The 134,221-nt window shown below is 37.6% G+C and overlaps 1 protein-coding gene across 1 annotated transcript; it reads left to right on the top strand.

Annotated features, from left to right (window-relative positions):
* Positions 1-39,955: 39,955 nt before the first annotated feature.
* LOC149789524 (Golgi reassembly-stacking protein 2-like) lies at positions 39,956-84,777 on the top strand. The gene is made up of 11 exons (XM_089971574.1): positions 39,956-40,113; positions 44,084-44,164; positions 50,221-50,378; positions 51,217-51,262; positions 52,767-52,853; positions 55,330-55,460; positions 60,883-61,030; positions 61,530-61,587; positions 66,263-66,421; positions 73,944-74,093; positions 80,522-84,777. The coding sequence occupies exons 1-11, from the start codon at positions 40,051-40,053 to the stop codon at positions 80,764-80,766; spliced, it is 1,326 nt and encodes a 441-aa protein (XP_089827700.1). The 5' UTR covers positions 39,956-40,050; the 3' UTR covers positions 80,767-84,777.
* Positions 84,778-134,221: the final 49,444 nt, after the last annotated feature.

Genomic DNA, 134,221 nt, shown 5'->3' on the forward strand with positions numbered 1-134,221 from the left:
TCTAACAGTACCGTGACCATTTGATTTTCACACCCTTGTTTCTTTGCTGCTGCTTCTTCTTGTTGTTGTTTTTTTCTTACCTCTCCTTTTTGCTGTTGTTGCTGTAGGAGAAAAGCTTGTTCCGCTTCCTTTTGCTGTTATATAAATTTCTCCAATTCTTCTTTCTGTCTCTGTCTAAAATTCTCCACGTGCGGTAATGAAGGAGAAGGTGACGAAGGTTCCGGAACAAATTCTTGCGAGGTAAGAAAATCCACAAAATCCCAATTCACCTCTTCTGAAAGTAAGTCCGGGTTCCCTTGGGTGGTCTCCACGGCTGGTGCACCCCAATTTATCGTTTTCTGAGTTTCCGTCATGTTGAAAAACTGTCGCATGAATTGACTGCTCACAGACGCTAGCGAATCTATATAGACCACGTGACGTCACAGACTGTTCTCTTCGGATTGGATGTGGGCTGACTGAATTTTGTAACGCGTGTTTGGATTGGTCAACGAACTCAATCGTTTCAATCCTTCCTCTCCCTATAAATAAGTGCTGTTCACTGCATTCCTTCACCTGTTCTCGGCGCCTCAACATGTGGACCGACGTACAATCTTCCACGCTTGTGTCTTCGATGATGTTCCGGACGGACATACCAATGTATGTCCGATCCAAGTGGACAGTTGTCCATAGGACCGACACCAGCCTATGGATACGAAGAGTCTATGTGGAGAGGCAAGGATGCCTCAAGAGAGTTTTAGTCTATGGTCCTACAGTTAGGCGAAGCTTAAGAAGAAGAAGAAGTCACAGATGCCCTTTATGTTAATATACCTTATTATTAACATAAAACCAAAGGCCCTTTTCAGGGCCACTCCTATCTCTCGAAAAGACCTCGACTTTCATTGCCTACCCCTTTTTATTATTTTTTTTATTTAAAAAAAAAAATAGAGACCCTCCCTGTTTCAATTTTACATAGCCCCTATACAGGCCCAGGGGTTTTTGTCCATGTTATATTTACATAGACCCTATACAGACCCATGGTGGTTAATGTTAAATTTACATAGACCCTATACAGGCCCAGGGGTTTTTGTCCATGTTAAATTTACATAGACCCTATACAGGCCCAGGGTGGTTAATGTTAAATTTACATAGACCCTATACAGGCCCAGGGGTGTTTTTAATGCTAATTCCCATAGACCCTGTATCGCCCCTATTCACTACTTCTTGACCAAGGCTACGATATACATCCTAGCACATGACCTGATGTTGACCGAGGGCACGACATATCTTAACACGTGTTTTGATATTGACCAAGGGTACGATATGTCCTAACACGTGACCAGGTCTTCAACAAGGACTCGATCAGTCTCCTCAATATCACTTATCTACAGTGCAACGTGGAGATCTTATAGACACAGTTCAACGTGGAGATCTAATAGACACCGATAACAAATTATGTTTTGGTGATATTTGGAATTCCCAGACCACTTATATTTAGGAGCCCGTCAGATAAAGCGTTGCAAATTCGTCTTAAGGTGAGACGATGTGTTGCTAATAATGTGTGTCACTTTAGAAAATGTAAAAGCTGTGATTTGATTGGTGAAGTACAAGGTTAATAGAAGATGACGTCTTATTAGCTATCAGATCTCCACGTATAGATATCTGATTTTAATCAGGTTTGGAAAGCAGGATTGTAATCCGAGGTTATATTTATCTCAGGGTTTCTATAGGACATTCGAAACAATATTCAATTAATTTTCGTACTTCCTTAGTTTAGTTTTAAGGCTGTACTATATATATATATATATATATATATATATATATATATATATATATATATATATATATATATATATATATATATATATATATATATATATATATATATATATATATATATATATATATATATATATATATATATATATATATATATAAATAACAAAACAAAGGTAAGCTCGGAGTAAGTAAAATATGGAGAGCGTAGCAACTTTGCTTTGTTCCTTTTTTCTTCCAGAATCGATCTTAAGAGAGCAGCAATGAAAGCTAAAATTTAAAACACAACTGTAACTTCCCTTACCATACATATATAATTTTCCCGTTATTTCAGTGTCCAAAACATAAAAGTTCTGAAATTAGTAAAATTATGGTTTGTAGTGTGCGATGCTAAATCATTTAAAGCATTTAACAAAAATCATTATTTGTGAATCTCAGGCAAAGCACTGACCATACAGTGCGCCAGAGGATTCGTAGTCTTCCTATTCTCTTTCAGTCCTGCAATACGTACAGTATCATGAACAACATAACTTTTATGATATTTACAAAATCAATATGCTTTGAGGTGCAGCACAACCTCGACACCCGTTTATTGATTAAAATGACTTTAGAATATTTAGTAAAACGGAGAATAATAATGGCGATAAATCAAGCCCCTGTCTTACACCTTTTGCAGGACGATATAAATGAATAATGCATTATTTACCCAGACATACGATTCAATATCAATATAAATAGTTTTTATAACATTAAATCAGTTTTTTCGGATGCTTATACCACGAGCCAGCTCTACAAACATTATTTTAAAATATAAAAAGTACAAATCGTTTCTTTTTCCAATGTCTAATATATTTAATAAGACTTTACAGAGAAAGATATTGTCTATTGTGGAATAGCCTTTCCTGAATACAGCTTGAGTCTCAGATAGCAAGTTGTTATCAGCAAGGAATGTAGAAATATGTAATTTAATATAGCCGTAAACACCTTACTAAAACCAGATGACCAAACTAACATGGCCTATAATATGACACACAGGTTTGGTCACCTTGGTTACAATAACTCGTTTGGTTCATTCATTTAGTACTATGTCATTATTCCAGATTAAATTTAAACGTTTTACATACACATTTAACATTATTAATAGAACTTACACTATAATAATTCAATATATTATAAATTTAATTTTATTTTATCACCATGTTAGATTGTTACAAGCTTTTAGTACTTCTGTAGCTATAATTCGGTCATCCCGGCAAGAGTTATTGACAACGTTGCCGCCTGTACAGATTCGGGGATTTTTAGCTCGTCACTGTATGCATCCACCGAGAGTATCTCTTTAAAGTATCCAAAATATTGCCATGCAATATTTGGAACCTCTCTTCTCTTGCCGATATTATCTACTATATTCCAGTGTCTCTTTGGATCTTATATCAGCTATTTGTTTATTCGCTAGATGTATCTCCAGTCACAAAATGGCGGAGGTCTGCAATTTTGGAAGATGAAATTAAATTACTTCATGTCTGTGTTGTTGTTATTTGTTTTAAACGCGTCATCATTAGGTAAAAACATTCTACTATCAAACGACATTTTTAGCATCTTGAAGTAACACATAATCTGCATGCTAATTTCATTTACTCTGATTTGTTTTGGCTATGAAATTTAAGATATAAATCACTGAGCCAGATGTTACTATACGCAAAGTCCAGGTTAGTTGAGTCTGGCACAGTGCGATGCCAGACTGTGATTTACATAATTTCATACAACCAGCACTGTCAATGTATCACGTGATCGAATATATTGGAAAGCTTATATGCAACAAAAAACCCAAACAGAGTTTCAAAAAAGTAGATTTTGATCTCGTTAAATACATTTGATAAAATGACTTTGCTAAGGTGAGTTAACCAGTTGAATACATTTGACTTTGCTAAGGTAAGTTAACCAGTTTAATACATTTGACTTTGCTACGGTGAGTTAACCAGTTTAATACATTTGACTTTGCTAAAGTAAGTTATCCAGTTTAATACATTTGACTTTGTTAAGGTGAGTTAACCAGTTTAATACATTTGACTTTGCTAAGGTAAGTTACCCAGTTTAATACATTTGACTTTGTTAAGGTGAGTTAACCAGTTTAATACATTTAACTTTGTTAAGGTGAGTTAACAAGTTTAATACATTTGACTCTGCTAAGGTAAGTTAACCAGTTTAATACATTTGACTTTGCTAAGGCGAGTTAACCAGTTTAATACATTTGACTTTGCTAAGGTGAGTTAACCAGTTTAATAGAATTGACTTTGCTAAGATGTTTTAACCAGTTTAATAGAATTGACTTTGCTAAGGTGAGTTAACCAGTTTAATACATTTGACTTGCTAAGGTGAGTTAACCAGTTTAATACATTCAACCGAATAGCTGGGCAAGGGTAGCGCATTGTACTTGTTAACTTTTTCAACCTGAAATCCATTTTTGTGCCATAATACGTAAGTGTTGCTTAAAAAAATAAATGTGTTGAACAATGTTTAATTGTATATGCAATTTACTTTTATTGTGTAAATGCACCGAAACTCTAATGCTTTCCACAGTTTGTTTTATTTTTATTTTCTCTCGAATATAGTCATGTTCTCCATTCTAATAACAGATTAATTTAGTTTCCTTTACATAGGTTTTGCATCTCTCGTATTTTTAATCTCATTTTGCCATTGTCTTTATCCGTTTCTCATGACTTAATTTGCAAAATTTAGACCAACTTTTGTTTTCTCAATACACGTCTGTACTGAATGTGATAATAGCATTTATTCAATTAGCTAAATGTCAGTTAGTAGCAAATGAAGGTTCTCTGAAAAGTCTGTATATACTCACGCTATGAAAGGTGTACCGGATTATTTTTCATTTAGATGGTGTAGAAATTCTTCCATATCAGGCACATAATTGTATGAGAGTTATTTATGACTGAATGATGAAGCAGTTAAAATTGTTCATTTTATTACTCTTGCCCTGGAAAAGTATATAATTATTCAAATATTTGCATGAATCGCTGTAATACTGTTTTGGAAAGAAAAATAACAGTTTAACATCTATGTGATATATTCATTTCTTTTTTGTATTCCATGTCCATAAAACAGCTATTTATATTATCTCTTCTGTTGTGGTATGTATTACAATGTTAGGACATTTTATACACGGCAGTCACAAAGTCACGTTTAAAATGTATACCATTTTATTGTTTATCTGCGATGTTTTTCTATATTTTTCTTTATTTCTTTTTTGATTCTGTGATTAATACAAATTCACACCATATGATATTTTATTTCTTATAATTTCTAATTAACCTTTTACTACATTTGCAACATTTTTAAAAATGCTAATGTTTCAAAACCTCAAAGGTTTCATGGTGCTCGTTGATGGTGTATCTATAAATTCTGCTTACTCCATTATGTGTAGTGGAGAGGTGTGTCTTTGACACGTTATTTTCCAGTAATAATGTTTTCTTTAGCAGCAGAGGAGGGGAGCAGACCACTTAAGGGAAGGGTCACCCTTGTTATACAAAAAAAATAGTGACCCTTCATAGAGGTCAAATACCATGTCTACAATTGTTTGTCCCCAACATAATTGTAGACGAGCCTCCTCTGCTGCTATGTTATTCTGAATAATCCTGGGAATCTTCGGAATCCTGGGAATCTTCGGAATCCTGGGAATTTGTTTTATGATTCAAGTAATATTCAAGTTCTGATGGTGGTTTTTCTATTTTTGGATTTATGTTTTTTCTTTTTCTGTAATATATCATTAAACTTCTGTATCGATCTCCACCGCAATTTTTGCAAATCTGATATAATCCTCTAACGCCGTTGTTACATCCAACACATCTTCGTGGACCGGCATGAGGGTTTTTCTTTACAAGATAATTATGTTTTTTGCAATATTCTCCACGACATTTTTTATCACATTTGTTAGTGTTTCCTTGACGCAGCCACGCACAATTGTTCATTATATTAATGATATCAGTTTAATTTTATCATCACCTTGTTATCCAAATATTTTATCAAGTCCAATACGATATCTTGTTCTAGGATCGTGCAAATTTATTGTTATAAACCCGTGCGGAGTAGTTTGCGCTCGTGAAAAGAAGTTTCTGAATTTAATTATATCCATATCTCCGCTGCACCAGGTTTGATGAATATTTCGCAACATGTGTGTGTCTACGCCATTAAACACAACTAAAATGTTACAGTTATCTCTGATCACTTTTGGTATTTGTGTGTATCGTTGAGTAACATAAATAACATCGGTATTTTTATGTCTACCACGGGAAAAAATCCTAGCTGGATTTGACTGTTTATCTAGCATCACATCATCATACACAACTAAATTATTAATAAATCCGTTTAAAACATCAACGGACGGTGCTTCATCAATATCTGTTATAAACTCTATAACATCATTATTTTCGTCCAGTAATCGCGCGTTTTCGTTAAAATCTTTAAGTACTTCATAACATCGTTGATCATCAGCGGATGGTGCTACCAAATACAACTTATCCCACTTCAACCATCTCATTATCAGATTAAGTAATAATTGCGTCTTACCCGATCCAGATGGTCCCATGATAATCATTCTGATGGAATTCGGTAGTGCAGGATGGTGCTTAACTGGCTCTCGCTGCCGAGTTGCTGAGAAATCAATTATATCCATATATATTATAACATGAATTTATATTGTTTACGCTGTAAAGTTAAAACTCCAATTACTGTTTTAGCTACGGTTATAACAAAAAATAAAAAAATAGCGTATGGTGGAAAATGTTCTGTATGCGGTAGAAAGAAATTTTCGTTTTTACCTAATAGGCGCGGTGGTGATATTGCTAATTTGATGTCAAAGTTTCCAGGTTCTCCATGGGCTAAATACTACGGAGAAAAACATCTACCAGGATATAATTATTGCGGTCCTGGTACTCGACTCGATATCAGGCTTGATAATCAGGATCAACCAAAACCAGGCGAGGAACCAGTAAACGCCATTGATCGAGCTTGTCATGTTCATGATGTAGCTTATAAGAGTAAAAATCTACAAGATAGGCATATTGCAGATGTGAAATTAATTCATTCATTAAATTCCATAAAAAATAAAAATATCAGAGAATCATTAGCTAATTGGTTAGTAAGATCCGCGATGAAAAGTAAATTAGCGCTAGGGGCTGGTAATATATAATGGAATCGATTTATTATTCACCAATTGGATACTGGAAGGGTAAATCAGCAATTAGTAAACTCGCTGATGCAGCAGCGGTTAAACATTCTGCCGCTAGCGCGTGGTTGTCCAGGCAGGCAATATGGCAAATTTATCTACCACGTCCTAAACAAATTCAGTACGCGTATTTCAGTGTCAGTGTTCCTAATGAAGTTCATCAAGCTGATATTTTATTTTTACCATATGATACTGTACGTAGAAAAACGTACAAATACGCGTTAACTGTCATTGACGTTGCAAGTAGATATAAAGAAGCAGAACCGTTAACGACTAAAACAGCCGCTGAAGTAGCGGATGCATTTAAACGAATTTATCAACGAGGTGGTCTGCGATGGCCACAGCTGCTACAGGTTGATCCTGGCAAGGAATTTCTTGGTCCAGTATCATCGTTGATGAAACAACATAATACCAAAATACGACGAGGGCATACTGCAATTCATCGTGATCAGGCGATTGTTGAGCGATTTAATCGAACACTCGCTGAGCGGTTATTTGGATATCAATACGCGAAGGAATTGATTCAGGATAAAAGATCTCGTGAATGGGTGGCAAGATTACCGAGCGTGATAGCTGCATTAAATAATGAGATTACACGAACAACCAACATGAAACCAATTAATGCAGTTACCAAAACAAATATACCAACACAACGAAAAGATATTGAAAAACAAAAAATATTGGGTGATGTTACAGTTAGATATTTATATGAGCCCGGCGAACTTGAAGGCGGTAAAGCGAGAGCGACTGATCCTATTTGGAGTGTTACCACGCATAAGATATCCACCGTGACAAGATCGCCAGGTAGACCCGCAATCTACAGACTAGATTCGGCTGCTCCTCAACGCGGATTTGTGCGTGAACAATTACAAGTGATCCCTACGGATACACAATTACCACCAAAATCACTTAACTAGCGCTGGCGCCTCTGCGTCGATTACATTCAAGACAGGTCAACATGATATTTTCTCGTGTATGACCAAGATTGTTATTTTTTCTATCTATGGTAAATTGTCTTGGATCATTTTTCAGATACCGCCATAACATTATACAATTACAACTTGCACAATGATTATTCTGTTGTTGTTTCAGCGCATTAATAAAATCAACATCAAGATCAAAATTGCGTTTATTTTTTTTATCACACTGTTTATAACCAGATAATTTTTTTCTTATTATATCACCGTCAACATCATCATTGATCACTGACGAGTCCATGACGATTCGTCTCAATTGAGATATTTTTCTAACTCGAGACACTGCGAGATAAACCAAGTTCGACCATTCGATGTGATCATCAACGATCCAAACAACTGTATCAGTAATAGTTAATCCCTGAGATGAATGAATCGTCATCGCGTATCCGAGCGTCCACGGGGATTTATCAGCACGTAGAGCATCTTCAACAACATCAACGTCGACGGCAACAATATCATTCAATACAAGATTCTGTTTCCTCTTTGACTCTCCTGGTATATCAACGTCGATATTTTGCCGTCGCGTATCTGCTGGTCGATAACATAGTGGAACTGACAACGTTGGAAACTTTTCTCGTTGTAACTGAAACAACTCCCGCTGAAGTGTATCACGAACTATCTTTCTACTTGCAACTATCAAATCGTTTGGTCGCCACGTTTGCATAAAGTCTTTCATGGGTGTTTCTGAAATTATCTCGCACATTATTTCACATTGAATTTTATTCGGTTGTAGTCTGATTAATTTTTTAAATTCCTTTAATGCTGCATCAAGTGCTCTATGATCATCAGTTATTTCTTCGTAGTGGTCGACAAAGTTCTTTAGCCAATCATGTGGAGATGGTCCAGCTACAGGTGGTGGTTGACCGTGATCGCCGCACATTATCACAGCAGTATTTCTTGTTAACAACCAATCAAGAAATGTTTTTAATGTTTCTTGCGGTACAGTGCATATTTCATCCCATATTATAATCCTTGGAATGTATTTCTCACCCATCCTTAAAGATGTCCATGTATCACCCTTCCATCGAAAAAAGCTGTGATAAGTACAGGAATTAACACCGCGTTGTTTCATCTCTCCGCGAGTCTATGTGTGGGTGTTAGCACGTTCATATCCGAGTTCTGAAATAGTTCGATAGCTCGAGTGGTTTTACCACTGCCGCCAGGTCCGTTTAGATAAACCGTTTTGTGTCTAGTTATTGGATCGTATATCGATGGTAACAACGAAGTTGTCAACGTTTGATATTTTTTACAGTAAATATCTTTAACCGCAACATCAGCGGATTCGGAATAATCGAGCATATATTCATTTTTTATTCTCCACGAACCCCACGATGCATAAGTGCCTATGTTTAATCCTTCTAACAGCATTGAATGTTTTTTGCTTATATAAAACGAATCGGTAGCAACTCTGACGGCATGCGTAGAAACCTTATTTATCATCGATAATAGATTTATTGAAACATACCCGAGCATCGATGATCTTAAATGAGTATACTGAGGTGACTCACCGTCCATGTAGTTCACGATGGTACCTAGTTTATTTCCATTCGACAAGAAAGCTGTTTCTCGACTTACAAACGTGTTCTTGTTCGTTGTATCAGCGATTATAAAATCTAACTCAGCGTCGTCCATGATCAATCTTGTACAATGTTGTCTGTGATCATATGCTGCTCCTTGGGTAAATTTGCCAATTATTTTTCTACCAAGATCCTTCGAATCGGTTTCATCCGAATGTGGTAACCAAACTTCGGTTTGTTTTCGATATGATATAATTGCTTCGCTGATCGTCAGCGATATTGACATCGTGCAATCAAGCATATACCGTAATAGTACTATTGGTGTCCACATTTTTTCCGAAAAATGTTTTCCAAACCAAACATAACAAATTGCGTGGAGTCCTTTAGACATTTCGAATGACTCGATACGAGCAAATCCAGTCAGATCAAAATCCGGTAATGGTCCATTTATCGATACTCGCGTCATTTCGTGCGTGGAATGACCGAATCGCTCAAAATACACAGAACAGTCTCCGTATCCAAGAAAACTTCCCGGATAACACGCAACCATATCAACTGAAATAACATCTCTATGATCGTATTTAGTATTCCATAGTCCGCCGTGTCCATATTCGACACAACTGGATACTATGTCATTGAGAAAATCAAACAGAGTTGGTTTCCACGAATTTTTCTTTCTAGCAAAATGGGCCGCAACGGACGGAACAGTAAAGCAGTTGGTCAATAATTCGTCAGTGTCATCAGTGTATTGCAGTGCAAGATTTTTCATTTTCTCGTGAAGATGATTTGTTCGATAAATAACACCATTAGGTCGTACAAACTGATCAAATTGATTATTTTCTTCCACGCAAGAATGAAATAACCATACTGACACAGGATCGTTTTTACTTATTTCGTTAATAAAATCAAACATGCCTCCGGGATAACATTTAACAGTTCGATCTCGTGGAAATATTGTTACTGCGTTAGTCCACGCGTGTGAGTTATGATCAATAATTTCGATCGAAGCTCCCTTTGATTTATATTTTGATTCATACAAAATTTCTCCAGTTATCGTCGCTACGGTTATTGGAAATTTTAATCTTTTTCCTAACTAAGCGACATCTTTCATAGACGCACCAGTATCTTTAACCATTTCTCCCCACGTGTACGTCTTTTATCCGTTAGGCCGTTTCCACGAGTCAAAACGGTAAAATGTTCTGTTACTCGTTCAGCTACACAATTTATTTTTGAAAATTTCATCGGCGTTAGTTTATCAACGCTAGGTTTTTCATTTATCACATAGATTCCATAAATAACCGCGGTCACATGATATGCTCGTTCATAATACGGTTTGTCAATACCTGTCAATAGACCTGGTTTGGAATCTTTACTTAGTACGACAGTTTTTTTTATTACCATGGACAGGATCATATTTGTCACGGATAATCCAATCATTTGTTTCTGTCAACACGACGAATTTTATTTTGAAAACATACTTGCGATTACTTTGATGAATATCAAAGAGGTAGTTAATGATAATTGCTGCTCGTTTGTCGTTCATCATAGCGTTAATGGCGCCGTTGCGTACAATCTTGAACGTTGACCAGACATGAGATGCACCATCTGTGTGAAATTCTTTCTTGGCGTCGTGAATTTTCGAGATCAAACTTTTATTTTTCGGATCAACCAGATCTCGTACTGGTAAGTCTGGAGATATTCTGTCGAGGTTGAATTTATCCACGCTCCAGGGCTTTATTCGGGATAATCTATCGAATTCGTTCATACTATATTTCAGACAAGTATTTAAATTAAAATATTATGTATACAATGTCTCAATGCAGATGGCTCATGGTGGGTTCATTGACTCGTTGTAATAAATCCTGTAAAAGGGAGTTCTGCGGACAACACATGCAGTGCGTTAACCGTGGAAGCTTAGTACCAATACCATGTCTGCGATGTGGTACTGGAGTGCGAGGAAAAACAAAATTATGTGGAAAGTGCGAGGGAAAACGGTTCAGAGAACTTAAAAGATATTATGACAAAAAAAAATAATAATAGTAAAAATGCTATAAAATCCGTGGAGGATTATCTAAGTTTTCAGACAAACAATAATTTAAACAAATAATATTATCATATATGGAGCAAAATATATTTATCCCACATCCTGTCGTGACAAACTACGAATCAAATATTAATGGTATCATCAGACACTGCAGGTTAAAAAAAAACAGTTGGTCATGTCATTAATTCTGGTTGTCTAGCGTTCACGTACAAGGGAGGAAAGAAACATTATCTGTGTCATAGATTTACCTATGAGTGTCATAACGGATTGATCAATGACGGTCTTGTTATTGATCATCTTGACGGGGATCCTCAGAACAACTCCTTATCCAACCTTCGTGTTGTCACATACAGCGAGAATAATACGCGCGGTAATACAGGAAGATGTAAGACAATCGGAAAGAGGGCGGTAATTTCCACAAACATAGAAACTGGTGAAGAAATAATATTTCGTTCAATGCATTCAGCTGCAAAATATTTTGATATTCACTCGCAATCAGTACAAAAAGTAGCAGAAAATATATATAAAACAGCTTTATCGAAAAAATATAAGCAGAAAATCATCTTCCGATATCAATAATTATCATTACCACCTCGAATTATATTTAACCACATTGAATTATATTAGTTGCTGTATGTCCCCCTTATACTACTGAATTTTTAATTATGTAAAAGGGAGATTACTTTGTAATATACAGTTTTCTTCGTAAATTTCCGATTTTTATGGTCAGATTAACCATTTACGTCGTAATTAATTACTCGTAGAAGTATATTTATGGTTTCTAACTTACAAAATAGAAATTTCCCATCATACAACATAGCGAGAAACTGAGGTAACTTGACCGTTGTTATTGATCCGCAAGTAGCTGTATATGCTGCATTTACAAACCGTTGTTATGCACAAATCGATCACTGCACGCAGGTTTATATTTGCAGTCTGTTATGAAAAACACTGTTATATTCAGAAACCGTTTGTTATATTCAGAAACCGTCATTTTAATGTAGAAACAGTTATTTAAATGTAGAAACTATTCCGCTGTTTTAATTCAGAAATGCTGTAGCTATATATTAACTTCCGAAACATATGTTTGTAATAAGATTTGATAGCTCAATCCGTATCGAATTGGACTGTGACGCTCGCGGTCCAGGATCGAATCCCATGACTGACAATTGGTCGGTGGTTACGCATATTAGCGATTTTTATAATTAATTGGGGCACCGCCAGCCTCTCTCCGCTCTCAAAACCATCCAAACCACGTATCACCGGTGGTTGATACATGTTTTGTACCACCCACGGGTTGATTATTGGGGTAGGTGGTTCTGTTGAGCGGAGAAAATGGCCATTCATTCATTCATTACATCTCATTATATATATTTCATTCATTCATTACATCTCATTATATATATTTCATTCATTACATACTTAAACCTGCTAAAAGACTCGAATAGAGGTTCCATTTCATAATATATGTTTGTGCCGTCCATGCATAATCTGAGCTCGCTAAAGACTCGATAGGTGCTCTTCATTCATTGTATATAACCATTTCATTGTATATATCCATTTCATTGTATATAACCATTTCCTTAGTTAGTTATATGTTTGTGCCGTCCAATGCATAATCTGAGCTCGCTAATACACTCGATAGGGGCTCTTCATTCATAATCTGAGCTCGCTAATACACTCGATAGGAGCTCTTCATTCATTGTATATGTTGTGCTGTCCCTGAAACATCCCGACGAACTCGCTAAACACTCGATAGGTGTTCTAGGGATATTTTTTTTTATTTTAAAGATTTATATATTATATAATGAACCACGAAAATATCAATGATGTAATTGTTGCTATTAAAAAATTGAAAAAAGATGGAATTAATATATCTGATGAACTAAATCCTGAAAAAATAGTTTCTGACTTTGAGATTTTACAAGAACGTAAAACCCAGGGGACACACACACTATCATCTGAATACAGTCTCATGAAACGGATTCAGGCGGCAATGTTTCAGTCGCTAGCTACCGTAGAAGATGATCATGTGAAGGAGTTCGTTCCTCTCTCTGCCGCCGTAAAAAGAATTAAATCGTTATTATCCCACGAGTATGAGGCAAAGAAAACGATTAGTGCTCGCATAAGACTATTAAGAAAAATTATGTTAGAGAGTAACCCCGTCCAAAGTAGTAATTTTGAAGATGACTGAGATCTTTGATGGGTTAGTTGGTACTTAGAATCGAAGATTCTTATTTATTATTTTATTTCTGAATTATTATTTTATTTATTCTGAATTAATTTGTTTTTTTTACTGAAATTTAACAAAATTGTACAAATTTCTTAATTTTGACTACCATTTACCCCATCAAATTTACAAAATTGTACAAATTTCTTAATTTGAGTACCATTTACCCCATCAAATTCACAAAATTGTACAAATTTCTTAATTTTGACTACCATTTACCCCATCAAAAACATAAAATTGTACAAATTTCTTAATTTTACAAATTATTTATTCTGAATTATTATTTTATTTCTGAATTATTATTTATTTATTTACTGAATTAATTTGTTTTTTTTTTACTGAAATTTAACAAAATTGTACAAATTTCTTAATTTTGACTACCATTTACCCCATCAAAAACGTAAAATTGTACAAATTTCTTAATTTTGACTACCATTTACCCCATCAAAAACATAAAATTGTACAAATTTCTTAATTTTGACTACCATTTACCCCATCAAAAACATAAAATTGTACAAATTTCTTAATTTTACAAATTATTTATTTCTGAATTATTATTTATTTATAACTCTATGGGTGAGTTGGTACTTAGAATCGAAGATTTAGAATCGAAGATTCTTATTTATGCAATTTATAACTCTATGGGTGAGTTGGTACTTAGAATCGAAGATTTAGAATCGAAGATTTAGAATCGAAGATTCTTATTTATGTGAAAATGATCAAATTTTCAGAAAAAAATAAAACATTTTAAAAAAGATGAATTACCTCATCAGATATATTTATTCGACTTTGATGGAGGAGTGCGCCGGAGTTCATTGTGTTAATAAGAAATCCTCGTTTCCGTGGCTAAATTGTTCTATGTTTTGTGAAAACGCGCGTTTTCAAGTGTATAAAAACCCTCACGTTGGATCTTTCTACGACAAAAGTCTTACGACTTTACATACAGATTTATTACAAGCTCTTCTCCACGTAGGTCAATTAAGCGATTAAGGTGGTCTGTGAGTTTGAAATTTATTCGTGACAAATACTGATTATGTGTGCGTAGATAGACAGGATTGGTTGGTACTTGCACGATCAAATCGCCAGGGGGAACTTGTGGTGTGAACGTGTATAGGATGTATCCTTGTTGAGCCTGATTTGATTTTCCAAGATCTATTTGATAACTGCCATCAATTACGTCACAAACTAGATTAACCGCGATCGTCGATGTTATATTAACGATTCCCGGAGATATGTGCCTACCGCCTCCGAGTGGATCATTATTATGTCTGAGAACAGTTGCTGGTGGGGTTATTTTTGTCCATGCACCAAGTATTTTAGGAAAGAACTCATCAATGACATCATTGACAGATTTTCTTAATTCGGTTACACTATACCCGGGAAATTTAAAATTTGGTACATCGGCTTCTGTTAATTTATATTTATCTAACCATGCTTTTGCCTCAGATCTTTCAGCAAAATTTAAACTAACCATAGCTTGAACTATTCGGTCATTAAAATATTCCATATCTGATATAAGCTGATTTAATATTTCCACACGCGTGATGATTTTTTCACGTGATGACGCTGATATGTCAAAAATATGTTCGTTAAAATATTGATTTAGTTGATCTAGTTGTTTTTTACATTCTTGATTGATTTCCTGAAAATATTCAATAATATCACTCCGATCAATACCAAAAATATTTCCTGTTTCCCCAGAATTTATAAAAGTCCACGCCTCAGTAACATCACCGACAAATATAAATAATCTAAACAGTGATTTATTTTTTAAAATACGTAGTTGTTCGCGGTATGATGGATTAATTTCATGATATGATTGCCTATCCGTGACATAATCAGACTTTTTCGGTTCTGGTGGTATCTGTGTTGTCGGTGGTGATATTTCAGGCCAACCTAGTACGGATCTTATCGTGGATTGATAAATATCAACGGCATAATCAGGCGAGTTTATTTCAATCGTCGAGGACAGCGTCGGCTCATGAACATTAATTGATATTTTTGCTTCTTTTCCTGTTATTGATTTTATTCTACGAGCAAATTCATCACTGATTTGTTCGACCTCATAACTACCAGTTGGTATTCCAACAACAACCCAGTCAGGTGTTCCATCGGGTTTGTTTTTATCAGCAAACACAAGCGAATTATTTGCTGGTGTACCATTAAATTATCTCGATCTGATGTTTGGCCAGCTGTAATATACTCGTAATTGTGCTAGTGCAATTTCATTTGCGCGAATTGCTGTTGGAAAATTGATGTTAAATTCAGGATTAATCGAACTTAGCGAGATCATCGTGGTCTTGTGCGGGGTTGTGTTTGTCACGATCTGCTGTAGTAATTCCGTCATTATTGATACTCGTACCTTTAATACCAGCGCAATTGTATACGCTGATCATCATCGAAAACTCAAAATCGGATATAATTCCATCATTGAGACTCGCTGATAACAACGAGGATAACCTCGTGTATGCGACAGTTGCTATGTGTAATTTTATCTTGTAATCGGATAATTTTTCGTTCGTGCAAGTACATATTTTTTTTGCAACGATATTAAGCACACCTGCAATTGTCGTAGTTGCACAAACACAAATAGTCACAGCTACTGGTGCCATCATTGTTACCGCGGATAATATTATTCCACTTCCGGCAACAACAGCGGATACCGAATAAACAACAACGTCGATGATAACTAATCGTCGTTGATACTTTTTTATTTTTACTGTATATTGTTCGACTCGATCTTTCAACGCTGCCTGCCATTCACGCGCTTGATTGTACCTAAATCCTTGAAAGTCGATAGCACTCATTATATTTTATGCCGTAACCAATTGAGGTGTTCCAGCTACAAATTCCAAACACCACCAGAAGGATGTTGCGGTTAATTTCTTATCAGCTGCTTCCAGAATAAATATTTCTTCGGTTCCGCTATTTAATATAACAGATACAACCCCGGAAAACCTGTCGGTGGAATGACGCCATGGAAACGTTGTAAATATTTCAAATTTTGCAGCACTAAACACAGACAGCCTGTACACGCCAGTGACTGTTGCAGTATATTTGATAGTATTATTTTGCTGCGACCATGTTGCAAATCCCGATGATACCGTGCATACGATGTTGGTAATATGCCCGGAAGTTATTCCGGCTGGGATTTTAATCAGACTGGTTTTATTAACGATTTCAGGAATTCCCGCTACGATGTCTTGCTGTGTTCGTTTGATCGTGTCTAGGTTAGTTTTGATATCAACGAGATTTATGTCAACGGCGTGCGGAGTACCGAAGAATTTATCTATGGATTCGTCGGTTTTTTGAAAATTTCTTCGAAATCTTCCAAAAGCGCCTACGTGAACATCATACTCAGCCCGTAACGTGGATAATTTACCATCTACGGTGTCAACATAATTTTTCGTTGCAGCATCTTCACCGGATGTTGGATCTCCTAAAACTACTATTTTATTTCCGTTCATGCTAAGTTCACCTGTCATTGTGTCACCGGTATTTTTTACGCGATTAGCAGCAGCTGCCGTAATTTGATTTCTGATGGTTGTAAACGATATACTTGAATCCCTGATTCTGCCGCTGTCAGTAAACACGGGTATATTATCCGTAACTGTACCAAGTACTCGTCGAATTATATCATTCCATTTGATATTGCTGCTTTTTAGTTTACCATGTCGATCCTGAAAAATAACAACCTCATCTGGGTCAACTCCAGCCAGGTTCATAATATCAGCGAGGTCATCCTTAGTCGCGTACTTCGATAGATCAACGTCGCCGGGCTTTTTCTTAACGCGTGAGGAAGATCTTCCGTAAATATCAACCATTATAATAAGACCTGTTGTTTAAAACGAATCGGTTGCTTGTATAATCATGCACGACTTTATGTGGCGGCCTGGATGATTTTGATATAGCGTCGAGTACATTAATTACTTCACGGCCGCATATTGGCGGATCTGTCCTTGTTTGTGTGGGTAGCGTTGAATACCAAACTTTGGTTTTTGCGTGGAGTGGTGCAACATACTTGATAAATTCAACAGGCGGAGCTAACCCGTATGAATCAAAATAAATGATTCCACGTGGATCAACCGCGTATGATACCCAATGAGTACCAGGTCCGGAACGTTCGTCGAGATTAATAATACCTGTTTCGAGTTTGTTTGGTTGTTTTGGTAATTGATCTCGCATGAAAACACCTCTAAAGGCAGATATTTTTAATCGTTTAGCGGCATCAAGTAGATCAAAATTTGATGCTGGAACGTCTAACGTGGAAGCCTTAGACCTCTCCCCCAACGAGATCCTGGCAATCTTAAGCCGCGTCCCTTTTTTTTGTATCCTTGCCCTGTTGCTTTCTTTAGAGCCATTCCAGCAGCTGTTCCAACAGCACCTAACGCGGCTGCCTTTGCTACGGCTGGCGCGGCAGCAGCTATTAACGCTGGAATAGCCGCAAGAAGTGGAAATATACCGCCTGTTTTAATTGAGTCTTTAACCGCACCCGCAGAGAGATTGAGTTTGACGCCTGTTTTTGATTGTTTAGCGCCGTTGAAATGTTTAAGCTGGCGTTCTGATAATGATAGCTTATTTTGACCACCCGTGATCTGATCACGCTTTAGTGATATTTTCATTCCGCAGTTTTTTGCTGAATTTGATTGAAGGTTTTTAATCTGACCGTGAGTCAGACTGACACTAACGTGTTGATATGGCATTTTATGATAATACTCGTGTTTTTAAATAACACGATTAAAGATTTTCCACTGGTGCATCAACGACTCTCATTCGACCACTACCACCTTCAAGTAACATGGCTTTATCGCTGAGAATAACCGCGATTGCTTTGTAGGCGCCGCGAACAAGTGGTGGACCAGCTATATCAGGAGGAGGGTTAGTAACACGAGCTCGAAAGTGTATATCAACGACAGATTGTTTGGATAAATCAAGATGTTCCAACGAAAAGTAATAAATCTGATATAGTTTTGTAAAATCTAACTGTGATATTTGCAGCCCAGTATCTACGTTTTGATCACGTCCCATGAATGACATCAAACGATGATATGCACGCGCTACGTGATTTTGATCAAAATTTAACAATATATCCTCAGCCGGTTCTTGATGTCCATTTATCCGCAAGGAAACTTCATTAACTCCAAGGTTGTCAAATATCATATGTGAACGTTCTTGATTACTCGTCCGAGCATTATCTTGCAGCGCAATAAAAATATGTCTCGGTGCAGAAACACCCTGTTGTGATGCTATATTCCATGTAAATAAACCATTAACAGAACTTTGAATAGCATCTGTGGTTGCTGTTAACCATGATATCAATGATTTACCGCCTTGATCCATAAAAGATAGTAATTTTTGTTCTTCAGTAATAGATGGAATCATTACTGGCATCCACAATGAAAGCTTTGATATATTTACTTTACCATCAGCGACACCAGCACCTCGCCAGACTGCATCATTATCATTACTTTTTCTTACGAGCACAATTGTATGTTTAGCTCCAAAGATGACCTTTCTAACATTTCTGCAAAATCCAAAGATGTGAGATAATGGAATTGCACATGAAAAATTTCTATCATTTCCTGACAACGCTGCTCGGCGTGTTGCAAATCCCAGGTTGTAAGTCGCATTAACACTTTTTATAACATCAAAAGCAGCACCTGGTCTATCTTCGTGCTCAAAGTCAACCGGTTGTGGATCAGATGCAGTATCTCGAGGTGTCCGTATTTTGGTATATTGAACATGATCAGCGCTGTCAGTAATATCCTTAGCAAACATCATTGTTGGACCGGCTGATCTTGTGTAATCATCAGAATATCTGGCTAGACCAATTATTGTTGTAGCAACATCGACATCCTTCTGAATTGACTCAATATTTTTTCCATCAATCATGTATGTGGCGCTATCAAACAGTGCCATAATCCCGTTGTTGACAAAACCAACACGCAAATTAGCAGCATATGGCGTATTAGCCACAACATTTGTTACAATTCTACCCTCTATTTCAATAAACGCCTCAGCGGGCAAGAAATATCTACTTGTATCATGAACCTGTAATTCGATTCTCCCCCACTGATTTGGTTGTCTTGCGTCATAGGAATAAAACTGATAATCACGCACTGATTCATCTTTGAGGACCGGTGCATCCATGTCAAATGCTGGGTCGGACATGCGTTTAAACATTTTATTGTAATTACCATTTTTCCAAATGATAATCATCGTCGACGAAGACCGCTTCCCGCTATTAAATTCGCTGTTATATTTTTTTCTGCTTCCTCAGATAATTCCGCTAGTTTTTGATTTGCAGCCTGATTTATTATTTTACTGACATTTGCTGGCATAACCTCAGTACTTGCCAGTTTCACTGGTGGTTGTTGTTTTCGTCTTATTAATCGTGCTAGTCTATCTTTGATCGCCGAGAACGCCTTACCAGCAACATTGACAATTGCACCAGGAGCTTTTTCACGAATAGCCTCAATAGCCTTCATACCTAATTGTTTTACAATCGGTATTGCTTTTGGAGCTATCCTTCTAAATAAACCCTGAATAACATCACCAAGTCCATCTCCGTAAATTACTTTGTAATTTGGCAGTCTTGAGTTTACTACCCTGACCATAATCGGTCCACGTTGAGCAGTATGTATAATCATTTTTATATACTGATTGATTAATTGTTTAGTCACTGTGATAATCATCAGCAATTTCATCAATAAGTGAACGATAAATGCTGCGATCCATAATACCACCTTGAAATAATCTTCGACAAATATCAGATATTTCATTGGTTATTTCTGTTGAGTTATTTCCTGCACGTTTTCCCCCTATGAGAACTTCTAACCGTGACACGTCATTGAGGATATTATTAGGACAAACAAAATTATTTTCTCCTGATGCAGTCAAAAAACCACTTCCAGTTGCTCTTTCTTCTTCTTCTGATTTCTTAAATAGTCTTAAGGGAGATTTTTTCTTAAATAATTTTAATTCTTCTTCTGATTTTTTAAGTAGCTCTTCAGACTTTTCAGCTTCCGACATCATTCTTCGCTGCGGTGAGAAAAATTGTTGTTGTTCCATCTGTTTCTTTTCCTCTCTAGAAGGTTTCAACATCATCTCTTTCTGCGGTGAAGACGATTGTTGTTGTTCTATTTGTTGCAGAGGTGGAGGAAGTTGATACTGAGAGAGTTGTTCTTGTTTTAGTTGTTTCATTCTCTCTTTATAAAGTCTTTTTACTTCTTCATGAAGACTTTCGTATTCTGGACCTCTAGCTTGTTTTTTGTTGTAATATACGCGATATATCCATTTAATAAAATTATCATCATTTACTTTTTCATGACTAGGTTTTAAAATACTAGATTTATTAAATATACCAAATAATATCATTTCAGGTAATTTTTCTCTTTCAGTATTTCTAATATCTTCAACAGTTCCTTCGTTAAATCTTGCAATTAATTCTAAATTCTCTCCTACTGGTTTGGATTCAGAAGCATGTTTTTTTCTCACATCGGCGACTTCAGTACGAAGTTTTCCAATACCTTCAAGTATTTCTTCACCGACAGGTGGAGGCTGAGCTGCAGCTATTTCCCTGGCTATGCCAGGTGGAAGGTCTCGTAAAATCCTTTTTGTCTGTTTAGTTCTTCTTGCTATTTTTTCAGTCTGCGCCGCAGTTTGTTTTGATACCGGAAGAAGATCTTCTTTGATGACTGTTGCAACTTGTTCAGTAGCTGCAGTGACGGGCTTAAACAGTTTTTTAGTTTCTTCTTCGTACTCAACTTGTGCTTCTTGCTGCGCTTGTAGATTTTTTCTAAATGAATCTCTAACAGGAAGAAATTTTTTAATTGCTTCTAATCGTTCTCGAGCTATCCTTGCAGTATGAGATTCCGGATGTACCATTTTATTATAACATAATGATTTAATTATTATAACAGCAGAAGGGGTGATGATAAAATTAAACTGATATCATTAATATAATGAACAATTGTGCGTGGCTGCGTCAAGGAAACACTAACAAATGTGATAAAAAATGTCGTGGAGAATATTGCAAAAAACATAATTATCTTGTAAAGAAAAACCCTCATGCCGGTCCACGAAGATGTGTTGGATGTAACAACGGCGTTAGAGGATTATATCAGATTTGCAAAAATTGCGGTGGAGATCGATACAGAAGTTTAATGATATATTACAGAAAAAGAAAAAACATAAATCCAAAAATAGAAAAACCACCATCAGAACTTGAATATTACTTGAAACATAAAACAAATTCCCAGGATTCCGAAGATTCCCAGGATTATTCAGAATAACATAGCAGCAGAGGAGGCTCGTCTACAATTATGTTGGGGACAAACAATTGTAGACATGGTATTTGACCTCTATGAAGGGTCACTATTTTTTTTGTATAACAAGGGTGACCCTTCCCTTAAGTGGTCTGCTCCCCTCCTCTGCTGCTTCTTTTGACTACCACCTACTAAACGATTCATTATTTACTTTCAATTTGACAAGTATATACTTTTACCTTTTATTGTTTTGGTCTTGAAAATCTGTTCAGCGTTGTAGAAGTTATTTTTTATGCACATGTTTATCATTTTTGCATGTCAATATACCCTCAGTATCCTTCTCATTTAAGGTTTCCACTTTATTGTCAACCGGATGACCTCATTTTAAGCATTTCCTCTGTAAAAGTTGCAATTGTTATTAATGTCTCGGTTGCTTGTTAAGCAGCAGAGGGGGCGAATCGGACATTTTGTCCAATCGTTATTTTGCTTAATTAATACTTTCTGCACTCAACGATCTAGTGTCGTCAGCGCCTGGTAAAAAAAAAACGACGACGGTCCATCCTACACGATGGTGACGTCATTTGGTTTAATTAACACCTTCTGCGCGCCGATCCCCAGTGTCGTCAGCGTCCGGTAAGCACATCGACGACCGCGTCGATGTCATCGCCCCCTCTGCTGCTAAGTGGTTATTTACAATGATCTTACAAACAGAGTGATCACTAACTCCTCCTCCTGTAGATCAATTAGGTTATTTGACTGATCGGTGAGTTTAAAATTAATTCTCGTTAAAAACCGATCATGGCATCGCATATAGACCGGATTAATCGGATTCTCAACGATTAAAAATCCCGGAGGGGCTGTTGGTGAAAATGAATAAAGGATATATCCCTGTTGAGCTTGATTTGATTGATTGGTATCTACCTGGTAACTCCCTTCGATAACATCACACACTAGATTGATTGCTATCACCGATGCGATATTTACGTTGTATGGAGCAATATGCCTACCATCATCCCCGTTATCGTGTCTGAGGATATAAGTTGATGGACCGATAAAATCATTAAGAGACTTTCTTAGTTCTGGCGTGTTGTATCTTGGAAACTTAAAATCGGGTAAATCGGCTTCTGCGATATTATACTCGGTTAGGAATTTTTGTTTATTATCAATTCTGCTAGTGGATATTACCCCGATGATTCTTTCATTGATATATTCCATGTCTAATATAAGTTGATTTAACACCTCAACGTGTTTTTGTGCTTTTGTTTCCCGTAGCTGTTCTAGTTGTGATTGGTAAATACGATTAATCTCGATAAAAAACCTATCGATATCATTTAAATTAACTTCGACCTCGACGACCGATCCAGGAGTTTTCTCGTACCTAAAATACCAATACATGGTATTCCTGTCTTGAAATGTAAACCAGTCGGGGGGTGACGAGTTTTTCATAACAAACAAAACATCTCGATAATTGGGATTAATCTCATGATACGATTGTTTGCCCTCGGGGTTTTCATAAGGTGGATTCTTAGGCCATCCTAGTATGGTTCTTATTGAACTGTTATAAATATCAACCATATACCCCGGTGTGCTTATTTCAATCGTCGACGATAACGTCGGTTCATGAACCGTAATAGCGATTTTTGATTCCTTTCCTGTGATCGATTTTATCCTGCGTTGAAATTCTTTATTGATTTGTTCTATTTGGTATGACCCAGTTGGTATTGTAACCTCCTCCCAGTTTGGGGTTCCATCGGGTTTATTTTTCCGTGCAAAAACCAGCGAGTTATTAGGTTGTTGTCCGTTAAATGCGTCCGCTCGAATATTAGGCCAACTGTGATATACTCGCAATTTTGCCAGCGCTATTTCCTTCACTGGAACCGGTGATGGAAAGTTTACACTGAATTCGGGTTTCGTTGATGTTATCGATATCATATTTGTTTGTACCGGAGTGGTGTTCTCCGCGATCCGCTGAAGTAATTGAAACCCTTCGGGGTTCAGTGACATTATTATTATTTGTTGTCTTTAGTGTTTAATATTAATAACCAGAGCCCATTGAGGTGGTTCCGGCTTCCAGTTGAAAATCCTCGATTTTTGACATCGCGGAGCTATACAACTGGACCATCGTGGAGAATTCAACATCGGATACGAACAAATTATCAATCGATAACGAGATCAACCCGGATAATTTCGAGTATGCGTCGGATACTATTTGATGTTTTACTGTATACTCGTTGAGTTTTTTCTGAAAACACGATGATATCTTTTTAGTGATTGCGTTGGCGACTCCAGCAACTGTTGTCATTGCGGAGACAGCGATTGGAACAGCGATCGGGGCTATCGTGGTTACCGTGGATAAAATAACACCGGTACCGGCTATTATACCCGACACCGAGTACACGACCGCGTCGATGGCGGTTATTTTACGACGGTATTTTTTTATTTTTACACGGTATTGTTCGGAAAGCGTTTTCAAGTTCGCGGAAAATTCTTTTGCGGTATCGAATCGATATTGATGTGACGTCGGTGATACCTCTGATTCAATTTCCTTGGTGGTCATTTTTATTTTAAAAGAGCTAGTGTTTTTAATTACTTAGATCCACTACAAATTCCGCATACCATGTGATGTTTGCCCTAAATAGACTGCTATCAACGGCTTTAATTATAAACCGTTCGATTGTATCCTTGTCGATGATTGTTGATATTGTATTGTTAAACCCGGATGAACTCGGCGATGATATACTGAACTGCATCGCCGAAATCAATGTCAATCGATAAATGCCCTTAACAATTGCGGTGACATCTATTGCATTACGCGTAGGAGTCCAATCGAATGATCCGTATTGAACCGTGTATACGCCACTGCCGATGATCCCATGAGGTGTTTTCATTTTTTCGAGTTGCTCTGTCATTCTAGGTAGTTTGTCCTTAATCGCTTCAACATCAGTTTTGATTGTTTTTATTTCCCCTCCATACGCGTCTACATTTTTTTTGTTCGCTTCAATATTAGTTTCGAGTTGCTCTGTTATTCTCGGTAGTCCGTCTTTAATCGCTTCAACATCAGTTTTGATTATTTCTATTCTACGCAAATTCGCGTCTATATTATTCTTGTTCGTTGCAACATTAGTTTTGATTGTTTCTATTTCCCGTGTATTCTCGGTCATACTTTTTTTGTTCGCTGCAACATCAAGTTTGATTGTTCCTATTTCATATGTATGTACGTCTATACCTTTTTTGTTCGCTGCAACATCAGTTTTGATTAATCCTATTCCCCGCCAATACGCGTCTACATTTTTTTTGTTCGCTTCGACATCAGTTTTGATTGTTCTTATTTCCTGTGTATGCGCGTCCACACCCTTTTTGTTCGCTTCAATATCAGTTTTGATTGTTCCTATTTCCTGTGTATGCGTGTCCATATTATTTATGATCGTTGTAACATCAGTTTTGATTGTTTCTATTTTCCGTCCATGCGAGTCTACATTATTTATGATCGTTGCAACATTAGCGCCGATTATTTCTATTTCCCGTTCATGCGCGTCTACACTCCTTTTGTTTGTTGCAACATCAGTTTTGATTGTTTTTATTTCCTGTCCATACGCAGTGATATCATTTATAGTTATTGTGATTTCATCCGGTTTGGCATTTTTTTTACCAAGGAATTTATCAAAGTTGTCATCGATCCTGTTAACATTTTTTCGTAACGAGGTAAATTGGCCCGACAGCGTCGTAAACTCCAAAATAGTATTTTTTATTGTTGCAAGATTCGGTTCGGTTACCGTCGGGGTTCCAAAAAAACTAGCGGTAGTGAGTTGTATATCGGTGACAGATTTTTTCACCTGCGCGTCAAGTTCGGTCACCGATCTATCTAACCTTGTAAAACCGTCCTGGACTAATGTTACCCTATCCGTCACCGCTGATATATGTCCACCCGGTTTGAGTCGTCCGTCGCTGGTATACAGCGCGATAGTGTCCTCGGCGGCATCACGCTGTCGTATTAAAACGTCATTCAGTGACACATTACCGGATTTCAATTTACCCTGGCGGTCTTGAAATACAACTATTTCGCCCGGGTCAACACTTGTTAGATTCAACATATCAGCGATTTCATCCTCAATTAGTTTTTTTATGTCGGCGGCGGCCGTTTCCGTGTATTCTTTCAGCGCCGAAACCGGTCGTCCCCAGATATCAATCATTATTATTGTAAATGTTATTCTCTAAAATCCGTTGAGCTTCTACGACCCCACTAGTGTATTCGTTTACAACCACATGAGGTGGTTTTCGCGATGATGAAATCGCCGCGAGTACGTTCAATACCTCACGGCCACATATCGGTGGGTCACTCAATTGCTGTGTTGGCAGCGTGGAATAAAAAACCCGGGTTGAACACGCCGGGGCTGAACACGCCCGGACATACCGCATGAACTCTTTCGGCGGGGCTAACCCGTATGAATCAAAATAGACGATTGCACGCGGATCAATCGCGTACGCAACCCAATGAGTTCCCGCTCCGGAGGACCCATCGAGGTTAATTATGCCTGTTTCAGTATTCCTTGGGGCCGCCGGTAATTGATCCCTCATAAAAACACCTCTGAAGTTTTTTATCGCTAACGCGTTTGCGGCGTCTATTAAATCAAAATTAGACATTGGAGTCATAGACTCAGGAGTCATTGACTCCCGAGTTAATAAACGGTTCCCGGTAGTCTTAGACCCTTTCCCGAATACCATGAATACGGGGTTCCCGGTAGTCTTAGACCCTTTCCGGCCACGGGTCGTTTTTTTTTGTAGCCTTTCCCGGTTGCCTTCTTTAATGCCATTCCCGCCGCGGTACCAACGGCCCCCAACGCCGCCGCCTTAGCCACTGCTGGTGCGGCCGCGGCAATCAACGCTGGAATCGCAGCTAACAGCGGAAATATCCCACCGGTCTTTTCCATGTTTTTAATTGCTGCGGCGGAAAAATCTATTTGAACACCCTTTTTATTCTTCATCGCATCATTGAAATGTTTTATTTGACGCGCCGTCAACGATATCTTATGATTACCACCCGCCATCTGTGACGGCTTCAGCGTTATTGTGGTTCCGCATTGTTTAGCCGACTTTGATCGTAATTTCTTGACTTGACCATCAGTCAACTCTACACTGACGACACTATACGACATTTTATTGTAAACGCGTTTGTGTTTTCAATTACATGTTTTCCACTGGTGCATCAACGATTCTCATTCGTCCACCAACGCCTTCCAACAGCATTGATTTATCGCTGAGAATGACAGCAACCGCTCTATAATTAACACCACCCGGGGCTATACGAGCTCGGAAGTGTATATCAACGACGGATTGTCTCGTTAAATCAAGATGTTCCAACGAAAAGTAATAAATCGGATACAGGTTTTTAAAATCAAGTTGTGATATTTGCAAACCAGTGTCGACGTTTTGATCACGACCCATATATGACAGCAATCGATGATACACACGTGCGATATGGTTGTCGCCGTAATTAAGCTGTATATCCTCGGATGGTTCCTGTTGTCCGTTTATTCTCAGCGAAACATCCCTGACTCCTAATTGATCAAATATCATATGGCTGTGTTCTTGACTACCCAATCGATTCCTATTCTGCAGCGCTATGAATATATGACGCGGGGCTGAAACACCCTGTTTTGACGCCAGGTGCCATGTAAACGTATCGGCGACGTTATCCTCTTTAGCATCAGTTGTTACCGCTAGCCAACTCAACAGCGATTTCCCTCCCTGTTCCATAAATGCTAACAATCGTGCTTCCGTGGTAACTGATGGAGTCAGCACCGGCATCCACAATGCCATTTTAGTTAAAATGACTTTACCGGCGGCGACACCAGCAGCACGCCATATTGCATTGTTATCATCGCCCCTTCGCGTCAGCGCGATTGTATGCTTAGCCCCATAGATAACCTTCCTGACATTTCTGCAGAATCCAAATATGTGATGGAGTGGAATCGCGCATGAAAACTTTCGGCGTGGTCCTTGCAACATTCCTACTCGTGTTGCGAATCCTAGATTGAAATCATTGTTGGTGCTTTTTATAACAGTGAAATTGTCACCTGGTTTTGCTCTGCGGTCTGGGTTAGCTGCTTCATCCTGGTCAACTGCGGTATTTCGTGGTGTCAGCACGTTAACGTACTGAAAATGGTCAGCGTTATTGGTGGTGTCCTTCGAAAACATCATAGATGGGCCCGCCGATCTTGTATAATCATCCGAGTATCTCGCCAACCCAATTATCGTTGTTGCAACATCAACCTCGCGTTCTATTGATTCAATTTCTCGCCCGTCAATAAGATATCTGGCGCTCTCAAATAACGCCATGATACCGTTGTTGACGAAGCCAACTCGAACACGATGGTCATCTGCGTATGGTGCATTATCGGCGGCATTTGTCACGAGTTCTCCCTCGATTTCGATAAACGCTTCACACGGCAAAAAATATTTACTGGTATCTTGGACTTGAAGTTCAATTCGCGATCGTAGGTCAGGTTGCGCTGCATAATAAGAATAATATTGATAATCACGGACAGAATCATCCCTGCGTACTGGGGCGTCCATATCAAACGCGGGATCAGCGGTACGCGCAAACATTCTATTATTTATCATGTTGATGTTTTCAATTGCGATTTTTTCGTCGTAAATTCTTTGAATTTAAACCACTCCCCGCTATCGCGTTCATGAGCGCGTTGGTTGCCGCATCGGCGGATGGCGAAGTCGTCGCCAACGACTCTAATTTTTCTTCCACGGCGTTATTTATTACTTTACTGACATTTGCAGGCATCACTGTCGTTGATGGCATTACCGGTGGTTTCTGTTTTTTTCTCCTGAATTTCACCAATGACATTAGTTTGTCCCGCGCGGCTGAAAACGCCCTTCCGGCAACATCTCCAATGGCACTAATACCCTTATCACGAATAACATCAATAGCCTTCATTCCTAATTGTTTGGCTAACGGCGCTACTTTTGGAGCCATTCTTGTAAATAACCCCGCAATGGTGCTACCGAGACCATCTCCATAGTACGCGCGGTAAACAGGCAATCGCGAGTTTACCAAGTAGACGAGTACTGGTTTATCATGGTTGTAGTGTATGATCATCCTTATTAAAAACACCAGTTTTCCAATTAATCATCCACGAGTTCGTCTATGAGCGTTCGATATGCATTAATGTCCATAATACCGCCTGCAAATAACCGCTTGCAAATATCAGCGGCCTCATTGATTATTTCCGTAGAGTTATTTCCGGCTCGTTTTCCTCCAATTAGTACTTCCAGCCGTGATATATCACTGAGAACACTATTAGGGCAGGTAACGCCGTAGGATTCTTTACCAACAGGGTATCCTTTTCCTTTTTTTGGTGTTCTACTCTTAACTTTCTCGAGGAATTTATCGTAATCGGGATCACCACGATGTGGTAATGCTTCTCTATGTTTACTCGCTAAATACACTATTCTTGCCCAGTTCTCCGTCGAGGTTATTTTTTTCTTGTAACCTTCATTGATATACTCATCTCGAATGCTCTTAGTTGATGTTGTAGCAACAAAATTAACTAATTCTTCATCGTCGTCGATGTCTCTAATTTGATCTATTGCGGACTTTTTAAGAACATTACGGGGTATATTTCCCTCTTTCTTTTTTTCTTTCGATGTTTCTTCGGGTGTTTCTTCGGGTATTTCTTCTTCTGGTTCTTTCGCAGTAGCACCTAATTCTTCCTCGTCGGCCATTGTAACATAAGGTTCTTGTGGTTCGGTTATAGCGAGTGGTGGTGGCCTCCGTGTTGTAGCAGCCGCTATTTTTGCAGGGAGTGTTTCTAAAGACCTTTTTGTTTGTTTTGTCTCTGCCGCTATCTTTTCAAGCGCACCAAGAACGGGTACAGTTGCCGCTGTAACATCCTTAGTCGCTTTAGTTACCGGGGCAAAGAGTTGTTCGCTTCCAACAGTAAAATCGGTTTGCATTTGTTGTCGCGTTTGAAGTTTCTCTCTCACCCTGTCTCGTAACGGTATAAACTTTTTAAGCGCTGCTAGCCGCTCTCTGGCTAGCCGAGTAGTAAGTGATTCACCTACCATTATTGTAAATTGATCCGCAATTTTCTAATTTTCCGCCGAGTGTACCATCGGGAGCTCCACGGAGTTTTCGTCTATAATCCTTCTAATGTTTTTGATCTTACTAGAAATCTCCCGGCGTCGTTCATAAACACGTCCGAGTTTTTTTCGTATTATTTCAACGGCAGTAAATAGTCCAATGAATGCATTTGCGTCATTGTGGTACAGGTTCTCATTAATCGTATGTTGTAATCGTTTTATAAAAAAATACTCGCGGGCCAGGGTAAAACGCCCCCGTTTCGACTGTTCGTTAATAATCTCATAATCGGATAATATTTTTTCACTGTCGAGACCATCAGATAATTCAATTCCTTGATTTTTTAATTTTGAAATCTCAGTTAATATATTATTGATGTCTTCGATATTCATTATTCTTATAAAACATCTTATTTCTAATATCAAAAATTTTAATAAAATTATTGGGGCCATTTTTGACCCCGTTTTTTGTATGGACAGTACAATGCCGTAGATCTCCACTCGAGTGTTGTGGCAGATTGCAGGCATACATGGACAGTACAATGCCGTAGATCTCCACTCGAGTGTTGTGGCAGATTGCAGGCATATACATATACTTAATTAAGGACATTCACATCTTGGAACCCCAAAGCATACATCTCCGGGAGGGAGGCCTAGGGTGACAAACGTCATCGTAGACCGCCCAGAAGATATGCTTGGGGGACATCACTACATGTACTTAATTAAGGATGAATATATTTATAATGAAATGATTGATGGATGATGGGACGGCACAAGACAGCACAAACATAAAACGGCGGGGCGGAACTCTACGGCCAATTCAACCAATCAAAAGCAACCCAATTAAATTAACCCGGTTGCATGATTGTAAACAAAAGACAACCACACGCCCGGGTCAAGAGCGTGGGTTAGTTTTGATTAGTTGAATTGGCTTTCGAAAGCCCCAGGCTTATAACGAGTCATCTTATATATAAAGTGACTAATACAGCGGCGTCAGTCACAAGGTGTGTGTTAATTTGAATTCCCTTGAATCGTTTGAATCCTTAAATACTTATTAATGGTGTTTCACGGCATTTAAATGAAACCAAATACTCAAATAAAACATTAAAAAAAAGAATACAGCTGTTAGATAATAGCGTGTATTTCATTAGTTTTCATCGTAAAATGATTAATTAATCGCAACATTAATTGGACTTCAAGGGACGCAACATTAATTAGACTTCAAGGGACGTAACTCTTGTCATGCGACGCTATCACAAAACGAGTTATCTCCCTTTGATGTTATATATGAAAATCGAATTCTATGACCCGTCTTTTTTGAGATCGCTGTTTGATATATTCGTTCTGCAACAAATTGTATTGAGGCGATACAAATGTCAAAATATTTTCCTGCCTCATTCATCGACTGAAATATTTTTTCCTCGTGAGTTGTTGTATCAAATGACTTTACGGGTTTTGCTTTCTTTGAGTATTTACCAGTTTGGCCTTTTTTACTATTTTCACTCTGAGAGATGGCTTGCAGATTACACAGTCTATTATTTTGATAATTAGAATCAATGTGATCAATAACGAGACTATCTTTGATCAATCCGTGGAAACATTCATAGATGATTCTGTGACAGAGATATTTTTTCCCTCCAGCAGTAAACATTAAATACCCGTGATTGTTTTTCCATCCAACCGGCTTCTTCAGTCTACGATTTCTAACAATACCGTCGCGAGATGCCTCGTAATTGACGAGCAGGGGATGCGGCTGAAATTCTTGGTCCATTTGTATAATAATACTACTTGTCTAATTTATTATTTGGTTTAATTATGAATCTTTCAACGTAGTCTTGGGGGGTTTTGATGACGAAGTCGGCGGTGGGGTTGATGACGGCGTTTTTAATTCGCTTGTCATAATAGCGTTTTAGTTCCCTGTATCGCTTTCCGCCACAATTGATACACAACTGTGATTTTCCTCTTACACCGACGTGGCAAACCAAGCACGGGAGGGGGCCAAGAGAACCATTACGAACGCTTTGTAAATGATACCCGCAGAATTCACCTCTACATGATTTATTGCACGGGGTTGTCGACCCAATCATCAACCATTTGCAGTGATTCATTATACTATATTCTTTCATTTAAATACTTGTTTTAATTATATGGATGAGTTCGAGAGATTGGCAGCAATTAAACCCCGGAAAAATATTAGGTTTAATCTCGATAGAGTCCTCAAGGACACACCAAAAGCGTTAATAAACGATAAAACCCTGTTGAGTAAAATACGCGATTGTATCAATGAATTCAAGCGTGATGGCGCATCTCACAGTTGGTCAACATTTCGAATTGATGGCATTGTTGATGCTACCATGAACGACAACCGCGCAGCAATGATAATATCACAACTTGACGGTAAAAGGTATTTCTTCAGAGTAAAATTCATTGTCCGGGTGGAATCAGGCGATTGGATCATGCGTGATAAATTTGAACCAGTTCTCAGCGACAAGAAAACAGTCACTGTCAGCCGCGACTCCAAGCCGGGGTTGTTAACCGGAATTGACAAACCATACTATGAACGAGCGTATCCTGAAACAGCAGTTGTTTATGGAATATACCCGTTAAATAAGAAACCTGATATCGGAAAACTGAAACCGATGAAACAGTCAACTGGGATAAATTGTGTAGCAGAACGAATAATAGAGCATTTTACAAATGCATGTCGAGGAAACAAATTGACTGATTTACGACGTAGCAAAATCAACCAGTGGGAACTAACCGTAAAAGAGCGTGGAGCAACCATCAGCGACATAGCGAGATTAGAAACATCGCTGAGATTTCCAATAACCGTTACAACGATAACCGGTGAAGTATTATACGAATCGAAGTATAAATCGAAGGGAGCCCCAATCAAAATTATTGATCATAACGAACACGCATGGACGCCCGTGATCACAATATTTCCACGGGATAGAACAGTAAAGTATATACCCGAAGAATTCCTGGGAGAACAATTCTCCAAGGACGGTTTTCTCGCGGAGAGGAAACTATTTGATGCTATTGCCTACTTGTGTAAAAACGACCCTGTATCAATGTGGTTACTTCGCAGCGCTGAAAACGATGCGGATACCTTTGATCAGTTTGTAAGACCAAACGGTGAATTATATCGCACTGAAGCATTTCACAACAGGATGAAAAAAACCGCCATAGAATTTGAGGAGCATGATGAACAACTGCTAACAAATTGTTTTACGATTCCATCGGTTGTAGCTCATGTTGCAGCAAGGAAAAATGCGTGGAGACCAACGCGCAGGGAATTTCTACCGGATGTACAATCCAGTTGTTTGGAATACTATCACGGTGGACTATGGAACACTGAATACAACCGCGACGCTATGATCTCGGTTGATATGGTTGCCTGTTATCCAGCGAGTTTTCTCGGGTATGGATCCGCCGCTGAGTACTTTAGACGATTTGGACACCCCAGTCATGAAATGACTCGTGTTGCTATTAATGGACCACTGCCTGATTTTGATTTAACCGGATTCGCTCGCATAGTATCATTTGAATTCGCGGCAGGACTCCATCGCTGTTGCTATATTTGGATCGGTAGACACATGGCTGAAAAGAGATGGCTGCCAATAGCGCTGCTACGGTATATGATTGATTGTAGCATGCTAGTTTCGTTGATTGTCAGTGACGCGATTATATCATACCGGGCACAGACTGAAGTCTGGTTACCAGAACCGGAGCGTCTAGATAGCATAATTGACGAGTCCAGAAAAAACATTGATGCCGACGAGGAATATATCATCGAATGGTCCAGGAGGATATTTAACCAACGAAACCGCGAGGCAAAAGATCTCGGTAGAAGAATAATTGGTAAGTTCACACAAGGTGGAAAAAACCACGACTACAAACGATATTGCTCACGACTGATTATAGATGACGCAGAATATGATTTCGTAATCAAGGACACAGTGGCAAAAAATAGATACGTGAACTGCAAAACAGCTTTCTTGTCCAATGGAACGAGGTTGGGTACAGTTGTTACCTACAGCGATGGAGACAGCCCGGCGTATCCACATTTGAGGGCGTCTATGCTGGGATATGCCGCTATCAATTTATTCTCGATGATAAATAGATTCCCCGATACCGCGGTTAGAGTAGCCGTTGATTCGTTTTATGTTGACGTAGCGTATAAGGGAAACGTAGCCGAGTTTACTAGTCCGGACGAGAGTTGGGGTACATGGAGAATTAAAAATGAAATACGACGCGATTATTCCCCGTCAGCAGATGTCACCGTTGAGAACAACTACTTACGCGGTGATAAATTGTCAGAATGGTCTAATGCACCATCGTGTTCTGATCCAATTTGTAGACACAAGACGGTTTATTTAAGCGGCTGTGGCGGGTCAGGAAAGACGACTCGGGCAATTGAATTATTTCGAACGCGGGCAAGTATAATCGTGCTTACACCGACTCATAGACTAGCGCGAGAGATAAAACAACGAAATGTTGACGCCGTTACTTATCACAGCTTCTTTCGATACAGCGGCGGTGAGTGGACTCCTGATCGAATGGGTGAAAAATTTATTCCCGACATTATCATCTGGGATGAGATATGTACTGTTTCGTTAGATACTTTACAAATGTTTCTTGAGTGGTTGCTGCGCGCGAATACAGCGGTAATCATGTGTGGGGACCATGGCCAACCACCACCATTTGTCGGCGAGGGTCCACATGATTGGTTAAGGGGTTTTGTGGACTATTATGAAGAAACCGATACTGATTACCGAGCACTTGATGAACAACTGCGCGAGGTTAAGAAATTAATCAGATTACAGCCGGATAGAATTCAATGTGAAATAATTCGCGAGGTGATTCCGGAAACGCCGTTAAATGAATTCTGGGAAACATGGAGACCAAACGATTTGATTGTAGCGAGTAGAAAGATAGTCAGAGACACACTTCAGCGGAAGTTGTTTACGTTGCATAAGGAAAAGTTTCCAACGCGTCCAGTGCCGTTATGTTATAGACCCGCGGACACACGGCGGCAGAACATTGAAGTTGAAATTCCAGGCCGGACAGAAAAACAAATTCTCGTGCTGAATGATATCGTGCTCGTTGATATCAGCGTCGTCGAGGACGCGCTACGTGCTGATAAATCCCCGTGGACGCTAGGATACGCAACAACAATACATTCCTCGCAGGGACTAACCATCACGGACACAATTGTTTGGATAGTTGATAATCGCATCGAATGGTCGAATCTAGTCTATCTTGCAGTGTCCAGAGTACGAAGGATAAATCAGCTTCGAAGAATTGTTATTGACGGAGCCGGTGACGGAGTCACTGACGAAGCCGGCGACAAAGTCACCATCGATGCAAGCGTCATTGATAGAAAACTCTCGGGTTACCGCCAACAGGATAAAAAAAACAGCGGCGTTTTGATATTGATGCCGAATTAATAATCTCGCTACGACAACAACAGAATAATCACTGCGCGAGTTGCAATTGTATAATGAGTTGGCGTTATTCGGATAAAGACACTCGCCAATTTACCGTGGATAGGATCGATAACAGTCTCGGTCATGTCAAAAACAATGTGAGGTTGACCTGTCTTGAGTGTAATAGACGCAACGGCGCTAGTTAAGACCACGCGGGGGTAATTGAGTATCGTTAGGTATCACTTGTAGTTGCTCGCGTGTAAATCCGCGCTGAGGAGCAATTGAATCCAGTCTATAGATCGGTGGTCTACCAGTTGATCGTGTTATCGTTGATATGTTATGTGTGGTAACACTCCAAATAGGATCGGTAGCCCTTTTTTTACCGCCTTCAAGCTCTCCTGGTTCATATAGATATCTAACAGTGACATCGCCAAGAATCGGCTTAGAAACGCTATTTATTTTTAATTTTCCGGGTATATACTCGTATTTAATCGCGTCGCTGGGCTTCATGTTGATTACTCGGGTAATCTCGTTATTTAACGCTGCAATTACACCTGGCAACCTTTTAACCCATTCACGAGATCGTTTTTCTTGGATGAATTCCTTCGCGTATTGATATCCAAATAACCGTTCAGCGAGAGTCCGATTGAATCGTTCAACAATTGCCTGATCACGATGTAGCGCAGTATGACCTCGTCGTATCGCGACGCTATGATGTTTCAGCGTTGATAAAACAGCGCCGCGAAATTCACTACCAGGATCAACTTGTAATAGATTTGGCCAGCGCAGAGGACCTCTTCGATAAATCCGCTCAAACGCATCGGCTACTTCAGTTGCTGACTTTGTTTTCAACGGTTCCGCTTGTTTGTATCGACTCGCAACATCAACTACGGTTAGCGCGTATTTGTAACCGTTGTCATGCGGCAGAAATAGTATATCAGCCTGATGAACTTCATTAGGTACGCTGACATCAAAGCGCGAGAAGTTGATTTGTTTAGGCGGTGGTAGATAGATTTGCCATATAGCCTGTTTGGATAACCAATTAGCCGCAGTGGCCTTTGTTACCTTTGCAGCGCTTGCAAGCTTACCAATTGCGGCCTTCCCCTTCCAGTATCCTCTCGGAGAATAATAGATGGAATCCATCGTTTTTCTTGGATGATTGTTATTAATTACCAGCGCCAATCATTAATTTACCTTTCATAGCCGATTTTACCAACCATGAGGCCAATTTTTCTTTGACGGATTTATCAGGAATAGCATTTAGCGCGTGAATTAATTTTACATCCGCGATATGACGCTGTTGCAGATCGCTACTTTTGTAAGCAACATCATGAGCATGACACGCCTTATCAATAGCATTTATCGGATACTCACCTGGATTGGGCTGATCCTGAGCATCGAGTCTAATATCTAATCGTGTTCCGGGGCCACAGTAGTTATATCCTGGGAGGTGTTTTTCTCCTGGATACTTTGCCCACGGTGTTCCGGGGAGTTTTGCCAATTTGGCTGCGATGTCACCTCCTCGCTTTTTTTTAAAACATCTCCGGGTCTAATAGAAATAAATCTAAATTTCTTTGTACCGCATTGTACACACTTACCAGTAAGCGCCGATCTGTTATTTCTTGTCGTAACGGTTGTCATATCATTTGTGCCAGTACGCACTCTACACTTCACACAATATAGATCCATAATTTATGTATAGAGATATGAATATAATTGATTTTTCGGCGACTAAAACAAGAGAACCAGTTAAGCATGTTGCAGCGTTACCAAACTCGATCCGGATGATTATCATCGGACCATCTGGATCCGGCAAGACGCAATTGTTACTCAATTTAATAATGAGATGGATGAAGTGGGATAAGTTGTATTTGGTTGCTCCTAGCGTAGATGATCAACGATGCTACGAGGTGTTGAAAGATTTCAACGAGAATGCATCAGCGATCGCTAAAAAGAATGTTATTGAGTTTATTACGGATATCAATGATGCACCGGGTATTGATGATATTGATGGCGACGTTAACAATCTAGTCGTGTACGATGATGTTATGTTAGACAATCAAAAGAACCCAGCTAGGATATTTTCCAGAGGCAGGCATAAAAACACTGACGTGATATATGTCACTCAACGATACACTCAGATTCCAAAAGTAATCAGAGATAACTGCAATATTCTTGCTGTATTCAACGGTGTTGATACACACACGCTACGAAATATCTGGCAAACTTGGTGTGGCGGTGACATGGACTTTAATGGTTTTCGAAACTTTTTTAGTCATGCTCAGTCGACCCCACATGGATTTGTAACGATAAATTTACATGATCCTCGGACACGATATCGTATCGGACTTGACCAAATATTCGGTTAGTTGTAAATAATTTTCATTGTAAATAACCACTTAGCAGCAGAGGGGGCGATGACATCGACGCGGTCGTCGATGTGCTTACCGGACGCTGACGACACTGGGGATCGGCGCGCAGAAGGTGTTAATTAAACCAAATGACGTCACCATCGTGTAGGATGGACCGTCGTCGTTTTTTTTTTACCAGGCGCTGACGACACTAGATCGTTGAGTGCAGAAAGTATTAATTAAGCAAAATAACGATTGGACAAAATGTCCGATTCGCCCCCTCTGCTGCTTGTTAATCGTTTGGTCACGTGTTATATTTTTCCACCTGTTTTGTTTCACATCTTACTTTTCCATTGTCATCCCTGTGATGTCAATACTAGGCTTGATAATTATACTAATTTGTAATTATCTGTAATTGACATCAGCATTGTACAAAGAATGTCTCGGTCAAACACATTGTTAAATGATTACGACTCTAGCAAGCATGAAGAATAGCCGTTAAACAGTGTCATGGATTTGATGGAGACAATATATAGTTGTGGGGGTTTTAAATACTCGCAAACCGTATCTAACTCAATAGATGCTTGTTGATATCCGATTATCGAATCCTAGCACTTCAAAACTGCATCTGATTGAATAGATGCCAGTGGTCATCCGATTATCGAATTCTAGCGCGTCAAAACTGTATCCGATTATCGAATTCAAGCACTTCAAAACTGTATCTGATTCAATAGATGACTTTAGTCATCCGATTATCGAATCCTAGCACTTTAAAGCTGTGTACGCTGTAACTGATACTTGGAGCTATTCTTTAACATTAACACTTTCTTCGTTGTCACCAATTGCATTTTTCCCCACCTTGACCTTTTCACGTATATTTCTTGGTTGTAATAAACATTGTGAATTCAGATACTCCTAGTTTCATTATTACATCATATTAATGTAGTAAAAGATATTGTTTTTTAGTCTACATTCTGTAGCGAAATGAACAGTTCGCAATTCCTGTTATTACATTGATTTTATTTTGACGTTGTGAGTCCAATATAAAATATAGATCTCTTGATTTAAGTTTTCATTTTTTATTTAATTAATTAGTGTCTTTCCTTCATCTTAACTTGATTTTCTTTTCATTTCTCTGTATTCACTGTACCCGTGGAAGATGAAACCGAATTCATCATCGCTTGTCGCGTTCTCTGTGATCATTTCATAAATACTGTTCAAGAGTACGATGATGCATGATACTATTTCATCATGTGTCTTAGAATAATGCGAAAAAAATTAAATCAGAGCTTTGGGCACAATTACGATGACTGCTGTAATCCTGTGAAAGATCATAAAACGACAGTAGCTCTTCCAGGGGAACGTGGCTGTTGAAATACCTAGACACAGTCTGATCATAATCAATCTCCATTGTTCCAGGTGAAGATCTGACAGCTACCGCTTAAGGGTCTGTTGCTCTGTTATTAGTGTAATAGCTAATTATGTCAGCCAATCAGATGACGTCATATATATATATATATATATATATATATATATATATATATATATATATATATATATATATATATATATATATATATATATATATATATATATATATCTGTGTTTGTTAGACTGAGCAGTGTGGCTGAAGTGCATGAACATGTGACGAACGATTTGATTCACTTTCAGATTTTTGACAGCTATATTTCCATTGGCTAATTCAAAGGCTAACAGCACATGGCCCTTAAGCTGTCGCTGTCAGATCTATACCATGGACAGTGGAATTCTGATTTTAATGAGATTGCACCTCGGCTACATCAGTAGAAATCGTTTACATAATTGTTTCCAATAATTTCAACGCTTTGTATATTGCATCTATGTTTCCTACAAGCAAAATAAAAATAATTCTTTTGTAACTATTTTAATTTTACGCAAAAGCGACAAAATTATTAATTTTACATATGTGATCATCTTTTGTACCTGTACGGCACTAAGACGAAAGTCCGTTTCGGCTCTATGGCGCTGCGGCTATAACATTTTCATAGACCGGACATCTAATCCCAGAATGCACTGCAATGCCACGTAGAGGCCATATTGGATAGACAAACCGGCGCAGAAAATAGTGTTTACACGAAGTGTCAGGTTCCCAGTCGAACAGTAAATTCCTCGATATGGGAGGATCGTACAGCTCAGAGATTCCAGGAGGTGGAACAGAGGGATATCATGTTCTCCGTGTAATTTAAACATTTTATCTTGTTGCTTACGCTTAATAGTATGACGTGGGTTTGACGGTGACGGTAGGTTTGATGTTACAGTACAAGTCACATGGGTTATGTTAGTCCTACATGTAGGAATAGGACATGGAAATTGAACCACCAGTTTTTGCAAGTACAACAAGCTATTCTTAAATGGAGATGCGTCCAAGAATGATTAAAACGAAGTTTAAACTGTCTGGCGTGATTCCGGGACATTTGTGTCAATTTTCCGAAAAACATGGTCCCACTTAATTTCATGAAAACGAATAGTCCACAACTCTTGATAATGCAAAAAAACAAAACAAAACAACATCATGTTTATAGCTTCAGTTTTAGTTAGGACAAACAATGAAAGTTATAGCAAGTCACACTAGTCAGCCTGCTGAGGACACGGGTGCTTGTAAAATGAGTCAATAAATAGGCCAGTTCCCTAACTACGCTAACCTCCCCCCAACGGTTTTATAGATGTCAAAGCAATTTTAAAAAAAAAAATCGGAGGTAACTCGCACCTCGCTTATAGTGCGTTCTATGTGGACCCCGTTGTGTATGAGTTATCGAGGGAGAGGTGTAATAACATTAGATATGATCTGGAGGCATCAGGAAAAGTGAAATACAGTATTTTAAGAAAGAATGTTTTCACATGAGAAGCTTATGCAACCCTGTCAGAACTGTAAGTAATGTAAACAATACAGGAGGAGCTTTAGAAAGAAACTGTTGGTGAGAATGAAAAAACATAGAACATTGAACTTACAAAATCAGTGGTTAGGAAGGCTGCAAATAAATCGTAATCAGCATGTAGTGTCTAATAGGGGAAAAGAGACAAGACAAAACTGATTTGTTATGAAAAGGGAAAAGTGTGACATAATTATAATATGTGCTGCAGAATTTAAATTAATAAATGAACACAGATGCAAGTGTAATAACTTCATCACTAATACTATTGGAGAACAAGTTGATGTGACAATGAATATTGTAAAATTCTTGGAGTTGTGTTTGTTAATTTTCGTGTGATTTTATTGGTTGTTTTTTTAATGAAGAAGTAATGACAGCAAAACAATAAAATAACAAGGAACACCAGGAGCAGTTTTGTATGCTCTCATAGTTTAAATTCCCTTGTTACATTTTTCATATAATCAGAACTAAAACTTTGCACACACAGTCATCCATTAATGCTGTAGGTCACTGACAATTTTGACGTTTGAATAGGTTCATATTTCTTATGGTATGAAAAATGTAAGGATATAGTACTTGACCTTGCTAATTATGCCCCATCGATTCAGCACCTGCAATTGCTAGCAATTTCATAGGTGGGGGTGGGTGGAGCTATATTGCCTGTCTAATCTTCCCTTGACTTTGTGTATTACTTTGCTATATAACCCCAAACTAATTGGAATGCATGACAAATCTTGTATAATTTTCCAATCTGCAAACATTGAAAACAAAATTCAGTCTTTGTCCTTTTGTTTTATGTACCTTTTATTCAACTTTAGTTAAAATAATCTTACTAATGAAGCTGCATACATTGACTCTGTCTCGAAGAAATTTGAAGATTCAATAACTGGTAAAGAAACTGAGTTCATGTTTTCACACCCACCCACTATTTGAGTCTCTGAATTTAATCCTTTCTTTCATTATTTTTTTCATTCCCCCTGTTAATTTTTGTGGTTTGATTTTATATCATAACCAATCATGATTATTTAAAATAATAAATTCACTTTTAAAAATGGCCTCTCAAGATGTGTGGTCTCTCAGAACAGGAGGTGTCTCAAAGCAGTGATCTCTCAAGACAGGTTTTACTGTATATTGATATAGGTTTAGCTAAGAATATATTCAGTGACTGGAATTTTAATGTTAACGAGTCAGTCTGCTTCATATAAATATGCTTGCAATGAGAGCAGTATTTTATCAATTTGATAACCATTTAATTCTTTGTTAAAATAATGACATCTATGTAAATATATTGATAAGGTATAGTGAAGATTATCTTCAGTGATTGGAATGTTAATGTTGATAAGTCTGCTTCACATAGATGTGTGCTTGCAATGAAAGATGTGTTTTATCCATTTTATTATACTTTTATTTAAGTAGCTGCATATGAAACTTCTTCATCCAGTATATAGCATTGTTTATATACCTTTTTCAGACCTGCCAACTCTCACAAATTTGGCGTAAATTTCACGACTTTCAGTAGTGATTCACAGATTCCTGCCGCATGCACAAAAAAAATCACGAATTCTCAATCAGCTTAAATCAGGAATGAAATAACTTTATTCCATTAAATGTTAGTCAGATGCCAGTTGTGATGTTAGTAGAACTATATCCAATTGTTACAGTTTGCTCTGTAGCAATTATTGTAAAGTATATTCTCTGTATTTAGAAAAAAGTTTTACAAATACTCATAGCAACTGTTTTTTTTAAAAAACACACACTAAATGAAGATGGCTTTTTTGAGTGGGTGAATTTTTGAGATATTGAAAGATTTGCTGATATTGTAATTTGCTTGAGTTCATATTTTACTGGCAATGTTGCCAACACCACTAATCGTTAATTATTCAACGTTTCATCTTCAGGATTAATACTGTTTAGTAATTAAGCTTCACTAGAGTTAAAATGTTTTGACCTCCAATGGAAAAGATATATATTCCACAAAAAGTGAAATATAGATTGGGGTACACCAAAAATTGGCCCTGCATTCAGGAATGTAGCATTGATAGACATTGTACTTTTCGCCGTGAATTTTAGAACTGGAACTGTACACAGGGGCTTGTAACATTTCTTGCAATTTACTTGTCATACATGTACTTTATAATAATATATATGTGTGCATAATGATGTGGAAAAAGCACACTGCCAGCAAAAAAAACCATAGATATTGAGAAAATTAAGTGCACCCAAAGCAGATTTTAGTTTGGACTACTTGAAGCTACCTACTCGAGTCCTGCAAGCTACCAATGCTGAAGCATTGTTTGTTAGTTTTCTTGTTGAATATAGCCTTTCTCAGCTGGAGAACAGTGACAGAAAAAGAATATTTCCTATTGTTTGGAAAAAATAAAACAAACTTTAGTGCCTCCTTAGGTGCTGAAAATTTGCAACAATTTTAGTCACCATGGTTCAACAGCAGGCAAGAAGCCTGAACTGTTTTGAAAACAAATTTACCATAGCCCAGTTGAGGAAGTCTGCCACAGCATCCTATTATGATAAATAGCGTGAAGTTTGTGTATATTAATAAATTTGGCTGCTGATAAATTTGTACATGTAATCGGTGTAAATATGTTTTATTTTGGGATTTTCATATAATACAGTATTGTCCATCAAAGTTGATGGAGCTAGTGTCATATTATAAGTTTTCAATAATTGTGTTCGAAATTCACTCATTTTTATCCCTTGCTTCCCTAGTTGCGAGTCTGGAGGGTTGGCAGCTCTGCTTTCTTGGAGGGACAAAAATATATTGCAAAATTATGAGTACGGATTTTCATGTTTTCATCACTGTGTGTTCCAAAAGAATTTGATACAATATTTTCATTTGATGTTTAGCTAATAACAAAATCACTTGCTATGCTATTCCATTATTTTTCTCTACTGACTGTTGACTGGAAGACATTATGGGATGGTCTATTATCATTCCACTAGCACAGGTTTATTGCTTCTCATCCAAAACCACTTGGAGAATAGCAGTAAAACATTACACGCACAGACATTCAATAGGGCTGCTGCATAGGCATTTTGAAAATCTTGTAGCAATTCCTCCTGTAGTGATAGGACATGTAATGTTCACTATGGCATCCATCTTAAATCTTATTGTTGCAACTCACTTCTCATCCCAAATTTTCAATTCTAGATTACACTCTGAGGGATCAGTCTTTTATTATTTTCCAAATTTCCCCAATTTTTTGGTTCCTATCTTCTTATATTGCCATCTTTTAATTCATGTGTTCTGTTGAAATTTCAGGTGCAGGAGAATTCTCCTGGTCATGCAGCCGGACTGGAAGCATTCTTCGATTTCATTGTGGCAATAGGAAACACAAGACTGGTAAATAATCTTGTTGGCTTAAGGGCTGGAAATTATGGACTTAGGTTTATCAATGGGGCGCTTTTCACCAATGCAGAATATTTCTTAGTCATGCAGAATTAATGAATCAAGGATCTCACTAATCTTTCTTTGCCAAAGGTGATGAAAACACAATCAAACCAGTCCATAAAAACACAATCAAACCTGTCCATGAAAACATAATCAAACCTGTCCATGAAAACACAATCAAACCAGTCCATGAAAACATAATCAAACCTGTCCATGAAAACACAATCAAACCTGTCCATGAAAACACAATCAAACCTGTCCATGAAAACATAATCAAACCAGTCCATGAAAACACAATCAAACCTGTCCATGAAAACACAATCAAACCAGACCATGAAAACACAATCAAACCAGTCCATGAAAACATAATCAAACCTGTCCATGAAAACACAATCAAACCAGTCCATGAAAACATAATCAAACCTGTCCGTCAAAACACAATCAAACCAGACCATGAAAACACAATCAAACCAGTCCATGAAAACATAATCAGACCAGTCCATGAAAACACAATCAAACCAGTCAATGAAAACATAATCAAACCAGTCCATATGGTTACTTGGTTACAGTCATCTCCATATTTGCTCCTGGCAAATGTTCTACATATCAGTCATATGTATATGGGTAATCTGCTTTGCAGTCAGTACTTTGCACTTTCAGTAGTCATGTGTTTTCTAACCTGAAAATAGTTTCTCCCCACTGTAATCAAATCACAGGACCATATCAGAAGTGACTGGTCTACTTATTCACATTCAAATTTTGTTTGATGAAGAAGGCGTTGTTTAGATAAAGGAATGGCATGTGAATTCATATGTAAACATTTAATATCTTGCTGGTTCTAACTGTACTCCAGTCACACTGTCTGAAAAACCTCAGTGGTATCAGTACATCGGAATGAGGAAGATGGTTGAAACTGTTTGTTAGCTGGATGGTGGGGGGAAATAGTTGTGTAGTCGCAGAAAGATGAGTTACTTTTTGTGCCAGTGTGTGACAGGTATTATTGTTTGCACACTAGTGAAATCTGTATCTTATGAAACCAGTTATGCTGCAAGGAGAGATAGAAAATTGTATTACCTTTCCCAGGCAGGTGATAATTGCCATATCATGACTAACAGGGCCCAGTTTTGAATCCTGACATTATTGATTTGCTTTTTTGGCACTAGGATGTGTTTGTAGTAATAAAAGTCCCTAGATTTGTCACCCGTGGCGAATATATAAATTAATGATGTATTACTTTCTTAACTACAATCACCACATTAAGCTTCTTAACTACAATCACCACATTAAGCTTCGTTTTGTTCCCTAGTCATCACAGGCCTCTCACTTAAGCTCACTCTTTTGATCCGAATGAGATGAGAGACATGTTAATCCAGGTATTGTTTGAAGTATGAACAGCTGTTCTTAAGCCAGGTTATGCAAGCTGACCAAAGAAAGTGTCACTCCACTGTTTCATAATCATGTGTAAGCAGTCAGTGGTGACAGTCGTGTATTGGCACAATGCAAACTTAGAGCATTGAGATTGTTTTGTAAGAGTCCTTGATAATGTTATACATATAACATATTAAAGTGAGCAGGGTACAGTAATATTGAATGAAACATAATTTTATTGGGAGAAAATGACATATACCTGTATATTGAGATCTTACTGAGTAGCGCATAAAATTAAACCTTGTGATAATATAATAATAATAATGATGATGATAATAATGGTGTTCAGTGCATGGTATATCTTATGATAAAAACTGTTTGGAAATGTGGAACCTGCAGACAGAGGTTACCTGCATATTATGAGCTGTTTTGTCTCTGTTGACAGATTTGACGTGTGTGTGTGTGGTTTAAAGGTGTGCATCAACAAAAAAATGTCTATCAACCAAATCAGAACCCAAATTAACAGTTGGTTCAGGGAAGATATCAACTTTGGGAAAGGAGCATTCTCTGTCCTTTATCCTTCAAACTTCTGATTATGTCAGTAATGTACTCAGTTCATGGAAATTATAATAAAATTAGATTCATGTCAGTAATGTACTCAGTTCATGGAAATTATAATAAAATTAGATTCATGATGCTTTCTGCTCATTTAATAAAGGCTGTCTTGAACTTGTGAGTTCAATAGTGAAATCAGTATACAAGAAAATTTGCTCAGTGGGTACAAACTGGTATTAGTGGTCACCTAAATTTGCTCAATGTATCCATTGGTCACTGTTTATGCTTACGAATATATAATAGTTTTTGCATGTAATGGTTGGTTGGCATAAATATTAACAGTTTGGATTCGTAAAGAAAATTAACAAACTAAGCATTTCTTACTCAAAACAAACATTGTCTTAATTTGTCAATTCTCAAAATAAACATATTGTCCTAATTCTTCATTCTAAGACTTTGGGGCCCCAAGTGGCCGTGTGGTCTAAAGTGCTCTCCATCACAGATCACTGCCATATCACCTCTGTCTGTGTGGGTTCGAGTCTTGGGCTCGGCCAATGTGGATATGTGAGAAAGCTTGCCAGTAGCTTCTCGTGGGTCGGTGGTTCTTTCCGGGGTTTTCCCGGGTTCTTCCTCCACCATTAATACTGGCCGCCATGTATAGCCTATCTTGTGCTGAAAAATGGCGTTAAACCCTATAACAACAACAATAACAACATTCTAAGACTTTAAAATATTGCTTCAGATTTCTATCATAGCTTTTCTTAAACCTGTATCACCATGGTGCTCACTAGTGTGTCACCTCTATATAGACCACCTGTCTGAAGGACCACTCCAGTGGCCTAATGGTTATAGCATCCACCTTGGATGCAGGAGGTCACAGATTTGAACCCTGGCCAAGTCATACCAAAGACTTATAAAAATTGTACATACAGCTACCTCGCTTGGTGCCCAGCATTAATAGGTTAGTGTTATGACTGGTCGGCCTAGCGTCAGGATAATGTGACTGGGTGGGATATGAGGCTACATGGCTGTAGCATAATGCCCCAGTGCTCAACATCACTATAAACTGTGACACTGCAGACATCTTAGTAATATGTCTGAATTTTTTTAAAGCTATGTTTACAAAAAATCCAGATCCTGTCTGTGAGTGCCATTTTTGACCAGCATGTGGCATATCCATAATATACAGGGATTTTTTTTTTAAACGTCCTGATTGTTTGAATTTGTTATTGTGTAACTACCATTATTACTTGTATTTTGCTGTATTTGAATTCAGTGTATAATGTCAGCATAATACAATAAACATGAAATAATATGAATGATCTGTGTATAATGTCAGCATAATACAATAAACATGTCAACATAATACTGTAACCATGAAATAATATGAATGATCTGTGTATAATGTCAGCATAATACAATAAACATGAAATAATATGAATGATCTGTGTATAATGTCAACATAATACAATCAACATGAAATATGAATGATCTGTGTATAATGTCAGCATAATACAATCAACATGAAATAATATGAATGATCTGTGTATAATGTCAACATAATACAATCAACATGAAATAATATGAATGATCTGTGTATAATGTCAGCATAATACAATCAACATGAAATAATATGAATGATCTGTGTATAATGTCAGCATAATACAATCAACATGAAATACTATGAATGATCTGTGTATAATGTCAGCATAATACAATCAACATGAAATACTATGAATGATCTGTGTATAATGTCAACATAATACAATCAACATGAAATACTATGAATGATCTGTGTATAATGTCAGCATAATACAATCAACATGAAATACTATGAATGATCTGTGTATAATGTCGGCATAATACAATCAACATGAAATACTATGAATGATCTGTGTATAATGTCGGCATAATGCAATCAACATGAAATACTATGAATGATCTGTGTATAATGTCAACATGATACAATCAACATGAAATAATATGAATGATCTGTGTAGGTTTTGTGTTCATTATTCTTTGAAATTACAACTTGTTTAAGAGACAGCCACCCCACCTCTTTTTCCATAAAGTCCTCAAACATTTAGATGTACCTGAATTCCTTGGTTTTTCCCCAAGTTTAAAATCTGAATCCAAAATTAAATTTTCTCCTTAGGAACCACATTAAAAAAAGAAATCTTGAAAGTGCTGTTGACTCATTTGAAGAATATAAAATTGTTTTCACTGGATGGATCCATAGTCATTGACTAATTATCAAATTTTGTGTTAATTGTTTTTTGATGGCATGTCAACACCAGAAAGACTGTAATGGCAAGATACCTCTTGTCATCCGACATGGTACATTTGTACAACCTTGACTAATCTTTAACTTGAACGCATTCAGTTGAAAACTCTTTGAAAATTAAAAAAAGTTTACCAAGTCCTTGAAAAGTCTTTGATTGGTTTAAAACTTTTAAAGTTTTGTCACAAAATTCTTCATTTTATATGAGGAAATATCAAACTTTAAGGCTGAATAATATTGCAGGGCCTTCCATTAGATTTAAATTTGGAGGGTGAATTGCCAGAGTAGGGGGATTTGGGACCTCCACCAGGGAGTGGGGATATAGGTGGGTTTTTTTCTTTTTCAAGTAGCTGGTGTAAAGTAAAATTAGCTAGGTAAATTACCTGGCTCCCAGCTGATAAGGAAAACTCTATGTAACATTTTTTAAAATCAGAAACTTTGTTATTCATATATTGTTCAAATAATATATTGAAAAATATGGGATAAAATTAAGTGGATTAGAGCATTGCTCTGGTTTATAGCAGAAGTGGAAGGTTGCAGGTTTTGAACCCCAGCCGAGTCATACCAAAGACTTATAAAAATGGTACTAATGGCTGCCTCACTAGGCATTCAGCATTAAGAGGTTAGTGCTAGGACTGGTTGGCTTGTTGTCAGGATAATGTGGCTGGGTGGGACATAATACTACATATCTTACAGTCTTTGAATGTCTTTGACAGTTTGGGAAAAATGAGGTAGCATTTTCAAGGACTTGAAAGTTTGGGAAAATCATGCATATTACCCTGAGGTCTTTAAAAGTCTTTGAAAATCGAAATAAACCCAAACAGTTTTTAAAACATCAATTATAATAACGCATTTAAAGCAGTGTTGATGTCTGTTAAGAGAACAATTTATTTTGTATTAAATCTGATGCATAAGTTGCATATTTCTGAAATAACAATGAATGTTGACCCATCTTCCAGATCATTATAAAGCAATTTTAGGAAATTATTTATAGTTTGAATTTCATCATGAAACAATGTTGTAGTGTTTTGCATTCATTGGTTTCTCATATAACTTGCATACAAAATATTAGTGAAAATAGGTCTTGGAAATATATGTGGTCTTTGAAAGTTTGGGAATAATCTTTGAATTTATCATTCAGAATTCTGTATGAACCCTGCCCAGTGCTAGGCATCGCTATAAACTGCCATACTGCAGATATCATAGTGATATGACTGAAAAATTGTGAAAGCTACGTTAAAAATCCAAATCACACACACACACACTCAGTGGATTAGATGATTCATGACATCAGTAGATATCAGATGGAGTAGCATCCCTTTGTTACATTGGTAACCAGATGGAGTAGCATGCCTTTGCTGTGTGGGTATGCTAATTGTTTTTTCTCTAACATTTGCTCCTATTTATGCAGTGATAAACAAAGTGTCTATTTTATTTTTGTAATAAATTATGTTCTTGATTGGTCTTTTGGGGGAAAAGAAGCAGTCTGAAGCTGTACAAACCATTTCCAACCTGGGTATCTCTGGGTATGGACTTGTAATACAGTAAAACCTGTCTTGAAAGACCACTGTTATGTGAGACCATCTGTCATGAGAACCCTTATTCTTAATACAAAGATTACTGATTATGCAGTGTTATAACCTGCTATGAGAGACCACCTGTTTTGAGAGACCATACTTTTTTGACAGAAGGAGTGGTCTTTCAAGACAGGTTCTACTGTAATAGAGCCAGAATTCTGTTTTTAAAGGCTGAATAGCTCATTTGACTGTTTCATCCCTGTTGATTTCTTGTCTTTCTAATACAGAATCAGGATAATGACACATTGAAGGAGCTGCTAAAGGGAAGTATTGAGAAGCCCATCAAGATGACAGTGTACAGCAGTAAAACCCAGTCTGTCAGAGAGGTCTCCATTACTCCCAGCCACAACTGGGGAGGGCAGGGGCTTTTGGGAGTTAGCATAAGGTATAATTCAAATCGGCCTTAAAATTATTTCCTTTGCAAGCTATTCACATAATTTTTCTTTAAATTTGAATAGAAAGCAAGACATAGAGAAAAATTATATAAACAATCATAATCATTAACAGAAGTTACACAGGAGGAATGGTAGGTAATCAAGTTTAGAAATTTTTGGGGAAAATTGGGGATTTACCAGGGAAACTTAAGTGCCATACTGGATGTTGAGAGTCATTTATCACCAAATATTGTAACACTGTCTAGATGGAGCCATGTGTATCCATCTCAAAAAGCTTGTCTAGCTTTTCGTCACAAATGGCAACTTGTCTGGATTAAAGGAAAATATATCTTTACATATTGTCCTTTATATTGAATAAAATACACAAGAAATGCATACATTATACTCTGTTGAAAGGATCAAGAAAAATGAGAGACCCTTAAAGTCCAAGAGATGTTTTACACTGCCTTTCCACAACTGTTATGCATCAATAGTGTTTACCATTTTATTTCCCTCCTCTTTAATCGGGTCCCTTTTATTTACAGGAATGTTGTTTTACAATGCACTATGTGTATATTGTCATAGCTAGTATCTAATAAACCTGTATCTCACTTTTAGATCCTGTTGTTTATTTCTACCAAATTTTACAGTTTTTATTTTTTTTCTTCATCATAGCAAACAAAACAAAGCATAAAAAGATGTTTTGTACTTTGCCAATGTAAATGTCTAGGGTAGGATCGAATGCTGTGCCTAGTACAGGTAATTTTCAGCTATTTACACAACAGTTAGAACTCAAAATGAACATTCAACATACAGGTAGGGAATGATTCATAATACTTTGTGCTTCAGATTTTGTTCCTTTGAAGGGGCCAATGAAAATGTATGGCATGTCTTGGTAAGTAATTTTTCTTTTGTATCCACAGTAAGAAATAGAAATCACATATTCTTAACAAGATTGAGTCTTTTTTCGGAGTTAAAGATTTCTTCATATTGTTTAAATTTTTCTTATATTTTTCAGATCAGATTATTTTTGTTAATTAAAAATATGCACCAACTGACATTGTAGTTTCCACAATGGGGTTGGGTGTCTAGGTTAGGATAATGTGCTTTCTGTAGGGTGGTATCAGGTTTTTTGCCAGTGATAGTATCAGGCACTGTGTTTAGGGTAGGATCATGTGCTTTCTGTATGTTGAGATCAGGTCCTTAATGAGAGGATCTTTTACTTATGTCTAGGGTAGGATCATGTGCTTTCTGTATGTTGGGATCAGATCATCAGTGAGAGGATCTTGTACTTATGTCTAGGGTATGATCATGTGCTTTCTGTATGTTGGGATCAAGTCCTCACAGAGAGGATCAGGTACTTGTGTGTAGGGTAGGATCAGATCCTCAATGAGAGGATCTTGTACTTATGTCTGGGGTATGATCATGTGCTTTCTGTATGTTGAGATCAGGTCCTCAGTGAGAGGATCTTGTACTTATGTCTAGGGTATGATCATGTGCTTTCTGTATGTTGGGATCAGATCCTCAATGAGAGGATCTTGTACTTATGTCTAGGGTATGATCATGTGCTTTCTGTATGTTGGGATCAGGTCCTCAATGAGAGGATTAGGTACTTGTGTGTAGGGTAAGATCATGTGCTTTCTGTATGGTGGGATCAGGTACTTGTGTCTAGGTTACGATCGTGCTTTCTGTATAGTGGGATCAGGTCCTGAATGAGAGAATCAGGCACTTGTGCTTAGGGTAGGATCATGTGCTTTCTGTAGGATGGGATAAGGTGCTCTATCAGTGAGAGGGTCAGGCACTGTGTCTAGGGTAGGAATAGGTGGATTGTTCTAGGGTAGGATAAAATCTGTGGTAGGAAGGGGTACATTGTTGAGGGTAGGATCTAATGCTGTGTTTAGTACAGTTATTTTCAGCTATTTACAAAACAGAACTCAAAAAGAACATTCAACATAGAGCTAGGGAATGATTATTAAAGTGTAGTTCTAAATTGTAAAGTCAAAAAAGTTAAAGATAAAATCATTTCTTTTGAACTTTAATGCTTTAATTATATTAAACCAACAACAAATTATTTAAAGTAAATTTACAAAAGAGGTGGGATTCTCATCCCTTGGTTATATGGCACATTTGTTTAAGTGACTGTCATTATTTATTTGGCTTTGGCATGTCACGTGAAAGAACAAAATGTTAAAATTTACCTATTTCTTAGAACCACACAAATCGAACATAATACTCTTAGATGCTGTATAATGTAACATTATAACAAAACAGCTGAAACGTATCCAAGAACATAATAAACAGTGTTTCCTCTTCGAATGTGTGTCTATATATATATATATATGTATATATATATATATATATATATATATAGAGTCTTTTTTTAATTTCTTTTTCTCCAGGAATTGCAACCTAACTCACCAGCTGATTTAGCAGGTCTAAAATCCAACACAGATTACATCATTGGTGCAGATTCTGTTTTACACGAGGTAAAGATAGTATTCTGTTTCATCGCCTAAATGCTGTGTACATCAGTTTGATTTATCAGCCCTTTTTGTCCATTTAATATTTAGTTTTTGTTCTACTGGTCAAAGGCCAGGAAAGCTTATGGGATGGCCAGTTGTCCATTTGCCATTAGGAAAAATTTATGACCATTGCTCCTTAATTATTTGGATGATTGCCACAACATTTTACCAGGGCTGAGCGAGTTCTTTTTTTTTCTTCATATACTGTCGAGGGCAAGGGGTTTTAGAAAATTAACTCGTCTTAAGACTTGACTGATTGATAGAACAAAGTCCCTTGCCCTAAATTTGTTTTTATAATTAGTTGCACAAAAATCGGTTGCATTCTTCTAGTATGCACACATTTTTGTGTCAGAAAATGTTTTTTCGAATGAGACGGAGTTAAAGAGAGTGATCATCTGTTTCATTTCAGTATCATGTTCTTTTATTATTTTAAAAGGGTCTTTATCATTCGAATACATTCCCCAATCACATTACTTAGCAATATTAGCTTGCTACCTCGCTAATCTAGCCCTGCTAAATGATGATAATTGTTTTCCCCAGTCTACATCAATAGAGAAAGGGAAATAACTCTAGTTCATGATTTCCCCTTGAAACCACCTTTCCTAGTGTAGTGTCAGCAACTCTTAATTTAATGTCCTTCAGGACATGTTGGCTATTGTCTTGCATTTACCATGTCTAAGACTCAAAATGTCTTGATTGCGAGGTCATGTGCACTGCTTATTACCCTGCACTCAGAAATTAACACAATAATGAAATCTAAAGTTGTTTATTTGATGTAATCTTATAGATGACCACATGCACGTCTCTGGGTCTTTCTGCCTCTGAATTCAATTAATGTATGTATCATAACATTTTCCCACCCAGCTGCCAGTCAAAGCCTTTGAACTTACCGCCCAGCTATTGCATCATGTTCTTTTGATGTACTCTTATAATGGCAACATGTGCATCAAGGGGTCTTTCAGTCACTGAATTCTGTCATTGTAAATACCAGCACAGCTAACTGATGAACACATTTTGCCACTAAGCAGTTGGCTGAAGTAGGACTGGTAAGTCTTTGAATTTTGCTGCACACCTATTTCATGCATATGGAGGACTCCTGCCTAAGTGATTTTCTGCATCCAAATGTGTGTGATTAAGAAATCTGCCAACCATTATGCTTTTGGCGTCGTCATTGTGCTTTTATTCACAGAATCGTCTTACACTGTGTTTGGATTATGCTTTTTTTTCTATGTTTAAAAATAAAAATAAAGCAATAAAAGTTGTGTTTGTAATTTACATCATCATCTCTTTTAATTCCACTCATCATTAAAAATTTAGACTATTCTAAATAGAAAGACTGCTGCATAAGAATGGCATCAGATATAATTTGTCCATCATACAGCTATGGGTATTTCCCATTTTTTTATTTATAGCACCTACTTGGCCTATTTCCAAGAAAACAGGCAGGTTTCTTACCTATGAAACTTTGCCAGTAGATTCATTATGTTGGTAATGAATATAGTTTGTCTGTACTTTCAAATAAAATGGCGCCCGAGATTAAAAAGGATGATTTAACTCTGCTTTATACATTGGTAAAGAAGAATCTGAATTGAGAACAGAATCTGTGGACTAAAATCATTATTCAAAAGTTATAGCTATGTACTGATGTAGACTGTGAGTGTCAGATGTAAATAATTTTACAGTATGTTTTGTGTTTATATTCTGGTTCTAATCCACATGGATTTTGCCCTGTGTATTCTGGTTCTAATCCACATGGATTTTGCCCTTTGTGCCAAGTATTTTGAGCTGTAGATCCAGGTTAGCAGTAAAAATAAATTACATTTTTGACTTTTAATATCTGTATATTAGGTATGATGTTGTAGCCTGAACAGAGTGAGGGTACTAGTGTTAATAGTAGTAATATTTAGCATTTTATGCTCAGATTGTGCTTTTTGCCAGTTTGTTAATAGCAAAAATTACGCTTAGACATTTCTTGGGGTTGGCATGTATGATATCAACAAAGGGTTTTCACGAAAATCTTGCGATGTCTAGATGAGCCAAATCAAAACAGTTCCACTTGGACATTGATTATGGCCACAGTAATGGCCATCGTAAAAAATCCCATGACCTCCCACATGCTCCAACCACTTAGACCACTAGAACAGTTTTTGTTATATGTAAAGTTTTGTATTATTTGTTCAAATTTTATATATTGGGTTGGTTTTTTTTTTGCATTTTGCGACAGTAAGATTTTTCCACCTGTTGAAATTAATTTTTTTTGCTGGTGACAGTATGTTTTAGTTGAAGTTAGGGTCTTTTGTTTGTACAGGAGAAGTAGAAACCAGAAAATGGTTTATAGTCAGCAAGAAACTTTTTCCTTTAAGATATAACAATTTTAATGAATTGTGAAAAAATATTCACTTCCAAGCAAATCATAAAACTGTTTGTTTTCTTGTTATAGTCTGAAGATCTGTTCACACTGATAGAGAGCCATGAGGGGAAGCCACTTCGACTCTATGTGTACAGTTCAGAGACTGATGGCTGCAGAGAAGTCACAATCACTCCTAATAGTGCATGGGGAGGGGAAGGAAGGTAGCAATGACTGGTTGTTTCCAATCCCCGTTTTTATTAGTTTTGTGTGTAGACTATATAGCCATATTTGTGCTGATGTGCCAGTAGATGCTGGTACGTATTGTGAGTAAGCCACATAGACATTATTGTGCAGGAGAAAGTGTGAGACTGACCTTGACATTGAATACAGAGTGGAAATGACAAACTGTTACAAAAGTTGACAGTCAACAGAAACTGGGGGCCCCGGGTGGTCTAAAGCGCTCTCCGTTACGAATCACTGCCATCTCACTTCTGTCTGCGTGGGTTCGAGTCTAGGATTCGGCTAACATTGGTATGTGAGAAAGCTTGCCAGTAGCTTTTCGTGGGTCGGTGGTTCTTCCTGGGGTTTTCCCGGGTTCTTCCTCCACCATTAATACTGGCCGCCATGCATAGCCTATCGTGTGCTGAAATATGGCGTTAAACCCAACAACATTCGAGAACGAAACTTTGCACAGTTATGTAGCGTAAATGTGAAATGAAAGTGCAGATATTTTACTGTGACAGGATTGCAGAATAGAACGTGAAATGAATGTGCAGATAAATGTACTATGGCATGATTGGATGGTATAATGGGAAATGAAAATGCAGATATATGTACTGTGGCATGATCACATAGTATAATGTGAAATGAAAATGCAGATACATGTACTGTGAAATGATTGCACAGTATAATATGAAATGAAAATGCAGATATATGTACTGTGGCATGATTGCATGGTATAATGGGAAATGAAAATGCAGATATATGTACTGTGGCATGATTGCATAGTATAATATAATGGGAAATGAAAATGCAGATATATGTACTGTGAAATGAAAATACAGATATATGTACTGTGAAATGATTGCACAGTATAATATGAAATGAAAATGCAGATATATGTACTGTGAAATGAAAATACAGATATATGTATTGTGGCATGATTGCATAGTATGATGTGAAATGAAAATACAGATATATGTACTGTGAAATGATTGCACAGTATAATGTGAAATGAAAATGCAGATATATGTACTGTGAAATGAAAATACAGATATATGTACTGTGGTATAATTGCATAGTATAACATGAAATGACAATGCAGATATATGTACTGTGACATGATCGCACATTAAAATGTGAAATGAAAATGCAGATGCATGTACTGTGGCATGATTACAGATCTTAATGTGAAATAAAGGTGCCGATACAGGGATGGTCCTGGCTTTTAAAAAGCTGTCGCCAAAAAAATCGCCAACCTCAATATTTTGTCACCAATTTTCAAAAAGTGTCGCCAAAAAAAGTAGTGTACATTTTTCCAAGTGTTAATTTAGTCTATTAATGTAACAGGCAATGAAAATTACAAAAGATGGATTAGTTAATACTTTAATTACAAGAAGCATTAACAAAATGTTACAAAGTCTTACATGAAGATCCGTCGCGATTTTAGGGCTGCCCACTTGTTGAATGCAGTTTCAAAGTCTAATTTTTCACATCTGTACATGCTGATTCTCATTAAATTCTCGAGAGATGAGATGCAGAGCTTATTTCTGATGTCAGTTTTTATGAAGTTCATCTTACTGAATCCACGTTCACAGTGTACAGTGCTCACAGGTAACACCAGTAGTCTCTCAGCAGCCCCCCCCCCCCCCCGCCCCATGGCTAGCTTCACAAAGCTTGTAGCGAATTGCTTCCTAAATCCCAAGAATGATCACTGAATGCTGTATAAATTTTCTCGACAAGAAAAATAGGATCTCCATTCCCGCGAATGAAACTTACACGAGTCAACACCTGGCAATATTGGACCGTATATATAAGCATAAATTCACACCCATTTTAGGGATTCTTTCACTCCTGTATTTTGAGAAATAAATAATTATTATTAATTATGCAAAACTGTTCTTTTTTTTTTTGCTATTTCTTGTTGCGGAGTTTAAGTCTCTGCAGCCGTAACACAGGACTGATGGCAAAAGGAAAAGTTCAATGAGTAAAATGCTGCACTGGCGACAGATGTAATTGTGATTTAGATTGTTTCCATTTGCTTTGTATTTATACACAGTTGTCGGTACTTCAAAGCTTATCAGTTTTCTATGAAGGTTCAGCAAAACTATTGTATTCGTATATGTATAAAAAAAAACAGAAGGATTAGCCATTCAATTAATTGTATCTATTCTATTCGCGTCTTCAGAAGTCGGTCAGTTGTAGGTATAGTGCGGTAGCATGATTGACTGTATCGCAGCATACAGTACTCAGCCCAGATGTCAGCATAAGCAGATTATGATGTAACAATGCACTGTAAAGATGGGGTTGTCAATAAGAACAAAGGATTGTTTGTGTAACAGATTGATACCAATGCATTGCTTTATCAAGTTTGTGGCTTCCTTTCGTTCTGCCTTTTAATTTATCCAGGCCAAATCCGTGAATGTATGTACAAATTAAATAACCAAAAAGTATGTCGCCAAAAAAATCGCCAGATGGGATATTTTTGTCGCCAATAAGGAAAAAACATCGCAATTTGCGACATTGGCGAAGCCCAGGACGATCCCTGCGATATATGTACTATGACATGATCGCATATTATAATGTGAAATGAAAGTGCTGTTATATGTTCTGGGGCATGATTAATACATCAGAAAATGTGAACATAGACAGGAAAAAAAGGTTTACTTTAATTCTTTCTTAAAATGATTGCACATTAACATTGATAACATGCCGTTGTAAAGAATAACTTAAAGTTACCTCAGATAAGTGAATTCTTGAGTGCCTCACATGTCTGGCAGTACTTTAAAACTTTAGACTGGCATAAATGAGATGCAGTGTCTTCCAACATCATATAATGAAGAGACTGGTCAGTAGCATTTTCCCATCCTAATAAAACTGCCATACCATTCGCAAAAGGAACCTTTCTGATTTTAGTTGGAATTCCACATTTTTAAAATGCAGACTGGTTTTTCTTTCTTCGTTAAAATTTTCTGTCGAATTGTTCCGTTTCTTTTAGTCTGATTATTTTTTCCTGGATATGATCTGAGTTGGAGAGAAGGTAACAAGACATCAAGAGACTGTATATTGGAATTTGACAGAGGACATAGGAATTCATTTGTGCATATTTGTTGCAGTTTCAAGTTATAAATTGTTAAAGTAAAAAATGCATTATATAAGCAAATAAATATGGTAACAAGTATAGCCAAATATACTTTCTGATGTAGTGCCAAGCTGGACTCTTCTGCTAATATGTAAGGTATAATCACAACATGACTAGTAGTAAACTGTCTATTGCTTGCTCCAAAATAGCCAGGCCCAAAAAGTGATGTACCCAGTATCACTCTCAATATCTGGGACTTGGGCTAGTTCCTTGGAAACTAAATCTTGTCCTAACTGACTTATAGCTTGTCTTGGGCACTAGGCAAATGGATATGTAAAGCCATGGCAAACAGAGACCATGTGTGTCATAAAAATTGCACTAAGCCATGTTTAATCACATTTTCTTTCTATCATTGAGAAATCAGTAGAAATTGAGTAACACCAAATCTGCAAATTCAACAAAATCCCTCTCCTCCAACATTTTTTAGCTGTATAACATCCACAAGTCACATGGATAAAGTCTGTTTCATTTAATATTTGGTGACATGTTTTTTTCAATATAGACTGGCCTGCTGCTAAAGTGTGTATCAGACTAGAATGAATCTGTGACGCATGGTTTCAAATTAAAGAAACCTATCTGTTTTCTTGGAAATCTGCCATGTACAGTTACTGTAAATAGAAAATAAGAAAATTGTTCAACATGCATTGTCAGTTTGTTGCACAAGTCAAAAATATAAGATCAATAGACAGACGTCTATAATGGATAAATACACAGCAGCCAGTAATCACACGACTAGAGCCTCAAACTATACTTGTTAGTCCATGTCTCACTTGCTCCTGATGTTGCCAGATATAATCTTTGATCTAAACTTGGAAACAGTTTTTTTTTTTTTTACATGAACTAAGCAGGTATCTTGTGGCTAATTTTATTACCCGGGTAATTATGAATGGGCAGGTACTTGAATACCTGGGTACACGTTGAAACCTTTAGTTGTACGTGAGTTTTATTCAAGATTGTAGGTCATTTAAGGCTGGCTCCATTTGATTAGATACAGGACTCACTTTAGCCCATTCTTTTGTACTGCATGAGTGCTTTAAAAATATTACTAATTTCATGTTTCACTTAAACTTGGAAGACTATGATATTATTGTCAGAAGAGAAGAAATAATTTAATTTTCTCCTCTAAAGAAAATCGCATCTGGAACAGGCCTAATTAAGGTACAGGCAATTCAAAGTAGAGTGCAGTTTTCATTTCTTTCTTGGGCAATTTAGCCCTGCAAGCTTTAAAACTATATCACCATGATAAGTTTAAGATGGCTCAAATAAAAGTAAAGACATTTTGATCAAAACATCTCTGTCTTAAGAAAGACACGGTGGCATTGATGGTCTTGAACTCAGATATACTATTATGGAGCAAATACAAAATCTGGCAAAATAGTCCGCAAAGCACCGATTTAAGAAAGTGAATCTTTTGCAGAGCTTGTATTAGTTGTTACGTGTTTGGGCTTTTAAACAGGAATAAGAAAAAAGTGAAGACAACATGCTTTGTAAAATTTAACAAGTAATTTATTTCCCTAGAAAAACAAGGTAAAAATGAGGAGAAGAACTTGCAGTTTTAGGAATAAACTCCAAAAGTAATCAGGGAATAATCCAAGAATTAAAAATTAGAAATCATAGTAGTAAAATGCTATAATGAATTTGAGTTTGAGTCCTGACAAAAATCCAAAATGGAAGGCGATGATGTATCATAGTTTTGTACATGTCCCCTTATTTAGAAGACTGAAAGGTGATCTTGGCACATAACAATATTCATACATATTCAATGCACAGATTTAGCTCGGAAACAATAGAGTAATGCTTATATAGCTAGAGTGGAAATCTTTAAAATGTCTTGATTTCAATAGAGCCCTAACAGGATGGATCAGGAAGAGAGAGAGATGGACATTAAAGTATTCGGTATGAACTATGGCTGTTACCTCTTGTGCCTCTTTTTTTTTCTTCTACTCCCAGTTATTTTTGTGATACAATCCAGGTAGCATCTCTGCAGCAATAGAATTGACAAAATTCTAGGGTAGTTTACAAGTTGGATCCAGTTGCACAGATCCAGGTCTGTTATTGAATATTGTGCTGGAAAATTTGTGGTGTATGCAGTTTGTTACAACAAATCAGTAGAACAAGCAACATGTATCCTGATCTGCTATGCATGTCTTGGTCTGTGTTGTTTACAGTGAATCTGATTGACACATGAGTATTATTGTACCTCGGAAGTGCATTCAAAGTTACAAGTTAATTTTCATTTCTTGTCGCATTGGCCATAACAAGTTGATTTCTATTTCTTACAGCATTGGATGTGGAATTGGATATGGATACCTGCACAGGATACCCAAATGTCAGTTCCCCTCATCCAGGCATACATCATCTGGGGTTACAGTCAACTCCACTCCACAAACAACACATACTCCACAAAAAACTACAGATGGGTTTTCAGAGGTGAGTTCTTGAACTGTATCAAGCATAATAAAGTGAACATTTGTTCAGACATTTTCATTACTACTTTGGTTCCATTACCTGATCATAAGGCATGACCTCTACATCACAAATATTGTCCACCCAAGCTAGCTTTCTTGCAGCATTGTAGTAAAAGTATTCTGCCTGTTTAGCTGGAAATCAGATAATAGTAATCTTCCCATGGATAGTGGAAGCTCCTGGGTAGTGAAACCCTTGGATATTGGAAGTCCCTGGGTATTGAAACCTCTGGTAGTGGAATCAGTGCTGGATCTCATCTGTTACATCAGTTACTATTTTGGCTCGTGTTAGGAAGCATTTTTTTTGAGAACTAGCAAAACCAATATTCATTTGTCTGATTTTTCTCACAGGGGAGTAGACTTCACATTTAACATGTATAATTTAAATTGAAAATTAATTAGTGCGTCATTTAATATCAGCCCTATTGATGTTGGCATCATGTTAATGTATATTTTTATTGTAGGTGTCACTTAGTTCAACACTTCCTGGTTTGCTGCACAGTAATTTATCATTAAATACAGGTAACCACTTCCTCTCTTCTGTCTTAACATTCTTAGCATTTTTTGGGAATAGCACACTATTGGGAGGATTTTCGTAAAGGGTGTGTGGGTAGGGGGATTTATTGAAGGAAAAGTTACCATATCATCTTTGTTTTTCAGAACAGGTTTGTTTTTCAACATAACATTTTTTGGCCAAAATAATATTTTAAGCATTACTGTTTTTGGACAAAGTGGGTTTGAGACATTGTCTGTGGGGACCTTGTGTCTCATTTTGGGGTGCTGTACAGATATTATGAACGTTCTGAGAGAGTGACAGATGTATAGTGAAGTTGTTTGCATTTGCAACATGATCAGTGGAGAGAATGCTGGCATACCTATGTGTTACTTTCATGTACTTTGGCTGGAATTTCATTGGATATTGTACTTACGGAAATTGCACAAGACCTGTTCCCATGTGCTCAAAAAACTTAGCCTGAATCTTCAGCTGTTATTAAAATAGGGAAAACAAATTTTGCCAGACTAGACATACCAGTTTCTGAAGTGCAGTTAATGAATTACCAAATATATAAAAAAAATAAAAAAGTTATTTGCTCTTTTATTTTTTTACAATTTGCCTCTGAAGTCCTGGAAGTGAACATAACCAAGTGGAGCTAGCAGTTTTCTGAATAGGTGCACATCTGAAGCAAGGCCAAGCTGTATATAACCCATAATATGTCCATATTCAAACACCAAACTAAAGGGAATTAAATAATAATACCTACAATATATAAGGTGATTTTTAAATAGCCAGTATAACCAGTGTGGAAAACCAAGGAAAATTCTTTTTCTTTATAAATATAACCCTGTGCTAAATATGAAATTGTAGAGCGCCACCTTTACAAACAGAAATCTCCTGAGTGCTTGCAAGTAATCACATGGCTTGTATGATTGCATTTTAGCCTCACTGATTATGATGATGAAGAGCTTATTGAAAGTCTTTCATCTTTAATTCATCCGTTGTCTGTCATCCATCAACCATCTGTCTGTTAAAACAAGTTTATCACTACTTCTAAACTTTATAGATCAGGGGTCTCAAACTCAAATCACCCTGAGGGTCGCATGAGGGTATTTTTAATGGCCCAAGGGCTACACCACCTTTGTTATCTCTCATAACAGCTTGTGAAGCCAGTCATTTTACAGGCCATATGATACAGCTTGGCATGCCCAATGTTTGAGACCCCTGACATCGATGATTTACACAGAACTTTACACACATTCATCATATGGTCTAGTTGCACCTAAATGAATATATCTGTACTCAGACATCTAATATGGCCACCATAGTATCGATCTCGAAAGTCACTACTTCTTCTGAATAGGTCATCGTATCAGTTAAAAGACTACCTTGGATGTCTAGTTAGTCCATAAAAACTGTTGTACCACTCGGGTGGCCTTGTAGTTAGAGCATCTGCCTTGGATGCAGGAGGTCATGGGTTTGATCCCCGGCCGAGTCTTACCAAAGACTTACAAAAGTGGTACTAACAGCTGCCTCGCTTGTTGCTCAGCCTTAAGAGGTTAGAGTTAGGACTGGACGGCCTGGTGTCAGAATAATGTGACTGTGTGGGACATCATGCTACATGTCTGCAGCATGATGCCCCAAGTGCTAGGCATCACTATGAACTGCCACACTGCAGACATCGTTGCAGTATGACTGAAAAATTGTTAAAGCTATGTTAAAAATCCAAATCACACACACACACATGTATTCTGTAAACTTATTAGTGTATATAACATTACACAATCATGTATTCTGTACACTTATTAGTGTAAACAACATTACACATGTATTCTGTATACTTATCAGTGTATTTGGATTACACAGATATTCTGTACACTTTTCAAAGTATTTGGATTACATAGATATTCTGTAAGCTTTTCAAAGTATTTGGTATTATACAGGTATTCTGTACACTTTTCACTGTATTTGGATTACATGGGTATTCTGTACACTTTTCAGTGTATTTGGATTATATAGGTATTCTCTATACTTTTCAGTGTATTTGGATTATATGGGTATTCTGTACACTTAAGTGTATTTGGATTACATAGGTATTCTGTAAGCTTTTCAAAGTATTTGGTATTATACAGGTATTCTGTACACTTTTCAGTGTATTTGGATTACATAGGTATTCTGTACACTTTTCAGTCTATTTGGATTATATGGGTATTCTGTACACTTAAGTGTATGTGGATTACATAGGTATTCCATAGCTGCCAACCCTCACAAATTTGGTGTGAATTTCACGACTTTTTCAGCGATTCACGGATTCACGCTGCAAGTAAAAAATTCACGAATTCTCCAATCCTCAATTATTTAAAATCTTTAATAGAATAACCGATTTCCCGTTAAGCGCTAGTCGTGATATTCGCAGTTGCCGAAATGGTCCGGTACTGCTGGTCGCAATATTAGTAGATCTACAGCCGATTAGTACAGCTCGCCTGGTAGCAAGCATTTTAGCCTATTTTAATCTATATGTATAAGAGTAGTTTTACAAATGCTTTTGAGAGAAACTGAGGCCTAACTGGATTTTTGCTCCATTCATGCGTCACCATCACTGATTTGAGTTACCTTTCAGCATTGCATGTAAGATCTTGAAAATGTCTTCACAACCAAGGAAAAAGAAATGTATTACTCAAAAAGTGAAGTTTAATTTGGAATATATCAAAAATTGGCCGTGCATTCAGACATTAAACATTGATATTCATGTTTTTTGCACTCAGTGTGCCATCGCAGAGACGATGTGAGGAAGCACGTTGGTTGCAAAAAAACACGTAGAAGTTGGGAAAATTAAGAATTTGCAGATTTCAGCTCTGGAATATTTTAAACAATTGGTGGAAGAAATGCAGGCTACCAACGCTGAAGCATTATTTGTGAGTTTTCTTGTCGAACACAATCTATCTTTATCAGCTGGAGACCATGCTAAATATTTGTTCTGACAAATGTTGCTGGACTCTAAAATCGCTTCCAAATTTTCCTGTGGTATAACCAAAAGTGCTGCAGCTCCTGTGCATTCCTCACAGCAACAGTGCAAGCGAAAGTGTGTTTTCTCTAGTGAAGAAAAATAAGACTTTAGGGCCTCCTTAGCTTCAGAAAATTTTTCGGTAATTTTAGTCACCAAGATCAACCAGCAGGCAAGAAGTCTGAACTGTTTAGAAAACAAATTTACGATCAAGCAGTTGAGGAAGTTCAAGTCTGCCACAGTATCACGTCTTGATAAATAAATATTTCTGCATATATGTATTGTTTTAGTTTTATATTGTGAACTTGATATAGTGTAGTATTGACGGTCAGAGTGGATGGAGTGGTGAGAGTGGATGGAGTTATTGTCATGGTATTTTTCACGAATTCTTGTCCAAATTCACAACTTTTTATCCCTATTTTCACTAATTGTGAGCCTGGAAGGTTGGCAGCTATGGTATTCTGTACACATGAGTGTATTTGTATTATGTGGGTATTCTGTACACCTTTCAAAGTATTTGGATTACATAGGTATTCTGTAAGCATTTCAAAGTATTTGGTATTATAAAGGTATTATGTAAACTTTTAAGTCTGCTTGGATTATATGGGTATTCTGTACACTTCATTGTATTTGGATTAAATGGGTATTCTGTACACTTAAGTGTATTTGGATTACCTTGGTATTCTGTACACTTTTCAGTGTATTTGGATTACCTGGGTATTCTGTACACTTTTCGGTGTACTTGGTATTAATTAGAGTGCAGCACATCTCACACAGGATTTATTGTATATTTTCTTTAAGAGACTTAAGAATAGACAGTTTAGACTAATCTGATGCCATAAACTTATTATTCTTCATGACCGTGTGTGTGATTGTTCTTTCTTTTTTTTTTACCCCTGAACAAAATATCCGATTCAATGACTTAGCATTTAATCTAGGATGTCAGTGTATGATATCTGCAGTCAGTTTCAACAACAACCCATATTTAATAAAAAAAAATCTTCCAGACCTTGCTCCACACTGCGTTTTCCACAGTAGCCCTTACATAATTTCTCATTAAATCTGCATTCTCGTTTTCTTCTATCGTGATCTTTATTAGGAAAAATATTTTCATGAATTTAATTTACTTATGGTGGCCTAGTGGTTAATGCATCTGCCTCAGTTTTGGGAGGGCGCATATTCAAACCCCAGCCAAGTCATACCAAATAGTTATAAAAATTGTATATACAGCTACCTCGCTAGGCGATCAGCGTCAAGAGGTTATACTAAAGGCTTACAAAAATGGTTCTAACAGCTTGGTGCTCAGCATTAAGAGGTTAGCGTTAGGACTGGTTGGTCTAGTGTCATAATAATCGGACTGGGTGGGACATCATGCTATATGTCTGCAGCATGATGCCCCAGTGCTAGACATCACTATAAACAGCCACAGTGCAGACATTGTAGTGTTATGACTGAAAAATTGTTAAAGCTACATTAAAAATTCAAAAACATACACACATTTTGCTTATGAAATTGTTGAAAATTTTATGCTCGTAAATTCTCATTCTTTTGAAAACTTTGTATAATCCAGTAGGGTTGATAGTCATTTTATTAGTCCTGATCATTCACTACATCAGTAAATGGACGGATGGATTATTTTTTGATGTAAATTGATAATTAGGAACGCCACTAATTTCCAGTATTCTTTCTTCCCACAGGTACACCAACAATTCCTGTGATTCCATCAAGTCAGATGAAAACACCAGGACAGTATCCAGGGATGCCCAATCACCTGATCCCACAGGGACAGTATCCAGGGGTACCCCATCACCCAGCTCCTCTTCCTAACTTTACTCCCTCAACATTAGCGGGGCCAGGTAAGAATGTTTACAATTCAGATGATGCGTATTAACCAGAAATTGGGTTTTGATGACAATAGATATAGTTATGCATTTTGAGTGAATTCCTATATGGTTTTACTTGTACATATAATTAAATTGAATCATGAGCCCATCTTGTCAATAAACACCAAAGGATGACATTTGGTTATCTGGTAGAATGGTCCTCATTTGGCATTGTCTTTGTAGTTGATGAAATTGATCAATAGGAACACCACTAATTCCTAGACATTGAGAAGATTGACCAGGAGGAACATTAATTTCTTCGACATTTGACTAAATGGATGAAAAGGAACACCACAGATTTCCTAGACATTGCAGAATTGATCAAAAGGAACAATACATCTCTTGGACATGACTAAATTGATCATTAGGAACAACACAGATTTCCTAGACATCAATTAAATTGATCAGTAGGAACACCACATATTTCTTTGACATTGACTAAATTCATAAGTAGGAACACCACATATTTCTTTGACATTGACTAAATTCATAAGAAGGAACAATAATTTCTTAGTCATGACTAGATTTAGATTGATTAGTAGGAACACCATAGATTTCTTACACATGGACTAAATTAATCAATAGGAACACCACAGATTTCTTACACATTTACTAAATCAATAGGAACACCACAGATTTCATACACATTTATTAAATCAATAGATTTCTTACACATTTACTAAATCAATAGGAGCACGACAGATTTCTTACACACGGGCTAAATGAATCAATAGGAACACCACAGATTTCTTACAAATGGATTAAATCAATAGGAACACCACAGATTTCTCACACATTGACTAAATTAATCAATAGGAGCACCACAGATTTCTTACACATGGTCTAAATTAATCAATAGGAACACCACAGATTTCTTACACATGGACTAAATCAGTAGGAGCACCACAGATGTCTTACACATGGACTAAATTAATCAATAGGAGCACCACAGATTTCTTACACATGGTTTAAGTTAATCAATAGGAGCACCACAGATTTCTTACACATGGACTAAATCAATAGGAACACCACAGATTTCTCACACATGGACTAAATTAATCAATAGGAACACCACAGATTTCTCACATATGGACTAAATTAATCAATAGGAACACCACATATTTCATACACATGGACTAAATCAATAGGAACACCACAGATTTCTTACACATGGACTAAATTAATCAATAGGAGCACCACAGATTTCTTACACATGGACTAAATAGGAACACCACAGATTTCTTACACATGGACTAAATCAATAGGAACACCACACATTTCTTACACATGGACTAATTTAATCAATAGGAACACCACAGATTTCTTACACATGGACTAAATCAATAGGAGCACCACATATTTCTGACACATGGACTAAATTAATCAATAGGAACACCACAGATTTCTTACACATGGACTAAATTATTCAATAGGAACACCACAGATTTCTGACACATGGACTAAGTTAATCAGTAGGAAACCACTGATTTCTGATACATGGACTAAATTAATCAATAGGAACACCACTGATTTCTGACACATGGACTAAATTAAAAGGAGCACCACAGATTTCTGACACATGGACTAAATTAATCAATAGGAACACCACAGATTTATTATACATGGACTAAATTAATCAATAGGAACACCACTGATTTCTGACACATGGACTAAATTAATCAATAGGAACACCACAGATTTCTTACACATGGACTAAATTAATCAATAGGAACACCACAGATTTCTCACACACGGACTAAATTAATCGATAGGAACACCACAAATTTCTTACACATGGACTAAATAGGAACACAACATATTTCTTACACATGGACTAAATTAATCAATAGGAACATGACAGATTTCTTACACATGGACTAAAAATTAATCAATAGGAACACCACAGATTTCTTACACATGGGCTAAATTAATCAATAGGAACACCACTGATTTCTGACACATGGACTAAATTAATAGGAACACCACAGATTTCTTACACATGGACTAAATTAATCAATAGGAACACCACAGATTTCTTACACATGGACTAAATCAATAGGAGCACCACAGATTTCTGACACATGGACTAAATTAATCAATAGGAACACCACAGATTTCCTACACATGGACTAAATTAATCAATAGGAACACCACAGATTTCTTACACATGGACTAAATTAATAGGAACACCACAGATTTCTTACACATGGACTAAATTAATCAATAGGAACACCACAGATTTCTGACACATGGACTAAGTTAATCCATAGGAAACCACTGATTTCTGACACATGGACTAAATTAATCAATAGGAATACCACTGATTTCTGACACATGGACTAAATTAATAGGAGCACCAGATTTCTGACACATGGACTAAATTAATCAATAGGAACACCACATATTTCTTACACATGGACTAAATTAATCAATAGGAACACCACAGATTTCTCACACCTGGACTAAATTAATCAATAGGAACACCACAAATTTCTTACACATGGACTAAATAGGAACACAACAGATTTCTTACACATGGACTAAATTAATCAATAGGAACATGACAGATTTCTTACACATGGACTAAAAATTAATCAATAGGAACACCACAGATTTCTTGCACATGGACTAAATTAATCAATAGGAACACCACTGATTTCTGACACATGGACTAAATTAATAGGAGCACCACAGATTTCTTACACATGGACTAAATCAATAGGAACACCACAGATTTCTTACACATGGACTAAATTAATCAATAGGAACACCACAGATTTCTTACACATGGACTCAATTAATCAATAGGAACACCAGATTTCTTACACATGGACTAAATTAATCAATAGGAACACCACAGATTTCTTGCACATGGACTAAATTAATCAATAGGAACACCACTGATTTCTGACAGATGGACTAAATTAATCAATAGGAACACCACTGATTTCTGACACATGGACGAAATTAATAGGAACACCACTGATTTTTGACACATGGACTAAATTAATCAATAGGAACACCACAGATTTCTTACACATTGACTAAATTAATCAATAGGAACACCACTGATTTCTGACACATGGATTAAATTAATCAATAGGAACACCACAGATTTCTGACACATGGACTAAATTAATAGGAACACCACAGATTTCTGACACATGGACAAAATTAATCGATAGGAGCACCACAGATTTCTTACACATGGACTAAATTAATAGGAACACCACAGATTTCTGACACCTGGACAAAATCAATAGGAACACCACAGATTTCTTACACATGGACTAAATTAATCAATAGGAACACCACAGATTTCTTACACATGGACTAAATTAATCAATAGGAACACCACAGATTTCTGATACACGGACTAAATTAATCAATAGGAACACCACAGATTTCTTGCACATGGACTAAATTAATCAATAGGAACACCACAGATTTCCTAGACAGCTTTTGCAAATGATTAAATGGATTAAAATCAGTGTTCACAGAGTATTCTCAAATATTTGATTGTCAGATTGTTCAGTTGCATGTTGGCACGGTGACAAAGTGATAATTATTAAGTAATAGATAAAATAAGTGTTGCAAGTATAAATTAAATGTTACAAAGTATTTATGATATAGTTGAAGATATCAGTCTGCTAGGGTGTCTAGTAACACAAAGAATACAATGTATTAAAATATTATGCAATGAAATTTTAGTATAGTTTCCAAAATAGTCATCTTGGCAATCTGGTTATTGCTATTACTCCATAACTGGAAGTAATGCCAGCATGGGGTTTTCATCGGAAAACTTAAGGTGTCAACTTGTGGTCATAAATAAAAAATCTTTACATTTAGACATCTAGAATTGTAACCACAACGACCATCTTGGAAATCGTTTCACTACTCTACAGGAATGGATGGTAATATCAACATAGTTTTTCCAAAATACTTCCTATAATGCTTGCTTGGTTCCAACTAAAAATCGTGCCAATCTGGCATCCACTATAGCACCACATCAATCCTCTTGCAAATCGTGTATTGCCACTGTATGAACACGAAGTCTTATGGGCATGAAGTTTTTACTAGGAAACTTCTTAACGGTATCTAGTTGGTCATAAATAAAATGATGACGTTTAGACCATCTTGAAAATCTTTTTATGTCTACTTGACTTGAAAGCCATATCAACATGGTGTTTTCTGTAGAATACTTATTTTGATGCCTGGTTGTTCCTAAATTAAAATCGTACTGATATGACATACAGTATGACCACCACATCAGCTGTGCCAAAATTCTTGTTGTCACTCCTCTTAAACAGAAAGTCATACCAGCATAAGATTTTCACTAGAAAACTTTTTATGGTATTCAGTTGGTCTTAATAAAAAAAATTGTGCCAATGTAATATTGAATGGGCATCTTGAAAATCTTATCGCTGTTCAACTAGATGGAAGACCATATTAAAATTGGATTTTCTTATCACTGTTCAACTAGATGGAAGACCATATTAACATTGGATTTTCTTATTGCTGTTCAACTAGATGGAAGACCATATTAAAATTGGATTTTCATTAGATTTCTTATGATTTCTATTTGAAAATATTAGTCTGACATTAAATAATTTCAAAATGGTAGCCATTGTGAAAATCTTGCTATTGCGACTCATTCTGTGGCTTGGAAAGTCAACTTGATGTGCGGTTTCACTATAAGCCTAAGTATGATATTTAGTTGTTGCTGAATGAAGATAGTGCCCATCTGATATCAAAATATGACTGCTTTGTTGGCCTCATGGTTAGAATGTTCTCCTTGGATGTGGAAGGTCACAGGTTGAAAGTCTGGCAAAGTCATAACAAAGACTTATAAAAATTCTACTAGCCACTGCATCGCTCAGCATTAAGAGGTTAATGTTAAGACTGGTCAGCCTGGTGTCAGGATAATGTGACTGGGTGGGACATCATGCTACATGTCTGCAGTACAATGCCCCAGTGCTAGAAATCACAATAAACTGCCACACTGCAGACATCATAGTGATATGACTGAAAAATTTTTAAGGCTGCATTAAAAATCCAAATCACACACACACGCACACACAGACACTCTTGCACATCAAAATGTTATCTGTACTCCAAAATGGAAATTATGTCAACATGTTTTTTTCTCTAGTTAGTCCTGGATCTAAATGACGATAATCTGACCTCAGACATTGTTGCCACGATGAATATATACTAAAACTAATTTTCTTGATTGGATGGTCATATCAAAATGGGGTTTTCCATCAATAGCATTCAACTGTTGTATAGTTTTGCACAAAATGAAAAGGTTGCTGGTCTTGTATCCAATATGTCTTCCACAGTAGCTAATTTAAAAATCTAATCACTCAAAAATATTTGAGATGGTTTCAGCACTTGGCAGTTATAAAAAAAGAAATGGACTTGAATTTCTGGAAAATCTGTTTGGACAGTAGAGTATTAGCCACTTTGAGGGGCTCTTGTTCCGAACTAAGGGGATGGATTCTCCCCCCCCCCATTTATAGAATAAACTCTTGTGGGTGTCTTTAACAGCATCTGAGTTCATTGATCATCTCTCTTGAAATGAGGTCCAAGGTCAAGGTCATAATGATTTTGCAATTAGGTTCAAGGTCAGAGGTCAGTAACAAAGATTTTTGTACAGCACTTATTTTGAGAACATGTTGACACATATTTTTACAAGATTCAGTATGCTGAGCATTTTAAAGAATTAAAAGTGTGACAAAACAGACTTGGGATTTCTACAGCATGAGAAGATGTTCTTTAGAAAATTGAAATTTCGTGCATTTCAGAAAGAACCATCTTTCCCAAATAGGATGTAGTTTTTTTTAATGTAGATGTGATGAATATTAAATAGTAATAATGTAGAATGCATGATGCCATGGAGTTTATTGTGCTTTGTAATTGAATGCATGATGCCATGGAGTTTATTGTGCTTTGTAATGTGCTTTGTAATTGAATGCATGATGCCATGGAGTTTATTATGCATGATGCCATGGAGTTTATTGTGCTTTGTAATTGAATGCATGATGCCATGGAGTTTATTGTGCTTTGTAATTGAATGCATGATGCCATGGAGTTTATTGTGCTTTGTAATTGAATGCATGATGCCATGGAGTTTATTGTGCTTTGTAATTGAATGCATGATGCCATGGAGTTTATTGTGCTTTGTAATTGAATGCATGATGCCATGGAGTTTATTGTGCTTTGTAATTGAATGCATGATGCCATGGAGTTTATTGTGCTTTGTAATTGAATGCATGATGCCATGGAGTTTATTGTGCTTTGTAATTGAATGCATGATGCCATGGAGTTTATTGTGCATTGTAATTGAATGCATGATGCCGTGGAGTTTATTGTGCTTTGTAATTGAATGCATGATGCCGTGGAGTTTATTGTGCTTTGTAATTGAATGCATGATGCCATGGAGTTTATTGTGCTTTGTAATTGAATGCATGATGCCGTGGAGTTTATTGTGTTTTGTAATTGAATGCATGATGCCGTGGAGTTTATTGTGCTTTGTAATTGAATGCATGATGCCATGGAGTTTATTGTGCTTTGTAATTGAATGCATGATGCCATGGAGTTTATTGTGCTTTGTAATTGAATGCATGATCCCCCAGAATTATAGTGTTATAACTTGTGCTATGTAATTATTTGAGACTTTCATGCCACAGAGTTATTGTGTTATAACTTGTGCTATATATTTATTTGAATCAATGATGCCACAGAATTGTGGTGTCTGGACTTGTATTATGTAGTTATTTGAATGCATGATGCCATGGAGTTATGGTGTTAGAACTTGAATTATGTAAGTTTTCTTCAATAGGCCAGTTAATGACTTGAATTGTATTATTTATATAGTGCAGAATATAATGCTTTAATTTAGCTGAAATTTTAAAGTTATCTTTTAGTTAAACAAATTACAAGGTTCAAGGAAATGAAACATCCTGTTGACCTAACCAGATAAAATTGCTGAGGAATTGTAACTACTCACTTGTCCATGGACCAAGTAGATGCTGATTCACACATTCAGAATAATATTAGCGAGTGTCAGAGTTCAACATTGTGTAATAATCTAATTTGTGCCATATTATCAATTATTTTTGCCTCTTTTGTCTGTTGTCACACACACACACACACAGAGATATATGCAGGTTCTATATAAAGTTGTGGCTATCAGTGTCAAGAGGGAAATTGTCAGCAGTTCAAAAGTATTTTGTACCAAGATCCTATACAACTTGTTCTGGACAGACAACAGGCAAAAGTAATTGATAATTCGCACATGTTAGATGTTAAGCCAGGTTGAACTTTAACACCTGCAAATATATAGTAAAGTTTTCTAAGCACTATACACATTGACACACACAGGCATTAAAATTGAAAACTGCTCTGAATGCTGAATTTGCTTGGTTTATGTTTTTATTCAAGTGAACTCTGCATATGTAACCATTTTACCAAATGTATTGTTAATTTTCAGGTGCATCATCGCCATCATCAGTAGCAAACTTAGCTAATATAGCAAACTTACCACCATTTCCAACATTACCAACAAACATTTCACTCACTGGAATGCCAGGAATGGGTGCAGGATCATTCCCCTCTGTGACAGCGGTATCCACAGCAACTGGTGAGTTGGCTTGCTAATTAACATAAGAATTGTATTAATCAGGACATTTTCTCGTTCATCCATTCAGCTTAAAGTAGGCAGGTGTAATTACAATATTGATCTACTAGCCCAATGGTCATAATCTTTGTTGTCTTTTTCATGGACCAGAAGAGCCTTTGGGATGGTACATTGTCTGACCATCTGTCTGTGAGCCATCCGCCTATCACTGGTCCATTAGACATGTTTATTAGTATGGAGCATGGTAAACTTTATGAGCTTATTCATCCCAAGAGCTAATTGCTCCAGAAATGATACATAATGGATTGGTCGATTAGAACATGTGTATTATCTTTAGACATTTTAAACTAAAAAGTTTACACACACAAAGGCTACTCCAAGACGGATGACAATATCAACATATAGCTTTTACCAGTAGACTTATTAAAATTTTGGGGTGTGTGGGTGCAGAGTGGCCTAAAGTACTCACCATAACAGATCACTGCCATCTCGCCTCTGTCACTGTAGTTCGAACCATTACATCGAGGAAGTTGTACAGATGCACATTTAAAATACGGGCAACCTAGACAATCCTTAAGGCTGAATCCTAGCGCTGTTCGTATTAGATGATTCAGCAAGGCAAATAGGCCTACTGGTTGATGGTAGTGATGGCAATTTATTTTAAAGCTATGAATTACATCAAGTTATTGGAGCTAGAAAAGTGTTAAAAGTGAGAATTTTAGTTGATGCAGCTTTACTAAAATGGAGCTTTGAACTGAGCGGGTCACGCATGTAATCAGAACTGGAACTGATGTCATTTTGAAGCTCAAAAATATGTTTCACTGCAAATGTATGTCAACTTTTTTTTACCAAAATCAGCACACCATATAACAAATTGATAACTTTTCAAACACTGGATATATAATTTTAATAGGTCTGATCACCAGCATAAGAGGTGTAAACTTCTTGACTATTCATTTGGCAAATGTCAGAAGAAAAAAATCTCTGGACTTATAAACATGGATTAACTCCATCTTATTCTTGAGGATTATTTTAATGTGTTGCTGGGATATTTTATTTACTACTCAGCTTACGGGTAGAAGAATGAGTGCTATTTAAATAATGAATAGTAACACGGATTTATATTCTATGGTTCACATGGATTTTTTTTTGTGTGGATCAGATCAAAGCAAGGTGGAATTTTAATGTACACTTGGGGATGATTTTCCTTCAAAATATCCTAGATAGGGATTACATGGTGATATATGTATTCACTGTCTTCTAAATTCATTTGAAGAAATGTAGGGATATCAAAAATTTATTTAATTTAATGTACTATAAAAAGGGTTTGTATTTTTAAAATGTTTGCAAATTCACAAAGTCCAGAAAACTGATTTTAATTTTTAATCAGCTTTTAAGTGTAATATCTTAATGTTTATGAGTGAAAAAAGAAAACAAAAACAAATATGTAATATTGAGGATAAATCTAAAAAAGTTAAGTTCTCCTTAACAATACATGATTCAAAATATCTTGAGCTACATATAGCTTTTTAAGTGTTCAGATTAATTTAATAAATAATCTAAAATTAAATTATGAAGTAATTATATTTATTTGATCAAAGTAGCACTGAGCAGAGCTTATGTTTGTTAAAAATCTTATTTTGGAGCTAAAGTATCAAAAATACATTACCCATGAGCAGTGAAAAAATGTACATAATAAACATAAGGAAGTTTCCAAACTTGTTCCAGCTGGCTAAACTAGCTATGTATATGCCCCATCAGCAGAGGCGTCTCCACATAGAACAATATTCATACGCTGGTGAGGAACAGATTAAGCTTAGAAAAATCAACAGATTAATGCATAAAGAACTAGAAGTAACATCTTTTAAAGATTTTGATTTCACTAGGACTCTAATAGAGTGTTCCTGGAAGAAAGATGGACATTGTGATTATAATGCTTGTGGAAGAAGCCGATGACTTCAAAGCCAGGATAGGGCCTTCCAAACTTAAGACTAAAGCATCATGTCGACTATGCAGGTCGATAAACTTGTCAAATTATTAGGTCTGGAAATAATTTTTTTTTGGTCTGGAAAAAGTCTTAAATGTTTTTTTTCTAAATTTGTGGCAGGAACTCTGCTACCCCCCCCCCAAAAAAAGATGATAATGTCAGAATTAGTTTTAACCAGAAGACTTCTTAAGATTTCTAGTTGGTCCTGACTGAGAATGTTGCTGATCAGACATCCAGTATAACAGTCAGCTTGAAAATCTTTTTATTGATAAAATCCTAAAATCTGATTCGTAGCCACATGGACTTTTCTTGTGGTGTCTGGTTGGTCCTGAATGAAATCTATGCTGATATGACATGCAGTATGTTTACTGTTGTGGCCATCTTGAAAATCTTATTTGTTATTCATCTGAATGCATGGTTGTATCAACATAGGGTTTTAACACGGGCAGCTGATGGGCTGGCCAGGCCAGGTATTGAACCAGCTACCCTTGGATTAGGAGTCCATTGCTGTACTAACTGAGCTATTCTGGCCTTCTCATGTCATCAATACTTCAATTTGATTATAATAATTATGTGTTGTTACATGAGATTGGCTGAGCTTGTGAATGCTAGGGAGCCATTTTAGATTTTGATCAGATTTGTAATGTAATCTTGTAACGAGCTCTCAGATGAGTTTAGGTACGAGTTACATCCACTTGTCAATGAGGTAGGTGGCCCAGAATTCATTGGCTGAGCTTCTGAACACTCTTGAGATAAATTCCTGAATAGATTTTAATCTGACTTTTTAAACTGGATCATCAAGATCTTGGATGATTTCATGACGAGCAAGATCCATTATTTATGATTCAGCTGGTCAGATGGTGCAAATCAAATCTGCAACACTCAAGTCATGAGTTCATTGCCTGAATGATTGAGCCACAACATATTCTTTGGATGGCAATTTCAGTGGCTTCCAAGTCATGACTCTGGAATCGGGGCCCAAAGTGGGGTAAATACAGACTCATGAATCCATACTGAATGCCTAGATTTACTTTCCGTGTATAGTCAGAAAAGTGTGTATAGTTGAAAGATGAGGGTATGAACAGTTTGAGAGATATATATTAAGGCGTAGTCTCCTGCAGCTGGGAGAAATCAAACAGTCAAAGCTGGTTGTATAAATGACTTGAATTTTTTGTGCTGAGAAAGGGTTAACATATATAGTGATGGAAACCGGCTAGATGACACCAACATTAACACATGATGTAGCAACTATTTGCTGCAAGCTTTTCTTTCCCCATGACAATTTCAATGTGTGTACAAATTTGCATTTACAAGCTGAGGTGTAAACTATCCATGTTGGTGAGTTACAGATAGGATAAATGTCCGCTTGCCCAGGGCATGCAAAATGGAAAATTGAAGTTTCCCATGCGAAACGTGAGCATGCCCCAAACATTATATCTAAACATGATTATACTTAAAGATAAAAATAAAATGTGGTATATTTTAAGGAAATCGTGTTATTTTAATTTCTTTTTTTTTTGTTTGTTGGCAGGTTAAAACCGTATGCTGATAATTAAAGGTCTTAAAAGTTATATATGTAAATAATTTACATAGGTATAATATAAAGGGTTCAAATGTAGATGTAGTTATAAGTGCAGAAAGATACATAACAGATATGTGTATATTGACAGATAAATGGATTGGTAGAAAAGGGTTTGAAAAAAACTGTATTTTTAAGCATGAGAAAGAGAGATAGAGATGTTTGTGTAAAAGACCTTTCCTGGAAAATTAAACAACCAACAACAATATTATAGGCATGGATACTCATTAATCCTCGATAGTTGAATTTTTTTCTTGCACTTCTTGTATCATCATACTGGTTATTTTGCTTCAAAACTGGTTCATTAGCGACAGAAATTTCATTAAGTTACTTTTTTGATTAAATCATCAGCTACATCAACAGTAAATGCTACCCTTTGTATTGATTTATTTATACTCACTATTTTCATCCATTTGCTTAACTTTTATTTGCATTAGTCACCTTGAAATTTTTGCAGCATGCACTGAAATATTTGACAAGTCAACATTTGAGATTGATAACACCTTTTTTAACCATTTAATTGTTTGCCAAGCAGTAAGTGTGTGCGTGTGTGTGATTTAGATTTTTAACATAGCTTTAAAAAAAATTCAATCATCGCCATGAAATCCGCACTGTGGCAGTTTATAGTGATTTTTAGCACTGGGGCATCATGCTGCATACATGTAGCATTATGTCCCACCCAGTCACATTATCCTCACACCAGGCTGACCGGTCCTAACACTAACCTGTTAATGCTGAGCATCTAGTCAGGCAGATGTTAGTACCATTTTTGTAAGTCTTTGGTATGACTTGGCCAGGGTTAGAACCCACAACCTCTCGCATGTGATGCAGACGCTTTAACTACTAGGCCACCGGAGCAGTTGCCAAGCACTGTATATGTATTGGTCTCATGTAATTATCAAGTTAACAATTGACCATAAACACTGCTTGTGGGAGCTGCATTTCAGTACATTGATCATGCTTTGAACAAAATTCTGTTGGTGCATGATTGTTAGAGACCAGTGCCTTTTATTTCCAAACTTACCTGTCAGATAAATCTCATGAGTTTTATTGTTAACAATTAACACCTACTCACTTTAAAATGGTGACATTCAATATTTGACAAGCAAATTTTATGGAGATAGCAAGCTCATAAATTGCCCAAGCTAGTTTAGGAATGTTGGAAAATCATGCATAAATATTGCCATTAAAATGTATCTGATAAAATATATAAATAAAGTGCTTATTTGTCAAAACTTGCAGGGAACTTTAAAAAGGTTGAACACGTTTTTCCTGTATCCCAATCACATTCTTCCTATGTTCAATTTGTTTTCAGGTGCTCTTTGAATATGAGAAGATGGTGTTCATCATACTTTGCATCCTTGTTTGGCATGTTATTGTTGTTTTGCTGGTGGTCCATTTTTCTCTATTTTTGGCTTCCTGCAGCTTTTTGGATTTGCAGATTTATGAGAAACCAAAGTGAAAATAAATAAACTCATGACTCGTATTGATTATCTGTTATGTTCATTGGCACTGAACTAAGTGTTGCAGGTAAGTTTGTATTTTAATGCTGTAGTTTGTGGCTAATTCAGTGTTACAGTAAAGGACCAGTCAGTATGTGTGAAAACATTTTTCTTGCCAGTCATAAATAAATAGATTCAGCAGATGACTTTGGAATCATCTCTTTCCAAGTAATAAGATGAAGCCCCTTTGAATGAGATTAGACTTTAGGTCTTGGGACTTTGATATTTATATGAGATTAGACTTTAGGTCTTGGGACTTTGATATTTATGTGAATGGGAACTCAAATTTAAATGTAAAATGGAACAGGATCACACACTACGCACTTTGCTCCAGTGTGACTATCATGTACACAACAGCTCTTACTGGGCCTCGGGTAACACTGTGTGTAATTTTCCATATATATTTGTTGACATTTTATACTTAAGAAACATTTCTGTGACTGCAGAGGAATAATTTAATTTCCAGTTTTTGGAATAGTGGGAGCACTGATAAACCTACGACAAGTTTATCTCTCTGGTCTGATTGGGAAAACTTCAGGTCCCACACCTTGGGCCACCTCATTTTTCAGGCACTATACATTACTGGTTTATAATGTGTTTTGTTTTGCTTTATTTGCATAGTTTTATGGTTTACATTACAAGTTTATTTATATATATTGTTTTGTTTTTCTTGCATAGTTCCATGGTTTACATTACAGGTTTGTTGTGTGTTTTGTATTGCTTTACTTGCATAGTTCCAAACATCCATGGTTTAAATTGGGTTTATAATGTGTTTGTATTGCTTGCATAGTTCCAAACTTCCATGGTTTAAATTGGGTTTATAATGTGTTTGTATTGCTTTAATTGCATAGTTCCTTTGTTAAATCAGGTTTATAACATGTTTTGTAATGCTTTCCTTGCATAGTTCTGTAATTTAAGCTGGGTTTATAATGTTTTTTGTATTGCCTACTTGCATAGTTCTTGGGTTTAAATCGGGTTTATAATGTGTTTTGTATTGCTTTTCTTGCACTGTTCTTGGGTTTAAATTTGGTTTATAATGTGTTTTGTATTGCTTTACTTGCATATTTCTGTGGTTTAAATTGGGTTTTTGTTTTGTATTTATTTGCATAGTTCTTTGGTTTAATTTGGGTTTATAATGTTTTGTATTGCTTTACGTGCATAGTTCTGTGGTTTAAATTGGGTTTTTGTTTTGTATTTATTTGCATAGTTCTTTGGTTTAATTTGGGTTTATGTGTTTTGTATCACTTTATTTGCAAAGTTCTTTGGTTAAATCGAGTTTGTAATGTGTTTTGTATTGCTTTACTTGCATAGTTCTTTGGTTAAATCGGGTTTGTAATGTGTTTTTCATATTTTACACTTACAGGAGCAGCAACCGGTGGAATCAACTTACCTTCAGGATTCCCAATTCCGACTTCATTACCCTCTTCATTTCCCCCAATTTTCACCACCAGCAGTGGCTCTCTGCCTCAGTTTAGCATGCAAAACAGCATTGCCACAGCAGCAGCCACTGGTACACCATCTGGCCCAGTTCTACAGGCAACTAGTGGAGCCTCAGGACTTGTGACATCAGACAGTGGGAAGGGAAATGCTATAAGCACCACATCATAACATGGACTATGTGCTTTTCGCATGAGGTAGAAAATTAATTGTTTTAAAGTTGCTTTTGGTTGCTGTATGCGATTACAAGCACTTATATGTGAAAGTTTACTAAGGGGGATATAGTTATACAAAGTTTTGTAAAAAAAAAGAATGGTGGAACAACAATTTCTTATATGGAAAGCCAATGCATTTGTACAAATGGACAAGCTGCATCTACTTGTATATGAAATAAATTATGTATTTATAGATCTGTGTAAATTTGTTGTGAATTTTATGTTATGGAATTTATCACACAGCAACATTGGTATGATGTTGCTTCGGCCTGTTTCATATTCTTGATATGTTAATCTGTGGAATATATCGTATTATGTCATATTTGATAATTAAATAATTTGTACAAGCTAGTAAGTAAGCATGTAAGCATTCTGAGGCAGGAACTGATTGGGTTTCTGGTATTTGCAAGTTTGAAAGGATTTGTGGATAAAATTTGTGTATGCCATTGTGAGGGCTATTACACTAAAATATACTAGAGACCAAGGCAAGGCACTTTTAAAGTGGAATTGCCAGCTGTCAATGCAATTTAGAATTTTGTATTATTGCCATATGAATGTTTTGAGTAATGTGAGTAACCTGGCATATATTTTAATTTTTTTTTAAAGTGCCTTCCCTGGGTACCATGTGTGCTTAAAAGTAACAGCCCTGAGGTAACATTGCCATGAGATAACATTGTTGTGAAATAGGTCATGAGATAACATTGTCATAAGATAAAGTTACTGTTCATTTGAAGTGAAATAATTGACAGTCTTAAGTATGCAAAGGATCACAAAAGGTATAAATTGTTTAATTAGTTTCAAACATTTCAATGCATGATCTTTTGTTATCATAAAGAAAGGATCATTGATTGTAAGAAAAAAGACAACTTTGGTCTTAAAATTTAGCTCTTTGTGATATCTGAAATCAGATTTAAAAATTTCTTTCTAGATTAGGTCTGTGGAGTGATCATTTGTATGCACCAGACTTTTCTTTGGTTTTTCTCAGAGTTATAGCGTAAATAGCAGAACACAATTGTTGATAAAAAGTTAGAGATACAAGTTTTATAAGTGATAGTTAACCTCTCTGCATTATTCCCCCACCCATCCTAATTAATACTTTTTGTATTAGCAGAAGGATGAGTGATGGTGGCCTTTCATGTGTTAAATTGGTTTTAATGTAGTGTAGATTAACATGGTGAAAGAATTGATTGATATGATTTTTAATAAAGTATCTCAGAGACTTATTGTTGATACTTTTTATTGTCACTATCAGCTGATGGCCTACATTATGATACTGTTAGCTATGGACCTAAGAATTCACTTAAATACAACATATATTACATGTCTTATTATGAATGGTCCTCCAACTGTAAATGTGACTGCATATGGGAGTTCTCTTTGACACATTGTTTTCATCCAGAGTTAACAATATACAAATTGGATGCCATGAACTGTAAGTAATATTTATCTATACATGATAAGAAAGATAACACTGTTGGTCTCTGAAATGTATTGCATTGAATTTTGGGTATTTATAAGTAGTGCTGATATAAAAATAATATAAGTTTTCATTCATTCAGATGCCTCCAGTTTTGTCCACAGGGATAAAAATGATACATTGATTCTAAGCTCAGTATATTTATTGGTGCTGTCATCAGGTTATCATCTGCATCTGTGGGACAAAGCAGAGGTTTCCAAATGATACATTGTTCCTATTATTTAGTGGACACTTGAGAGGTCTTTGAATGAAGATTTCTCTGTTCATTTGGTTATTCAGCTTGGGAGGAGATCATTGATTAATTCAGGAACTATGTTCATATCTTCTATATTTGTAAATAATGTCAGTTTACAAAGTATTTTGGTATCTAGCAAGTCTTGAATGAATCATGTTCAGAAAGATGGACTGATGGCTCTACTGTGGCAGACCTGCCAACTCTTACGATTTTGCCTAAGTCTTACGAAATTTACCATTAAAATACGGACTTAGGCATACAAGCAAAAATTACAAAAAAAATGATCATTGCCGGAAATTCCAGAAAATTTGTTAATCCATGTTTGATTTGGATCTGGGTTTCATATTAGAAGTAGTGAAATTGGTCAGGGAACCAGACTAACTTTACAGCAGCACAACAGATGCTTTAAACTGCACATATTTGTTCATGTGAAGCATCTACATGAGCAAACTGTTGATCATAGATTTTATTTTTTAAATGGCGTCCAGCAAACGATCCATGTTTGAGACAAAAGGGGAAATAAGCCTCTTGAAAAGTGTTAATAATTAACACAGAAAAATAAAAGGAATATTCAGATTCTTGTGAATAAAAGCTGGAAGGGATACAGTTATGTTTATTGGACATCATGTGCCAATTTGAGTATGACTCGTGGCAGGAAATATGATTGTTGTGGTCGTGTGAAATGGAAAAAAGAATTTCCAAGAATTACATCAAGTTGAGAGATAGCAACAAGCCATTGAGCTCCATAGGGTTTGGAACTAAAATGTGTGCAACTGTACTAGTGGTAAATAAAGTCTACATGTACTTTACAAACTTTTCAGTTGAACATAATGTTTGTCATTGCTGCACATTCCGAATACCGAACTTTTAATTACATTTTCCATCTTTACAATAACAGTTTATGGTATTTTGTTACATATTACTAAAAACTGTTCAACCTTATGGAACAAAATCAACTGCCTTACTGAGACAGACTCGTCAGGGTTCGCAGGTCTGCACTGTGGAATTAAATGTCAGGCAAATGTCATAAATTACTTGGCAGATGCTGCAATATAAAATGTACTTGGACATCAAATTCTGAAGCAAATGTTATAGCCATTTAATCTATGAAAGAGCATCGGCATACCCATTATATTGATGAAAGAGTATCGGTGTACCCATTATATCGATGAAAGGGCATTTGCATACCCATTTGATCAACGAAGGGGCATTGGCATACCCATTTGATCAATGAAGGGGCATTGGCATACCCATTTGATCAGTGAAAGGGCATTTGCATACCCATTTGATCAATGAAAGGGCATTTGCATACCCATTTGATCAATGAAGGGGCATTGGCATACCCATTTGATCAGTGAAAGGGTATTTGCATACCCATTTGATCAATGAAAGGGCATTTGCATACCCATTTGATCAGTGAAAGGGCATTTGCATACCCATTTGATCAATGAAGGGGCATTGGCATACCCATTTGATCAATGAAAGGGCATTTGCATACCCATTTGATCAATGATGGGGCATTGGCATACCCATTTGATCAATGAAAGGGCATTTGCATACCTATTTAATCAATGAAAGGGCATTGGCATATCCATTTAATCAATGAAAGGGCATTGGCATACCCATTTAATCAGGGAAAGGGTATTTGCATACCCAATTGATCAGTATGAAAGCTATCCAGATCTGTAATTTATTTCACCATTTCCAGATGGACTGTTATGGCCACTGCTAAGATAGACTTTTATTCCATAAGTTAATGACCCTCAGGCAGTATTATCACATGATGGGAAGCCTCATTATCAATACTTACTCAAACACGTGCATTTGCTTAAAAAATACACATATATTCATTCAGATTAGTAATAATTAGAGCATTCAGCAGATTAGAAAGAAAAGATGACTAATTCATTTGTAGTTTGTGTGTGTACTATTATTCAGATCCCTGTTAGTTTTTCGCTTTTGCTTTTTCATACATTTGTTTAGTAAAAACATTTTCCACTCTGTTGCAAACTGTGTCATGTTTTTGGAAATTACATTCATGTATATGAACCTGTATTCTGTAAAATCTTGCATGCATGTAAATTTGTCCGCAAAATGTTTTCATAGTTTGTTAATATTTTTATGCCATGAGTCGGAAGACGCTGTTAGACATTTCACAATTAGCTGACATGATATCACAGTGCGAACATAATAGTGGCAATAGGTATGGAAGATTTGAAGACCAGTGGGCAGTAATAAAAATAATTTAAAACAAATAGTTTTGCATATTTAATATCCCTGTGTCAGGTTAGAGAAAATGGCATTTACATTCATTAGAGACTTGACAGACTTATTGATTTTGATTAAAATAATCAGATATCTCCCATAGCACCAAGTCGGTGTTATTCTGCCATATGGGTTGTTATCCAAATGACCATTCATGTGCAGACATAATTTTTCTACGTTTTAAAGTGGAATTCTGCTTTTCTCCTGACTTGAATCAGATTTTTCCGGATGTTATCCAATTTTTATGTCATCTCCGATCCAGTTTTTTTAAAATGATCTGTCTGATCCCATTCTGCAACAACCCTTGTAAAGTATTTGTTCCATATATTAGTTAGCACACAACTCTCGTAAATAGTATTCAGATTGGTCAAAGGTTTAAATTCATCCAGTGAATCTTCATGTAATGGAAACTGATGGCAATGGAAAAAAGAAGCTTGCTTGCAAAACATGGTGTCCCGAGTTGTTGAGACTATGACATGAAAAATTTAGATAAAGGTTTAAAAAAACATGGAAATGGGAATGGCTGGAGTGAAAAGTTGACAGAAATTTAGTATGTTAGTTTATAAGAAAACTGAACTCTAGAGGACTGGCATTTTGTGACCTCTACAAGAAAGATCTGAATTACAGTAATCCCAGTTGGAAGAGTTTGGAACAGCACCTACAAAAGAAGCTGGATTTGGAAAAATTTAAGCTCAGAAGGCATCTGGAAAAAGTGCAATTAATTACTGTAAGAAAAAAGATTTTTTGCATCAGAGAACAGATGTATCCATCTGTCAGAATATTGGCACTGCATGTCACCAATACAAGCACCAGCTTGAAAGGAAAAAGGCTCTCAATGAGAAGGAAAAGAAACGATTGTACATTGAGCCAAACAAGTCAGTGGTGACAATAAGGAAGGCTAAAGAAATTTTTGCCAAAGCCACAAAAAGAGTTAAACTGGTATATCAACAGGTTGTGTCCAGTGGAGAAAAGGACATCTGAATGCATGGGATTATTTGTATATAGTCGATGTACTTGGGTGTTTATTTTAAAGATGAAAAGAGAGAAGTATAATGTATTTGCTGCAAAAATTGACAAATTATTGTGACTTAATTACGATGTGAACACTGACATGCACAGATTGATCCCTGGCCAAGTCATACCAAAGACTTACATAATGGTACTAACAGCTGCCTCACTTGGCGCTCAGCATTAAGAGGTTAGTGTTTGGACTGCTTATCCTGGTGTCAGGATAATGTGACTGGGTGGGACATCATGTTACATGTCTGCGGCATGATGCCCCAGTGCTAGACATCACTATAAACTGTCACTGCAGACATCGTAGCGATATGACTTAAAATTGTTAAAGCTACGTTAAAAATCCAAGTCACACACACTGACATGCACATGAAATGACTTCAGCATCAATAGTGTTGGAGAACAAATTCATGACAATAAATATTGTGAAATTATTGAAGTCAAGTTGAACATTTTTGCTAAGTTTATTAGTTATTCAAATGATTATTTTTGTATATTTTATGATCATAAGCAGCAGGGAGGGCGAATCCTACAAAATTTAGAAGGTCCCAAATGTCGAAATAAACCCTCCACAAGGAGGGGGTTTCAACCAGAAATAACGTCGACTACGTTTCAAGAGGAACTCTTGGAGAGGTAAGCCTCTTTGGGAGGTCCTCCTGAGTTAGTCCAAATGTGGTTTCTGGTTGAAAAACCCATTAATGGCGCTTTGATTACAAAGAAGATCAAGTCAAGAGTAATGAGTATAATAGTTTGATAGAGGAAATGAAATGACTTAATGATCTTGCATTACAACAACCACCACCTCCTTATTCACTGCCTGAGCAAGAGTCATTATCAACTTCCTTCGCCACTGCAACGAACAGAACCCGAATCTCGATATTGCACATGATTATAAATTTAGAGGAGCTTATCTACAACCTCAATATTTTAAAGACATAACGCCTAAAAATTGGACTCTTGCAGTATATTTTGTCGCAAAAAATTTGCGTATTGATCCAAATGATCCGGGGTATGAAAAATTTTAAAAAATTTTAAACAAGATGTTAAAGCAAAGCGACCATCAGCAGAAGAAAAATCTGGATGGGGTTTTTCTACAGGAAGTGGTTTTATTTCCTGTCCTAACAGTATCTTCAATGATGCGCAACGGCTAGAAGTTCTCATAGGAGGAAAGCAAGCTGTAAATAACTCACCAGAAATAATTAATGAAGCAGCTGATATCTGTCGGCGATTATTTCAAGGTGGTATCATGGATATCGATATCTACCGAGAGTTTATTAATGAGCTCATTGATGACTACCACAGTGACTAGTTGTTAAATAAATAATTAAATAAAATGATCGTACACAATTCTTATCGTAGACCAGTTATGGTTAGGGTGGTAAATTCATGATTGGCTGTATACAGGATGACTTTTGGGAATGGACTCGGTGATGCTGTTCAGGGTTTATTCGCGAGGATAGCTCCTAAAGCAATACCGATCGCAAAACAATTATCAATGAAAGCTATTGTTGTTGTTTGTGATAAAGCTACTGGTGCTGTTGGTAACGTTGCCAGTAAAGCGCTCTTGGCAATCAAGAATAGACTAGCACGATTAATACGCAGGCCGAAAGCGGTTCAGCCACCACCGGTGAAATTACCAAGCACCGAAGTGATGCCTGCAAATGTTAGTAAAGTAATAAATCAAGCTGCAAATCAAAAACTAGCAGCGCTGATAAATCAAGGGGCTGAACAAATAAATACAAGTCTGGTGTTGGGAAGCGGTCATCGTTTTAGAAGATAACAAAGTATAATAAAATGTTTAAACGCGAATCCGACACATCGACGAACCGGTTCTTAAAAATGAATCTGTGCATGATTTTCAGTATTATTCTTATGGCGTACAACATCCAAATCAACAAGGACGAAATGAATTACAGGTTCAAGATACAAGTAGATATTTCTTGCCCGCTGAAGCGTTTTCGAAGTAGAAGGTGAAATTTTAAAAACAGATAATAACGAATATGGAGCTGATTTTAAAGTCGGTTTTGTCAATAACGGAATTATGGCCTTGTTTGAAAGCGCTGCATATCTCATTGACGGAAAAAAAATTGAGTCAATTGAGAATAATGTTGATGTGGCTACAACAATAATTGGTTTAGCAAGATACTCTGATGATTATGCAAGATCAGCTGGTCCATCGATGATGTTTGTTAAGGATAATTCTGATCATCCTAATCCGGATCCTATGGCTACGGCTAATGTGAGAAACGCAGATGGTACCGCGCAGACACCTGCAGTAATAGGACCAAATCTAAATTACAGTTTAGGTTTTTATGCACGTAAACAAATGTTGGTAGGGACTCGTAGAAGATTTTCTTGTGCCATTCCGCTGTCACATATATTTGGATTTTGCCGAGATGTCCGAAAGGTAATTTATGGAGCAAAACATACGGTTGTGCTTTTTAGAAAAAATGGTGACAATGATGCTAGTGCTGGTAAAATAGTACTAACAAAACTTTTGTTGTGGATGCCAGTAATGACTCCGTCAATTACTGAAGAACCACGACTACTTTCTTTTATGGATCAAGGTGGTAAAACGTTGTTATCATGGCTTACAGTAACCACAGATAGCGTTCAGAGTACCACTAACGGTTTATTTACATGGCATGTAGCATCACAGCAGGGGGTTTCTGCACTGCGACATATTTTCATTACTCTTCAAGATATTGCACGAATAAACTCACAAACACGGAGTCATATGATATTTGATCCACTCGGTGTTACTGATGTTTCTTTAAAAATAAACTGGCGTCAAGAACCATCTGAAGATATACAGTTAAATTTTACTACTAATCATGTTGCACGTGTGTATTATCGCTTGATGAAATATCTATCGCTTGATCTAGATATTGATACTGGTTTGCAAATATCACAATTGGATTTTAGGACACATTATCCAATCTATTACTTTTCACTTGAGCATCTTGATTTAACTAGACAGTCTGTCGTTGATGTGCATTTCAGAGCTCAAGTGGCAAAAGGGGCTATAGCTGAGTATAGAGCAATTGCTGTTATACTCAGCGATAAGGCAATGTTACTCGAGGGTGTTGGTGGCCGAATGAGAGTCGTTGATACACCAGTAGAAAACATGTAGACAATTAGATCAATCTCATTAATTATAAAATGTCATATAGTCACGTTAATGTCACTCTGACTCCTGGTCAGGCGAAAAAATTGCAATCGAAAAACGCAAAGGCATGTGGGACAACGATAACACTAAAACAAGATCAAATTGCTAATGGTGGCCCAAGCAAGTTATCGCTGACTAAAACCCAACTAAAACATTTCAATAAAGGTGGCGCTCACCAGATAATATGTACTTTTGAGAGAGTGACATATGTAAGGTGAAGTAGTTCGCATTTAAAACATGCACAGTGGAGAGAATGTTTGCATACCTCTATGCTACATTAATGTAATGTGGATGATATTTCTTTTGGATATTGTACTTTTGGAAATTTTACATGATTTAAGCACACTGCTAACTAAAATGACTGCTCCCTTGTGTTAAAAAATCAGTCTGAATTAGTCTAAAGTACACTATACATAGCAGCTATTAAAATAGGGAAAATGAATTTTGCCAGACTAGACAATACCAGCTTCTGAAAGTGCAATGAATGAATTACCAAATATATAAAATGTAAAAAAAAGTTATCGGCTCTTTTTTATACAATTGACCTCTGAAGTTCAGGAAGTGAAAATGACCAAGTAGAGCTAGCACTTTTTTGAAAGGTGCACATTTGAAGTAAGGCCAAGCTGTATACTCTATAACCCATAGTACACCCATCAATCATACACCAAAATAAAGGGAATTAAAGGTTCTTTGCATTATACCTAAGATATACAAGGTCTTTTTTAAATAGCCAGTATAACCAGTGAGGAAAGCCGGGGACATTCTTTTTCTTTAAATTCCTAACCCTATGCAAAATGCGAAACTGTATAGCGCCACCAAAGCGAAGCAAGTGAAAACTGGAGTTCAACTTGATTTCGCTCCAAAAGCCATCAGGAACATGGTTAAAACCGTTGGTATATTTCCACTTCTCACAGCAATACCAGCACTGATAGCTACTGCTGCCCCAGCTGTCGCAAAAGCAGCCGCGTTAGGAGTTGTTGGAACAGCTGCTGGTATGGCATTAAAGAAAGCAACTGGGAAGGGATACAAAAAAGGACAGGGTCTAAGACTCCCAGGAACTCCGCCCTCATGGTACGGAAAGGGTCTAAGACTTCCAGGAACTCCGCCCTCATGGTACCCCAAACGCCGTTAAAAACCAACGGTTTTACACCAATGTAAAATTTTGATTTGCTCGATGCTGCTAAACAATTAAATATAAAAATATTTCAGAGGCGTCTTCATGCGAGATCAATTACCGAGACAACCGAATAATCCAGAAACTGGAATTTTTAATCTCGATAACAGCGATGGTCCAGGAACTCACTGGGTTGCTTATGCGATACATCCACGTGGAATTATCTATTTCGATTCGTATGGGTTAGCACCGCCAGTTGAATTCCTCAAATACGTGCAAAGTGTTCCCATTCCAGTCTGGTATTCAACGCTACCAACACAAACATTAACCGATCCACCAATATGCGGCCATGAAGTATTAAATGTGCTTGACGCGTTATCAAATTCAACCAAACCGCCTCACAAAGTCGTGCACGAGTATACCGCGGGCCGATTTAACATTTTAAACAATCCCTAAAGAATAATGGTTGATATTTACGGAAGATCTCTCATCGAAACAAAGAAAGAGAAAAACCCGGCGATGTAGATTTATCAAAATATGCGACCAAAGATGAAATCGACAATCTTTTAACGTTATCCGGGATAGACCCAGATGAGGTTGTTATTTTTCAGGACCGATACGGAAAACTAAAAACCAGTAATATCAAATGGAATGATATAGTTCGCAGGGTTCTTGGAGCTACCGCGGACAACATCCCTGTATTTACTGATAGCGGAAAAATCAGAGACTTAAGTATATCGTTTACAACCATCAGAGATCAAATCGCAGCAAGTGTGACTAATCGCTTAAAAAATACCGGTGACACAATGACAGGTGAACTCAACATGAATGGGAACAAAATAGTGGTTTTAAGAGATCCAACATCCGACGAAGATGCTGCAACGAAAAAATATGTTGACGTTAACTACGGCGTCGTTGACTATAAAATATCCACGTTGCGGAACAAGTATAACGTTCACGTAAACGCGTTTGCAAATCTCCGTAGAAATTTTAGAAAAATTAATGAAACCGCAGAATTCTTTGGCACTTCGCTCACTGTTGACGCAAAACTTTCTGATATCAAAACCAACATTGACACGATCAAACAAACACACAAAGATATCGCAAGTGGGATTCCTGAGATCGTTAATAAAATCAGTTTGATTAAAATCCCACCTGGAGTTACTCCCGGGCATATTACCAACATAGTATACAAGGTATCATCTGGATTTTCAACATGGTCTAAACAAAATAAAACTTTCAAATACACCGCAACAGTCACTGGAGTGTATAGGTTTTCTGTGTTCAGTGCTGCAAAATATGAGATATTTGCAAAGTATCCCTGGCAACATTCAACTGATAGGTTTTCCGGGGTTGTGTCTGTTGTATAAAATAAAGGAACCAAAGAAGAATTTATGCTGGAAGCAGCCGATGAGACATTAAACGCAATGTCTTACTGGTGGTGTTTGGAATTTGTAGCTAAAACACCTCAATTGTTTACTGCGTACAATAATAATGACCCTGACAGCATCAACAACAACATTAGATGCACAACATTATAGATACGATCAAGTACACGAATGGCAATCAGAGTTAAATACTCTCATCGACAAATGCACAGCGCGAGTAGAGAAATATAAGCGACGACCAGTCATCCTGGATGCTATAGTATACTCAGTATCCGCGTTAGTTGCATCCACCGGAGTAGTATTATCAGCGCTACCTCTAGTAACAACTGCAATCGCAGTAACAATATGCGTCTCTTGATCAGCGGCAATTGCAGGTGTTTTTAATATAATCGCAAAAAAAATCCTCATGCACGAGCACAAAATTGCACGATTATGTCATATAACTAAGCACAGCAACAGCAGCATACTCAAAATTATCGTCGTTGATATCATCAAGCCTCAACGACAAAACAATATCAGATTCCGAATTCGCGCTAATGGTTAAGATATACGAAGACTGCACCCGCCATTTAAAAACAACAAAGATAAATAATGACAGAATTACTTCAACAGATAGCCGAAAATACAAGCCCCAAAAGAACTTCGATGATAACAGTAAGGTCGACTAAACCTGAATTCAGTATTAATTTTCCAACTGCGATTCCGGTGAATGAAATCGCACTAGCACAGTTACGAGTATACTACAGTTGGCCCAATATCAGATAAAAAACATTTGGTGGATTACCAGCGAATAATTCGTTTGTGTTTGCAAATAAAAACCGACCAGATGGTACACCCGACTGGAACGTCATTGGGTTACCAACCGGGTCTTATCAAATCGAAGAAATCGAAGAGGAATTATAACGTCGAATAAAAAATATCACAGGAAAAGAATCCAGGATAAAAATAACCGTTCATGAACCAACGCTGTCTTCTGCAATTGAGATATACTCCAGACTACGCCGTGGATATATATCATAGTTCGATCAGAACAGTGTTAGGATGGCCTGAAATTCCACCACTGACACCACCGCATCCACCAGAACCTAAAAGGTCTGATTATGTCACGGATAAGACTTCATACCACGAAATTGAACCATCGTACAAAGATATTTTACTTAGAATAAAAATTTCAACTTTGACCGGTCGTTTTGAATTTATTGGTAAGGACCAGATGTTTTGGTATTTTGATCCCGTACCAATCTCCAGAAAGAAATATGGAGATTTTTGAGATATGATTGAAATGATTAATTACTTCAAAATCATTAATCAAGAACATAAAACACAACTACAACGACTACGGCAAAGTTTCCAAGAACATCTTTTTGATATAACAAGTTCACCCGGCGAAATCATCACGCGAATAGAAATATTAAATCAGCTCGTATCCGGCATGAAATTTTTTCACCGGCGAGCAATCCTAGCGATAATGGATCATGTTGAAAATAATTCTAACAACGATTTTTGGAAGCATACTCGCTGACAGAAGCTACCTTGCCAGATTTTAAATTTCCCGGCTACAACGCAGACGAACTAAGGAAATCAGTCAATGATATCACTGATGAGTTCTTTCCTGACATACTCACACAGTACAAAAAAATACCGCCACCAGCAACTATTCTCAGGCACAACAATGACCCCGAAGGGACAGGGCGACATGTATCCCAGGAAATTGTAAATATAACTTCTGTGGTCGCGGTCAATCTTGTGTGTGATATAATCGATGGCAGCTACAGCACGGACACGACAGTATCAAATCAAGCCCAGCAAGGATTTGTTCTTTATTCATTCACCCCGAAAGATATACCACCTGGATATCTGATTGTGCAAGAGCCGATCAATCCGGTTTATTTGCAGTGTTATAATCCGTTACTGTCAAGAATAAATTTCAAACTAACAGAGCAATCAGGCCACCTTCTGGATTTAAGGAATGAAACATTACATATTAATTTACTTGTAAGATCCTAAGAATTTTGTCTTAAGACCTTTATCCTGAAGATTTTCAATCTTCAAATCTACGATTAGATTTTCTCAGGCGGATGTTACATTTTGCACGATTCGGAAAGTAATTACTAGTCAAAATCGTGCACAAAATAAAAAGAGAAATCTGCAAGTGCATAAAAATATTTATTTTTTACTGACAGACCCTGATTTCTAATTAATCAAGCGAGTATTATATAATGTACCAACATGTGAAGGTTTTCATACACGACAAGCAAGTACTTGAAAACTACATCAAAAAAATATTTGCACAGTTTTTAGTCGGCCCAGTTGATCTGGTTATTGATGTATACGGTAACGAGGATTTTTTTATTGACACAATCGCAGCTGGATAGACTACAGCGAGAACGTATTTCTATGATCACGTGTGATAAAGATCAGATTCTAAATTACGCACACCCTTGCATTAAACCTGATCGACTAAAGGCAATATTATCTAACTCATCAGATGCAGGTCAGATTGATATCAGTGAAATTAACTCATCAGATTGATGCAGGTCAGATTGATACAAGTAAAGAAAATATTATCTAACTCATCAGATTGATGCAGGTAAAAAAATATTTTTTTTTTTTTACTTTTGATTTCATTTCCAGGTTCTTGACTTCATTTCCAAGAAATCAAGGGGTCTAACTTTCGATCGTTTCACAATCTGACATAAATTTTTTACTTGCCTTACGCGAATATTAATTATATTTTTTTGATTTGTATTCTTGAGACAATGCTGATCTAAGTTTTTCAGTTGCACGAGACAACGAAAAAATTGATTTATTTGTGTTTCTTCTACTGCAGCAAGTGATTTATATAACTCCGTCTGGATTTTTTTATAAATCTGTACTGAGCAGACAAAATATACCGCCCTTCGCATTTAGCCTCATACAGTGTTTCAAAATCAGACATGATATTTTTCAGGATTTAACTCATCAGATATATTAATTCCGTTTTCTTCTAATTTTTTTAATAGCAGAAATTACATCATTGATATTTTCGTAATTCATTATATGATAATTATATATTTAAAAGAAAAATATTTTAAACCAAAAATAAACAATAGCCATGATGAGCGGGTATCATTTTCATGGGCCCATGCACTGGCCTATGTGTCTCCACGAGGTCCTTTCAGACTTTTGTCTTTTGTCTTGAGACTTTGTCTTACAGAACCTTTCTTATGGCTTCTCGGCATCCTCGTGATCGTTTCTTTTGGCCGCATTCTTTCTGAACGTTTTGTTTTTGTGGGGTCCATGTGACTTAGAGCTTTATGCATGCACGGGTACTGTTTATTTTGGGGGCGCGCCACAAACATACCTCCAGCGAATTCTCTAAGCGAAAGTGAAACGAAATGTTAGAGTATTCAGAAGGCTGTCTGTGTATTGCATTCATGTACATACCCCCCAAGATCAAATCCCAGGGGTGAAAAACACGCCCCCACGATTTGACGTGGGAGAGATATGTAGATGAACGGCTTCGGCTGCCGCCTCAATTATAAATCATTTTAATTGGTACCGTCGACAGTATGCCCGTTACGAGACTCGAACCACTGGCATTGACAGAGTCGGGGACGAGAGTCAGCCGCTTTACCACTGCACCATAGTCTAATCTAATGATATAGGATTTAAAAATTATCTTATAGGTAACTATTGACAGACAGTTAACAGTTTGCAGCTGAATTTAAATTCTGAATTGGATTTTAATTCTAAACATTACCGTGAAAATAACACCTACCTGTACTGACATTTTTTTATTTTATCAAACGCGGAAGTGTTAATGCGGAAATAGACTGTGGCGCAGTGTGTACACAATAAGACGGTTACGCCACGAACTGTATTGACTGTAAAAAAAAATAACTGTATACAATTCTGCCGCGCTGGATAATAATATATTACCTGTAAAGGTAATGACATTGTGTTACGCATTAAATCATCTTAATGAAATCAAGGGGGGATTAATTGCATGACATATGCTTAACGGAGTTATCTCCCTTAAATAATGCTATTTACATAAAAACCTCGGATTTTAGCGAAGTACAAACAAAAACGTTAAATAAAACATATCTAACAATAAAATTAAAAGTAATCATTTGATTATATTTCTTTGAGAATGCAGATTTATATATATTTTCTGCGACTTTTCGTACTGAAGCGCTGCAAATATCAAAATATTTGCCAGCTGCACGCATCGATTGAAATATTTTTTTTTTTCGTTTGTCTTTAGATAGATGGATATAACTGCTTTGGCGCTATTATCATTATAGCCAGTATTACCGGATTTACAATTCTCGCTCTGCGTGACAGCTCTCAGATTGGATAAAGAATTGTCGAGTTTGTTGTTTTTGACATGATCGATCACAAGACCGTCTTTGATCTCTCCGTGATAAACCTCAAATACGAAACGTTGACAGAGATATTTTTTCTTCCCAAGACCAAACCTTAGATAACCAGCATTAGTAACAACACCAACTGGTTTTTTCAGCCTACAGTGTCTGACTATTCCATTGCGAGACGCTTCGTAATTCTTAATAGTAGGATGTGGGGAAAATTCTTGATTCGTTTATACAATAATAATGTTATTTGTCTAATTTATAATTTGCCTGAAACTTAATTATATAATCGCGCTCACATTTCAGCGCATCATTATTATTTTTTTGATCATAATATCGCTTAAGTTCACGATATCTTTTTACACTGCAACTTGCACATAACTGCATTTTACCGCTGACTCCAATACCACATCGCAGACACGGTATTGGTCCTAAACTCCCCCTTCGAATGCTTTGTAAATGTTCCCCGCAGAATTCTTTTCTGCAGGATTTGCTACAAGGGGTTACAGATCCCACTTTAAGCCACTTGCACTGATTGGTTTGAGGCATTATATATCTATAATATTTCTTATTTAAATGTCTTAAATATAATATGGAGGAGTTTGAGAGATTATCTGCAATCAAGCCCTGGAAAGTTTCTAGATTCGATCTTGACAGACTAACCCCTGACTCGCGGAGGCGAGCCCTGACTGATCTGATTGATATTATCAGACATGCCAAAAAAAATTTCATAATGATGGAGCATCTCACGTGTGGTCTACATTCAAAATTATACGCGATGACGAAGTCAACGTCGACGAAGTTATTGATGCCACAATGAGCAATACACGAGCGAAAACGATTATCGATTACTTCTTTGATGATCAAAGTGATCAAAAATATTTTTTTCAGTGTAAAATTTATCGTGCAAGCAGAAACAGGTAATTGGATTATCCCCGACAAACGTGACCCTGTTCTTGCTAATGAAAAAACTGTCATACTAAGTAAAAATTCCAAACCAGGAGCGCTGACTGAGATTGATAAACCATATTATGAGCTAGTGTATCCTGTGACCGCGGTCATTTACGGAATTTATCCGATAAAAGCCCCCCCCCCCCCAAAACCACAAACTTGCCCCGATGAGATTTTCATCAAGGAATTGTGTAGCTGAACGAGTAACAGAACATTTTACAAATGCGTTGCGCGGAAACGGTCTAACGGCGTTACGACGTGAAAAAAATAAATAAATGGGCTGAACGGGTCAAGGATACCGGAGCTACAATAAACGATGTTGCCGAGTAAGAAAAAGCATTAAGATTCCCTATAACCATAGCAACGATAACAGGGGAAGTATTATACGAATCGAAACATAATCGGAACGGAGCTCCAATAAATATCATTGATCATAACGCTCACGCTTGGACCAGTGCAGTCAAAATATTCCCACGAAATCGAACTATAAGATTTTACCCGTCCTCGGAAAATTCCGAGAGGGGGAACTCTGAGAGAAACATGTTTGATTTTATTAAACAGATAGGTGAAAATGATCCTGTGTCAGTGTGGTTATTTTCGAGTTCAGATAATGAAAAATATGATCAATTTGTACGCGTTAACGGTGAAATATACCGTAAAGAATCTCTTCATGAAAAAATGAGAAAACTTGCTCAGAGATATTCAAAAGATACTGACCGATTACTAACTAATTGTTTCACTGTCCCATCAGTTGCAGCCCACGCTGCCAGAGAAAAAAATTCCTGGAAGCCAACCCGAATTGAGTTTCTCGAGGATGTACAATTAAGTTGTTGTGAATACGGACACGGCGGATTGTGGAATACCAAGTATAATTACAAGGAAATGATATCAGTTGATATGGTTGCGTGTTATCCAGGACGTTTTCTCGGGATGGGAGATTGCTCTGGATACTTTAAAAGATTTGGACACCCCACGAACTCGATGACGCGAGTGGGCATTAATGGACCATTACCCGATTTTGACCTGATAGAATTCGCTCGTGTAGTGTCTTTTGAATTCGCTAAGGGTCTTCATGTTAATTGTTATGTTTGGTTTGGTCGGCATTTTAGTGAAAAGCGCTGGGCACCAATAGTATTGTTACGATATATGCTTGACTGTAAAATACTGATATCGTTGACGGTCAGTGAGGCAATTATATCTTATCGTGTTCAGACTGAAGTTTGGTTACCAAAACCTGAACTGGTTGATTGCGATACATTAATCGCCAACCTCGAAGAGAAAAGAAACGCGAAGGATCTCGGTAGAAGAATAATTGGTAAATTTACTCAAGGCGGTGCATATGATCATAAACGACATTATGCACGACTAATTATGGACGATGCTGAATACGATTTTATAATCCCCAATGCAACAGCGAGAGATATATTTGTAAATCGAGAAAACGCTTATTCATCTGACGGAACATGGTTAGGTACAATTGTAAGTTATACTGATGGCGAGTCATCCCAGTATACTCATTTAAGATCTTCAGTGCTAGCTTATGTTTCCATCAATTTGCTATCCATGATAAATACATTCTCTGACACTGCAGTTAGAGTTGCAACGGATTTGTTTTACATCAACAAGAAACACCTGAATTCGGTAACTAGTTTTACAACTGATGATGAATCATGGGGTTCGTGGAGAATTAAAGAAGAAATGGTATATGATTATTGTGAGTCCGCAGATGTTGAGATCAAAGACATTTATTATAAATCAGAATTATCAGAAATGTCAAGTGCACCGTCCGTGTACGATCCAGCATCCAGACACAAGACTGTTTATTCAATGGGCCGGGAGGGTCTGGTAAGACGACTCGAGCGATTGAATTATTTCGGAATTCAGATATTATCGTGTTAACACCTACAAACAGACTCGCGCGAGAGATGAAACAACGAGGGATTAACTCATGCACTTATCACAGCTTTTTCAGATACAAGGGCGACGCATGGACTCCTGATCGAATGGGAGAGAAATATATTCCGAGGATTATAATTTGGGACGAAATATGTACGGTACCGTTAGAAACATTAAAAACATTTCTCGATTGGTTATTAACAAAAAATACAGCTGTGATAATGTGTGGCGATCATGGCCAGCCACCACCTTTTGTTGGTCCATCTCCACATTTGTGGTTAAAAGATTTTGTTGATTATTACGAGGAGATAACTGATGATTATAGAGCGCTTGATGCAGAATTAAACGAGATTAAGAAATTAATCAAACTACAACCGAATAAAATTCAATGTGAAATAATGCGTAAAATAATTTCAGAGACTTCAATGAGCGACTTTCTGCAAACGTGGAGACCAAACGACTTGATAGTAGCAAGTAGAAAGAGAGTCAGAGACACACTTCAACAACGGTTGTTTCAATTACACAAAGAGAAGTTTCCGACGTTGCCAGTGCCGTTGTGTTATCGACCAGCTGATACGCGACGGCAAAATATTGACGTTGATATACCAGGACAGACCGAGAAACAAAATCTCGTATTAAATGATGTTGTTGCAGTTGATATCAATGTTGTTGAAGATGCACTGCGCTGCATATAAATCCCCGTGGACGCTAGGATACGCAATGACGATACATTCATCTCAAGGACTGACTATCTCTGATACAGTTGTTTGGATCGTTGATGATCGTATCGAGTGGTCAAACTTAGTTTACTTGGTTGTGTCCAGAGTCAGAAGAATATCTCAACTGCGGAGAATTGTCTTGGATGAGTCCATGGCTGATGAAATTAATAATGAAAACAGCAATGATATAATAAGAAAAAAATTAGCTGGTTACAAACAGGGTGACAAAAAAAAAAATAATCGCGATTTTGACCTTGATGTTGAATTTATCATGACACTGAAACAACAGCAGAATAATCACTGTGCAAGCTGTAATTGTATAATGTTGTGGCAGTATTCGAGTAATAATCCAAGACAATTCACCGTAGATAGAAAAGATAATCGTCTTGGTCATACACGCGAGAATGTGATGCTGACCTGTCTTGAGTGTAATCGACGTCGGGGTGCTGGTACCCTTGGCGCTAGTTAAGTGATCTGGGCGGTAATTGTGTGTCCTCGGGAATTACTTGTAATTGTTCACGTATGAATCCACGTTGAGGAGCAGTCGAATCCAGCCTGTAGGTTGCTGGTCTACCAATAGATCTAGTTATGCCAGATATCTTGTGTGTGGTAATACTCCAAATAGGATCAGTCGCTCTTTTTTTACCACCTTCAAGTTCACCTGGTTCATATAAATATCTCACAGTGACATTACCCAGTATTGGTTGTGCTGAAAAATCACGTCGTTGTGGTATATTTTTTTTTGGTAATTGCGTTAATAGGTTTCATGTTGGTTGTTCGAGTTATTTCATTATTTAATGCAGTTATCACGCTTGGTAATCTTGCAACCTATTCGCGAGATCTCTTCTCCTGAATGATTTCCTTCGCGTATTGATATCCAAAAAACCGCTCAGCAAGTGTTCGATTAAATCGCTCAACAATTGCCTGATCACGGTGAATTTCATTATGTCCTCGTCTGATGATGACGTTATGTTGTTTCATCAGCGATGATACTGCACCCTTAAATTCTTTGCCAGGATCGACTTGTAACAACTGTGGCCATTGTAGAGGTCCTCGTTGATAAATTCGTTCAAAAGCAGCAACCTCAGATGCTGTTTTAGTCGTTAACGGTTTTGCATTTTTGTATCTATTTGCAACATCAACGACAGTTAACGCGTATTTATATGTAATTTGACGTCTTTGGATTTTAACGGTATCATGAGGTAAAAATAAAATATCAGCCTGGTGAACTTCATTAGGAACACTAACATTGAAATGTGCAAAGTGAATTTGCTTAGGTGGTGGTTGGTAAATTTGTCATTTTGCCTGTTTGGATAACAACTTTTTAGCAGTAACGCGTGTAACTTTTGCTGCTTCAGCGAGTTTACTAATTGCTGTGCTACCCCTCCAGTATCCTCTTAGGGAATAATAAATCGACTCCATTATAATTAATTACCAGCGCCTAGCGCTAAATTACCTTTCATTGTGGATTTTATTAATCAACTAGCTAACCTCTCCTTGAAAGATTTATCAGTGATGAAATTTAGCGCGTGAATTAATTTTACATCTGCGATATGTCGCTGCTGTAGATCCTTGCTTCGATTAGCTACATCATGAGCATGACATGCCTTATCAATAGCGTTTATCGGATACTCACCTGGTTTTGGTTGATCTTGGTCATCATGTCTGATATCAAGTCTGGTTCCAGGACCGCAGTAATTATATCCTGCGAGGTGTTTTTCTCCTGGGTATTTAGCCCACGGAGTCCCGGGTAGTTTTGTTAATTTTTCTGCAATATCACCTCCGTGTTGCTTTTTATTTTTACTTGACTTTGGCTTCGACTATGGCTTTGGCTTTGACTTTGGTTTTGGTTTTGGCTTTGGTTTTGGCTTTGGTTTTTCACCTGACTGCGTGGAGATAAATTTAAATTTCTTTGTTCCTCATCGTTCACACTTGCCCGTAACCGCTGATCTATTATTTTTTTTGTATTGGTTGTTAGATCACTTGTTGGCGTGCGCGCCCTGCATTTCACGCAATATAAATCCATATTTATTTTATATTATTCTAATGGAAATCACTGACTTTTCTGCAACAAGGAAACGAGAAGCAGTTAACATCACGCAGCGCTACCAAATTCTGTTCGTATGATTATAATTGGACCATCTGGGAGTGGTAAAACACAATTACTGTTGAATTTAATAATGAAGTGGATGAAGTGGGATACGTTGTATTTGGTAGCACCTTCAGTTGATGATCAACGATGATACGATGTGATAAAGGATTTTAATGAAAGTGCAAAATCGTTAAATGAGAATGGAGACGATGTTGTTGAATTTATTACTGACATTAATGAAGCGCCAAGTATTGATGATATTGGCGGATTTATTAATAATTTAGTTGTTTACGATGATGTAATGCTGGATAAGCTGTCCAATCCTGCCAGGATATTTTCCAGAGGCAGACATAAAAACACAGATGTGATTTATGTAACCCAGCGGTATACACAAATTCCTAAAGTGATCAGGGATAACTGTAATATTCTTACTGTCTTTAACGGAGTTGATACTCACACGTTACGAAATATTCATCAGACCTGGTGTAGCGGTGATATGGACATGAATAAATTAAAAAATTTCTTTAGTCGTGTTCAATCAACCCCACACGGATTTATAACAATAAATTTACACGATCCTTATCGAGTTGGTCTTGATAAAAAATTTTAATTCATAGCAAAGAGTTGGTTCATTTTTTGTAATCGAAGCGCCATTAATGGGTTTTTCAACCAGAAACCACATTTGGACTAACTCAGGAGGACCTCCCAAAGAGGCTTATCTCTCCAAGAGTTCCTCTTGAAACGTAGTCGACGTTATTTCCGGTTGAAACCCCCTCCTTGTGGAGGATTTATTTCGACATTTGGAACCTTCTAAAGTTTGTAGGATTGGCCCTCCCTGTTGCTTCATACGTTGCACCAGGAGCAGCTTTTACTGAATTTAAAATGCATATTTGGCTGGGGACCTTTGGCCACCTGGACCCTTGGATCAGGGGCACTGCCCCTCGATACCCGCTTGAAGGAGAACCCCCTTAACACCCTTTCAGTTTATTTTATGGAACACCAAAATCCTGTCTGCATGTGATCAAGGTATACTGTGCATCAAGGTATACTGTGCATGCAAACGTTGTTTGGAGAATACAGTGAGATTTGATTGCCTGTTTCGCTATTTTCTTAAAGCTGCATACATTTTGAAAAATTATTGTCTGAATTCATCAAGAATTCTAAAATTATAGTTTCTGGTTTGCTTCAGTGAATGTATTTGAATTACATTGCATGTATTGAGGTACATTACATGTATCTTAAGGTACATTACATGTATTGAGGTACATTACATGTATTGAGGTACATTACATGTATCTTAAGGTACATTACATGTATCTTAAGGTACATCCACAGATACAGGAGTTCCTGGGAAACATCTTACACGTTTGTGAGTACATGTGAAAAATCTTATTTGATAGTACATGTAAACCATCTGACAACAAAGTCAGTATATTATTCTCTCCAACAGTTTAGTTCCCACAAGGTAACTTCCGTGGGATTCAAGAGTTTTCTGCAAACTTTTGTGTATAACTTGATAATGATGAAATCTTGGCGGCGTTCTCTCCAGGTCCGTTAATTGTTGGGAACCCATTTAAATGTTATTTTGGCTGCTTTAATTCTTAAACCATTTTAGCCCCATTTCACCTAAATTGGTGTTGCTGCCATAACTCCATTGCTGAATCAAACCATTGTCAATTTCTTTAACATTATAACCATGACTTTTTAATCCATGCATTTGACCAAAACAATAATGGCATCGTACTCGTGGATGTGGCGACCGCTCCGGTGGCCTAGTGGTTAGAGCATCTGCCTCTGATGCAGGACTCATAAAAATGGCACTAACAGCTGCTTCGCTAGGCGCTCAGCGTTAGGAGGTTAGTGTTCGGACTGGTCGGCCTGATGTCATAATAATGTGACTGGGTAGGACATCGTGCTACTTGTCTGCAGCATTATGCCCCAATGCTAGACATCACCATAAACTCACACTGCAGACATCGTAGCCATATGACTGAAATATTGTTAATGGTACGTTAAAAATCCAAATCACACACACACACACATACACACACACACACAAGATTTTGGATATGGAATATCTGCATGATTTAATCATTAGAGGCACCTGGTTTGAGTACAACGACGTCATCTGGACAACATGTGCATTACTTGAAGGTCAAGTTGAAAACGATTTGGATCACATCCTCAGCAGCAGGACATGGAGATCGCTGATGATTTTGTTGATGCTTTTATAGGGTTTTACGCCATTTTCATCACAAAATAGGCAATACATGGCGGCCAGTATAAATGGTGGAGGAAGAACCCAAAAAATCCCAGAAAGAACCACTACTCCTCGAGAAGCTACTGGCAAGTTTTCTCACGTACCTACATTGGCCGAGCCCGAAACTCGAACCTACGCAGACAGAGAGGAGATGACAGTAATCCGTAGTGGTGAACACTTTAGACCACTTGGCCACTTGGGGTCCCCGCTGAGAATGTGCAGTGGAGGCAACATCTTCAGCGATCATGAGCTAGTCATGACCTAGGTTTGGATGAAACAAATTCCCCATCAGCCCCCCCCCCTCCGAATTGCATGTGCTGTAAAGTGTAAAATTGCTGTTGCCTATATACGAAAATTAACAAGCCCGTCAAGTTTTGCCCCCCCCCCCAACAAGTTGAATTGACGTCCCTGCTACTAGGCGCTACACTAGCCAGGTATGCCAATAGAACCCCCAGTGTGGGCTTATTACCTATCATGGATAAAAATGAATGCTATCAAGATCGGGAAGGAAGACTTGAGTACTGGGCTGAATATTTTGGTGATATAATTAACAAACCGGATACATCTAGTAGTGTATGGGGACGTTTAGTGTATATGGAAATCGCAGTCAAAAAGGTCGTGCGGGCTGTTTAGGGTCTATGGGAAATTTAACATGGGGCAAAACCTTGGAGTTGCATAGGGCCAATGGAAGACCTAGTCCTAATGGTAATCCTAGTCAGAAAGGTGTTCCGGCACTATGGGGTCTTTGGGAATTTAACATGGGTTCTCATGTATAGAGACGACGGGAATTTAACATGGGAATGTCACCTGGGGTATTGAGCATGGTGACGTCATGGTGTTTATAGGGTCAAAACTATGTATAGGGTGAAATGCATTTATAGGTACAAAGGTTGATGGAGATAAACACAGACATACAGAAACAAACAAATATACATTCAAACAAAGAAGATTGAAACACATAGAAAAGAGGAAATAAATGGTCTAAAGAAAGACTCACAGATAGAATAGAGACTCGAAAAAGAAAAGTCTATTGTGTGGGTATAAAAGAATTATTCAAGTTTATACATGGCTCTCTGGCCTGTGATTTGGTCTAAGCACTATCCATTTAATACATTAACATTTCGACATGAAACAAACCTATTTACTAGTTATTTAGTTCTTGGTTCTATTAAACTAATTTTTAAAATTAAAGTTCACGCCTTTCTAAAAATGACTTTATATACAACTTATTTACATTAAAATTTGATTCTTAAGAAAAAAGCTAAAACAAAACAAGTAACAAACAATCAAATAGGACAAAGTTTATGTTTTTCTCTATATCCGTCACACACGTTTAAAATCTGTTCAGCTACCACTTGTGTCGCAGCATAGATGTTTTCCATCACGTACTCCCTTTCATTTGTAAATCTGCTGTTATGTCCATCTTGCTAGGTATACTTATCGTTAAGCAGATCAAGTGCAATCATCGTCATCTTTCCATGGATGTTCACCGTATACCATATGAATGGTACCTTTTTCATCGGTGATGTCCACTTTTTCTCTCATCGTCTGCACGTCTTCAATAGCCCTCACAAGTTTGGAAGAAGTTAATTATTCAGGTGTGCTGAATCCGAGACATTCAGGCGAGTTCAAATTATTTAGACATAGATAGGCTCGATCTTTGACTTGACACTGACGTTTGAGTTCCTCTAACAGTGAATCATGTAGGTCCGTAATGAAACCTGCTACTTCCTCGGATGAAACGTCAGACAAGAAGTTTTTAAATTTCGCCGTGTAGGTGTAAATTGTCGTCCACACTTTTCTGTGACGGTTTGGTGGTGAAAGAGGTCAATGACGTTTGTTTCTTCTCTTCTTTTTTTTCATCTTCATAGAGTGATTCATCTTTCTCGTCAGTTTTCTTCGCAATGATATCAGCATGTCCATAAGGTAAAGTCTTGTGGTCTGGAAGTTTCACTGGTTGCACGTAGTTTGTCATGGCGTTAGTACATAAACAACTAAAATGTGGTATTGCATTCGTGATGTGATCGTGAGGCATATCATCACACCCGAGGTTCTCGTTCGACTCGAGCCTTACGTTCGATACTTGTTGTTTGAAACGATTCAACTTTCTCGATTAACGTTGGTAGTTACAATGATCTATCGGTCTTGGGCTTTGTTCTATTTTATATGCTGACCAATATCGACGTGACCGTACGGTAAAGTAAAGTGGCTGGGAATCCGAACTCTCTTCTGGTATACGATTTGGTAGACTTTTTCCAAGAGTCAACATACGATTTGGTGTGTATGTAAACCTACAATCTTGTTCTGTTCGCGGGTGGTTACTTTAAAGTTTTCATCCTGTCCAGACTGCAGGGCTTATTTCAATACGCCAAAGTTCACCAGTCAACTGTTGCGATAATTGAGAGTCAATCATTCCACTTCACACTCCGTGTGCAGTTTTTCATGTGGGTCCCGGTATTCGTAGCCCTAACTTGTAGGACCTTCTCTAGCAAAGATTATAAACTCTTCGTCGGGGTGCTCCAGGCTCCTAAACGGTCTCCTTCGATGTCAGGGTGACTTTGACCCAGGCGATCGATGTTGATCCAACTGTCCATGTCAAAGTAATGGACGCAGTCTCTTAACAGTTCTAAAGCTTCGTAGAAATTTAAGCGAGCATGGGCTGTCACGTAAGCCGCAATGATAACATTGCCAAATTCGTCGGATTGTACAAAGTTCAGTTCTTGTTCGTAATGGACCAGAATCAAGTCCGCACGTGCTTCGTATATTTGGTTTTGTCGTGAATCATTTGGAAGTAGCGGGAAGGTTCTGTCAAATACTTTGGATAAGCATGGTCGTTGTTTCATTTCATCCCACATGCAATTTAACATCACTGGCATACGATCGGCTGCCTTCATTTTTCTCCGCGTGGTCTAAAGTGATGCAATTCTGCTCCTAGTATTTCTCTTGGAATTTTTTTGGTCTCCGGAAGTGTGGCACCAGGAAGGATATCCGATGGCTTCTTGTTTCAGTTTCAGCAAGGCATCTACGTAGTTGGTGAAAATGACTTTTTGAGTTTGGTCACCATTGTTGTACTGTTCTATTTTGGGAAAAGGGTAAATTTCGTACACTTCTAACAGTTGGTATCCCAGGTCCAGAGCTTTAAACAATTCCTCGCTGACCCACGTTCCCGTCAAGACGCGTTCTTATTGGGTATGCTGACAAGGATGATCTTAATTGAGGTTTCGGCACAAGTACGGACCAAGGGAAACATCAATTTTCCTTGGCAATGGTGAGGTAAAACGGGGTGGTACAAGTCCGTGAGAGGCAAGACTTTGCACTTGATCAACCCTTCGTATTGCCGAATGTTGACCAGATCGATGTGTTCCGTCAGCAATTGCGTTTTCCCTGGGGCAAAGTGACAATAGTTGCACACATAAGGATACAGCGATCACACGTCCAATTATTTGATTTCTTATCCTTTCTCCTCGTCGACATGAAACAGCAAACAGTTCGAATTTGTCCTTCCTTCGTACAAACTGTCCCGCGGGTTCCATGGATTTACCAATTTGTAACTTTCCACGATGCGTGTAAACTGGAGATGGTTTATCAAACGGTGATCGTACTCCTGTTCATACATTTCCACCACTTTATATCCTTACTGTTCTAACTTCAAGCTTCGCTAACAAGTGGCCTGGTACATGTGTTCCATGGTCTGATTTTGGTGTCACATTGAGGGTAACAGAGGGGACATCCGTAAATAAGCGTTCGTTAAACTCGTACACGACCTTGGGGTTTTCTAAGTTCCAACCATCCAACGAATATGTTCTGATTGTCATTTCGCCTCCTCCTTTCCAAGTATGTTGTATCCATTTGTCTTCCTTGTCACACAACTAATGCATCCAGCGTAGGGCTTTGGCCGAGTATTCACGTTTGACAAAGTTGGTCGTTTGAGGGCTGATGACAGCCAGGGTGTTTTCATGAATGAATCGTTGGCGGTATATTAAGGAACACGCTTTGGCGATGGTGCAGGCTTCTTTCAAAGGATCGATCCCTCCGTGTTCCAGGAATAATTCTCAAAATTTTCCACAGCAGCGCCTTAAAATGTGCACGTCGGAACGACAATACTTTAACATTTCTTCTTGAAAGTCGAAGGGGTCCGAAGCATGAGTCCAGTACCAAGCGTATAAAGCTTCTCATTGTTCGGTACGCATGTTGTCGGGATCGTAGTAGTGAGCCTCAGGCAAATGGAGTAGAACGGCGTGTTGACTGGCTTCGGTATTGAAAAAGTGTGGAAAATAGCCTTTGGCCATTTCTTTCATTCCAAACGTTTTAGGCAATCGACTCAATGGCATGGCCAAGTAACTCATCGAATCTCAAAACTGTACTTGACCCACTTGCATGGAAATCCTGTTGGCTCCGTTCAAAGTCACTTTCGGACGTTCGTTACTTTGTTCCGTATAGTATCTAAGTAGAAATTGTCCATTGTATCCCGAGAAATTGTGAGCCACCATCGTGGCATGGCGATGACAATGTCCGTAACGTTCGATGTCCTCTTGGCTCCACATCTCGTCGATGGGATCTAAGATCCATTGGGCAAAATTGGCGAGCGTGTTCGGTCCCCGTAAGATTTTTTCATGTCCTCCAGGAATCTTGCTGCAGTGAGGGAAATGACTAAAGATAGACCTTTGGATGCACTTCTCGCACGCTCGATGAGCCACACAGAAATTAGGAATGTGAATGCCGGTCTCTTGCATGCCTTTTAAATCGAAAAAGATGAAATTCCCTTTCTTCTGGTCATCTTCCTCCTATTGTTTGGAATGGTATGTTTGAAAGTAGCATTCGTGTTCCAAGTCCACGTTTTGGCGACAGATGTGACGTCGTTTCTTTCCTCGGCAAACGTGTAACTTGGCATTATTGGTGCGGTATATATTGTCCACAAGTAGGCCCAAGCACTTTTCTGCTGTGAACCCTGCGTATTTAGATATTGTTGGTAACAGGTTGGACTGACAATAGTTTGCTGACAAGCAGGGCAATGAGCTCCAGATAGGCCTGAGAGGCCAACTATCCTGAGCATTTCGATCCACAATGTTTGTGTTGCTCTCGATTGTTATATATATTCACATTTCTCACTGTATCCCAGGAATGGGGCGATACTTGTAATGCCATCGAAATGTTCATCGTGATTATAGACGTGAATGTCTTTGAAATCTTTGCCTCGAAACAACAAAGGTCCGCGCAGTTCTCGAGGGTGCACTTTCAAGGTGTAGCGTAGAGCCAGACGTCTTGCAATGTTCGCATTTCAGGAATGCCGCAGTGTGTGTCATTGAATATCCCCGGTTGCTGTAACATGAGTTCTAGTTCAGTTCGGTGTTTGGCTCGGTCCGATTGGTGAATCTTCTCCCACGCTCTTTTCTATTCTGCCATGTCGTTCTTGTCGGCATACGTTCATCCCACCACGATGGCACGGGCTAAACACATTTGGTCTTGAGTGTTGTTAATTTGAACAAGGCTTTTTGTTTGGTGTTTAAGTTCGTCCACCAATAACATCTTTTTGCGCCCCGTCCCTTGGGGAAGAGAAACGTGTGTCATGAACAATGTCGCTTTTCCATCAGTGATTTGAAACTTGTCGTTGGATTGTTATACGTGTTGAACCTCAATTTTTCAGAAATATCAAAGTTTTATGTGTATTTCCCCACTTCTACCCTTTATTAGTGCTTAGGTATATTCCCTAGAAAAACAACTAATTTGTTTAAAATTTTTTTTCTCAAGTTGTTGGTGCATGACAGATTACACTGGAATACCTTCTCAAAGTGAGAGACATTTCTACATATTCATTGGCTTTATTAATTTCAGTTTTGTTGGTTAGTTATCGTTAATCTTTATTTTTTTATGAATTTCTTTTCATGGAAGATTTAATTTCGTTTTATAGAAGATTTAATGCTTTCTTTTGTTGTTACGTTATTTATGTTGTTTAGTCTATTGCCTCGAAAGAAAACATATATATAGCAAAGTGCTTAAGTTTGTTCAGTTTTTTCTCTCAAGCTCTACAAAAGGTACCATGTTTGTCAATCAATTAAAGGATTTAAGTCGCCTACGCAACTAGTGTTTCGCGACTGGTTAAGTCTCGAAGATCGAGATTTTCAATTGATCGGGACTGTAGGAATGGAACCACAACAGTCCCGCTTTTGTGTGCGAATGTCGCACTTTTTAATTTGAACATGTCTGGCCGAGGAAAGGAGGCAAGGGGCCCGCGGAACGCGAAACGCCACAGGAAAGCTGTACGCCCAGAAACGGCAAAGCGCGTAAGATCAAATCAAGTCCAGTTGTACTAGTGGACAGAAATCTATTTCATGTTTGTCTTGAAAGGGATTGAAACTCTAAGTTAACGCGGACGTGAAGGAAAACGTACCTTTCTTATTACAGTTTGATATCATTGTGTTCGTTCTAATCATGACTGCTTTATATCTTTGTATTTTAGAGGTCATATTTCTTCTTATGTAAATACATGCATCAATGGACAGGCAGCTTGGGTCATCATCCTTGAGGTTCACTGAACTTTAGCTTCTTAACTTCATACAAACCCAAAATCGCTAGTTATAAAAAGAAGAAAAACAAAATACAAAAAAAACCAAACAAAAAACTGACACCCTGTGCTGTAACACTTCTGTATCTATTGATGTGAGTGTGCATTTCAAAATGTTTGAGTGAGATTAAACAAGTTTGTCGGTTTCAAAACGCGAACAAATACTGTGGCCGTTCAATATTTGATGTGACCAGATGAAATGGTACAATATGCAACAGAGGAATTGTAAGTTCACTCCCCAGTCTGTCTGCACTGCAATGGTAACAACGCAAGGGCGTTGGCATTATTTTGCCACTCTACCTCACAGGTGCTCGACGCGAGCTTGATGTTGAGAAAAAAAACCCAACAATAATCTGAAGGAAAAAAAATCATACAGAGTGACAAAAATACCTTAGATTACCCCATGAACCGTTCTGACATAGGACACTCTCTATCATAATTTATAAGAGAGAAGGTACGGAACTTCCAAATACTTCGTTCCACCCATGACCATCGATTTCCTTCTGCTTTTTCCGTTTTGAAAGGCACATGACCATACTGTATGGCTTGTTTTACTCCTGAGCTATTTTTCTATTAATCAAGCCATCATTGACTTTTCTGCGTTGTACCAAACTGGTTACGGGCTCCGAAACGTGCGATTTTCGCGAATTTTCACTCTGAGACAAGTCCGAGCTCATGTGATAATAAGTATGACCATTTGAGCCAATCATATTTCGGCGTTGACGTGTGTGCCGCATAATTTACTTATTTTGAAAATAGAGTCACATGTATACGATGTCTGAGCAGTAAAGAAGACAATGTCTAATTCTTGCGTGGAACAGGATTCCTAAAGCTGAATCGAGTTAATGGTAAGTAAAAACTTACTTTTGTATCTACCACTGTTCTGTAATTCAAGAAGGGATGCATAATAGACATGGTACATGTAGCTCTTTTCACCGGTTTTCACATGTGCACGCACTTGTCTCAGCAGAAAAAAATTGCGAAAATTGCACCACCCCGTTTTACCTCACCATTGCCAAGGAAACTTGTGCCGTACTTGTGCCGAAACCTGCAATCAAGATCAACCTTGTTAGGATACCCAGAAGAACGTGCCTTGACAGGAACGTGGGTCAACGTGGAATTTTTAAAGCTCTGGACCTGCGATACCAACTGTTAGAAGTGTACGAAATTTACCATTTTCCCAAGACAGAACCGTTCCACAAGGGTGACCATACTCAGAAAGTCATTTTCACTGACTACGTGGATGCCTTTTTGAAACTGAAACAATCGAGACAGTTGAATCGTTTCAAACAGCAAGTATAGAACGTAAGACTCAAGTTGAACGAGAAACTCGGGTGTGATGCTTTGCCTCACAAACACATCAAAAAATGCAGTACCACATTTTAGTTGTTTATGTACTAACACCATGACAAACTATATGCAGAAATAACTTCTTCCAAACTTTTGAGAGCTATTGAAGGCGTGCAGAGAATGAGAGAAAAATGTTGACATCACCGATGGAAAAGTGACCATTCATATGGCATACGTTGTACCCTCCATGGGAAGAAGACGATGACTGCACTTGATCTGCTTACCGTTAAGTGTACCTAGCAAGATGGACATAACAGCAGATTTACGAATGAAAGGGAGTACGTGATGGGAAACATCTATGCTGGGACACAAGTGGTAGCTGAACAGATTTTAAACATGTGTGACAGATATAGAGAGAAAAATAAACTTTGTCCTATTTGATTGTTTGTTACCTGTTTTATTTTAGCTTTTTCTTATAAATGAACATTTAGTGTAAATAAGTTGTATATAAAGTCATTTTTAGAAAAGCGTGAACTTTAATTTTAAAATGTTGAAATGTTAATGTATTAAATGGATAGTACTTAGACCAAAGGACAGGACAGAGAGCCCATTTATATACTTAAATAAATGTTTTGTACCCATACAATAGACTTTTCTTTTTCGAGTCTCTATTCTGTCTGCGAGTCTTTCTTTAGAACATTTCTGTCCTCTTTTCTATGTGTTTCAATCTTCTTTTTTTGAATCTGTATGTGTTTGTTTCTGTATGTCTATGTTTGTCACCATCAACCTTTGTCCCTATAAATGCATTTCACCCTATAAATAGTTTTGACCCTATAAACACCATGACGACACCCATGTTTAATTCCCCAGGTACCATTCCCATGTTAAATTCCCCTTGTCCCTATACATGCCCACCCATGTTAAATTCCCAAAGATCCCATAGTGGTGGGACATCTTTTTGACTTGGACTTGCATTGACACTATACAACTCCAAGGTTTTGCTCCATGTTTAATTTCCCATAGACCCTAAACAGCCCCAGGACCTTTGTGACTGGGATTTCCATAGATCCTATACAGCCCCCTATTACTACTAACTCTATTGACGATGATCTGCATCATCAGGTAATTGACCAGATGGATGTGGCATGTGCGAAAATTGCATTGCCTGCATTGAATAGTAATGATGGATTGACACATACTACCTAAAGGGAAATGGTAATGATGGACTAGCACGGAGTACTGAATGTAAGTAATAATGATGGAGTAACAAAGAGTACCTGAATGCAAATGGTATTGATGGATCAACACATACGACCCAAAGGTAAATGATAATGATGGACTAACACAGAGTAGCTGAAAGTAAATATTAATGATAGAGTAAGATGGAATACTTGAAGGTTGTTGTTGTTGTTGTGGGGTTTAACGCCAAATTTCAGCACACGATAGGCTATGCATGGCGGCCAGTATTAATGGTGGATGAAGAACCCTGGAAAACTCCGAGAAGAACCACCGACCCATGAGAAGCTACTGGTAAGCTTTCTCACATACCCACGTTAGCCGAATCCTAGACTCGAACCCACGCAGACAGAGGTGAGATGGCAGTGATCCGTAACGGAGAGCGCTTTAGACCACTCGGCCACTCGGGTCCCCCTGTTTTAGCAGCAGAGAGACTGAGCCCACCAACTATTTCGTCCTAACAGAACCCTTATCGAGAAGTATTTCATAGAAAGGTCTTATTTCACAAAATAAACCCTCTATTCAGTAATAATTTTCTGACTAACGAGGTTATTTCATGAAAACGCTTACTATAAAAATACTTCTTGACGATGGTTTGGTCGACGAAACACTCTTGGGCTCAGTCTCTCTGCTGCTAATCATGTAAATATTTTTAATCCTTCAGGATTTCTGCTGTGAATTAAAAATTTAAGTTAACAATAATGGCTAACATTGGAGAAGCACATTCCGTTAGACTAGCTCGAGAGCGACTAGAAGCAATAAAAAAATTTCTTCCTGTCCGTGATAGTGTCAGAGAAAAATTACAAGCGCAACAGCAAGCAAAAGTTGAATTCATGGAAGGTACAACAAAATTATTTAAACCCATTACATCAGCTACTGAAACAATAAAAACCGCTATTGTAGGAAAACCTGATCCTGATAAACCGCAACAAAGTTTGCTTCAAGCGATAGAAGAACTTAAGCGGGTTCAGCCTAAACCGATTAAAGGATTTAATTATAAAACAGACTTTGAAGAAGGTTTTGTGGATGAAATCAAAAAATATCCAGTCGGAAGCAGAGATGAAATAATTACTTTTGGCGTTGACGCTGCTAGGGCTTATCACTCTCGAGAAAGGTTTATAAAAGATCCTAATCAAAAGGTATCTAAACAATAATTTCTTGATGGAATTTATAAAATAAAACGGGGTGTTGAACGGTTAGATACCAGTGATGCATTTTATCGAGAGTATATGGCAGGATCAGATCGATTTGATGTCCAAATGCGACAGACAAAACGACATAAAAAACCAACTCTGAAAAAAATAGCTAAACCGCAAGTCGTCATAGATCCAACAGAAAAAGAATCAAAAGAATTATATCAACTTCCTCCTCCGTTGCAGCAGACCCAACAAGAAACTCCTCGAGGTTTGTTTACGAAATTCGGTCTTGATAAAATAGAAAATACTATGACTGTGTCTCTTCTCGCTTTTGCTTTAAATAATTTTGATGACAGAGAAACATTTTTAAGAAACAAACATAAACAAAAAATTGACACCTTCGAGGAATGGGCAGAAGAGGTATATTTTGGTAAACATGATTTACCCGTTGATCCAAACGATCCTGGTTATATAAAATTTAATGAGAGACTGGCAGAGTTAGCAGAGATACAACAACGACAACGATCACCCCCCAAGGAGGAAATCATTCCAGAGGAATTTTTCGATGAACCTAAAGAAACATCCGGGAAAGGTTTAGGGTCTGGTTTTATTGCCTGCCCTAACAATATTATCGATGATGTATCACGGCTAGAAGTTCTCATCGGAGGAAAACGAGCTGGAAATAACTCTCCAGAAATAATTAATGAAGCCGCAGATATCTGTCAGCGACTATTTCGCGGCGGCATCATGGATTCTCATATCTATCGAGAACTTATTGATGAACTCGTGGACAGCGACTAAAATGTCTTTGACATTTTCAAAGTCGCCGTGATTGAAAGTCGATTAGAGAAATAACTAATTAGATAAAATGATCATACATGACTCTCATCATATGACCCAACGAGTCAGAGTGGTAAATTCGCGATATCCTGTTTACAGTGCATATTATGGAGATGGACTTGGAAATGTTATTCAAGGATTGTTTACAAGAATAGCTCCAAAGGCGGGACCAATTGCAAAACAATTATCGTCAAAAGCTATTGATGTTATTAGAGATAATGCTTCTGGTGTAATCGGTGATGCTGCCGGCAAAGTGTTCACGGCGATCAAAGATAGACTAGCACGATTAATACGCAGAAAGCCTCCGCCGGTAAAATTACCAAGCACTGCGGATATGCCTGCAAATGTTAGCAAAATAATAAATGAAACTGCAAATCAAAAACTAGCGTCACTAATACCTTCCAAAGAAATAGAAAAAAATATAGCTTCAAGTTTAATAGCGGGGAGTGGTCTTCGTTTTAGATAATAATGCATTACAATAAGATGTTTCAACGCATATCCAACGTAGCATTTGATATGGATAAACCAGTCAGAAAGGATGAATCCTTGCGCGATTATCAATATTATTCCTATGATGCAAAAACACCTAACGCGCAGTGAAGAATTGAGTTTCAAATTCATGATACAAGTAGATATTTTCTACCCTGTGAAGCTTATATTGAAGTCACAGGTAGAATCTTAAAAGCGGATGGTACTGGATATGGAATAGGCGATCTTGTTGGTTTTGTTAATAATGGTGTGATGGCGTTATTTAGCAAAGCCACATACTCGATTGATGGAAAATATATTGAGTCATGTTTGGACAATGTTGATGTTGCCACGACAATACTTGGTCTTGCAAGATATTCTGATGATTACACAAGATCAGCTGGTCCAACAATGATGTTTGCAAAGGACACATCTGATCATCCCGAAAATAGAAATGTAATGATGAACGCGGCCGGGGATGCAGTTGCAGCCATGAACGAAAATTTCAACTTGTGTTTTGCCGCGCGTCGGGCAATGCTGAGCGGCGAAGAAGAGTTTTCCTGTGCTATTCCACTATCTCATATTTTTGGATTTTGTAGAAATGTCCGAAAGGTTATATTTGGTGCCAAACACACAGTAGTGCTTGTCAGAAAAAACTCTGATAATGATGTAATATGGAGAGCTGCTTGAGTTGATCCTGGTCAAGTAGTGTTAAGAAAACTATCTCTGTGGATGCCAACAATGACTCCATCAATCGCTGAAGAAGAACGGTTACTTTCTTTTATGAATCAAGGTGGAAAATCGTTGTTATCATGGTTAGCAATGACAACAGATAGCACTCCTGTCAACGCTCCTGGATTGTTTACGTGGCAATTGGGATCACAACAGGGAGTATCAGCAGCGCGACATATATTTATCGCGTTTCAGGCCAATCATAGAATAAATAACCAGGAAGCAAATCCAATGATATTTGACACACTTGGAGTTTCTGAAGTTTCATTAAGAATAAACGGACATCAAGAACCCGCTGAGGACATCATTCTAAATTTTGAACAAAATGATGTCGCACGGGCATATTATCGATTGATGTCTTATGATGGGCGTGATCAAAACGTTGACACTGGGTTGCAGATATCCCAGCGTGATTTTACAACGTTGTATCCGATCTATTACTTTTCGTTGGAACATTTGGATTTATTCAGAAAATCTGTCGTTGATATAGTTATTCGGGCTCGCCTGGCTCGAGTACCAGCTGGGGCAGTTGGTCCACCAGCAGTTCCTGGAGGTGCTAGAGCAATCGCGGTCATACTTTCCGATAAAGCAATGTTACTTGAAGGTGTTGGCGGCCAAATGAGAGTCATTGGTGCACCAGTGGAAAACTTGTAAACAATTAGATCAATATCGTATTAAATAAAATGTCATACAGTCATGTTAATGTCACTCTGACTCCGGGTCAGGTGAAGAAATTACAATCGAAGAACGCGAGCACATGTGGGACATCAATAACACTAAAACACGATCAGCTAGCGGGTGGTTCAAACAAACTGTCATTAACTAAAACCCAGCTAAAACATTTCAATAAAGCGAAGCAAGCAACGACTGGAGTTCGACTTGACCTCTCTCCAGCCGCGTTAGGAGCTGTTGGAACCGCTGCTGGAATGACACTAAAGAAAGCCACTGGGCGAGGATACAAAAAAAAAAAAGAAAGGATCCGGGCTAAGACTACCGGGAACTACGGCGTCATGGTACCCAAAAAAGTGCTAAGTGTTTTCACTCCGATGTCCAATTTTGATTTGATTGATGCTATTAAACAATTGCATATAAAGAACTTCAGAGGCGTCTTTATGCGAGATCAATTACCAGCACGACCGAATAATCTAGAAACAGGAATTATTAATCTCGATAATAAAAACGGTCCTGGAACTCACTGGGTTGCTTACGCGATCGATCCACGTGGAATTATCTATTTCGATTCGTACGGTCTAGCACCGCCAGTTGAATTTCTTCGATACGTAAAAAACATCCCCTTGATGAAATCAAGGACAAAGTCAAAGATTTGGTACTCAACGTTACCAACACAAACACTGACCGATCCTCCGATATGCGGCCGTGAAGTATTAAATGTTCTTGATGCGATCTGAAAATCAGCGAGTCCTCCTCACAAAGTCGTGCATGAATACACCACAAATTTAAACAACCCCATAACTAATAATGGTTGATATTTACGGAAGATCAGGCAGAACCAAGGAAGAAAAAAAAAGATATTGATTTATCAAAGTATGCGACCAAAGATGAAATTGATGATCTTTTAAATCTGACCGGAATAGACCCAGATGAGGTTGTTATTTTTCAGGACAGGAACGGCAAACTAAAAACCAGTAACATTAAGTGGAATGACATAATTCGCAGGGTTATTGGAGCTACCACGGACAACATCGTTGTATTCACTGACAGCGGCAGAATCAGAGATTCGTCAATATCAATTGCAGCTCTCCGAGATGATATGCAAAAACTTGCACTAGCCCGTGTGGCGAAGACCGGTGATACAATGACAGGTGAACTCAATCTCGGCAACAACAAAATAACAACGCTGGCAGACCCAACCTTGCCAACCGACGCCGCAAACAAACAATACGTAGACACCATTGACGGTAAACTAACCACGTTGCGGGCAGAGTATGATGTTCACATGGGCGCGTTTACAAGACTTCGAAGAAACTTCGCAAAAGCTGATGAGGTCGTGGATAAGTTCTTTGGGGTTCCTCCAGTCATCGACATGAAACTTTCTGAAATCATACCAAATCTTACTGGTAACGCCAACGACATCAACAAGATTAATACTCGGTTAGGTGTAGTCAGAACAGATAGAAGTTTTTCAGATCAAATCCAGATAATAGAAAATAACATTAACACGATCAAACAAACACAGCAAAACATCGAAGCGGGGATTCCTGAGATTGTTAATAAAACCAGTCTGATTAAAGTGCCCACTGGAGTTACCCCCGGGCATATCACCAACATCGTATTCACGGTATCATCGGGATTCGCAACATGGTCCCGACAAAATAATACTATCAAATATACAGCAACAGCCACTGGCGTGTATAGACTGTCTGTGTTTTCCGCCGCTAAATTTGAAATCTTCACAAAGTTTCCATGGCGTCATTCCACCGACAGGTTTTCCGGGGTTGTATCTGTTAATTTTAAATAGCGGAACCGAAGAAATATTTATACTGGAAGCCGCAGACAGGAAATTAACCGCAACATCTTACTGGTGGTGTTTGGAATTCGTCGCAGAAACACCTCAATTGGTTACCGCGTAAAATAATAAAATGAAATTAGCATCAACGACAACATTAGATGCTCAGCAATATAGATATGATCAGGTACGCGAATGGCAGTCAGAGTTAAAAAACACTATTGACAAATGCGCAACAAAGATAAAAAAAATACAAACGGCGTGTAACTGTGCTAGACACAATAGTGTATTCGGTATCCGCGGTAGTTGCATCCACGGGTGTGTTATTATCAGCGCTGACACCAGTGACAACTGCAATCGCGATTACAATCACAATTTCAGCATCAACGACGATTGCAGGAGTTGCTAATATAATTGCAAAAAAAATATCCTCGTGCGCGCTAACAAAATTACACGAATATGAAAAGTTAAACAACGCGGCCATGAGCACCTACTCGAAATTGTCGTCGTTGATATCATCCAGCCTTGACGATACAGTTATATCCGATTCCGAATTCACGCTGATCGCAGCAGCATACAACGATTACGAGCGCACAAAGAATTTTAATTTGAAAACGATGAAGATAAATAATGACGGAGATACTTCAAGAGATAGCCGCGAATACAACTCCGGTAAAAACATCGATGATAACAATATCTTCGACGCAACCAGAGTTTAATATTAATTTTCCAACTGCAATTCCAGTAAAAGAGATCGCGTTGTCGCAATTACGAGTATATAACAGTTGGCCCAATATCAGGTCGGCATCATTTCACGGACAATCGCCGAATAATTCATTTGTGTTTTCGTATCAGAATAACCCCGACGGTACTCCGGATTGGAACGTCATTTCATTACCAACAGGGTCTTATCAGATAGAAGAAATCAACAAAGAAATACAGCGTCAAATGAAGCGTATAACCACCAAAGAAGCAAAGATCAATATAATCGCACACGAGCCAACGTTGTCAACGATCATCGAAGTCGCTACACCGGGTTACGCCGTAGATATCTATAACAGTTCAATCAGAACAGTATTAGGATGGCCTGAAAATCCACCACCGGCACCCGAAAAGTCCGATTATATCACTGATGCGCAGTCATATCACGGAATTACACCGTCATACAAAGAACAACTGGATGAGCTAAAAAGTGCAACGTTGTTTAGATGGATTCTCCCCGTTAAAGATAAGAACGATCTTGAGTGGAATTTTATTTATAGTCAAAATCCAGATGGATCATATAATTCATTCAGTATTTATTCAAGCGAAATTACTGAATATTTTAAAATTGTTAATGTTCGCACCGAGCGCAACTAGCGCATCTACGGCAACGCTTCCAAGAACATCTTTCCGATGTAACAGGTTCACGTGAAGAAATTATTAAACGAATTGAGATATTAAATCAGATTGACGCGGATATGGAATATTATAACCAGCGAATGATTCAAACAGTAATTGACAGTAAACCCAGCGATAAACAAAAATTTCTAAATAAGTACTCGTTGAAAGAAGCTGAACTACCGAATTTTAAATTACCAGGATACGTTTCCCCGGTCATCTTACGAAGATACGTCACTGATATCATCGATAAGTATTTCGATGACATACTTGAACAGCACAAGCGATTACTGCCACAGCCAACTATCCTCAGACACGATAATTCCACAGCGAGCGATGGCCGGCATATTTCTCCGGGAATCGTAAATATCACTGATGTCGTCGCGGTCAATCTTGTGTGTGACGCAATCGATGGCAGTTACAACATAGACACGACAACATCGAATCAAGCCCAGCAAGGGTTTATATTATACTCATTTACTCCTAAAGAACCACCTGGATTTTTGATTCTGCAAGAGCTAATCAATCCAGTATTTCTGCGGTGTCTGAATCCAACGCTGACAAGGATGAATTTTAAAGTCACTGACCAACAGGGTAGACTTTTGGACCTGAGGAATGAAATTATTAGTATTAATTTGCTGGTAAAGTCGTAGAGTGTTTTACACTCCAAGGATTTTCAATTAATAATATCATATTATAATAATGTCTTATAGGAAGTGTCAGGACTTCGTGAGAAATTCAAAGAAGTATTCGGAATCATCTTCAGATGAAACACAATGTGTTTCCGACGATGATGATTTTATTGTTAGTGACGAAGATGAAAATGTCTCTGATATTTCCACTGACAGCGATGAAACACAAAGTGTTTCCGATTACACTGACAGCGACGACGATGATAGCCCGGTTGGCGTTTCCAGAGACATCACCATCAGCGACAGCACTGTTGTAATAAATTATATTAAATGATAAAAAAAAATATAGTATGTATCAGCACGTGAAATGTTCCATCGTTGACAAGCGCGCGCTTGAAGAATTCATCCGAAAAATATTTACCGGAAATCATTTCCCGGGTTATGTTAAAATAATCATCGATAAGTACGGCAATGATGATTTTTTGCTGACAGATTTTCAGCTGAAGCAATTCCGCGAAAACAATATCACGATGATTAATTGTGACGCAGACCAAATCTTCAATGTTGTTCACTCGTGCATTTCACGGGATCATCTTGATAAGATACTACAGTAGAAATGTCTTTGACATTTCCATCCTTTAGGATTTTTAAAAATGTCTTTGACATTTCCATCCTTTGAAAATATTTTACTTTATATATATTTTTTTTACCACTGACAATTTCGCTGATTCATAACGGTATTTTGCTATGAAAATCAATAATCGCGGACAGTTGCAGAATTTTATTATACTGTTTTTTCTGCAAGAGACCAAAGTCACGAATTTTGTGGGGTATTTCCACGAAAAATTTAACAAAACAGACCAAAGTCACAAATTTTGTGGGGTATTTCCACGAAAAATTTAACAAAACAGACCAAAGTCACAAATTTTGTGGGGTATTTCCACGAAAAATTTAACAAAACAGACCAAAGTCACGAATTTTGTGGGGTATTTCCACGAAAAATCAACGAAATCGGACAGTTGCAGAATTTTACTATAATATTAATTTTCTTACTGACTGTTTTCGCTGGTATTTGCTAGTAGCAACCAACGAAATCGGACAATTGCATAATTTGGACGGTAAAAAAAAATATTACTTTTTTTTTACTTTCGATTTCACTTCTAGGTAAAATGCAATCAAGGTGAGGTATTTACTTCCTCGTGAATGACTTCGTCATCCGTGACGAAGCTATCATTGCTTTCTAAATTCTCTGGATTTTCAGCGGACATACAATGCTTTAATTTTCCGACCCGATTATTAATTATCTTCCTTGTTTCATACTCAGCTGCCAGTGCCAGCCTGATCTTTTCGATTGCACGAGACAGTGGAACAAATTCATTTATTTGTGCTTCCGCTACGCTGGCTAGCGATTTATACAAATTATTTTGAATCATCTTTATGAATCGATATTGAGCAGGAAGAATATAACGCCCTGCACATTTAGCTTCGTATAATGATTCAAAATCAGACAGAATAGTTTCAACATTTAGTAATATATTAAATCCTTGTTTTTCTAACTTTTTAATAGCATCAATCACATTATTGATATTTTCTCGATTCATATTTATATATATTTTTATATATTTAAATTAAAAAAAACATCACATCTCCTTGAGTTTCTAGCTTATCATATGATAACCTACCAAACTCAGGAGGGAGCGGAAACACGACCCCCGATTGAACTCCTAAACTGCCAAATAACAGAAAGCCCAGAAGGTGTGTTTGCGAACGACGAGACATTCCCCATTTGTGAACCTCCTAGCTTACCATTTGATATGCTAGCAAGGCTCATATGGGGACAACACATAACATATAACTTATCCTAGTACTTAATTCTAACTTATCTTAAGACGGCACAAACATATAACTTAATTCTAACTTATCTTAAGACGGTACAAACACATAGTATTTACAATATTTACAGTAGAAGCATATTTACAGCAGTAGAAGCATATTTACAGCAGTTGTTATTTACAATATTTACAATTGCATATATAACTTATCCTAGGACGGTACAAACACAATGCGGGGTTGTAATTCTACGTCCAACAAAGTTGCACCCCCACCCGGAAATCAACCCTGTAAAAGGTTACCCCGGAACGGGGCGATAACGGAGAAAGTTGTGCAACTTCGTTGGGTTTCGAAACCCCAATGTGGTATCAGGACGATATTGTATATAAACCGACTGTTACCTGAAAGTTCAGAAATAGCTCAGCGTGATTTGTTTAAAACGTATTTTCTTAAATATGACCGTGAAAAAACTACAGATGAACCATAAACCCGAACAAGTGTAATAAAATAGCGATATTGTCTGTGAAAAAAAAAGATAAATACGCGCTTGCCTGATAAAATCAAAGGAATAAAATCATTCTTGCGCTGTCACGGATAAAATCAAGGGGAAATAAAGGGAAGTTATTTACTTCCTTGTGCAGAAAATCGTCTGCTGTTACCTGTAGAGTGTTATAGCGCTACTGTCAAGGTGACAGCGGGGAAATAATTGACTTCAACGACGAAGGATTTTCACACAGTCGTTGCAGAGTTATCTCCGTTTGTAAAATCCTCGGATTATAGTAAATTACCTAACAATAATAAAAAAACAATTTTCTGATTATTATACTTTTTTGACCGAGCTGATTTGGTTATTTTTTCTGCGACTTTTCGTACTGAGGGTGCACAAATACCGAAATACTTGCCAGCTGAGGTCACTGAGCGAAATGTTATTTCTTCTTTTGTATTTAAATTTATAGACATAACTGTCCTAGACTCTCTCTTCCCCCCAGTATTCCCAGCCCTACAATTTTCGCTCTGCGTCACAACCCTCAAATTGGATAAATTATTATTAAGTTTATTACCATCAATGTGATCAATTACAAGACCGTCTTTGATCTCTCAACGGAAACACTCGACTATGAACCTGTGAATAAGATAAGTTTTTTTTTCAACAATAAGTATTAAATAACCAGCATTATTAACATAACCAACTGGTTTTTTCAATCTGTGATGTCTCACTATTCCCTCGCGAGATGCTTCGTAATTCTTGATTGTGGGATGTGGGACAAATTCTTGGCTCATTATATAATAATATATTTGTCTAATTTATAATTTGTCTGAAAACTTAGTTATATAATCACTCAGGGATTTTAGCGCGTCTCCGTTATTTTTTTTTATTGTAATATCGCTTGAGTTCACGGTATCGTTTCCCCCCGCACCCCGCACATAATTGTGTTTTACCCCTGACACCAATACCACATCGCAGGCAGGGTATGGGTCCTGTGCTTCCTCGTTTGATGCTTTGTATATGTTCACCGCAGAATTCCTTCCTGCAGGACTTACCACAGACTGTTACAGATCCAACCTTTAACCACTTGCAGTTGTTCATTGTATATATAATATTTTCTTATTTAAATATTTGTCTTAAATATAATATGACGGTGTTTTCGAAATTATCCGCAGTTGGCGCCGGGAGATTCGATCTTGACAGGCTAAACCCGGATCCACGACGACGGCATCTAACTGATCTGTTTAATATTATCAACGAGGGTAAAAAGAATTTCGCGACGACGGTGCATCTTATGTATGGTCGTCATTTAAAATTATCCGCTATATTAACAAGGTCAATATCATTGACGAACTCTTCTTCGGTGATGAGGTCATCATCGATGCTACAATGACTGATGCCCGAGCAAGAACAATTATTGATTATATTGATTTTTATCAACGTAAACAGAAATACTTTTTCAGAATAAAATTTATCGTGAAAGTAGAGTCACTGTTTGGCGATGAGTGGATTATCCGTGACAAACTTGACCCTGTTCTTGCTAACGGAAAGACCATTCTGTTAAGTAGCAATTCCAAACCAGGAATGCTGACCGGGATTGATATACCATATTACGCTCGAGCGTATCCTGTAACCGCAGTCGTTTATGGAATATATCCGGTAAAAAAACCCAAAAATTGATAAACTCACCCCGATGAAAACTTCGACGGTGTTGAATTGTGTAGCCGAGCGAGTAATGGAACACTTAAAAAACGCAAAACGAGGAAACGGTTTAACCGATCTACGGCGTGAAAAAACAACATCATGGGGTGAATCGGTTAAGGATACCGGGGCAACAATAAATGATGTTGCTGTGTTATCAAGTAAATTACAATGTTCAATAACAGTAAAAACACTAACCGGAGAGATATTATATAATTCGAAGCATTATAAAAAGTCAGGAACACCGATTGAAATTATTGATCATAATTCGTACGCGTGGACTGATGCAGTTACAATATTCCCACGAGATCGTGTTGTCAAGTTTTATCGCGGAAACATATACGAGGTTATTTACGCGCTGAGTAAAACCGACCCTGTGTCAGTGTGGTTATTTAGGAGCTCTGAAGATGGCGACTATGATCAATTTGTGAGACCGAACGGAGAATTATACCGGACAGAATCGTTGCAACAACAAATGAAAAACTCGCAGAACAATATGTGAGAAATGGTAGCGATGAGCAGTTATTGGTTAATTGTTTTACAGTTCCAAGTGTTGCCGCTCACGCCGCCAGAGAAAGAAATTCGTGGAGACCAACCCGAAGTCAGTTTCTTTCAGATATACAGTTAAGTTGTGTCGAGTATGGTCATGGCGGGTTATGGAATACCTGGTATGACTACCGGGATATGATTTCCGTGGATATGATTGCTTGCTACCCAGGAAGCTTTCTCGGGAACGGCGAGTGCCGCGAATACTTTAAACGATTCGGACACCCCACGAACTCGATGACACGAGTCGCCGTAAACGGCGTTTTACCCGACGCTGACCTGACAGGATTTGCTCGTGTGACTTCGTTTGTATTCGCCACGGGACTTCATCCGATTTGTTATGTTTGGTTTGGCAGACACTTCGTCGAAAAGCGCTGGGTACCAATAGTGTTATTGCGATATATGCTTGACAGCGGCATACTGGTATCGTTGACCGTCAGTGAAGCAATCATATGTTATCGACCGCAGACCTCAGTTTGGTTACCAACACCAGAACGTGTAACTCTCGAAGAAGTTATCGAAGAATGGACACAAGCACTTCCAGAAACTCCTCTTGATGCTATCCGCGAAGGAGCTCCTGAAATTCTCAAGATTAAACTCAAAAACAGTGAAAGTACAGCGAAAGATCTCGGACGAAGAATAATCGGTAAATTTACTCAGGGTGCAGCATTTGATCATAAAATGCATCACTCGCGGTTGATTATCGATGAAGCTGAATTGGATTTTATAATCGCCGACGCGGTTGCCAGAAATATATTTTGTAATCGGGAGGATGTGTTCTTGTCCGACGGGAAAAAGTTGGGCACAATTGTAAGTTATATCGACGGAGAATCGCCTCAATACACACATTTGAGATCTTCAATGCTGGCTTATGTTTCTATAAATTTGTTATCGATGGTAAATCGATTTCTTGACACCGCAGTCAGAGTTGCCACGGATTCATTTTACATCGACAAGAAATATTCAGAATCACTGACCGATATAATGAAATTCTGCGGCGGAGATGAATGGAGTTCGTGGAGAATAAAAGCGGAGATGCTGCACGAGTATTGTAAATCCGCTGATGTTGCAATCGAGGATGATTATTGTAAATCAACAATGCCAGAAATATCTTCCGCACCGTCTGTATATGATCCAATCACCAGACACAAAACTGTTTATTTGAACGGGCCGGGCGGGTCTGGTAAAACAACTCGAGCGATTGAATTATTTAAAAAATCGGATATGATTGTGCTAACACCTACACACAGGCTTGCCAGGGAGATGAAACAGCGAGGAGTCAATTCTTGTACTTATCACAGCTTTTTCAAATACAGCGGCGGTGTGTGGACGTCAGATCGAATGGGAACAAAATATGTCAATGATATAATAATGTGGGATGAGGTAGACACTGTGCCGTTAGAAACGTTAAAACGATTTCTTGAATGGCTGCTAACGAAAAATACTGCGGTGATTATGTGCGGCGATCACGGTCAACCACCTCCGTTTGTCGGCGCATCTCCGCATGATTGGCTGAGGAATTTTGTTGATTATTACGAAGAAGTGTCTGATGATTACCGAGCACTTGATGCAACATTGAAAGAATTTAAAACATTAATCAGGCTACAACCGAATAAAATTCAATGTGAAATCATGCGCAAGATGATTCCTGAAACTTCGATGAGCGACTTTTTACGCGTGTGGAAACCAGACGATTTGATAGTGGCAAGTAGAAAGATAGTCAGAGACACACTTCAACAACAGCTATTTCAGTTACAACAAGAAAAGTTTCCAATGCTGCCAACGCCGTTATGTTATAGACCAGCTGATACGCGGTTACAAAATATAGATGTTGATATTCCAGGAAAGACAGAGAAACATAATTTAGTATTGAATGATATTGTGCTAGTTGACATCGATGCTGTCGAGGATGCACTAGCGATGAATAAATCCCCGTGGACGCTAGGATACGCAATGACCATTCATTGTTCTCAAGGACTGACTATCTCTGATACAACTGTCTGGATCGTTGATGATCGAATCGAATGGCCAAACTTAGTCTACTTGGCTGTGTCCAGAGTCAGAAGAATATCTCAACTGTGAAGAATTGTATTGGTTGAATCAAACGCTGATAATAATGAAAACAACAGCATCACCGATGATGATGTAATAAGAAAAAAACTCGCCGGTTACAAACAGAGTGACAAAAAAAATAATCGCGATTTTGATCTTGATGTTGAATTTATTAACGCGTTGAAACAACAACAGAATAATCACTGTGCGAGCTGTAATTGTATAATGCTATGGCAGTATTCGAATAAAAATTCAAGACAATTTACCGTAGACAGAAAAGATAACAATCGCGGTCATACACGTGATAATGTCATGTTGACCTGTCTTGAGTGTAATCGATGTAGAGGCGGCAGCGCTAGTTAAGTCACTTCAGTGATTTTGGCGGTAATTGTGTGTCCTCGGGAATTACCTGAAGTTGCTCACGGGTGAATCCACGTTGAGGAGCAGTTGAATCTAATCTATAGATTGCTGGTCTGCCAGTGGATCTTGTCACGGTGGATATCTTGTGTGTGGTAACACTCCAAATGGGATCAGTCGCTCTTCGTTTACCACCTTCAAGTTCACCTGGTTCATATAAATATCTTACAGTAACCTTACCCAGTATTTGCTGTTTTTCTTTCTTCCGTTGTAGTGGTATATTTTTTTCGTGATCGCGATGGCAGGTTTCATGTTGGTTGTTCGAGTTATTTCATTATTTAGCGCAGTTATCACACCTGGTAATCTTGCAACCCATTCGCGCGATCTCGTATCCTGAATAAATTCCTTCGCGTATTGATATCCAAATAACCGCTCAGCAAGTGTTTTATTGAATCGCTCAACAATTGCCTGATCACGGTGAATTTCAGTGTGTCCTCGTCTGATGGTGATGTTATGTTGTTTCATCAACGATGATACTGCACCTTGAAATTCTTTGCCAGGATCAACTTGTAATAAATTTGGCCATCGCAGAGGTCCTCGCCGATAAATTCTTTCAAACGCAGAAGCAACCTCAGATGCTGTTTTAGTTGTTAACGGTTCCGCATCTTTGTATCTACTGGCAACATCAACTATGGTTAACGCGTATTTGTACGTGCGTCTTCGGATAGTATCATGTGGCAGAAATAATATATCAGCCTGATGAACCTCATTTGGTACACTAACATCGAAATGCGCGAAGTGAATTTGTTTAGGGCGTGGTAGATAAATTTGCCATATTGCCTGTCGGGATAACCAATTTTTGGCAGTAACCGCCGTAACTTTTGCTGCTTCAGCGAGTTTACTAATTGCTGCGTTACCTCTCCAGTATCCGCTTGGGGAATAATAAATCGACTCCATTATAATTAATTACCAGCGCCTAATACAAGCTTAGATTTCATTGCGGATTTTATTAACCAGGATGCTAGCCTCTCCTTGAAAGATTTATCAGGGATGGCATCCAACGCGTGAATTAATTTCACGTCCGCGAGATGGCGCTGTTGTAAATCCTTGCTTCGGTAAGCTACATCATGAGCATGACACGCCTTATCAATAGCGTTTATCGGATACTCACCTGGTTTTGGCTGATCCTGAGCATCAAGTCTGATATCAAGTCGGGTTCCTGGACCACAGTAATTATATCCTGGAAGATGTTTTTCTCCTGGATATTTAGCCCACGGAGCCCCTGGTAATTTTCCTAATTTGGCTGCGATATCACCTCCTTTCTTTTTTAAATAAATCTAAATTTTTTTTGTGCCACATCGTTCACACTTGCCTGTAAGCGCTTGTCGATTATTTTTTGTTGTAATTGTTGTTGTATCCGTAGTTGGGGTATGTGCTCGGCATTTCACACAATATAAATTCATATTTATTTTATGATATATAAAATGTCAAAGACATTTCAAATGGAGATCACTGACTTTTCTGCGTCAAAGCGACGAGAGCCAGTCAAACATAACTCAGTGCTACCAAATTCAATCCGAATGATTATTATAGGTCCATCTGGGTCGGGTAAGACACAGTTGTTACTTAATTTAATAATGAAGTGGATGAAGTGGGATAAATTATATTTGATAGCCCCGTCTGTTGACGATCAGCGTGTTATCAGGTGTTAAAAGATTTTAAGGAAAGTGCAAAATCAATAATGGAAAATCAAAGTGATTTTCACGAAGATGTTATTGATTTTATAACTGATATCAATGAAGCACCGAGTATCGATGATATCGATGGGAGTATTAATAATTTAGTCGTGTACGATGATATCATGTTGGACAAACAATCAAACCCTGCCAGGATATTTTCCCGCGGCAGGCACAAAAACACCGATGTGATTTATGTAACTCAACGTTATACACAAATTCCGAAAGTGATCAGAAATAACTGTAATGTTCTTGCGGTATTTAACGGCGTTGACGCACACACGCTACAAAATATTCATCGAACTTGGTGCAGCGGTGACATGGACATCAATAAATTCAGAAATTTCTTTATTCGTGCTCAGGCAAAACCACACGGATTTGTAACGATAAATTTACATGATCCTCGGACACGGTATCGAGTTGGGTTAGATACAATTTTTAACTAGAAATCCTAAAATATTTACATGATTAGCAGCAGAGAGACTGAGCCCAAGAGTGTTTCGTCGACCAAACCATCGTCAAGAAGTATTTTTATAGTAAGCGTTTTCATGAAATAACCTCGTTAGTCAGAAAATTATTATTAATCATAGTTTTCTGAATAGAGGGCTTATTTTGTGAAATAAGACCTTTCTATGAAATACTTCTCGATAAGGGTTCTGTTAGGACGAAATAGTTGGTGGGCTCAGTCTCTCTGCTGCTGTTTTACTTGAAGGTAAATGGTAATATTCGAATAATACAGAGTACCAGAAGGTAAATGGTAATATTCGAATAATACAGAGTACCAGAAGGTAAATGGTAATATTCGAATAATACAGAGTACCAGAAGGTAAATGAGATATATTTTATCTTAAGATGGGATATTTTCTGATTAAGACTGAAGAACGAACATTTCTTTTGTATATTTTCTTCATAGTGAACTTATCATTAAATCAGATATTACATTGAACGGAATTTACGACAAAGTATGTTAACATTTAATTTCTTTAAAAAATAAATTTTGGATCTGTCGATGAGAAAGGCCTACTCGTTATCTTGTTGCCCATAGCTCATAGGTCCCGCCTCCATTGGTACAAGTTTGTTGTCAACGCTACTACTAAATTGCTGGGATACTAGTCATGAAACTTTACGCACTCATAGGTCCCGCCTCCATTGGTACAAGTTTGTTGTCAACGCTACTACTAAATTGCTGGGATACTAGTCATGAAACTTTACGCACTCATAGGTCCCGCCTCCATCGGTACAAGTTTGTTGTCAACGCTACTACTAAATTGCTGGGATACTAGTCATGAAACTTTACGCACTCATAGGTCCCGCCTCCATTGGTACAAGTTTGTTGTCAACGCTACTACTAAATTGCTGGGATACTAGTCATGAAACTTTACGCACTCATAGGTCCCGCCTCCATCGGTACAAGTTTGTTGTCAACGCTACTACTAAATTGCTGGGATACTAGTCATGAAACTTTACGCACTCATAGGTCCCGCCTCCATTGGTACAAGTTTGTTGTCAACGCTACTACTAAATTGCTGGGATACTAGTCATGAAACTTTACGCACTCATAGGTCCCGCCTCCATTGGTACAAGTTTGTTGTCAACGCTACTACTAAATTGCTGGGATACTAGTCATGAAACTTTACGCACTCATAGGTCCCGCCTCCATCGGTACAAGTTTGTTGTCAACGCTACTACTAAATTGCTGGGATACTAGTCATGAAACTTTACGCACTCATAGGTCCCGCCTCCATCGGTACAAGTTTGTTGTCAACGCTACTACTAAATTGCTGGGATACTAGTCCTGAAACTTTACGCACTCATAGGTCCCGCCTCCATTGGTACAAGTTTGTTGTCAACGCTACTACTAAATTGCTGGGATACTAGTCCTGAAACTTTACGCACTCATAGGTCCCGCCTCCATCGGTACAAGTTTGTTGTCAACGCTACTACTAAATTGCTGGGATACTAGTCATGAAACTTTACGCACTCATAGGTCCCGCCTCCATTGGTACAAGTTTGTTGTCAACGCTACTACTAAATTGCTGGGATACTAGTCCTGAAACTTTACGCACTCATAGGTCCCGCCTCCATTGGTACAAGTTTGTTGTCAACGCTACTACTAAATTGCTGGGATACTAGTCCTGAAACTTTACGCACTCATAGGTCCCGCCTCCATTGGTACAAGTTTGTTGTCAACGCTACTACTAAATTGCTGGGATACTAGTCCTGAAACTTTACGCACTCATAGGTCCCGCCTCCATTGGTACAAGTTTGTTGTCAACGCTACTACTAAATTGCTGGGATACTAGTCCTGAAACTTTACGCACTCATAGGTCCCGCCTCCATTGGTACAAGTTTGTTGTCAACGCTACTACTAAATTGCTGGGATACTAGTCCTGAAACTTTACGCACTCATAGGTCCCGCCTCCATTGGTACAAGTTTGTTGTCAACGCTACTACTAAATTGCTGGGATACTAGTCCTGAAACTTTACGCACTCATAGGTCCCGCCTCCATTGGTACAAGTTTGTTGTCAACGCTACTACTAAATTGCTGGGATACTAGTCCTGAAACTTTACGCACTCATAGGTCCCGCCTCCATTGGTACAAGTTTGTTGTCAACGCTACTACTAAATTGCTGGGATACTAGTCCTGAAACTTTACGCACTCATAGGTCCCGCCTCCATTGGTACAAGTTTGTTGTCAACGCTACTACTAAATTGCTGGGATACTAGTCCTGAAACTTTACGCACTCATAGGTCCCGCCTCCATTGGTACAAGTTTGTTGTCAACGCTACTACTAAATTGCTGGGATACTAGTCCTGAAACTTTACGCACTCATAGGTCCCGCCTCCATTGGTACAAGTTTGTTGTCAACGCTACTACTAAATTGCTGGGATACTAGTCATGAAACTTTACGCACTCATAGGTCCCGCCTCCATTGGTACAAGTTTGTTGTCAACGCTACTACTAAATTGCTGGGATACTAGTCCTGAAACTTTACGCACTCATAGGTCCCGCCTCCATTGGTACAAGTTTGTTGTCAACGCTACTACTAAATTGCTGGGATACTAGTCCTGAAACTTTACGCACTCATAGGTCCCGCCTCCATTGGTACAAGTTTGTTGTCAACGCTACTACTAAATTGCTGGGATACTAGTCATGAAACTTTACGCACTCATAGGTCCCGCCTCCATTGGTACAAGTTTGTTGTCAACGCTACTACTAAATTGCTGGGATACTAGTCCTGAAACTTTACGCACTCGTAGGTCCCGCCTCCATTGGTACAAGTTTGTTGTCAACGCTACTACTAAATTGCTGGGATACTAGTCCTGAAACTTTACGCACTCATAGGTCCCGCCTCCATCGGTACAAGTTTGTTGTCAACGCTACTACTAAATTGCTGGGATACTAGTCATGAAACTTTACGCACTCATTTATTCTGGGACTAAACATTTCTAAATGAAAATGGCGACCAAGCAGACATCGAGTGGGCGTTCACGGTGGTCATCTTTACAATATTATCGCTCTTCCATCCTCTCATAACCATAAAAGGTTATAAAATAGAAAAAGATAAGAAAAAAAATCACGTAATCACTGCTCCGTTTGAAGGAATGGTAATATTAGCACAGTTTCCAGAATAAAAACACTCTTGTTACACAATGTTGCTGGTCATAATGGAGAATAATGCAGAGATGCCCTCTCAAAAATAGCCGTCACTGCAGTCAGCGGCCATTTTGAAAAGTTCCTTACAGCTACGTCTTCAAAAGGGATTCTCATACTAGCACTTCGTTTAAAAAAATTTAAAAAAAACTACAAAAACCTTGTTATTGCAATTATTTATATAATAAAACGATGCTGATCCAACCTCCATACGGTTGCCATATTGGAAATGTATGTATCGTTGCTTCTTTTGAACGAATTGTCACACAGACGTGAGGTTTTCAAATTAAACAGGATAGCAATAGCCGATTCTGACTGAAAATGGTGTTCATCCTACCCATATCTTAGCACCACGATGGCCATCTTCTAAGTCAGGTTATCACTGCACCCCTTGGACGAATGCTGGCATCGATATTATATTCTCACCGCTACAGCATTTTTAGTAATATATAATTATTCTCACCACTACAGCTTTTTTTTAGCAATATGTAATTGGTTATGAATGAAAATGGTGCAGATCTGATTACCACAGATTCAATGAGTTAGACAATCAGACCCAACTGACTTTGGCGTTGTCGAAGGTCATATATATATATATATATATATATATATATATATATATATATATATATATATATATATATATATATATATATATATATATATACATACATACATACATACATACATATATATTAGTTACGCTGTATCAATGATATACCACGAGATGTATACACTTTTTATTAAAAGGAAACGAGGCTTGCCGAGGTTACTTTTAAAGAAAATGTTACACGAGTGGTATATCATTGATACAGCGTACATACTATACAAATATTTTATTTATGTCACATACAAATACATATATTTGCCATTTGAACGGAGTTAGATTGACGAGAGGCAGCTGTGTATTGAGTGGGTGAAAGAACTCACATCCATGCCGAGTGTGTCCGCTACAAAATGTAGTTCGGGGCCACGAGTGGTCTGTCTGAAGCTCTCTCCGTTACGGATCACTGCCATCTCACCTCTGTCTGCGCCGGTTCGAGTCTCGGATTCAGCCAATGTGGGTATGTGAGAAAGCTGCCAGTAGCTTCTCGTGGGTCGGTGGTTCTTTCCGGGGTTTTACCCGGGTTCTTCCTCCACCAATAATACTGGCCGCCATATTATTATTATTATTATTATTATTATTAATATTATTATTATTATTATTTAACGAGTTAATAGCCATGCAGAAATTACTGAGGTTTTGCCCCCTCAAAAACAAAACGAATAGAGGACTAGATCATTTCTGTTGAACTCATACTGTTCCGTCCCCAAATAAATATGGGTTTGACAAGAATAAATAAAGGAAAACAAAAACAATATCCC

The sequence above is a fragment of the Sinohyriopsis cumingii genome, chromosome 10 (assembly GCF_028554795.1).
Source record: "Sinohyriopsis cumingii isolate HCF-2022 chromosome 10, ASM2855479v2, whole genome shotgun sequence".
Taxonomy (NCBI): Eukaryota; Metazoa; Mollusca; class Bivalvia; order Unionida; family Unionidae; genus Sinohyriopsis; species Sinohyriopsis cumingii.

Coding starts and splice junctions, on each gene's coding strand:
- LOC149789524 (XM_089971574.1), top strand. CDS start 40,051: ATGGGAGGATCGTACAGCTCAGAGATTCCAGGAGGTGGAACAGAGGGA. Junction 55,461..60,882: donor GCATGGGGAGGGGAAGGAAG/GTAGCAATGACT, acceptor TATTTCTTACAG/CATTGGATGTGGAATTGGAT. Junction 74,094..80,521: donor AGCGGTATCCACAGCAACTG/GTGAGTTGGCTT, acceptor TTACACTTACAG/GAGCAGCAACCGGTGGAATC.